The 144179-nt window shown below is 41.0% G+C and overlaps 3 protein-coding genes and 2 long non-coding RNA genes across 7 annotated transcripts; 1 reads left to right on the top strand and 4 right to left on the bottom strand.

Moving 5' to 3' along the window:
• Positions 1-15307: 15307 nt before the first annotated feature.
• LOC124270293 (probable 18S rRNA (guanine-N(7))-methyltransferase) lies at positions 15308-20681 on the bottom strand. The gene is made up of 11 exons (XM_046705333.1): positions 20607-20681; positions 20467-20504; positions 19269-19364; positions 18930-19012; positions 18637-18733; positions 18364-18460; positions 17741-17791; positions 16922-17007; positions 16450-16551; positions 16001-16090; positions 15308-15407 (listed from the first exon to the last, which is right to left on the bottom strand). The coding sequence occupies exons 1-11, from the start codon at positions 20649-20651 to the stop codon at positions 15353-15355; spliced, it is 840 nt and encodes a 279-aa protein (XP_046561289.1). The 5' UTR covers positions 20652-20681; the 3' UTR covers positions 15308-15352.
• Positions 20682-29536: 8855 nt separating this feature from the next.
• On the bottom strand, positions 29537-34639 carry LOC124270291. Of its 2 annotated transcripts, none has more exons than XR_006896717.1 (2): positions 29880-34639; positions 29537-29787 (listed from the first exon to the last, which is right to left on the bottom strand). It is a non-coding gene; the product is annotated as an uncharacterized LOC124270291 (long non-coding RNA). The 2 variants fall into 2 exon arrangements; XR_006896718.1 differs by having other exon boundaries at positions 29828-29898.
• Positions 34640-34695: 56 nt separating this feature from the next.
• LOC124270289 (kinase suppressor of Ras 2-like) lies at positions 34696-86157 on the bottom strand. The gene is given in 21 exon segments (XM_046705329.1): positions 34696-35091; positions 36209-36301; positions 36303-36474; positions 38128-38261; positions 40447-40543; positions 40883-40971; positions 46649-46739; positions 47428-47519; positions 48790-48885; positions 50021-50072; positions 50269-50338; positions 50679-50825; positions 51530-51618; positions 56617-56697; positions 60721-60796; positions 72492-72700; positions 73687-73832; positions 73834-74114; positions 75533-75677; positions 82507-82647; positions 85954-86157. Coding segments are annotated over 21 exon segments (2622 nt in total). The 5' UTR covers positions 86116-86157; the 3' UTR covers positions 34696-34932.
• A 101-nt stretch (positions 86158-86258) lies between these two features.
• LOC124270290 (replication factor C subunit 5-like) lies at positions 86259-104193 on the top strand. Of its 2 annotated transcripts, XR_006896716.1 has the most exons (12): positions 86259-86404; positions 88402-88466; positions 89773-89909; positions 91745-91824; positions 96077-96150; positions 96377-96536; positions 98003-98084; positions 99389-99518; positions 101872-101949; positions 103381-103435; positions 103804-104005; positions 104077-104193. XR_006896716.1 is itself a non-coding variant. In XM_046705330.1 (11 exons), the coding sequence occupies exons 1-11, from the start codon at positions 86361-86363 to the stop codon at positions 103901-103903; spliced, it is 1005 nt and encodes a 334-aa protein (XP_046561286.1). In that variant the 5' UTR covers positions 86259-86360; the 3' UTR covers positions 103904-104063. The 2 variants fall into 2 exon arrangements, 1 of the variants encoding a protein (XP_046561286.1); XM_046705330.1 differs by lacking the exon at positions 104077-104193 and having other exon boundaries at positions 103804-104063.
• Positions 89299-89585, bottom strand: LOC124270292. The gene is made up of 2 exons (XR_006896719.1): positions 89467-89585; positions 89299-89369 (listed from the first exon to the last, which is right to left on the bottom strand). It is a non-coding gene; the product is annotated as an uncharacterized LOC124270292 (long non-coding RNA).
• Positions 104194-144179: the final 39986 nt, after the last annotated feature.

Here is a 144179-nt window from a genome sequence, read left to right as displayed (position 1 = left end):
GATTCCTTATCGTAAATCTGTTAGACCTAATTCCATTTCCATCCTATTTTTCTGTGAATGTAGCACGCCTCGACGGATGGGATATTCCATCTTTGAGGGTTGGTGGGCTAGTTCATTGGCAGATCAGGGTGCTGCTAATCTGACCAGGAGACAGGTGTGATAACAGTGGTATATACCAGGCAGGGTAGTCTCCCTTTGGCCTCAAGGGCAGACAACTCTACAGAGTTTTGTCCCTTTGTTAAAAAATGAGCTGGTCCCTCGTTCTAATCCAAGATTCTCCATGGTCAGCATTCTTGGTCCGTCGCAACCATACCTGTGCATATCTGCTTAGCAACAGTACTTCTTTCTTCTCTAAGCCGAAGAGTTGTAAAGTTGTTGATATGCTGTTCAAAGCAATCTTATTCACAACTCGCTCAACCCTATTTCTATGGTAATTCTCCAAAGTGTATAAGATAGAAAAGGTCCCCGGTATGACACGTATTGTCATACTTGGGGTAAATTATAGAATCAGTCGATAGAATCAAACGCTTGACTTTCCTTGAGGGGTAAGAGCAGGATAGACTCCCAGTACCTCAAAGCTTGTCTTTCACTGAAGTTTAAAGCAGAATAGATCTCTTGTACCCCAAAGTTGTTTTGGTGTTCATCATTGAATAGACTGTAATTCCTACTTGGCAGATACTGAGGACACAGTATTTAGGTTGATTATTCTTTCGTCAAGCGGCGGACCCGTGAAGATCCGGGTCAGAATATTGATCTGAAGTAACCCATGCTTGTCGTAAGAGGCAACTAACAGGATTGAGTGGTAAGGCTCGCTGACTTGGTTGACTCATGTCATCGGTTCCCTATTGCGCAGATCGATGCTCATGCTGTTGATCACTGGATTGTCTGGTCCAGTGTCGATTATTTACAGACCGCCGCCATGTAGCTGGAATATGCTGAGTGCGGCGTAAAACTAAACTCACTCTCTCGTCAAGCGCATGAAAGATACAGACATTGTATGGTCAAGTAAAGCTGTACAGGTCCATAGGTGTAGCATATTGTAGCCAAGTCTTCATGTACTGATGCTATGGTGGAAGGTGTATTGTTTCACCCTCACAATGTAGGTAGAATGAGCAGCCATATTGTTCTGAGACACCTCGTGTTCAGTCCTGAATCATACACCATCTGTCTCGCTGGAATGACGACTCCCCGCAGCTCCCTCTAACCCCCTCCTCAGTCTGTCTGGGCGTGCTACATCGATTATCGTATTTGTTAATCTTCAACAATTCAGTTATTTTTTGTAATTTTCTGTGATGCACATATGAGTCAGGAAATAAAACTTACCCAGTGACTTTGTTGTGACCTTTTTCATTGCCTGCTGTGACAAGTCCACACTTCAATGTTTAGTCTCCTAGCATCTTCATTCTTGCACCTTCAAAAACAGAAAGACGTCTCTACTAGCCTACATCAGGGTATCACAGAAGTCTAATAAACAATCTCACTCTAATCAGATCCTTTGCCCGATATGTTGCCTTGCTGTGGACATCTGATCCAGTCTGGTGATTTTTCCAATCAGCCAATCAGCTCCCAGGCTTACAGGTTCTCATTTCTGTGTCTTGATAATGAACTTGAACAACCGGTTTCAGATGTAAATAATAAAGGCCAAGCTATTGTCTTTTGGATATTTTTTTGTCCATGACATCTACACCCAAAATGGAATATCACTGAAAGATTATTTTTGTCTTGTGCAGATTTGTGGTAGATGGAGATTTCCAAATGGAGCCAGTAAATAGAGTAGAACCATGTTGAAAGCTGACATCTGACGTGATGATTAACCCACACGTCCTTCATATAAATAATAATGTGTCCCTTTATATAGCGCCAAACTCCACATCAGGTATGCCCATAGCGCTAACAATCAATAAGGCATTATTGAAGTCCATCGGTATAAAACCTTTTGTAGAGAAAGGTTTTGAGGTGACGCTTAAAGTTTTCAAGGGTTGGAGTTCATCAGGGAGAGAATTCCAATTGACCGATGCCATGTTCTGGTAAGACTTGTAGCCAAATGATTTGAGGTTCCACTCTGGTACACAGAGCAGATTAAACGACAATGAACGCAGAGTTCTTGTTGGCATGTAAGGAGAGAGGAGTTCTTGAAAATACACAGGTGCAATACCATGAATGGACTGATAAGCAAGTGTAGGGATCTTATAGCCAATGCAAGCTTCAAAAGGCAGCCAGTGAAGAGACATCAGGATGGGGGTGATGCGGCAGTGTTTTGGTTGGAGAGTAACTATGCGGGCAACAGTATAAACTGTTTGGTAAAAGTTTGCTCAGGTTTCACTTTAACCAAAGAAAAGTATGCCGAGAGCAAAAGACTGATTTGGATGAGATTGTTGTCATAAAGTGAGTGAGTTTAGTTTTACGCTGCACTCAGCAATATTCCAGCTACATGGCAGTTTACAAAACATGCTTCATAGATGCTTGATTGGCATTTTAGAAGATGATATTTGATGAACATAGAGATTTTTTTTCTGGGTTAGTTGAGAATAAAAAGAAGATGTAACACAGAAAAAATCTCTATGTTCATGCTTCATAGACTTTAAGCCTCTAAGGAACGAACGGGTCGGTGGGATAGCCTAGTGGTTAAAGCGTTGGCTTGTCATGCCGAAGACCCAGGTTCGATTCCCCACATGGGCACAATGTGTGAAGCCTATTTCTGGTGTTCCCCGCCGTGATATTGCTGGAATATTGCTAAAAGTGGCGTAAAACTAAACTGTCAGTCAGTCAGCTATGGAAGGAACAGGTAGTGCTGACTTATATCTCTATGGTGAATAATTTAGTTTCTGTTGGTTTTACATATCACCTGAAAAGAGCAGCCTTTTAGATACCGGAATTGACTCTAATGGTATGAAAGAACAATGAAAATAAGTTCACATGAAATATCATTGAGATTAATTTGTACTGAAAAGACTGTTCATTCTTGAAAAAAAATGCAAAGTTATGTTGACCTGTAAGAGATACACATTTGATATGACATCTGGTTGTGCAGTTGTTTAGGCAGGACAATAGAGACATTGATGCAGTTCATGAGTGAAGTCGAGGGGCGTAAGTTCAGGACATGTGGAAAGAAAATTGATGTTTTCATTAAAATAGTCCTTTAACAATGAAATATTCAGTTGAAGACATTTTTTTATTTTTCTTAAACCACTGACATTGTATGAACAAAATATTCCAACAACCAACAGATAAATCACCTTGTATCACATAAATACCTTGGAACCATTGGTCCTAATGGCATTGATTGAGCACAGTTAGATAACATGATATCATAGCTATTATGAGTGATAAATTTAGTGTTTTCTTTGTCATAAGCTACTGAATTATAAAGAAGGATATGTTGGTGAAACGTTCCAGAGTGTTTATAGAATGGTTTTAGGTTATGGAGGTTGAGTGAATCAAACCATCTTGAAGTCCTCCCACGATGAGAATTCTGCCAGGAACATAAGGCTAGACCTTCTTAAATGATGCGTTGAAGCCTTGTCCTGAATTCAAGTGGATAAGATTTTGAAGAAATGATCAAAATTAAAGAACAAGAAGTGTTACAATATGTCTTGAACTGGGTGCAGAAATCTATGATCAGAGATCAACATTTCATTCTCTGGTCTGATTATTGGTGATGGTGGCTAGGGTTATAATGACCATCTTGTCCATAGTATTGTCCATAGTATTGTCCATGATTAAGATACTTTAAGCAGCTTGAGGTGAAGAGTTGAGTTGTCGGAGATGTGAAGGGTACAACCCGGGTGGTTTGGGACGAACACAAGGTGTCGCCGGAAGTACTTTGATGGACATACTTGGATAAGTATTCAACGCTTTTATTGGGATGGGTTTGAATATTTTTGACAATGTTTTGATCAATTTAAATGTATTCTTCTTTGTGTTTGTGTGCGTGCATGTGTGCGTACATGTGTGTGTATGAAGTGTGTATTGAAGCCTCAGGATGACAGCGGGATTATGATTATCTCCGTTAGTTTTTATATTAATTCATGATGAATATTGTGTCTTAAATTGACAGCAATTTTTTAATTTTCCATCCCCTATACAGTGGTTATAACATTCATTTTGTATGCCCAAGTCTGTCAAATGTAGAAAACAGAATAAAATAAATAGAATCAAAATGACCGAGCTGTTTTTATACTGCTGAGAGTAAAGATAGCTTTGACCAAAAAACTAAATGAATCAGACATATGTTGATTAGAAAGAGTTTTTTTTAATGCTGAATCATCATTACAAGTGTTGTTTTAGATATGTCGTATTTATGAGGACCCAAGCCATGCTTTTTTCTTACTAGCAATAGGTGATAACCAAGTTTTAAGATGATTGGCAAAATCCAGTAGAATAACTTCTCTAATTTGCTATTTTTTTTTAGCATAAGCCAATTCCCTATGGGTGTCCTGTGGAGCTGTATGTTTATGGCTCTGCTGTAGTGATGCTCATCTCTCCCAATCCTTTATAGGCTTGTGGAGGAGTGTTCTGGATAAATTGTTCCCATGTTATGCCAAAGGCTTTTGGTACGACTCATCACATCGTTACAATATGTGAGGTTTGTCTCTTTCGTCCCCTGCCATGATTTTGCTGAAATATAGCTAAAAGTTGCATTAAACTATTCGTGATAATACATGGTGTTTTTATGACCTGTAGTAAACTGTTTCTTGTTTCTGTGTTGCAGAAGAAAATCATGATCGCTATCTGTCTGATAGTGTTGGCGGTAGTCCTAGCTTCCACATTAGGCGGAGTGTTCGGTGGGTGAGGCTGATGCTGATTGGCCAATCACAGTACTGCTGCAAGTACAGGCATCCAATCAACACCAGAGGCTTGGCTCAACCAATGGGAATTGACTTTTATAATCACATGACATGAGCTGATGCCTACCAGCCCAGCAGAGTAGGATAGAGACAGCAGCATCTTGGCTAGTTGACCAAACTCTCGCTGTTCTGGTCACTGTTTTGTTTCACAATGCACAGGCGAGTCAGTTATTTAGCTAACAGGATTTCACACTCTAAGGCCACAGCAAAATAATCACTTATTCGTCCAAATCGCTTTTTCCAAATTGCCTTGGTGACAAATCAGTTGTTATTTAGGGTGATTGGTTTGAGAATTGACAGGAGGCATGTCAAGGTAATCACATTTTTTTGTGTGGAATGACTGTTTAAAAATATATCTATATAAGTTCAACCTTGACCAATGAATCCTGAACTCAGTTCATGGACATGTGGAGGTGCATAATAATATTCAACAAGAAATTTGAATTGGTTGAACTCTTTATAATGAAATATGTTGGGAACAAAACTGCCTGACAGAAAATCTGATGAACGAGTATTTAATTTTGTGTGGCCTTAACTGATATAGATGATGTATATAATATGTAGGACTCGTTGCTTCTGTGCCGCGGGTGACTGTGCGAGGGATGGACAGACTGATGGAGGAATAGACACATCTGGTCAGTTTGCATTCCATGGACGATATGCATGAGGGTCCTGATGGGGGAGGTCACAAGTCAGTCATCAGTAATATTGGGGCCTTTAGTGAGTAGACAGTATTTCTTAAGCTTAGAAAAGAACTCATGCTAGAAGCGGACACGTTGTCAAGTTCATTGATTTCGTTATATATGACTTTTTGATATTCTGGCACAATTACAAAAAATAGTTAAGTTGTAATTTCGCTGTGCACTTTTTATGGACATTATATTGGTCTTTTATGAGAGTTTGACTCATCTTACGTTTTAAGCGAAACAGTACAGCTCATTAGGACCCTCATGCATGGTTGTTTCTGTGATTCCCTTGCCGACCGTTGATGTATGACTAACATGTTCAGACTTTGTTATGACCTTTGACCTCTGCTCATTTCCATATGGCATGTTGTGCACCTGCAGATGGTTTAGAGGACGCCTGTAGAGGTCATGTGACCACATGTAGTAGGTTCACACATCAGCCACAGATAGAACCGTTCGCCTTTTCATATTGCAGTTTTGATCATTGGAATCTTGTTTGGAAAAAAACATACCTGACCGTGGGTTATCATTTAGTTTTGAAGATTTGATAAATGTTGCATTTTCCTTCAGCTTTCAATTGGTGAATATGAGTATATATTTTCAAGTACATTTCCTTCTAGGGTATACGTATAACACAAGCTGACACAACACATTGTAAGCATTTTGTTGTAAAAACATGTTCCACAGTCTTTTCTAATATTGCTAGTATTTTCTAAAAGTAGACATTGCACTTATTGAGAGCATATGAGAACCAGTGGTAAGAAAGCAGCTTTGAACTGCTCTAAAGAAAATCAGGTTTGGGACAATTACAGAACATTTACAGGTTGGTGAGTTAATTGTTTTTTTCTCGGTAGTCTCAGTACTTTCTGTATTGAGCGACCTGATCTTGTACGTTGACTTGACATATTATTTACTACTTGGGTTACAACTGCTGTTTTGATTGAAAAGCCACATGAATAGATATTTCTCCTCGGTTCATATTGTGATGCTATATGGAAAATCTACCACAAATGGTAACAACAGTTAATCCTGGGGATAGAAATGAACATTGGTTTGGTTAGAGTAGTTCATCAGCTCTGAGTAACGATCTCTTAGGTAATGAAAACTCCTCTACACTTTCCCTCTTCATTCTCTACCAGCGATCTTGTGGCTATAAGGGACCGTTCATAATTTATGGCCAGGGGGGTTGATGTGGATTATTATGGAGAAGCATGTACAATGTTAATGACCCCCCCCTAAAATTTGTGTACAAAGTAAGTGACCCCTGCATGTCATGTACAAAATCAATGACCCTCCTCCTTCCAATATTTTTAAGCATAATTTTGATATTTTTATGTACAAAATTGCTGACCACCCTTAGAAACATGTGTACAAAATTGATGCCCCCCGAACAAAATGGGTGACCCCCTCTTAAAATCATCATCATCATCAAACCCAACAAAAAAACAAACACCCCCCCACCCCCAAATAAATTATGAACGGTCCCTTTTATTTAAAAATAATGGCAAGGGTGGCCCATTGTCTGGGGTTTTGCAGTATTCTGTCCAGAGTTGCCTCCCATGGATATGCCAGGAACCTGTGACCATTGGTTTGTCAGAACTATTCCTGTGCTCGTGGGTTTCACAAACGTAATAGTCTTAAGCCTCTGTCATTAGAATTTCCTCCCACATCAAGCTGCCTGATGATCTGTTGGTATACCATGTACTATCGAGACAGATCTCTGTTAAATGCATAGTCTGTCAATGGCACAAGCTTGAAAATAGAAAGCAACAAATACACATTTCTCTGAACAAAAACAAACTTAAATAACAAGTTCTAAATGTAGATATATAAGTTCCATTTTACTGTAATGTTTTGGGTGTTTTATACATCCAGTCGTTTCATGGCTCATATTCCCTAAAGGGAGTACCATTAATGGAATATTTGTGTTCAATGACAATTTTCTTTTGCCATGATTGAAAAATCTGGATCAAGTGGGTAAATGACAGAAATAACGACAAATTATTTTACAAAGCTTACATTTGATTGGCTGAAGAACCCACACTTTCTTCATTGAGATTTAGTTGTCAGTTTTGCCCACTGTCCATTAGACGTTTCCTCAGATATCCACATTGAGAGATACAGGGTCACAGTAAACGATCTCATTTAATGTGAGACAAGCTGGTGTGGTCATTTTGGGAAAGTGTCAGAAACAGGTAATATTTTAGGGATCTTAAGAGAAAAAGAGTTGACAACAGGAAAATGATAGCTAGTGGTATGTCCTCCGCGTTTCAGCCTAGCGTTAATTGTTATCTGTGAAGCCCTGATTATATACACCTGCCATGATTCATTATAGAGGTGAGAAGGCTGATTGTGACAAGTATTGTGTCGTCTGAACAGCATCTGCTCCAGGGTCCACGCAGTGTGTCAGACTGACGATTGTTCTGCATTGTTTATCACCGGTTACTATGCATTCCAGGTAGATCATTCACCGTACCTAGACAGCTTGTATTATTATTATTATCATCATTGTTATTCATATTATTGTTATCCACTGACATCTGAAATACTTGGTGAGTTATAGTCATCCTGCCTGTAACAGTGTTTCCGTCATAGATCATTTTTATGACATACTTTCTTGTACCACGATATATCAGTGTTATGACATACTGTCCTGTTGGTAAAGAATGTGGGTGTGTTGCAAGGCGGGAATCTTAGAGTAAGCAAATGAATCACTTAACCGGGTTTGCAACAGCTCGGCGTTTCTCACTCCAAATGGCGGAGCAATCACCGTTTGCTCATCTCATCCTAATGAAGAACGTTAGAAGAATCTCGATGATGAGTGATGAATTTATTATTGTTGATGACTACATTGAAGATGTGGAACAAACTGAGGATGCTGAGATGTAAGCAGTCTTTGCCATTTCCCAGCTGATCAAGTCAAACAATTCTTGTTCAGTTGTCGACTTCAAATGTCCTTAAGACGCCATTTTGGTTTGAGATCGAAGCAACTTCATCCTGCGATTGGTGCGATTGGAAGCAGCTGAAAGTTAGCACTCTGTTGTCAGGTGAATCGCTGTACATCGCTTGCAAGCAATTGGTTGTTTGCAATGCACCCTATATCATAATGATAGCATACTGTCTTGTAGCAGGCTATATCTTAGTTGTAGCATTCTGTCCTGTGCCTGGATATGTAATTTTATAGCATTATGGCTTCTTGTGCCAGGATATATCAATATTATAGCATACTGGCTTGTTCAAGGATATATCATTCTTATGGCATCCTTTCTAGTCCCAATATACATCACTTCTAACCCCTAATGTTTCATACCAGGATATATCAATATTATAGCATACTGGCTTGTTCAAGGATATATCATTCTTATGGCATCCTTTCTAGTCCCAATATACATCGCTTCTATCGCCTAATGTTTCATACCAGGATATATCATGTTTACAGGATACAGTCTTGTACAGAGGTTTGATCTGGCTACAGCAAACTGTCTTGCTGTACCGAAGTATATCATTGTTATGACTGTCCTGTTTAACCAAGGTTTATCACTGTACCAGCAAAGTGTCGTATATGCATGTTGCATTGTATTGCCCTATGCCAAGATATATCACTGTTACAGTATCAATCTGAAAACTTGAATTAATTTTTGACATGGACGATGTCTATGTGAACAACAGGATGACTCTAACTTGACAAACTGTCTCAAGCATTCAGACCTTACATTTATCATGATGAACACTTTGTATTGGAGAGAAGACGGTATAATACTTCCTTGCTAATCCAGGGTCGTATTTCTCCATTTTCTTATGATAAACACACTGGATCTTTCATGACTACAGGTTTGTTTTGAGCCCAAATAGATTAGTGTTTTGATAAGTTAAGCAGAACAGTTAAGTTGCTCTTGGGATGAGAGACCTCCTGAGTTATGTCAGAGATCTGATAGACTTGGATGGATAGAGTTAAGGTGCAGTTGGGTTCAGGGCATTTGACTTGGTAGATTGGAGATATAATACACATGATAATCAAGAAGTGAAAAGGTTGAATATGATATATATAACAGGAGTGGATAAACTTAGTGTGGGTCTACTGTGTGTAAAACGTTGGGTATGGCAGCACTCGAAGTGGTAAATGTAAGGCCTGGAGGTGTGGAGTGGAATACTGTATATCTGTGTACGTGTCTGGTGTGCCTGCTCTGTGGATTTTCCCTGCTATACAGATGGGACCATCGAGGTTACAACACACTACATCTTCATCACCAATATCTCACGGGTTTGTCTACAACACGTTGTCCAATCACCAGTGAATATATACAACCAAATATTGTGGAATCACATTTAGACTGGTACCCTGTCTCATGCTTTATCTCAACTAGCTGGCTTTGTGTTGTGTGCACAACGGAGGCGGGAGACCAGTTTATGGTTTTATGTTTCTGTTTATGGTCAGGTAATGAAATGAGGATGATCACATTCGCGCGACCGTAAACTGAGTATAAGTTCTGTCTGAATCCTATGGTTGCTGATATCTAAGCAACCTGTAGGTGATAGGCTTATGGTTTTCTGTATATTGTTGTTTGTGTAATCTGAAGGCTTATTAGTCGGAGGACTCCTGGTTTTCATGTTGTTGAATTTATTGGTTAAAAGAGCAACGACACTGGACAGTGGTTGTATGTAGTCACAGGTGATGGAGAAAACGTGGTTTCAAACATGTGAAATATTGACGAAGATTACATCTTGTACATGTTTGTAAATGAATAATATAATTATTCTACATTGAAGTTTACTATTACTAGTACAGTCAAACAAGTATTACTGTCAAGGAAATAATGACACCTTCTCTGTCAGAAAATATATTCTGTAGATTAGACAATCTCATAAAACTTGTATCTTTTACTCCGATAATTCGACACCTCAGCCGGTAGCTCTGATGTCATCTCAGTTTTCGATTACGTAGGGCCAGCCAGTGTTGAGACTTCTAAATTTCAGGAATGAGTGTGCAAAGCATTCAGACATTTGAGTTCTGTTTTCATCCCATAGAACGAACTAAACTGACCTGTTCGGAATATCAATGAATATGGCCATATTATACATATATAAATATTATACATATTACACATCCTGTCGTTTCTGAGAACCATAAAATCTCTCACTTGAACGAATACCAAAGAAGGAATATTTGTGTTGTGTATAGTTTATTTTACACATCAAATTTTCCGAATTTTTAGAGGAGTCATCAGGGTTTTAAAAAGTGGTATTGTATGGAAGTAAAAGATCTGAATTGTAAGGAGATTGTAGATTAGCTTTTCTGCATGACATGTTAATGAGTGTGATAAATATTATATCACATAGAAATAATTCTTGAGATGCATGTGTCATGACCGTGGAAGATGTTCGGACTCATCTGTAGCTGCATCACTACATTTCCCGATTTGATTTGTTTCATTGCCTCATCACAATAACATGTTTCACCTTTTCATTTGATAAATGTTTTTGTGCCATATTCTTTCATTGTTTGATATGTAACTTTACATGTTAACATCTTGACATATTTCAGTTAGACAGATAGGTGTGGCATAGATTTATTAGATATTTGCCGTAACTATCAGTATAGATTTTGCTGGAATGAAACTACAAATCATGGCTGTGTTGTACGTCTTATTTGTATCAGGAGTATTATTGGGGAAATTGCAACAGATGAAAATTATGAAATACTTTCCTTTTTGTGGTAGAGATGAGAATTTTCTGCAGATCCACAGAATTCCCCTTTTTAGTTACGTCAAGGGTAATTTTTGTGATTCCATGACAAGTAACTCATAAAAACACATCGTCCGTCAGACCCCCAACTATCCATCAGTGATTTTAACATTCTCATTATGGCTTGTGTTTTAATTCTTTTCAAAAAATTCCATTCTAAATTATTTTGTTTGACAATATGCAAGTGTGAAGGAAATATGTTTAATACTGCTTGTCACTGTGATAAGTTCAGTTGTGAGGCAAACAGTATTCATTTGTATGGTAACCATAGTGATATTTCATGTTATCTCCACGGGACAAATGAGGTATATTAGGCTCCTATGCAATATCATGAATAATGGTCACCCTATGGGAAAGGTTCTCATGTAATGTACTTGATCATGTTGAAGATGGTGCCAGGTCAAGTGTTCAAATGGTCAGCTGCCCTTTTGTATATCTGGTCTTCGTCTTTTCAGAAACCTCAGAAATTTAGGTGTTGTCTCGTAATGGCTGCCTTGGTAGCCATATCGGAAATCCAATTTCGACCCCTTGAAAGAAAAGTTATCAGATAATTGAAAGGGATTAATCATTGTTTACAAACTAACTCACTGATCCATATCTATACCATTCTACACATAATTTCAGATGTAAATGTTGTCAACATATGTTTCTGTTTTTTGTGAAGATTTCACAACATATTCAGCTAATATCATCAGAGTTGCATCCCTTGAACACACCAGGAACCTATGATTGGTGGTTCAAATCCAAGTTTACCCCTATTAGTTTTCTAAGTATGTCAGCACTGTAGCTGTGCATGTGTTTCACAATCTGAGGCCTGCATCAACATTCTTGTGGAGTTGTCTCCCTTGGGTATGCCAGAAACCATTGATTATGGGTTCAAAACCAGATTTGCCAAAATTATGTCGGTTTGTCAGCACCATAGCCTTGCATGTGGGTTTCACCAAAGCGGTAAACATGTGCAACCCGAATCGCTTCAGGCTTTCTTCTCACAATAAGCTGACACGCCATGATTGAACTGGAATAACATCCAAAGTGGCGTTAAACTCAACTCACTCACTCATTGACTGACTGGTGAAAAGTAATATAAATGTGGTTATTTTAACACCACAATATGTCTTTATCATATTTAATTTTTCCACAAGCACATAAGAAATGAAGTAATAGATTGATGCAAAGAAAGACCCGAACAACGTCACTACGTGTATTTTAAATGTTTGGAAGGGAACGTCGACTAGACGACATTGAAAGAGCTTGTCACAGTCACGGAGTCCATTTAAACACATTACGTACAGGACTTTCTAGTGTCAATAATTCAGCTCAGTGAAATGTTTAACATTGGTACCTATTTGTTCATTTGATTGAATCAGTTATTGATATTCTATGATTTTAAGGTTTACACTGTGTGGTCACAAGCAGTTGCACTCTACGCTTTGTAGATACAAGCTTTCAACTGCCGCTGATGTGAAGATGTATGGCATTGGTTTAAGCTGGCGTGGCATATCAGTTTCAAACTTGCACTGTATCAATGTTTAACTTCAGAATTGCTATGTTCACCTTGCAATTGAATCTTGCTGAGATAAAGCAAGGCTTTACAAGTACTTCTTGCTGGACCTCAACATCTGTTGGACAAAAAGTATTTTCCTGAAACTAGTTTTACCTGTGTCCAGATTTTGCTCAACGTTTTATTTTATCTCATAAATGTTTTTATTGGATGTATGGGACTGTCCATGCTATCTGTTTGTTTGATGTCTTTTAAAAAGAAAAACAGTGCATTCAAATTTAATATTTTAGGAACTCAGAAATGTTGTCTGATAACATTTGTCCCGAACAGCTGCCATATTGGATAAATATAGGTTTCCTTCAGAATTTGTGAAATATTTTTGAACCATGGTAGATGAATGATATTTTGTAGTGATGAAAGTATCACTTCATTTGGAATGTCTATTTCTTTATTCAATGTGTCACTAAATTCTCGTGTTTTAACGGTTACACTTTTGATATTTTCATCCTCTATGTCATAACCGTTTCTTTTATAGACAACATAGTGTCTTTTCTAAGTGTCGCTTTAGTATGACAGCCAAATATACCATCGCGATAGCTAAGGTTTCATTTTCATGCATCGTTCATTTTTCTCTCAGTTTTTCGGTGATATGCATTCCAATGTATGAATAACGACATTCATTGACAAAAAAAATCCTTTTTCGTAAATATTTGTAAGTTTCCACATTCTCACAGCAGTTGTTTGTGAGGGCCTCAATATGCCATATAACATGTATTGGAGTTTTAATTTAATCCAATTTGTGTCCCTTAGCAGCAGCAGTGTACGTGTAGTTGAGATCGCCGCCAGCGAGCAAGGGTGGTCACCGTAGCAACACAACTACACGTAGTTGTGGACGTGTCACAGTAGTGACCTTTGTGTATCGTCGTGATAGATGTAGTGACACCACCAGTTTCCTAATCTACGTAGAGTTGGTAGGGTTTGTACGACAACAAATATTGAGAAATTAAACTTTACTTCCCTCATAATGTGTGTCTCTGTTGTGCTGCAGTTCTTTATTGTGTCAGAAGTATTTCATCATGTTGTGCTGCATCCTAACACCAGTTCCAACTGTTATTTGATCAACAGTACTTCTTTTCATGCAGACCTGTGAAGATCTGGGTTAGGATTGGTCTTCAGTAACCCATGCTAGTCATAAGAGGCGACTAATAGGATTGGGTGGTCAGGCTCGCTGGCTTGGTTGACACATGTCATCGTATCCCATTTGCGTAGATTAATGCTCATGCTGTTGATCACTGGATTGTTTGGTCCCCACTCGATTATTTACAGACCACAGCCATATTGCTGAATGTGGTGTTAAACAACCAACTTTTCACGCAAGGGCACACTCTGATGCATAGTTGAACCTATGATTGTGGGTTCAAATCCCTGTTTGCTCTGATTTAAAAACACACACCCCTCCAAAAAAATTTTTAAAAAGCCAAAACAAAACAAAAAAGACAAAACAAAACAAAACAAAACAAAACAGCAATTGCCAGCACTACGCTTATGAGATTCACCAAAGTGGCAAGCATTATGAATTTGTATCACTTTGGGTTTTGGGGTTGTACCCTGCTGGGAATGGGTTCAAATCCTGGTCCTTCGTTCATCAGCACTCTACCGGTGCTTGTGGAAATTCATGTCAGGCTTTCCTTCCAAATTATCTTGCTATGTTATAACTGGAATAGTTTGGTGTTTTATGCCAATCTCAGTAGAATGACAGTGGCCTGTAAACAATATTTTCAGTTTGGACGGAGCAAACCAGTGACTGATATTGTGAGCATCAATCCACACTACGGGGAGTGGATGATATGCAATCTACCAAGTCATCTCAACCACAAAAAAGAGGTTGTTGGGGATCTAAAGTTGCAAACTGCTTCAGGTTTGATAAAATGCCATGAATTTATTGCTATGGTTTAACCATTATGTAAATATATTACAATCGGCCTATATGCAAAGATTACCGAGTGTATTTGTATACTAAACTAAGCCAGAAATAGCAATCAGCTGTGAATATACTTTCTCTCAGATCTCACCTACCAATAATATAACCCATAAGTATTTTGATGCAGTTTTTGGAAGACTGACTGACTGAGTTTGGTTTTACGCTGCTTTTAGCAATATTCCAGCAACATCACGACGGGGGACACCAGAAATGGGCTTCACACATTGTACCCATGTGGGGATTCGAACCCGGGTCTTCGATGTGACCCACACTTGAATGTGACACTGTTATTGACCAATTATTGAACACTACATGTGACTCACTGAAAACTCCCTCTGAACTGGAGCCTTTAATTGTATTTTAAAACAATCAAACATTAAAGTCATTTCATGCCCAAGCTCACCAAGAGATACACACACAAAAATCTGACAAAATGTATCACTCTCCGAAGTACCCAAGACATGAAATACAATCACTGTATATAACCTATAGTCAATTTCAGGGAACCTTGTCTAACTGGATGATTAGCAAATACAACAACAACTGTTTCATAGCCACTGTACATATATACTTTATTTACAACAAACAACATTCATCAGAATTTGGGTTTCCGCTGTCGCCCTGTGTACTTTGTGTCTGGACGTACATCTCTGAAACAATACAAGTAATGATTAGCTGTACAGATATACATCGGCATTTACGTAAACACAAATATACATATGAATAAAGATAGACTGTTAAATCATATTAATTTTGTGGACATACCCAATGTGCTGTTGTCAGGAAAAACAAGATTTCAGCCTGCATGTCGTGTGTGAAGAACCACCTCACAAGCTCGTCATATGAGCGAAATATTCTCAAGTACGACGTTAAACCCAATTTCACCTCACCTCACCTCACAAGCAGTTATGAAGGAGGATCATATTAGATTCTTCCATAATCTGGTTGTTAAACCCACCAAATAAATTTGTAATATCCCCCTGATTGTTAATCTGGTGACTTATGCCGACAACAAAACCAGGAATAGCTGCAGGGGTAAAACCATTTTCATCCAAGTAGTCATTACTTCCGCAGATTTTCATTAGAGGAACATATCATGAACGGAATAGATCTTACTCTTTCATCCCAAAAATTTCCATGGCCACACCACTGCACCAAACCACTTACACCCTGTCAATGAATATCCATGTGGAGTGAGACTTACCTCCCCTATTAAAGCCTATCCAAGTGGAGTGAGACTTACCTCCCCTGCCTCCGCCGTCTCTCTTTCTTCTCCATGATCCAGTCCCGGCTTTTCTTCACCGACTTCCCTCGGATTCCACGCATGCGTTCCCTAGCAACAAAGGAATGGTTGAAGTAACAACTTTGCAAAATTACACTTAGAAAAGCAAACCCATCCAAAATAATCCAGTTTTTAAAGAAAACGGTTTTAAAGCTATTAGGAGACTCCAACATAAGCATATGATGAAAGCTTGGTATATAATAAAGAATGTTCCTTCTTTCTGTTAAACTATGAGTCCCAATTGTTATTTCCATTAGCTAATTAATTCTGACAGAAAATCACAAAAGGGTAAGTAAATTCACATTTAGTTAGCAACACCATCAAAATCCCCCAAATCCCACCAGCAACTATTGCTGCCCTGAATGAACAACTACTGTACTGTGCCAGTCATCTAGTTGCTTCTAACCTACCTTTTGTCCGAGTTGGCAATGTGGTTATGTGCCCCCTCCTGTGTCCCGAGTCCCTGGGGCAGCTGCTGTGCCACGCCCCCTGCAAACAGGCACAGGAACAGCCTGCAGGAGAGTCGCAGATTTGTCAGTAACAGTGTGGTAAAGACATGGTAAAGCATTTTAAACACAGGGTTTAAGTTCAGTTTAAAATACAATCTGACAGTAACATTAACTGTAGCTAGTGCTGAGTGTGAGTGAGCCTATGATTAACTCTGTCTGGAAGGGAAATATCTGAACTATTATTTGAGAACTTTTGAGAAACCCCAAAGCAAATAAATCCATGGAATGTAACTATGGTAACAAATGAGATGGCACACACTCATGCAAAAGATACCCAAGGCATTTAACATGATGACACATCAGCTACATACAATACAAGTTCAGGATTTTCTGTCATGCTTAGAATGTTTATGACTGCGACACTTTCACCCACTTTTTAGCTTTGGTGCTGTTTGGGAAGTCGACGACAAGGCCACCCGTGAAACCTGACTTCATTGCCTGCTGTGTGATGAGCTCGAGCTGTTTGACAGAAAAAAGAGATATGATCAACAGAAATGATCAAGACAACCAGGGTGTAAATACAATATACCCAATTACTAACTTCAGTTTTGAAAATTACCTTTAGAAAACTAATTTACATAGTGAACCCAGGTATATGCTTTGTTTAGTTTATTGCTGAATGCTGTACATTCTTGCTACATGATGGTCACCAGTCACACAATGATTGAAATTATGAGCATAATTCATTGACACTACATAAACACCATAGGTTGCTGGGGACCTTGCCACAAATTCCCAAGGAGGATTCAACAGAACAGGGACAAGAACCTGCAAGAAGCCACCTTCAATTGAATTTTTGGTAATATTCATCCTTAGCGCATGTCTCAAGCCAGATCAACATGGCAACACAACAGATGATCACTGTGATAAAGGTACACAATGTTAACAGTGTGCAAAAGCTCAAGAGAGTGTTGTTTGTTTGTTGTTTAATGCCACACTCAGCAATATTCCAGCTATATGAAGTCAGTCTGTAAACAATTGAGTCTGGACCAGACAATCCAGTGATCAACATCCTGAGCATCGATCTACACAAACCATCGTGTCAACCAAATCAGTGAGCCTGACTACCCGATCCGTTAGTCCCAATTCACGCAACCAAATCAGTGCATCAACCAACCCAGATCTTCACAGGTCTCAACAGAATGATGATTCTGGAGCCAGGTATCACTCTGATGTTGGGACTGATACTAACCTGTTGACTGTTTTCTGGGTACAACTGAAACACAGCTCGTGCTCCGCGACTCTGGAACAAACATACAGCCATTACTGGAGGTCATACAGCCAGTAATCCAACACCACTTCCTTGACCACTTATGAACCATGACTTGTAAACACTGAAGGTAACTCATTGCCAAATACCCTTGATCATGTTGGTAAAGTCATAACAAGGTGAGGTGAGGTGAGGTGAAATTGGGTTTATCGTCAGAGAATATTTTGCTCATATGGCGACATGCATGTTGGGACTGATACTAACCCAGACTTAAGCTGGTTTTATACTGCTAGCCCACTGAGATACCATGCCGCAGTGAAGCATGAATACCCCACTCAGACACATTATACTGACTCCGAGCCGACCAGTCCTTGTTGTACCCATTAATGCCGAGCGCCAGGCAGGGACCAACAAGTACCATATTTTAACGTCTTTTGGTATGACGCGGTCGGGGATCGAACACGCGACCTTCCGCTCTCCGGGCGGACGCTCTAACTACTACACCACGGAGGTGGTTGTCATAACAAGGAGGCTCAGTTAAAACTATTAGGTGTACACAAATTTTGGAGATATACTCACAGTTTCCAACCATATAAATTGCTCACCATTGATGCATACAGTGTGGTGAAAAACTTGCTCAGTCGTTTGGGTGGATGGTGATACTTCTTGTCAGCATTGCACAGCCACTGCAGGGCAGAAATACTGCAAACAGAAAAACTCTCCTACATACTCAGCATCAATAAAGACAAATATTTCCTTATGATTTTGTACCTGCTTTAAAACTGAACATAAACTGTACAATGATATTTCCATGGGAATTTAAGACTGACATGAAATTTGTTCAAAATCTTCTGTCAACTCTTGATTGAGGAGCCCACCTGATAACTCCGTCGAACGTGCCAGGTCGGAAGGGCATCCCATACCCCATGTCTCCATGCAGCAGATCGCCTTCCACTTCACGCTCACGGGCAATTCCTGCAAAATAGTGAGATTTAAAGTTTACAGATGCTGGGTGATAGTTTATTTTGATTTAATGCATAGTTTTCAAGCCATTACCTGGCAAGAAACATATAGATGAAACAGCTGAATGTTCTGTTGTTACGAAGCACATGCTCACTGATGTCCTACTGCCAGCTTACCAAGGATATGTTCACTGATATCCCCATCTTACCAAGCATGTGTTCACTGATGTCGACTCCAATCCACACATGTCCCTGATCTGTTAAGCATTCTCCACTCAGCCCTGAACCACATCTGAAACACATGAACTTTTTCTAACTTGTGCTTACAGTTACTGTGAAAAACGTTAAGATTAAAAGTTGATGGTGTCCACAATATACACATATTAACATGTACTGACTCCATTAGCTTTATCACATGTGTTATATTAGCATTTTTTTATTTGGGGAAAAGATGATCTTTTAGATTAGCTGATTTATGTATGTATACCATCAATCATAATAAAACAATAATCCATTATTCCTAATTGTTACCATTGCCAGGCTCTTACCCAATATCCAGTATGAAGCATGGTTTGTCATCAGGTAGTGCCAACAACTCAATGGCTCTTTCTGACAGCTGCTGCTGAATCTCAATGATTCGAGAACTGAAGAAAACATAAATACTACTAAGAAAGATCACACATATTAAACACAGTGTAAATGTGAACATGATTGTATCAGTGTGTCAAGATACCTTCTGAGGTTTTCAACTCAGATACATGTCTTATTCTTATCGCACTTCATCATGGTAATGCTGCAGAATCAATAAGTGGATCACTCAATTCACAAAGTTATGAGTTTCTGTATTTTGACTTTGTTTACAAAAGGGACCGTTCATAATTTATGGCTGGGGGGGTGATGATGATTTTTATGGAGAAGCATGTACAATGTGAATTCCCCCCCCCCCTTAAAATTTATGTACAAAAAAGGTGACCCCCACTGCATGCAATGTACAAAATCAATTACCACCCCCTTCCCCTTCCCATAATTTCTAAACATAATTTTAAACATACCTTTATGTACAAAATTGCTGACCCCCAGTATGTGTGTTTAAAATTGATGGAACACCCACCCCCACCCCGGGAACAAAATGGGTGACCCCCCTCCTTAAAATCATCATCACCCGCCCAGCTGTAAATTATGAACGTTCCCAAACTGTTAGGACTGCGCAATATAACTGGTTTACCGGTTCAGGCATGAAAACGATACGTATTGCGATACGCTGATCAAAAACGGTATTTTGACATGCATTCGGAAAACTTCTTAACAGTTGGAAATCATTGGATATTTCCGTTTTTTAAATTGTTCCTTTCCTTGTTTCATTTGTGCCAAACATTATTTACATTTATATTTTGTCATGATTAAAAGTTTTTATTAAAGCCTAATCCAGCATAGTGATTTTGTTGTGTTTTTGCTTTATAAATCAAGCATTAACTCGATTATAAGTAGTTTTTTGTTAAAAGAATATCGCAATATATATTTCGCATCGCAATACCCTCGCAGGGTATGAAATTCTTGGCAATACCCACCCTACCAACTGTAGTACCTGTGCCGACAACCCCTTCAGCCAAATTTATGTGGATCTAAAATATGTACAGAATTCTTAATCCGTTAGCTATGACATTTGACAACATAACGAAATAAATCTGTCAGAAGAATAAGTTACACTCAGGACGAACACTGGTCCACGTGGGTCAGGTTACTCACTTAGATGTGTATTTCTTGGCTTCGTCTTCATTGTAATACTGAAACAGATTGAAATAGCATTAACCTGGGTGGTAACATTACAATGCCTTGTTTCCCATCTTAATCTAACTTAACAAGCGGCGTCAAGAGAGAAAACTTACGATTTCTGGAGGCGCTTGCCTTTCGGGTCTACCTGAAGACGCCATTTTGAATTTATAAAATGTAAATAATAATGAAGTGGAAAACGTAATATAAGCAACAATGATGCATTAAACGTTCACTCCAATATTTTAATAGTATTACCAACAAAAATAACGGGCCATACATTCTGCCTTGTTGTCACATCTATTAGCTCACTATTATCTGCCATGTTTTGAAAAATTATCAACATATTTTCGTAAAAGTATTCCGCGTAGCAAATTTGACATACCTTTAAATGGGACGCAACTCTTTGCGGTTTACACAACCGACCTGAAATTGCATGGACCTTCAACGTAACTTATCAACGAAGGTCAGTTGAAATGGTCTGGTAACCTGGACGGTAATTGTGCTGGTTAGCTCCAAAATGGTGAAAAGTTTGAAAGTGTTGCACAGCATTTGTAAAACATCGAAAGAGACTATCTACGTAATAGAAGTGACAGCACCATCGTTAATATTATCTGAATAAGCAGGCTACAGATTCAATATTACGTGAAATGGCTACCAAGGCAGCACGAAACTATGCACAGTTCAGAGGTTGTCTATCAAGGTGCAAGTCAAGAGTCTCTACAGAGTCACAACTTTATCCCTGTGCACAATATTCATCATTTGGGAAACCAAATCTTGAACTTCGGTCACCATCACTACCTATGCGTAGACTACGGAAAATGCACATACACTCAATATCAATGTTTTCCTCGTCCCAATTACCTAAGAATTACCGAAAAATGTTTAATTTGTACGTGTGTGTCTAAACCTAACGAAAGGGCATTACTCAACACATCCCCAGAGGCCAAGATCCAGGACACATTACTACAATGTCTTGAAAGTTTCACCAAATGCAACTCAGAGCCAGATCAAAGCTGCATATTATGAATTGTCAAAAATCAACCACCCAGATATCAATAAAAGCCCAGAAGCACATGTAATATTTGCTGAAATATCAGAAGCATACGAGGTGTTGGGTAATGTGAGAAACAGGCGCATGTATGACAGAGGAGTACTGAGTCCACTCACACACAAAGGAGGGGATGACAGCTTTCATGACCAAGAAGGCTTTGTGTCGAAGAAAAGACAAGCTCCCACTGGACGGACAAATGTGTATAACTTTGATGAGTTCTACAAGCAGCATTATGGTAATGTGAGAAGGAAGAAACAGGAAGATATGCAAATGAATGAATTCATAAAGAAAGAAAGGGAAGAGCACAGTCTGATGATGATGAGGAACACGGCTGTTTTGTTTCTAATCCTATTTTCTGTAGCAGGATATTTAGCTGTACAGGTGTTTGATCAAGGACAAATGACTGTATCACCAAAGGATAGGAAGAAAGATTAACAAATTGTATTTAATGTAGTATTGTGGGACGAGAATCAGAGATCGTGACATGTTGCTGATCCCAACATATTTTACTGTGGGGAAGATGACATATGCAATGCAGTGTTCAAAATGCCCATGCCATAACTCTATTGTTCAGAGTTAAATATTTATGGATCCCTACATTCTAATATTGTAGACCTCACGGACACAAGGACAGTTGCTGCAGTTTGGGGATCAGTGTTGCCCATTGAGAAGATCTGGCAATACCCTTGGATACTTAATTCCAATCCAGATGTGAGGTTTAGATTATCTGGTCCAGTCTCAAGATATTGCTGGCCAGATGGGCTAGTTAGCTTTAAAAGTTATTAGCCAGCTTTTAGTTTCACTAGCTTAAAATTGTTAGTTCATTTTTTGTACCCATGTTTAACATGGGTAGTCAAAGTAGGTTAAGAAACACAGCTTGTAAGTTGCTAACATGTAACCAATCAAAACAAGTTTGTTATATGTAATACTAGTTAATCAAACAAGATCAAGGAGAATTAAAGTATCCAGTTGGATTTTTGACTTTTCAGAACCTCAAGGTGGCCAGAATTTCACATGTATCCTGTCCTACTACTAAGCACCCAGAGCTGTGTGGGACTGAAGGGTGATGATATCTAACAGGGCTCCAGATAAGGGCCGTATCGGCATATGTACGGATAAAAAATATGCACGATACAGTAGGAAATAATTTAGAAAACGTAGCAGTTACGCACCACTGCAATGGTGTACGGTCTTAGAATCATATACAGACATACTTATCTGAAAAGGTATTGTTTTATTGTATATCGACCTGTTGACACAAGAGTAGCAATGTTGTGGTGCATATATGAAACGAAGCACAAGATTACTGATCTGCCATTAAGTTCAATTCAGTACTCTGAATGTACTCTTATGTTTTTCCTGTACTCCTATATTGAAAAAATAAGGAGTACGTACTCCTGATGTTGAAAAATTATCTGGAGCCCTGTCTGACATCTGATTTTCTGAATGTTAACAGTTCATTAAACATGCATAGTGTGTAAATAATCCTCAAAGGCAACAATTAAGTTATTTACACTTGTATAGTCACAAACCGGAAAACAGTTCAAACTGGTATACAGACAAACTTTATGGATAAACAACTTCGGTAGATGCGATGTTTCAATACAGATTCTTGTATCTTGACGATACAAGAATCTGTATCGAAACGTCGCATCTACCGAATGAAGAAGTTGTTCATCCTGAAAGTTTGTCTGTAGATTACTCTCCAACTTCTAAACAATGCCACTCAAAGAAATTCAAACTGGGATAAACAAGAAGCATTTTATAAATGATGTAATGTTATGATGCATAAAATGAGTTCAGAGATGTTTTATATTAATCTGGGCATTCAATGTGTAAATATGGAGGTTTCAGTTACAACCCAGTCTAAGTAAACTTAGGCTCGATATTATTCGTTACACTGCCATACTGAGTCTAACACACCCTAGTGGAAGGTCGCGTCAGCTAACCTTTTGGACTGACCAATCAGAGCACAGCTTACCAAATCGCGAAAGTTCACACTCGCACGTACCGTTTGAACCTTTACCTAAAAAACTTGGACGATTCTGAATGTTATTTTCCGCACGATCACTCTGAGTGATACACATTGAGGACGCAATAAGTAAACAATCGCTGAAAATAGCATTTTTGTCAATATTTCAATATTTCAAGGATGTCATCTTGCGGAAATATAAGCTAACAGTAACCATGTCATTAGAAACCCCTAAGCGTATATATTGCAGGTCAAATATCTGTTTCATGCGGATTTTCGTTTGTTGATAGATTAGTGTCAGCGACCAGGGAAGGGAAAATCCCAAAAAACATTTTGTAAGTCCTGCCGAACTCTAACAAGTTCTAGTAGTCGTTGTCTGATTGGTTAAATCCGTTCGACCGTCTTGAGTTTGAATGGACGGTCATAGGTCGCTTAAAGGTTAGCTGACGCGTCCTTCTACCAGGGTTTGTTAGACTCAGTTTAGCAGTGTAACGAATAATACTGAGCCTAAGTTTACTTAGACCGAGTTACAACCAAGACTGCTGGTAATTTAATATGAGCCTTATAAAGGAAACTTAGAACCAGTTTTAACTAAGTTATTGGCAAAGTAATTTAATACCGTAGCATGTTCAGTTTGGGCTAGAAGCCCATTTCTGGTGTCCCCCACCGTGATATTGCTGGAATATTGCTAAAAGCAGCATAAAACTATACTCACTCACTCAGTTTGGGCTAAACACAATTGAGAAATAGAGTGGAGAAATTTACATCGGCTGATCTTTCTATAACTGTTTTCAACAGTATAACTGTTCGGTCAGTGTTGGGTCATTGGGTATTGTGTGTCGCTGTACCACTCTGATGTTTGGTTGTACCACTGTTTAGTTTCAGACCACTTATTTGTGATTACTAGAAATCTTTTGAACACTTGATGAAATACGGGTTGGTAGAGATGTTTGTGTCTTGGTGTCACAGTACAGTAGAACTGTTGTTTATGGTGTGAAGTCAACATGCAGATATTTTGGGCTGTTATTCACAGATTTTTAATTTCATGAGGCATATGATAAGCTAATTAGGCTCAAAGGCCTTGGCCATGATAGCAGAAGCTGTTTATGTTTTAGTTCAAATAAACTTGATAAGCCCAGCTGTTTTTAAAGGACTACACAGGTAATAATTAAAATTATATTTTTACTTTGCATCTTTTTTCATTTTGGGCTCTTGTTTTCACATATGTGAACATTTTCGGAAGATGAGTCTTATTTGCAACTGGTATTAACAATGAATGTGTGAAAACTTTGAAATGTGTGAATGTTAATAATAATTCTTGTCCAGTAAGTAAGACATTTAAGTTGATTGGGGTTGTTTGTTGAGAACAGCCAGAATAAAACATCAGTAATGTACAACGCAACTGAAGATAGATCAGTGTCAGTGAGGGGTGTGTTTTGACAATCTAGGTAAATGTAAGGTGCATCTACCTCAGTTGTATCTGTCCAGTATGCCTGTAGGCTGACTACACACTGCCTTCCTTCAGGGAGATTTTAATAATTAAATATAAATGTCAAAATTTTAGGGCTTTGTATGTACAACGGTTTCCTTTCCATCACATGAACATACATATAACATAGGTTATATTTGGGATTACACTGTATCATAGACTTGCTTCACCATACACAGCATTGTGGCCATATGTGTTCAAGGGCTATGGAGGATTGTAGTGGACATAGGCATAGACAATACTTTATTACCTTACAAGGAATTTGTTTTGGATCACAGAGCTTAAAAAATATACAAATAAATAACAACATAAGTATGAAATCACTTGAACATAAAAAGAGATAAACACATGCGTAAAAGTAATTAAATGAATAAGATGATAACTGGACATTAAACATTTGTTTAAAATTGCAATACTTTGAAGTATAAAAAGATGTTCGAGCTCCTTTAGTCTTGGTGATTGGCACTGTGTAGTGGTGGCTGGAAGGTAAAAGATTATACTCTAGATATATACAAAAAAGCAGTCTGAAGCAGAGGAAAACAGTGTGCACATTTCCCTGAGTGAGGATGTAAAAGTCTGTGATATGGTGCTGTGTGTGATATATATATAATTCAGAATTGGTTTTAGTACATGATTATACATGAAAAGTGTATGTACATATTTTATCAAGTGTGTTATCATTTGACGATCAGAGATTGTTTGGAGGTAAACATGATGATTTTAATGTTGAGCCAGGTTATCTGTATAAGTAAGCAAGCTACACTTAACACAGAACCCAAACTGCATTGAAAACTGTATGTTTATCAGCTTTTTACCACAATAACAAACACTTGTATGTCAGGAAAGTCTAGTTGATAGTCTGTCCAAATAAAAGAAATGCAAAAATGACAATAAATATATTGCAAGTGATTCTGTGGTATTTTATTTGTTAACCAATCTCTGGTGTCCCCCGCCATGATGTTGCTGGAATATTGCTAAAAGCGGCGTAAAACCAAACTCAATCAGTCAGTGTTAACCAATCACATTTATGTTTCCCTAAACTGACGACAAATTAGACCATACCAATACATAGACTGCTGTTTTCTGATTGGGGCTAAATTGACAAGTGGCTCTAGGGTTACATTATTACACTATAGAATGTCATTGTGGAGTCTGGTCCTGTGTATAGAGCCCAGGTCACAAAGCAGTTGAGGTTAAGCAATGTTGGTCACAGAGAATCCTTGGCTGGGTGACCGTGCTTGACAGCTCGACTCCAGGGAGTTTCTAGGACTTCTGTCCTGCCCCACAACGAAGCACATGGGACCTGTGGTCTTCATCACATATTGTATATTGTGCATGTGACCACCAATTTGTCAGTTTAATTTGCTGTTGCAACAAACAAGGGGTTTGAATCTCCACTGAGATGACCCAGAATCTCCATTATCTTTCAGGTGAGGTGAAGTGAAATGGGGTTTAACGTCGTACTTGAGAATATTTCGCTCATATGACGACATGCATGCCTGTGTATGTGTGGCTGCTTGTGCTAGCCCAGACTTAAGCTGATTTTATAGTGCTAGCTCACTGAGATACCATGCCACAGTTAAGCATGAATACCCCACTCAGACACATTACACCGACTCCAAGCCAACCAGTCCTTGTACCAATTAATGCCGAACGCCAGGAGGGACCAACAAGTACCATATTTTACCATCTTTTTGATGTGATGCGGCTAGTGGTCAAACCTGTGACATTCCGCTCTCCGGACAGATGCTCTAACCACTACACCATGGAGGCGGTCCCCATTATCTTTCAGAGGAAAGTGTGTATGGTTTCACATTGCTTTTAGCCATGTCACAGCAAAGAATACCATAAACTGGATTCAAACATTCTACCCATAGGAGGAATCAAACCTGGACCTTTCATGTGACAGGGCTTGGGTACCTTAATGGTTAAAGCGTTTGCTTGTCACGTTGAAGACCCAGGACTCCCCACATGGGTACAATGTTTGAAGCCCATTTCTGGTGTCCCCTGCCGTGATACTGCAGAGATGCCAACTGAGACGATTTTATCGTATTCATAACGAAAAGACAACACAAAATATGCGACTACGATAGCAGTAAAAATATACAAAATTTTAAAAAGAATACATGAAATTAAATTATACAATAGCATATGTACCATACACAATAAATTTACTAAACATGAAAATTCTTTGGAAAGGTCAATACTAATTTTGGCCAAAAAATACTAAAATTTGCCTCAGTTTTTGACCAAAATACATTATAATTGGGCTAGAATTAGGGTTGGCATCTCTGATATTGCTAAAAGCGTCTTCAGCAACCCATGGTTGTCGTAAGAGGTGACTGACAGGATCCGATGGCCATGCTTGCCAACTTGGTTGACACATGTCATTACATCCCAATTACGCAGATTAATACTCATGCTATTGATCACTGGATTGTCTGGTCCAAACTCTATTATTTACAGACCGCCACCATATAGCTGGAATATTGCGTCCAACAACAAACAAACCAAAGGCATATTCAATAACACAGGAAATGAAAAGCAGTAAAAACAAACATAGTATTAAAAGATTTATTTCTCCATAATTATGTACAGTGGCATATTGCACAAGGGTGAGAAATCAGTTGTCCTTACTTGGAGTGTTGGAGTCTATGTTGTAGCCTAATAATGTCAGAATACATACTCACAGTATGTAAACCAGCTTAGTTCTTATCCCAGATATGTTACCAAGCCAACAGAAGCAGGCAACTATAATCAGAATTATCCATATTTGGGGCCTATCTGTGCTACATGCCAGCCCTGATCACATGTCCAGTATGTGAAACATTTAATTTTGAAATACATGTTCTCAAGGAAGATGCCTAAAACAAAATGATTCAAAATGAAGTAAATATTAATTTGTAAAATATTTCATACTTCATTCATTTAAGTTTGTCTTTTGTATCCAGTGGTATCTGTTTCAGGAGATGATCGAGACTGATTGTTCTCTGCCAATGACGTTTTATATTATAATGAATTAAACTGGAAACTTGTGAGGACATGTGTTTGGAAGAGATGCAACTATAAGGTGGCATCTGAAAAGCCTGTTATTCACACAAAGATGCAATTGCCAGAAATATTCAAGGAAAGTATATGGCATTTCTTCTTTCCTAACATTTTACCATATATAACACGGCAACTGCCTAACTTTCCATGGAACATGCTAGTGTTGTCAGTTAGCATCCATTCTGACTAGAGCCCCACTGGTTCCACAAAGTGACCTCAATGTTACGGCTGCCGCAAGTCCATGCCAAGGTATGAAAGCTATGACCATCTTAGCGTTCAGATCGCTTTATTGAACAGGCCCAGAGCCTTGTACCAAAGTAATCTTAGTGCTACAGCTGCTGTAAGGGACCGTTCATAATTTATGGCTATGATGATGATTTTAAGGGGGGTCAGCATTTTTTGTACACACGCACTTTGGGTGTGTGTGTCAGCAATTTTGTACATAAAAATATGTTTAAAAGTATGCTTATGGGAGGGGGGTCATTGATTTTGTACATGGCATGCAGGGGGAGTAACTTACTTTGTACATAAATTTAAGGGGTGGTGGGGGTGTCATTCACATTGTACATGCTTCTCCATACAAATCATCACCACCCCCTCTAGCCGTGAAGTATGAACGGTCCCTCAGTCCATGTTAAAGTATGGAAATCAGGGTCATCTTTGGATTTAGATCGCATGTAACAGCATGTGTGTTCTACAAAAGGATCATATTTCCATGATTATCATATGTCTACGTTCAAATGTGGGAGTTACCTTCATCTTAGCATTACGATCGCTTTGTGGAACAGGGTTCAGTCATGTCCAAGACAAGTAAGATAATGTTAAGGACCCTTGTCTAGTTGATTGTAAATAATGTTGACTAATGAAGGCGGCACCCGTCTATCGTGTACTGCAGCTTGCTATAGACATAAATAGTCATACATAATAGCCGTATTTCATAAATATAGTACGGATTTGTCTAGCAATGAGATGTGGTACTTGTCACACCTACCACGTTTATGATGAAGAGTTATAAAATGACAATGACTTTTGTATGTTCAAGTATTTCTCATGTTTTCTCCTGACTTGGTAGTCTGAGTGTTCATGTTGTGCTGTGGTCTAATCAAATGATATGATGCATATTGTTATGATTGGAAAGCAAATTTACCAATTATTAAAGATTAGACGGAACGAGAAACGCGTATACAGTCCTATCGAGACATGTTGTCCTTAATCAGCTGACAAGAGACACACATTTACAGCTTCATTTACAGCTGTTAACTGTTTTCTTTTCATCTGGGATCTTCAGTGTGTGAAGGAGCCCTTAATCTGTGATGGGGCCTGTAGTGTGTGAAGAAGCCCTTAATCTGTGATGGAGCCTGTAGTGTGTGAAGAAGCCTTTAATCTGTGATGGGGTCTGTAGTGTGAAGGAGCCTGTGTGAAGGAGCCCTTGATCTGTGACGGAGCCTGCAGTGTGTGTGTAGGAGCCTGTGTGAAGGAGCCCTTGATCTGTGATGGAGCCTGCAGTGTGTGTAGGAGCCTGTGTGAAGGAGCCCTTGATCTGTGATGGAGCCTGCAGTGTGTGTATGAGCCTGTGTGAAGGAGCCCTTGATCTGTGACGGAGCCTGCAGTGTGTGTATGAGCCTGTGTGATGGAGCCCTTGATCTGTGACAGAGCCTGCAGTGTGTGTATGAGCCTGTGTGATGGAGCCCTTGATCTGTGATGGAGCCTGCAGTGTGTGAAGGAGCCCTTGATCTGTGACGGAGCCTGCAGTGTGTGTATGAGCCTGTGCGACGGAGCCTGCAGTGTGTGTATGAGCCTGCGTGAAGGAGCCCTTGATCTGTGACGGAGCCTGCAGTGTGTGTATGAGCCTGTGTGATGGAGCCATTGGTCTGTGACGGAGCCTGCAGTGTGTATATGAGCATGTGGTGTGTGATTGGGTTTTAAAGTAAACAAATCAGTGTCTTTAACATAAAGGTTAAAGAGGAAAATAAACTTGGTCAGGCTGAAACAAGTCTGTAAATGTGTATCTCCGCATAATCTAATACATGGCAGCTGTGTAGATCAGTCAAGCCAACGCCAGGAACCTGAGGCACAACATGAGTCTAATGTCAAGGAGGACAAGAAAAATCATCTTGTACATACTATTTACGAGAGGAAAGTGTCAAAGGCTACCCAATACTGCACAGAGTTGCATAGCTTAGTGATGAAGGAATGGTTGTACAGTAGACTCCGCCATACCAGGACATCAAAACAGTTGTACCCTGTCCAGATAGCACATAGCAAACAACTCGTCTTCACACAGACAGACATAGGCCTAGGTACTCTACATTACTTAGAAGGATCACCTGGGACTCAGGTTGAAAAATCTTAATACATCCCTGTTCTATGACCCAAAAAAATCAGAAAATCACTGATGTTAAAATAATCATTTACTTCTTTTTTAAAACAATTTCCTTTTTTTCACCTGTAACAAAAGCGTTTCACCTATAATGAAAACAAAGTATCACATTTTGAGCTAAACTGCAGACTATGTGAATGATCTGTTGCTACGTGGAATCATCCGACATGTTTTGATATCCCTGTAGTAACGGATGTGTAAGGAAAGCTCAAAGTAAGGACATACCTTCGTACATGCATACCCTCACGATATGCCCTGGCCAACATTCTTCCCGCCGCCACCACAGGCACTACTACCGTAACCATGGTAACGGTCTACCACGAAACACCATCTCTTGGAACCGAAAGTCAAAAGACTGATACCAACTTAAAAAATATATTGTTCCTGAAGAAACATACAGCATGCTCAGTAAATGTCAAAGAGAAACGTTGTTATGCATCTGTCACTCTCAAGTGTGTCTACTTTTTTCACATGAATGATTATTTAAGTATTGTACAATAGAGAAAGTATGCAGTGTTACTACTAGTGAACACTGTGGACAACTGTCCCTTCCTCTGATGAGTGTAATGGTGCTGTCAGGTTATGCTAACCTCTTGTACAGACACACATCACTACTACTGAGTCCTAATTTTTCACGGTAGAAAACTGTGCCAATTCCGTTTGAAATTCTTCCTGTTCCATTAAGCTGAGCTAACAAGAATTTGCAGCGGTCAACCAATCCTGTTACATTCGTAGGACCGGTCAATTAAGGCATATGATGATTTTATGATTTAGTTTTGTGGTATTGTACAAAATGCAAGGCCATGTTGTAATCAGGCTGTGTTTACAAAATAATAAAATATAGTTAATTTTACTTTTTGAAAGGGATAAAGAACCAACACAGGAACTGGCACAGAACTAAAAAAGTATCGTGTACAAGCTGTGATGCATCAGTTTGAAGATGGTGATGTTTCTGAGAATGGCGACCCTAGTAGACTGTGTATGAGCCTGTGGTGGGCGGGACTGACTGCTGGCTGGATCATCACACACTCACATACAGAAACAATCAGGACTCATAACCAACATATACAGACTTAATACAGCCATCTGGCACCAAGTCGCACCGAAGCTTGCAAAACTTGATGCATTTAGAATGGTCATCAAACTTCGCTTTACATTGAATTATTTGTTTTACATCAGCTGATACAAATATAGCAAAGATGCTGCTAGCCCATTGTGACTGTTACCACTCCAATATCACAGCTTAGGGGGAGACGTGTTCATCTGACTGGGAACTCCGCTTCAGCTCCAGCAGTGGGATACAGACACACTCATGCTGGCCATGTTACACAGCTACACCATTTTACCCTGAGGAACATTTTTTAAAATTGTTAATTTATCTTCAAATCTAATTCTGTGATATTAATTTTTACAAAAATTTCACCAGAATGACTACCTATAGTCTGTGGAATAGGTTACATTAAAATATGCTTTAAACATTTCACATCTCCAAGGTTACATGAAAATATAGTTTAAACTATGATTCCTGTCATAAAATTATGTAGAAAGGATTTGCAAACCATGTGCAAACCAAGATTACGTTGAGATATATTGTAACAACCACTTGATACCAAAGTGACATTGAGAAAAGTGTAAACTTGCAGTGAATGATACACCAGTGATACACGATATATTTTCTCTGTATCGATACAAGATGATACACTAGCTAATATACTTCCTACTCGTGACACCCCCAACCCTGATGATTTTTAAATCAAATATCGCAACATGAATTGAAATAAGACTTTCAAGTTCACAACTGAACATAGCCGCTAAGGGCATGCATTACAAGTACTCTATATTACCGTAGATCAGCTGACCTCATAGATAAGCAGAGGTCCTAACTTGACCCTTGAAATTTGTATCAAAATGGTATGTCTCATACATAAGCTGACCTACCAATCTTCGTTCATTTTCTAGTCACTGTCAGTCATTGGAAATAGTATCAATGAATCTGTATTGGATTATGCAAGTAAATGCTGGTGTTACACAGGACTAAAATCTTAGCTTTCATTTGGAGCCTTCCATGCAATTTAGTCTCAATGTGTATCATGATACAAATCGCTCCATGACCTGTGTATCACGATGCGTATCATAAACAACCTCCCAAGTCTACTCTGATGTAGATTCCTTGTCTACTCTGATGTATCTTCCTCGTCTACTATGCGATACATTCCTTGTCTACTATGAGATACATTCCTTGTCTACTATGAGATACATTCCTTGTCTACTCTGTACATGTACATGGGACATGGTGAGAGTGCCTGTATCCCATTGGCTGGGCGAGTGTCGGAGTGTCGCCTGGCAGCACCACACAGGGAATATATCACATGATAGTCTGATACTGCATCTACTTCCAACCAATCACAGAGGACTCCAGCAGCCCAGCATCCAACAGCTGACAACATCATCAACTCAATCTTTCTTCCATCTTTGTTTTCAATGGAAATAAAAATAAAGATTATCGTTTAGCAAGATCACAACATCTTGATCAGATATTTGTTCCGATGCTCAGCACCAACTTAACGTTTTCTATCTCAACTAACAGTCTGGACTAAATGTTTGCCTATGAGTTGTCCAAGAATTTCAAGATAAATGAATTTATGATACAATTTTGTTCTGCTAAAATGACAAAATGTCAGACGTGTCAGATGGAGAGTTGCAACAAGCACACTCCTTCATGGCTGACACTGTTCTGTGATGTATAAAATGTACTAGTCGTAAACTATGGTGGAGCTCAACAGTCATGTTCACTGTCAATCTCATTAAATTCAGATCTCTCACACTCAGAGGACACCTCGGAGTAAACGACTAAAACCACCCGAGTCCATCAAGACAATCAGTGTTCAAGCTTCTACACAGTTGGAATGACTGCTAGCAAGGCTGAATTTGGTATGTTAAAATTGAACTGACAGTTCCAAATGTAAATAATAAAAGCTGAACCATTATTTTGTTGTGGAAATTTCATACACTCTGTTTTTTGATGGGAGTAATATGGCATCCACAACAGAATTCCATCAAACGCTTTTGTGTGCTCTCTGGGTTAGAATAGACACAAAAATGATTATAGAGAGCAAACATGAGATTGGACAAGACTGACTGAGTTTGGTTTTACGCTGCTTTTAGCAATATTCCAGCAATATCATGGTGGGGACACCAGAAATGGGCTTCACACATTGTACCCATGTGGGGAATCGAACCACTCTATTTTGATTTAGGAGGGTATCAAAGTGTGCTCAAGTATTGTCGCTTATTCACACAGAGGGGCATCTGAGTGAAAGATCTGATTTTCATGCTATTGGTTCACATTATTCTACTCTGCCTAGGCAATGATGTAATCACATAAAAGTTTGGTAGGTAAAAGGCTTACACATAATATGCCTAAAAATTTATGCGTCAATAAAATTTTCATGATTTTTTTAAGCATAAAAAATATCACACTCAAAATGTCAATGCTGAAAAATGCATGGCATAAAACATGACAACAATGATAAACATGTTGATGATGATCATGATGATAACAATAATGGTAACAATGACACTGATGACGAAGAGGAGATGTGACGACAGGGGTCAATGTAGCACAATGGATACATCCCACATTCATGACAGACACACTCACACACACACAACACTAAACACTCCTACATCAAACATTCTCATTATCCAAAATGACATCACGCATTTCACTCACTCTAGCCTGAGGCACTCTCATCACTTTGACCTTGCATGACATGGGATGACGTCATACACTCCTGAATGAAGAATGTGTGGATGAATCAAAGGACTCAGCGTGAAGAAGGTCTACATATGCCGACTGTTCTGGTCAGTGGTCATCTGGCTTGTTGGCGGGACTGATGACGTCCACCACACAAACAACACTCTCTGTGCCATGGAGTGTCTGCATTGAGATAGAGCACCTGTTCTGCCGGGGTCTGCCAACAGCTGATCACATGACCAAGCTTTACATTGTCACATGACCAAGCCATGCATTGTCACATGATCATTCCGTACAATGATCACATGACCTCACAGTACAACAGACACATGACCAGACTGTAATCACATGATCACACTGTAGAAGGATCACACGATCAAGAAGCCTGAAAATGATCACATGAGTCATTGTATAATGATCAGATGACCCACTGTACAATGATCACATGATCAAGCCTGAAAATGATCACATGAGTCATTGTATAATGATCAGATGACCCAATGTACAATGATCACATGATCAAGCCTGAAAATGATCATATCAGTCATTGTATAATGATCAGATGACCCACTGTACAATGATCACATGATCAAGCCTGAAAATGATCATATGATTCACTGCACACAATAAAATAATGGATCAACAGTCAGGTCCCTGGGTTATGGATCACAGTAGGATCATCCCGATATTGTCTTGGCCATCGCCTTGCTGGCTGGATCACTTCAACATCCAACACACTGGCTCAAGCACTGAAAATTCCCTCTGTGCTCCGAGAGAACTGTATCGGGTGTGATGGACTCCGAATTAGGCGGTTCTTTGGTATTCTATCCAGTGCCTTGGCCACCTGGCTGAAGTCGGGACGCTCGGGGTGTTTGAACTGCCAGCATGACATCAGGATGTCCTGCAACAAGACAATTCAGCATGTCACTTTCAACTAGCAATGAGATTATTGTGGCAGGATGGTTCTACACATTTCATGCAATTCCCCCTCTAATAATTGTGATAGTATTTGTTTCCTTAAACTGTAGTGTGTTCCCAAACTTTGAAAGTAAATACTTTACCAGTAGACTTTCAAACTCCACATTCAGTGAAAGTTTCTCCTGTCTTTTCCCAAACAACTGCGATCATTAATGATTTTCAGTGATCCATTCATATTATTATTTATTATTATTATAGGATATTTATATAGTGCACATATCCACACAACTAGTGCATGCTCAAGGCACTGTTATTTTTCCCCCTCGATCATTGGATGTCAATCTGAACGGCACATCGCATTATCAATCTCAACTCCCTGGGGAGTATACAACTCTTGCAGCCACTAGGCGCACCGAGTTATTGTGGCCTTCTCATCTAGGTACCCATTCACAGCTGGTTGGACTGGGACAGTCACAGTATGGGTCTACACTGCACGCTGCTGTACCGCAAGTAGGTGTTTGCACGCATTATTCAGCATGTCACTTTCATCTGGTCATATACCAACAGATTTGTAGGTTCTTTTCAGTGCACAGGGTTGTGTACTGTACACTAGGGGTTGTGACAACACTGAAAGAGTCTGCACACAAAGTTGACTCCAAGGTTTTACACCCGGTCACAGGTGGGCTCAATCCTCGACACCTCAACCTCGCTGGATCACTAGCCTGGCGCCTTAGCCAGCTGGCCCATATAATTTTCACCAATATTGTTTGGTTGTTGGTTTGTTGTTTAACACCGCACTCAGCAATATTCCAGCTATACGGCAGCAGTCTGTAAATAATCGAGTCTGGACCAGACAATCCAGTGATCAACAGCATGACCATCGATCTACACAACTGGGATACAATGACATGTGTCAATCAAGTTAGCGAGCCTGACCACCTGATCCCGTTAGTTGCCTCTTACGACAAGCATTGGTTGCTGAAGACCAATTCTAACCCGGATCTTCATGAGTTTTCACCATGCACCTTTTAAACCAAAAGGAATCTGTTTCTTCTGGTAGTCAAGACTTGTTGCTCTCTGCTGAATAATGTCATAATTACCTTGACTTCCCTGGGGGCGTTGACGCTGCTGAGCGACTGCTTCATTCCCCTCCCCACCTGCCAGATGATGGTTTCTGCGGGGTGGTTTCTGAAGCGGCCACTCCCCACACAGCAGTTCATACCACACAGTTCCGAATGCATATATGTCTGACCTCACAGTAAATGGCAGTTCGGTATTAGGGTTCTGCCTGGCATGAAGCTCGCGGATTATCTCTGGCGCGAGGTAACACAGCCATCCTGGGGGCACTCTCAGCCAGTCCTCCTTCCTACAACATCAGAGGAACAGCTTTTGTTGGTTTCTTTGTCATTAAATGCCCCACTCATCAATATTCCAGAAAAATGATGGGGTCTGTAGGTAATAGAGTCTGGACCAGATGAGCATTGATCTACATAATTATGTTACAATGATTTGCACCAGCCAAGTCACCCAATCTCGTTAGCTGCCTCAAGCATTGGTATTTGAAGATCAGATCTAACCCAGATCTTCAAGTGTCAAAGGAAAAGTATTATGTGTAAGTCAGTGGTGCATACTGGGAGGTGTAGTCTGTAGGCAAACCATTTGGAACAAATCCTTTTACTGACTGATGAGATTTTCTTCCACAGACTGCACACTTGTTCAAAATGCAACCTTCTACACACCATGCGCTTAACTATGAGACAAGGTCAAACTAAAACTGCACATATGGCCTCTTAAGACAAAACAATCTTATAAGATTCTTCCCTTGGACATTTTTCCAATCCTGACTAAGGTTTTCACCACCACTTCTAAATACCAGGAAGACAACAGACTCACTGATGATACAGCTCATCTACATATCTTAAAAGCCTCATTCATCTCCATGTTCCAAGCCGATTGCTCCGCTCATCAAACTCCCTACTGCTTACACAGCCTCACGTCAAAACAGCCATGGGATCAAGTTTCTCTGAATCTCTGGAACATTCTAACTCACCCTAAAGAAATAGAATATTTTCAAAACTGCCCTCAAAACTCATCTGTTCAAACTCTCTTTTCCATAGACATTGTCTACAATCTTTTCATCCATTGCAATATCTTTTGAAATAGGCTCTATAAATCAATTATTATTATTATTACAGCTTCTTCTTTACTTGTTGAACTTTAACATTCGATGTAACAACTGAACAATCATCTCATCAAAAGCTGCTTCCAGCTATATAAACAGCAATTTGTTAACAAGCAGGTGATCGATATCATGATCAATGATCCATGTTGTCGGGGTAACTGAAATCAACCGAGTCTGACACCTGATCTATTACGTTGCCTCTATGACCAACATAGCCGTGGAGTTGTCTCCCTTGGGCATGCCAGAAATCTATGATTATAGGTTCATCCTAGGTTTGTCAGCACCTATGCAAAGGTGGCAAGCATCTGTGACTAGTGGTGTTCCGATTAATTGAAAATCGAAGATTGGTTGTAGTGACCAAACGACCATGCAATCGATCACATTTTCTCATAATCGAACCTAAACGATTGTGGAACTACTGTTTTAGTCTTTGAAATACTTGACAATGGAACATATCTTAGAAGTTGTCAGGGCCTGGAAACATGTTTATTTCTTAGAAAACTCACTTCACTAACTGAAAAGTCATAACTGAATATTTCTCTAAGACTCCAGGAAGTTTATGTTCATGATATATTAGTCATCACTTTAAAGTAACAAGTTGCATCATGTTATACTTTGTGACCTGAATCACTTCAGGCTTTCAGGCTCCCCATTCTGCTGACATATGATATAACTGGAACATTGTTACCTGTGGCAATGTAACCAACTCGCTTGTTTTAGCCCTGAACACAAACTATTGCTTCAACCTATTCCTAGTTGCTCCAGTCATACTGTCATACAGTCACACTCAAACACACTAAACCAAGCATAATCTCATTACAAGAACACGCTACTCACCTGTTGCCTCTACAAATTTTGGTTACATTAAACAGTCCGAAGTCAGTGATGACCACTTTACCACTGTCCAAGAAAATATTTTTTGATCTCAGATCTTTGTGGACGATGCCTTTAGCGTGAAGGTACCCCATGCCCTGGAACAGACACAACCAGTGAAAGAAACTACAAGTAATGACACAACACAATCAGGGAAGTATTCCAGCACAACTGAGGTAATAAAACCTACCATTTGTTATCACTGGGCAGGGATTGTTTGAATTTGTTTTTAAATCCTTTTTGCACTAATTGTTACCTGACATGCCATATGTTCTGGAAAATAGTAGGTAACAGGTTTTGTTTTGTTGTGCTGTCTAATGCCACACTCAGCACTATTCCAGCTATATGGCTGCAGTCTGTAAATAGTCAAGTCTGGACCAGACAATCCTGTGATCAACAGGATGAGCATCGATTTACGCAACTGGGATACGATGACATGTGTCAACCAAGCCACCGAGCCAGACCACCTGATCCCATTAGTCTCCTCATAAGACAAGCATGGGTTACTGAAGACCTAATCCGAATCTTCATGGGTGTATATGTAGCAGGTAAAAACAATGCTTTCTGTACACTTTTAAAGAGCTGACTCACAACATATTCTGTCCTAAACGAAGATGTTATGCTAAATGGCTAAATCTCATTAAAATCAAATCTTAGTTCTTCTTTCTGCTGCAAACAGTTCTGAGAACATCCCTTTATGGGACAAGTCAGATTGACCTTTCATCAGACAAATCAGAGAATAGTTTAACAGATCATTTCTCCAAAAATGTCATTTGGAGGGCTACTGGTTTGAGTTACTGATAAAAGCTTCTGTGAGGGATTGGTTTAGTGGGCTACTTGCTTAAGCTTCAGGGACAGGTTGACACACTCGTGCATTTGTTCAGTCAGCTACTGACCAGAGCTACTGGGACGGGTTGTCACACTCTTGGATTTGTTAAGCAGGTTATTAACCTGAGTTACTTGTGTAGATTGACACACTCGTTCATTCCTTCAGTTGGCTCCTGACCCAAGCTACTGGATTGATGAAGTAGGCTACTGGCCTGAGCTACTGGGGCAGGTTGCCACAGTAGGCTCATGGACTCTCATAGGTTCAGCAGGCTACTGGCCTGAGCTGGGACAGGTTGCCTCATAGATTGGTTCAGCTCTGGCCTGAGCTGGGACAGGTTGCCACACTCATGGATTTGTTAAGGCTACTGGCCTGAGCTGGGGACTGGGACAGGTTAAGCCACTCTTGTCACATAGATTGGTTCAGCAGGCTACTGGCCTGAGCTGGGACAGGTGCCACTCTCATAGATTGGTTCAGTAGGCTTGCCTGAGCTGGGACTGGTTGCCACTCTCATGGATTGGTTCAGTAGGCTACTGGCCTGAGCTGGGACAGGTTGCCACTCTCATGGATTGGTTCAGTAGGCTACTGGCCTGAGCTGGGACAGGTTGCCACTCTCATAGATTGGTTCAGTAGGCTACTGGCCTGAGCTGGGACAGGTTGCCACTCTCATAGATTGGTTCAGCAGGCTTGCCTGAGCTGGGACAGGTTGCCATGGATTTGGTTAAGTAGGCTACTGGCCTGAGCTGGGACAGGTTGCCTGGGACAGGTTGTCACTCTCATAGATTGGTTCAGCATGGATTGGTTCAGTAGGCTACTGCCCTGGCTACTGGCCTGAGCTGGGACAGGTTGCCACTCTCATGGATTGGTTCAGTAGGCTACTGGCCTGAGCTGGGACAGGTTGCCACTCTCATGGATTTGTTCAGTAGGCTACTGGCCTGAGCTGGGACAGGTTGCCACTCTCATGGATTTGTTAAGTAGGCTACTGGCCTGAGCTGGGACAGGTTGTCACTCTCATGGATTAGTTCAGTAGGCTACTGCCCTGAGCTGGGACAGGTTGCCAATATCATTGATGGGTTCAGTTGGCTACTGCCCTAAGCTGGGACAGGTTGGCACACTCATGGATTGGTTCAGTAAGCTACTGCCCTGAGCTGGGACAGGTTGCCACTCTCATGGATTGGTTCAGTAAGCTACTGAGCCAAGCTACTGGGACAGGTTGGCACACTCATGGATTGGTTCAGTAAGCTACTGAGCCAAGCTACTGGGAGATGGTTTCACACTCATAGATTTGTTAAGTAGGCTATTAACTGGGACATGATGCAACACTCATGAAACTGTTCAGTGGGCTACTGACCTTAGCTACTGGGACATGATGCAACACTCATGAAACTGTTCAGTTGGCTACTGACCTGAGCTATTTGAGAAGCTACTGTGATAGCCTCCTTCCGTTGGCTACTGACCTGAGCTACTTGAGAAGCAGCGATCATCGCTTTATTCAGTTTATAGACCTCTTTCTTGGTGTGGATAATACTGTACAGTGTCTCTCCCTTACAAAAACTGAAATAGGAATAAATGAAGAACGACAATGAGAACCTCAATAAACTTATACAGGTATAATTTGACCAATTAAAATAATCAGTCCAGTTGAAAATCAGTTGTTTGGATGATTAACAGGAAAATAAAATAAACCTACAACTGTTGTAGGTCTATGTAAAAGGAAAGGCATAACTTCGATCTTTACACAGAGTTTGGTGATAGGATACACTAGCGTCTTCCCTCATGGTCTTCAGGGTGTCCCCACTGTGGTATTGCTAGAATATTGCTAAAAGCAGCGTTAAAAACTAAACTCACTCACTCATCCCAGAAACTAATGAACATCACAGTGAAACAACTCACCTAGTTACTATGGCTAGTCTTGGAGGCTTCATACAAGCTCCCATAAATAAAACTAAATTTTCATGACGTGTTTTCCTTAATAATGCAATCTGAAAATAGAAGAAAAACACATTAATCACAGTTTCAATCATTCAATAGAAACTACATATGCCATTGGTTGTGGTTTCCGAGACAAAAAAAGTCAGTCAGGCAATAGCCTAAAATCGGTTCTATAAAAGTATTCTGCAGTAACACCACTATACAGAGAGTACTGACAGCAATCTGCCTAAGAATATTTTACTTTGTTATCTGAATATAGAGAACACCATATTGACATTGAAAGATAAATGATAAAACCCTAAACAAAACACTAGATGCAGAATGCCTGACTTGAAGTTGGTTCAATTGCAAAATATCGTAATAATTCCTCCAAAAATGTAATATAAAAAATGCTTATCTCCCTTATCCTGACTCATGATCTTTCCCTTTTCTTTTCGAATGGTAGTGGAACACTTGAATCCCTTGAAGTTCCCAAATTGGACGTAAAAATACACTCACTCACGAGTTACCTCCCTTTTCCCGAGTAAACAGTCATGTGACCAGCCTTACTTGTCACTCTCTCCTGATTTCCTGCCCAAGCACTTGGATCTGCTGTGCAATCTGAAGTGTTTCCACTGGGGAGGTCGGGAGGGCTTGACCTCATGAGTCAGGATAAGTATAAAAATAGCAATTTTACTTGAAAAATTACATATTTTTTCTTATCCTGACTCATGATCTTTTGCTTATAGAATCCGACGGATTGGTGGTGGGTCAAGCCACTTCCTGGATTCATCAGCTGTCCTTAGATAAGTCCTCTATCCCCCCCATGGGAACTGCTTAGCGGCATTTCCGAGATCCTATTCTTCCAACTTCCGTTATAACTCGGGGGGACCACTTCTTGTCTTACTTCCCTCTCAGACAAGTTTAATCATCTTGATTCATGTGGCTTCAGATAAACTAGTATCTTCTTATTACTAGATATCTTATAACAACCCATAGATTATGATAAGATCTTTATCATAAATGAGTTGCGACCCCTTCACATACAGGTAAGATCTTTACCTGTACAGGATCTTTAATCACTCATGCTTGCCTGTCCTAGACTGTGCGCATGGACTTTCAAACTAATACTTTTCTCTAGTGAAAGTTATCAACAAGTAAATGTGATAAAGGATGAGATTTTCCAACTCAGCGCCTTTGTGGAGCCGTTAGTAGCTGTATTACAACGAGAGACCCAAATTGGTGAATGCCTGAAACGTCTTCAGTGGCTATGTCTCGGAGGCAGTGTTTGGCAAACACCGTGTCCGACTTCAAAAGCAACCCTCCATAATTGCTGATATAGAGCAATTTCCATGCAGAGCTAGTGTTGACACCAATGCTCTGACTTCGTGTGGGTTGGAAGCTCTTGGAGGTTCTAGTCCTGCTTTATAGGCTCTCAATATGATGGCTCTCATCCAGAACGATGTCGTCGTTCTTGTGACTTCTGCTGATGTCTCTGTGGATAATGGGATGAACAGGCGCTTGACGTTTCGTCTCCTTGTCTTAGTCTTTGAAGATATATCTTCAGGGCTCTGACAGGACACATGGATAGGTCCTCTATATCCTCTGGTCCGAGGATTGTAGATAGCGCGCTGGTACGTAGAACTGTCTATCTGGCTGACCAGGTAGTTGGTTCTTGGCAATGAAGTCCAATCTAAGTCCTAGATGAACTGCAGCATGTTGCCCGTGTCGAATCTGGTTCGACCAAAGTCCAGCGCATGTATCTCTGATATTCGAGCTGCCGTGGCTAGCGCAAGCAGGAACAGAGTCTTCTGTGTCAGCAGCTCGAGGGTAGTCTGATCTAGAGGTTTGTCACTGGTAAGATGACGTAGAATTACATTCAGATCCCAGGCCGGAGCTCTGAACTTCTTTTGCTGGTCCTCCAGTTTAAAAGATCTCAGCAGAGCAAGTAATTCTGGTACTCTCGTCAACTTGATGCCTGTTTTCATGGTAATCACTGTACTGATGGCGGCGAGGTATGTAGATAATGTCGAACCTTTCAGATGTCTGGTCTGTCTAAGATGACACAGGTATTCCGCAACTTAAGAATGAGTAGCTTTCATCCCAATGAAGTCTTTCCGCCTTGCATAAGTCTCAAACTTCAGCCACTTGTCATCATACATGTTACGAGTAGATCTGCGTAACGCTAGCGTTACTGCCTTGGCTGCCCTGGCAGAGTATCCTCTTTTCTTCAAACATGTTTTGATACGGTCCACACATGTAGCTGGAACAGTGTTGGGTTCCTGTGGACTTGCTTGGTGTGCGGATGTATGAGTAGGTTCGGCCAATCTGGTAACTTGATTGTTGGACTTCCGAGATCTTCTATTAGGTCTAGGAACCATACTCTCGCTGGCCAGTATGGCGCGACCAAAGTCAGTTGTAGCGCCTGTGTCTGTTTGATCTTCAACAGTACTTTCGGTAGTAATATCAGTGGTGGAAACGCATAGCGTTTAGTCCTTCCCATGATATGTTCAGTGCATCTGTTGCCCAGGCTTGATGATCTGGAACTGGTGAGACAAACGTCTGTAGTTGTTTGTTGAACCTCGTGGCAAACAGGTCTATGCATGGGGATCCTATTTCCCTTATGATGAGCCGAAATGCTTCTGGATGGAGTATCCATTCTGTAGGTGACGGGTGCAGTGGTCGGGAGAGAGCGTCTGCATGCATGTTATTGGCTCCGGTTATGTGACACGCCTTTATCCAGATGTTTGCCTCCTCCATGATGTCAAACAACTGGAATGTGAGCTGTAGTAGGCTTGGTGATCTTGTAGATCCTTGCCGATTTATGGAGAATGCCACTGTAGAGTTGTCCATGTGGACCATCAGCATTCTGTTGATCAGAGAGCTCGACCATAGTTGCAAGGCGTTGATCACAGCTTTCATCTCCAGCAGATTGATGTGAAAATGCTGCTCTGTTTGGACCACTTCCTTGATGCAACTTAATTGTTGAGATGTGCACCCCAACCTTGTATCGATGCGTCTACGTAGAGATGTGTGTTGAAGGCCGGCTCTTGTAAATAGGTCCCTACGCAGACGTTTGACCTGTGGGTCCACCAAAGTAGGTACCTCTTAAGATTGTCTGGCAGCAAGATAGGGTCGACGCTGTCCAGATGTTTTGTCAGGAACCGTTGCAGCAATTGTAATCTTCCTGTCTCAAAGTCCTGCGCCGAGGTTAGTAGACCGAGTAGACATTGCCATGTTCGTAGTGTTAACAAAGAGATGACTGCTTGTGGAATCATGGCTTGTATCTTGACCCAATGATCTTCTGGGACCACAATTCGATTCTGTGTTGTGATAATTCTTATTCCCAGCTCCAACTTCATCAGGTTCACTAGCCATCCTAGTTGCGTGAGCAACTTAATTGTGATATTCAGCTGCTGTCTGAGTTGATTGGCACTTTGAAGAACCTGTATGCCGTCGTCCAGATAACCGGCACTGTGTAGACCTCGATGCTGCAGATAGGTGCCGATAGGCTTGGTTATTCATATGAATAATCATAGAGCTGAAGATATTCCAAACGGTAGGACGTTCCATTGGAAGTGCTAACCTCTGATTGCAGTGATGATACATCATTCTTCCCCTTATATACGCAGGCGATCTGTGTTGACATCGAAGCGTTGTCTATTTATAGCAAGGCTGGCTCCAGTGTAGCATCGCAGGGGACAGGTACTCATACATACCGACTTTTATCAGCGAACAACTTCCAAAATAAACATCGTTTATCCTGCTGTCAAGGCTAAACATCTATTGATTCCCATGATGATAACAGGCTGCAGTTGTATACTGTTTCCAAGGCTGCTGATGAAGTATTCCCCCGTACCACGGGTTTGTTTACAAATCAGAAGACATGCTGGCGCTTGCTCTCTCAGTGGGAGGCATTGTCTGACGTGGACCTATCAGCTTCCAAGCATGACGTCACCGGTGTTGTAGCAAGTTGGCCTCCATAAAATCTGATGCAATTTGTTAGTTGAGTAAATCTACGCCGCTCATATAAACCTCTTGAATAAGGGTTGCTTCAAGTGTAAATTCTTGTTCAGTGATATAAATCACGTATTTCCATTATTTCCATTGTGGATAAAATAAGCCAGCATGACGAAGGAGGCTGTCGAGACGTATGTCTGTATGGATCTTGAAGAAATACCGATGTTGAATCTAGTTGATAGGATATAAAATCCTAATCCCCACGCTGAGTGACGAGTGTTAATAATATTATTTGTACGGCCGTTCAAGGATACTTGAAGGCGTTGAAAATAAGGTCAAGGTCACCTAAATAAACTGGTGTCTGTGAAATCCCTCAATGTAGGCTGTCACCAAATTTGAAGAACAGTCCATGAAATATCATGTTAACAAGAGTTATGTCTGTATGGATCTTGAAGAAATACCGATGTTGAATCTAGTTGATAGGATATAAAATCCTAATCCCCACGCTGAGTGACGAGTGTTAATAATATTATTTGTACGGCCGTTCAAGGATACTTGAAGGCGTTGAAAATAAGGTCAAGGTCACCTAAATAAACTGGTGTCTGTGAAATCCCCCAATGTAGGCTGTCACCAAATTTGAAGAACAGTCCATGAAATATCATGTTAACAAGAGTTAAAAGCGTGCAAAGTGTCATGGTGACCTTGAAAATAAGGTCAGGGTCACCCAAATCGACTGGTGTCTGCGTAATCCCCTAATGTAGGCTGTCACCAAATTTGAAGACATTGGGTACAACAGTTCATGAGATATCATGCTAACAAGAGTTTGAAAAGTGGTCAAAATGTCGTGACCTTGAAAATAAGGTCAGGGTCACCCAAATCGACTGGTGTCTGCGTAATCCCCTAATGTAGGCTGTCACCAAATTTGAAGACATTGGGTACAACAGTTCATGAGATATCATGCTAACAAGAGTTTGAAAAGTGGTCAAAGTGTCGTGGTGACCTTGAAAATAAGGTCAAGGTCACCCAAATCACCTGGTGTCTGCGTAATCCCCCAATGTAGGCTGTCACCAAATTTGGAGACATTGGGTACAACATTTCATGAGATATCGTGTTTTAACAAGAGTTTGAAAAGTGGTCAGTGTCGTGGTGACCTTGAAAATAAGGTCAAGGTCACCCAAATCAACTGGTGTCTGCGTAATCCCCTAATGTAGGCTGTCACCAAATTTGAAGACATTGGGTACAACTGTTCATGAGATATCGCATTAACAAGAATCGGGACGTACGGACGGACGCCGCTGAATACATAGTCCCCCGTTCCGTGTTCTGGCGGGGGACAAAAACAAATAATTTTTTCATTTTTTTTACATATAATACATAGTAGTTACTGCCAAATCCACACACAGCATAATTTTAAAGAACAGGACCTAAATAAAAAGGATATAATGCTGTATACGGGACTCCAGTGCTCGCCCAACCATCCACTTGAGCGAAAAGGGAGAGAGTGGAGAAGTAAGGCTGGTCACATGACTGTTTACGCGGGAAAAAGGAGGTAACTCGTGGGTGAGTGTATTTTTACGTCCGCTTCGGGAACTTCAAGGGATTCAAGTGTTCCACTACCATTCGAAAAGAAAAGGAAGATAAGCAAAAGATCATGAGTCAGCATAAGAAAAAATTGTTTGTTTCCATCTCTGTATTACATTTATCTAACTTCTATCCATCTCTTGCTTGTCATGTGATCTCTCATTTCCATAAAATGAATAACATAAATGCATATCAAATATGTCTCACCTCTAATTTAAAAGCCGCTAATTGTGCCTGATTGTCCGCCTCGTTACCCATGTCTAATAATTTGATGGCCACGTCTCCGTGCCACTGACCCCTGTAACAAAAACACATGTTATCAGACATAGTGAAAAGTAAAAGTGCTTTCCATACATGAATAGGTAGATCGGTTGTGAAGGATGAGAGAGTTTGGTTGTTTCTTTGTCGTTTAACCCCACTCAGCAATTTTCCAGCTATATAACGGCGGCCTGTAAATGATCAAGTCTGACCACACAATCCAGTGACTGACATCATGAGCATCAATCTACGACAATTATAATACAAAGACACATCAACAAAGTTCGAAAGCAGACCACCTGATCTGGTTAGTTGCCTCTTATGACAAGCATGGGTTGCTGAAGATCAATTGTAACTCCGATCTTCACAGTGAGGATGAGTGAGCAATGAGCGAGGTCAGTGTAATGGCGGTTCAGGAACTGTGTGTGTTTGATTTGACAACACTTTCAACAGTTTTTCGAGAGGGGAAAAGCTATTACAACCTCGGTCAGGCCCATGAGTACATAATTTTAAATTTGAATTCAAAATCAAGCTTGAACAAGAATTTGAACAGCATACTTGAATACTCATCAGTCGTGTAGATTTACAGGGGTTCTGTATAAAATACGGACTGAAATGTTAATACTCGACTAAAGACGGTGGCTTTCGCTCACATGGCTTGTATAGGTTTGGTATTGCAACAGCAGCAATACTGCCTACACTGGTGAGACACTGGGTGAAATACCTACTTGAACACTGTGCCTAGTCGTCCCCTGCCTATGGACTCTGTGAACTGGAGCTCTTCATATGGGATGTCCCACTCCTTCATGGCCACAGACAACTGCAACACCCAACCACCATCATATCAACAATACAACACATGCAATACACATAGGGCTGTAGCAGGACCAGCACAAGGAAAAAACCTGCTGGTTCTACTGGGATCTCTACTAGAAACCATTGTCCTGACCAAAAGGGTATTAAAGGCTTACTTCATTGAGCAACCGCTGTACCACACACAGTTGATTAGGTTACTGCTTCTCCACAGAGCTGATTTCAAGTTATATAAACATGGATTAATTTGTTACTCTCCCAAAATAACACAAAACAATACATTCACTGTTAACAAAATTTAGCATGTCCTTAAGAAAATTTGCTTGACTCAGACCATCGGCGTTGGTATCAAACAAGCATGTCCTTGATCATCCCAACTGTAAATACAGTCCACCCTGTCTACTTACACCACAGTCTAGCGTGTCTACTTACACCACAGTCTAGCGTGTCTACTTACACCACAGTCTAGCTGCGGTCTACTTACACCACAGTCTAGCCTGTTCCCGCATGTCTAAATCATCTACTGTACAGTCCACCTTCTACCACCACATTCTAGCGTGTCCACTTACACTGTTGTCCTAGTTCCACGCATCCTAGATCATTGTAAATACAGTCCACCCTGTCTACAGTCTAGCGTGTCTACTTACACCACCTGTTCCACGCATGTCCTGTCTAGCAGTCCACCCTGTCTGCCACCACAGTCTACGTGTCTGCCACAGTCAAGCGTGTCTACTTACACTGTTCTGCCTGTTCCACGCATGTCCTAGATGATCCCAACTGTAAATACAGTCCACCCTGTCTACTTACACCACAGTCTAGTGTGTCTACTTACACTGTTCTGCCTGTTCCACGCATGTCCTAGATGATCCCAACTGTAAATACAGTCCACCCTGTCTACTTACACCACAGTCTAGCGTGTCTACTTACACTGTTCTGCCTGTTCCACGCATGTCCTAGATGATCCCAACTGTAAATACAGTCCACCCTGTCTACTTACACCACAGTCTACTGTTCTGCCTGTTCCAGCGTCCCAACTGTCTACTTTCACCACAGTCTAGCGTGTCTACTTACACTGTTCTGCCTGTTCCACGCATGTCCTAGATGATCCCAACTGTAAATACAGTCCACCCTGTCTACTTACACCACAGTCTAGTGTGTCTACTTCACACTGTTCTGCCTGTTCCACGCATGTCCTAGATGATCCCAACTGTAAATACAGTCCATCCTGTCTACTTACACCACAGTCTAGCGTGTCTACTTATAGCGTGTCTACTTACACTGTTCTGCCTGTTCCACGCATGTCCTAGATCATCCTGACTGTCCATAGAGTCTACTCGGTCTAGCAGGGTCCTATCAATGGGGTTACCGGTACTCTGAAATAGGTCATCAATTCAATCACAATCATGGAAGGAACATGGAGAAGGAACTCCTGAAATATAGTGCGGAGTCCTCCTTGGGGCAAGACCGCCTCCGTGGTGTAGTGGTTAGAGCGTCCGCCGGAGAACGGAAGGTCGCGGGTTCGATCCCTGGCCGCGTCATACCAAAAGACGTTAAAATATGGTACTTGTTGGTCCCTGTCTGGCGCTCGGCATTAATGGGTACAACAAGGACTGGTCGGCTCGGAGTCAGTATAATGTGTCTGAGTGGGGTATGTATGCTTCACTGCGGCATGGTATCTCAGTGGGCTAGCACTATAAAACCAGCTTAAGTCTGGGCTAGTACAAGCAGTCGCACATACACATACACACGCATGCACGTCGTCATATGAGCGAAATATTCTCAAGCACGACGTTAAACCCAATTTCACCTCACCTCCTTGGGGCAACCGAGAGGTACGACATCACTTCCACATTATCACAGCACTCGCCTAACACTGAGACATGTAGCTGAACCTTAGATATCCACAAGATCCCATATCCATGTGTGCAAGTGTTTGTATTACCACACTCAGTAATATTACAGCTATCAGACAGTCGCTACTAAAGAATGGACTATATAATACTGTGATCAATACTGCAAGCAATGATCATGATCCATGATCCAGGTCATAAGGGCACAATGACATGTCACCGAGCATGGCCACCTGAGTCATAAGTCACCTCTTTTGATTAACACTCGTTTTTAACTCAAATCCAGTGCGAACTTTATCCCAGAACCATGGCATACACATCCATATGAATATTGGAGACTTTGAGTGAGTGAGTGAGTTTACTTTTTGTGCCGCACTCAGCAATATTCCAGCTATATGGCGGCGGTCTGTAAATATTCGAGTCTGGACTAGACAATCCAGTGATCAACAGAATGAGCATCGATCTACGCAAATGGGAACCCATGGCATGTGTCAACCAAGTCAGCGAGCCTGACCACCCGATCCCGTTAGTCGCCTCTTACGACAAGCATGGGTTACTGAAGATCAATATTCTAACCCCGGACCATCACGGGTTTGGAGACTTTGAAGTGTGACACCACATTAATCTAGCAACTTGGCTAGGTTCTTCTGATACTTACATCTACAAGAGTCTTATCACTATCGTTGGAAGTATTTGTGTTGACGATGTCACTGTGAAGACAAAAACAGTCATCAATGTCATGCATTCACTTGGTTAAAAGCATCACTGTTTATTCAGTGTAGGAAATTACATTCAGTCTTTGACATTACAAATTCACAGAGTGTCATTCCATGTTTCACAATGAATATGAAATTACCAGAAGGGTGAGAGGAGGAAAGAGAGTGGACTTTGTCAGGGACGACTTACTCATATGCCCTGTGGTCAGTGCTCATGGTGTAGTCCATTGGGAGACTGGCAGTGATACTATCAGGCACCTCTGTAACACAAGATAACACAATCACAACACAAGACAAGACAATCATGGAACACAAGCCAAAAATTGACGAGAAAGGGAGTACTCACCTGGGAACTGGAACTGTACTGAGATGTTGGGGGACGTCACCTGGGAACTGGAACTGTATTGAGACGCTGGGGGAACTGGGTGGAACTCACCTGGGAACTGGAACTGTATTGAGATGTTGGGGGGAACTCACCTGGGAACTGGAACTGTATTGAGATGTTGGGTGGAACTCACCTGGGAACTGGAACTGTATTGAGATGTTGGGTGGAACTCACCTGGGAACTGGAACTGTATTGAGATGTTGGGGGGAACTCACCTGGGAACTGGAACTGTATTGAGATGTTGGGGGATGGTGCTGGGGATGGTGAAGTGACAGTGCCGGATGAGATGAGAGCAGGGGATGAAGGAGTTGAAGAGTTGCAGGATGATGTGTTGGAGCTGGAGTCCGGCAAAGGTTCAGTGCCTGAAACAAGCAGCATTGTGGTACTTTAAGAACATTTCTCCTGACATTCAGCCAAAGGCATGTACATGTGGATGAAGTGAGGTAACATAACTTATATAAGAATTGACTTCAATCTTGACTTCAATGCATGTATTAGAATGCTTGTGGTCTGTGCTTCATTTTGATAGAAAGCTGGATTTAACACCGAATTGGAAAGTATCCCAGTTATATCTTGCAGTGTTCCTGAGGCAGAGTCACAAAATATTTTTTCTTCTGAGTAATAACTTTTTCTTTGGGGAGGAAGGAGGAAAGAACTTATGAACACTCCCCAAAACTTAAAAATTTTCCCAGAAAGCTGAAGTAACTATCACTATGAACTACAACACTGCCTTGATATTCCTCTGAAAAGATATGCATGGGGTTCTGAAGCCATATTCTGTTCAACTGTCACAAATCGGGGACTGATTCTGACAAGCACAGTTCTTTACAGGACAATCATATCATACTGTCCACAGACATATAAGCACTGGTTATATGGACTCCTTCGGTCAAAGATCAGCAAATATGGGACAATCACTCCTTACAGAACCCACTAGAACGACAAGCATGGGTTACTGGGGGTTTATTCTTCCTACTCCTTGACAGAATACAAGACCAGAGTACAAGGACCCACAATCCTGCAGCACTATCCAAAATCAAGGAGTGACAGGTACATCCAGACCTACCTGTTAATCCTATGATTGCATCCACATAGTCGTCAGTCAGACCACATGTCGGCCGGGCTTTACTAGCACAGTCACGATGGAATTTTTTCCTGGCAAAGAAATCTCCATCAGATCATACAGAGATGACAAGCAACAGGTATATAACAAACACATTTTTCAACATTTAACATGGAGGTATGTCCTCATAGTAAGCTTAAGCAAGCAGATATCTTTGAGAACAATTGTTAAAATCTTAATTGAGATAAATGTTTGAAATTAAAATAAATATATAAGGGTATTTTACAGTTACAAATTAGAACAAAATCAAATAATAATTATTTTAGGGTGATGGATAATTTGCCTCTGAAAAATAACATCAAACTATAGGGTGGATTTATATCTACATAATACCTACATAAATATATTGCTGAGTTGGCTAAAGCTTTCACATTCAGACAACTGAGAAAAATATTTGCCTGATACCAAATGAGGTAATGATTGTTATGAAAACCGTGACAGTCAACAATATTCCAGCTATATCACAGCAGCAGTAAGTAATACTGTCTGGATCAGACGATCCAGTGACTGGATGCAGTGGCAGCTTTCCATACCATCTAGGCACAAGGACATGCAATCAGCAGTCTGAACACCGTTTTACCATTTTGGCTCTGAAGGCAAACACCAGGGACTGAGAGTCTGCCCCAAATTCCCAAGGGTGAGAATAAAATGGCCGTGCAGAATGCTGCTCATTAACTCTCCAATAATCATCATCCTTGTATGTTGAAGCTAAACTGAGCAATACTTCAACTATACGACAGCGGTCTGAAATTGGACCAGACAATCCAGTGATTGAAGTTGCGAGCTATGATCCATACCACTGGGTACAATGACACGCAAACAACCCGCGGCATCTGACCAAAGCATCCAGCATCAATTGCAGAGGTCCAGTTCCAACCCCATCAGTCAAAGCTACCTTCACCTTACTGTACACATTGTATATACTGTGTCAAACAACTTCATGATAAAATTTAACAAATAAACCAAACAAAATTTACAATCAAGATTCTTAAATTAATACGTATGAAAATAACACATTTAAATATGATACAGAAAAGATACTTTTGAAAAAATTGCAAAAAAAGTTAATACTTTGTGGCAAATTATTGGTAAAAGATCCACATGATGACTTTTACTATTGCACACTGAAATATCCAGACAAACATCTAATGGTAGCTTTAATATTTACATATATCTACGTGAAATATTTATAACATCTAGACACGTCTACAGGGAGACCAGTCAACCACAGCACAACACGCCAGAGACCAACCAGAGTTATCTCCATTTCACTACAGATGTAGGAGACACGAGTACTATACCATGCAGAGCTTACAGGGGTCGGGGGACAGAGGACGGGGACAGAGGACGGTACAGAGGACGGGACAGAGGATGGGCCTGAGGACAGTGGGGCTGTAATCTGCGCCAGTTATCACACACTCACACACATTCAAATACCTTTAATACGGATTCATCCCAACATTCCATTTTAACGGCCTTTCATAATTTTCCAAAATGTAGTCATAACATTATTATTATCAAATTGTTGGAAATTAAACTTGAAGTAGTGATATTCAATCAAATGTAATTTGTTTAAACTTTTACATAAACCAGTGAAATAAAAACGAAAATAAAATCAGATTAGAAAGTGGGAATATATGGTCGAGCATGCAAGATAATATCAAGGTATATTTGTCAGTATTACATGTTAGTTAAGGATGAAACCCACAATAAAGAATGCAACCAAAGTTAGGATTAGATAACTGTTGATTCCAAACCAATCTATTCAATATCTGTTGACATAATAAAATAGTTAACTGAACCTAAGAGTAAGAAAGTTGTGTTAAGGTAAAAAAAAAACAAAAAAAAAACGGAATCGGGACAAATTCATCCAAACAGAAACTTAGCTCAACTGGGTTCAATCCCAAGCGAAATTGACAAAACTGAAAGGGTCACTCTCAATCTTTTTACCATTGCATGTACCCTGGTTACAAAACAATGTATCTAGTCGGATCCAGATTTTCCTTGCTGGACTTTTATCGTACGCTGGTTTTACAAATATCCATTAGTTAGTGTTGTAAATTCTTAAGCAACTGGGTGCATTTGGAAATGCTCTGAGGATAAGAGGGGGCAGACTTTCAATGCATGCTATTGAAAACACTTACAAATTACATCAATTTACAATAAAAGAAACTTGTTTTCAAATGCATTTGATGTCTGGAACTAGGAGTTGTCAGTTTTTTATCAGTTCACAGAACATGGTTTTCATATAATGCAGTTTGATGAATTATATTTCAATACAGCAGGACAATCTAGCTCAAACTCCATAGATTGTTTTGTACCAGGGTATATTTCAATGGCAAACCGATCAACAGTGATCCTATCACCAAAACTGCTGACTATCCAGCAAGATATGATGCTGGCCTGACCACTGATCATACTTACTTGCAATATTTACAAACTTTTCCCCTTAGGATTATGGTAGCGCAAATATCACAGGGAGCAAACACAAAGCTGGAGTTAAATCTAAAGAAAGAAACAAAGCATACACCTTACCAGGGTAGACGTTATGCCCTGACTGTTAGCCCCAGCCTCAGCCTCTTGTACAAGGTGGGCTGAGGTCCAGCTTCCTTTCTAACCCTGCTTACTGATCAACCAACAGAGACTAGACACCTTGCTAGCGGACACACATTTGCTGAGTGGATGGATGACAATCTGGTAGACGCTAGTATGAGAGGAGTCTGTCCGCATGTATCATGGCAAGCTACTGGTAAGAGAGGCTGGTGAGGGAGGTATTTGAGAAGAGTCAACAGGGCTTTGGTCAAAAGCCGTCAACAGAACTCTAGCTGAGAGCAGTCACAAGCAGTCCTGTTGAGAGCAGTCAACAGAGATGTAGGTGTTGAGAGCACTCAAAAGAGCTTTTGCTAAGAGCAGTCACCAGAGCTCTATTTGAGAGCAGTCGATAGAGCTCTATTTGAGAGCAGTCAACAGAGCTCTAGTTGAGAGCAGTCACCAGAGCTCTAGTTGAAAGCTGCCGCCTGAGCTTCAGCTGAAAGCAGTCAACGAAGGGCCAGTTGAGAGCAGTCAACAAAGGGCCAGTTGAGAGCAGTCAACAAAGGGCCAGTTGAGAGCAGTCAACAGAGCTTTTGTTGAGCACAGTCAACAGAACATTATGTGGGAAGCAGGGACAGCTGGAAAGTTGTTAGTGGATGAGTCAGGCAGTCAACAGAGGCAGTCAACAGAGGCAGTCACAGTGGGGTTGCTGGATCATGTCCATCTGGCCACAGTAAATATCTTATACAACGTTGAATACAGTTTTATTATATATTGCATAGTGATACGTACTGCATGTTGTACCATGTGTTACATTTGGCATAACACTGTACGTTTCACAGAAATAATTCAATGCTGAAAATAAATTTCCCAAGTCAAAAATAAAGGTATGGAGAAGGACAAGAACCGAAGCACATGCCCCACTGTTGACTGTCAGTGTGAATTGCATGTCTAAGCTATATCTACAGGCTGAAATGTGAAGGACAGACTGACAGGCAGACTGACGGACAGACGATCAGACAGCATGGACCACAGTCAGGCAATGTCTAGAAGGAAGAGGGCGGGAGGACCCCCACCTAGTCTATAGTTAGTTCTGGAGGGCAGGGTGATGAGGGGAGGGGGGTCACTGGCTTCTCACCTTTGTGGCAATACAATACGATATACCTGCATCAACCTTCACAAGACTGGTGCAGGTAGTAATCTCATATTTAGTCTAATCTTATTCATTCAAAATGAACTCTAAATGTTCATTTAAACGATCCAGTGAGATGCCTGGCTTGACGAGAAATGTAAATCTGAATACCCACGTGGTACTAGAAGCCTGTGACAACAAGTTGGGTGAGCGGGTCACCAGGTTCAGCCCCAGCTAGCTACCATAGTTCAGTCCCATGTCTGACCATGCAGATGCCAGTTGCATATACAATTTCATTGATTTCACAGGGTAAACAACCTCCAATAACAGGAACTTTTCAGGAAATCAGACAAGATGAATGACTTCTTAATGATTAAATGAGGACAATGTATTTTGATTCCTCTTACAGTTCAAATATGTTTATGTTTTGATGCAAGGAATAATAGCCAATTGATTATATTCTCCAGTGTACCAGGTATGCCTTCTATTACAAAAACATATTAAAATGTAATGATTTGGGGGGTTCCAAAATGCTTGTATGTTATTTTAAAACTGTACGATGTTTTATTTTTCCGGACACGGACAGAAATGTTCATTTGTGACTGAAGGAAAGGTGGAATTTTGGTGATATGGCTGCTGGTTTCAATCATGACATTGCATTGAATGTGACTAGATGGTTGTTTTTAATGTCACTTCATCTAAACGAGGCCCAAAACAAAGGTTGTGATAATAAAATAGAGATCTGATACACTGGATGTCCATGAGAGAAGGACGGGTGATTTCTTCATGCTCAGCAATGGCGATCATAATACTCCATAACTTATAACATCATCATCAAGTTTTAAACACTCAAAAAGGATATTATCACATGTGAACATGCTGGAATCTGCTCCAGCAAGCCAGTGTCTGGTCTGGTAGTTAGCTGGGACTTACGGAGAGTACAGCACTGTACAGAGTCAGTTACCAACGCCCACGAACCAGACTCCACCCACTAACCACACTCTGCCATAGACACTCACAGGGAACATTGTCACTTTAATCCAACAATTCCCAAAATACTCATAAAAGGTCTTCCTGGCTCAAATTCCATAAGAAAATTAATAAGTTCTTTTATTAATTTTATGCAGTGAACTTGGTCATCATGACAGCTATTGCAAAATTTGTTAGGATTTGTTACTCAGTAACAAGGAAAAGTAATACATAACAGTAGTCAATATCAAACATGAGTTAGCTCCCTTTGTCTGCAGAGAGTGTCTTAGGCAGTGAGGCTAGTTTGAGGTGGAACTTGGCTACTTGAGTAAGTGAGGGAGTGAGTACGCTATGACGATAATGATCTCTAGTGATACCAGTGACTTCATTGTCTTACTTGCAGTCTTTACACTTATAGCCCAGAAACATCTGCTTATGACATACGTCACAGGTCGTGATCTTAAAGGTGTTAGTAAACCTTGGGAGAAAAACAATGGGAGATAACTGTTGCAATGCCTGGCACTCCTACTGATCGACCAGTTGCAGATAACATCCTCAAAACTTCTGGTGGCTGCTACTCAAGTGAAAACACTTGACAACATCATTGGTGATACTCGATTAGTGGAAACAATGGCTTGTCTACAGGACAATGGTTTTGAATTTTGAATTTATATCCAAAGGAATTCGTCTTGCACATGGTATAAGAATACAGACTTGCTGTCACTGTAATTAAAAAAGTTTGAGCCACTAGCCAGATGTCAGAGTCCAGTAAACATGGTTAAGGGCTAGTGTAGCGTCAGAAATAGAAAGAAAATATTGCCTTGTGCAGCTATGTCAAGACTGGCTTGAGAAGTAACTGAACACAATTTTGAAAGTGATAGACTCAAAAGATGAAGTTATTATTTATCTAAAACACTTGAGACTAAGCATATCTGCATGTAAAGTTTCTCTTGAAGACATTAGTTTTATGGATCCAATGAAAAATTTCATAAACATGAGTCAAAACAAAAAATGATAAAAACTGTCATTCCTTTCTCTACAACAGTCGACTAATCGATGTTAATTCAAAACGGTTAAAACTGACAAGATCTTGAAAGTATCAAAGCACTTGTTTAACATCACACTCAGCAACATCTGGGCAAGTTGATCAAGTCCAAGCCAGACAATCCCGGGATTGATGTGGAGAGGATTGATCAACAACGTGGAGTAATGATTACATGCTATTAAGATCTGTCACCGAGACTGACCGCCCAATTCAGTAAATGTCCTCAGAAGACAAGCATGGGCTGCTGGGGACAACCTGCAATCTCCATGGGATCCCACCCACTTCCTCTACGGCAATCCTATCAGTGTAGTTGAGTCTTTTGGTTGGATATGTAATGGCCACAAGCATTTCTTTCTACTTCTGACATGACTACCAAAGTCACAAGAGATGTTGGCACAAACTGATGTAAGTATTCTATTTTGCAGAATTTTGGCTCGAATACCAGGAATCATTAATAAAATAGCTTCTGATATATCCCAGCTGTTCACATGGTTCTAAAACTCTGACTCTGGCTACAGGACTAAGGTTTTGAATCAGAATGTCTTAAAATCACACATTGTATACTGTCAGTGGTTCTTTTTTTAGATGCTTCATATACTTATGTTTATTTATGACTGAAAAGTAGTGAGGAAATCTTTCAAGTAAAGACAAGAAAATGTCAAGATATAGTTTTCACCAGAAAATTTTGAAAATGAAATGGACAAATCTGATACTGTAAAAGCTGCAATGAAAGCTGATGTAAGTGTAGCAGTATATCGCTCGCTAGCAGCTACTGGGGAGGCTACTAGTGTAGCAGTTGTGTAGGTGTAGAGCTACTAGTAGGAGCTAGCAGGAGCTACTAGGGGAGGCTTCAGTGTAGCAGTATATTGTGAGAGTGTGTAGACGCTAGCAGGGGCTACTAGGCATGTTGTGTGAGGCTTCCAGTGTAGTAGCAGTATAGCATTGTGAGAGTGTGTAGAGCGCTAGCAGGGGCTACTAGGGGAGGCTTCAGTGTAGCAGCATGTGTGGCTTCAGCAGGAGCTACTAGGGGTAGGCTTCAGTGTAGCAGTATATTGTGAGAGAGTGTGTAGGCAGCTAGCAGGGGCTACTAGGGGGAGGCTTCAGTGTAGCAGTATATTGTGAGAGTGTGTAGACTGCTAGTGAGGAGGCTACTAGGGGCTTAGCATGTGTGAAGTGCAGTATAGGGACTACTAGGGGAGGCTTCAGTGTAGCAGTATATTGTGAGAGTGTGTAGACGCTAGCAGGGGCTACTAGGGGAGGCTTCAGTGTAGCAGTATATTGTGAGAGTGTGTACTGATACTGTAAAAGCTGCAATGAAAGCTGATGAAAGTGTAGCAGTATATCGTGTGAGAGTGTGTAGACGCTAGCAGGGGCTACTAGGGGAGGCTTCAGTGTAGCAGTATATTGTGAGAGTGTGTAGACACTAGCAGGGGCTACTAGGGGAGGCTTCAGTGTAGCAGCATGTTGTGAGAGTGTGTAGACACTAGCAGGAGCTACTAGGGGAGGCTTCAGTGTAGCAGCATATTGTGTGAGTGTGCGGATGCTGGAAGGGGTTACTGAGGGAGGCTTCAGTGTAGCAGCATGTTGTGTGAGTGTGTGGATGCTGGAAGGGGCTACTGAGGGAGGCTTCAGTGTAGCAGCATGTTGTGAGAGTGTGTGGATGCTGGTAGGGGCTACTGAGGGAGGCTTCAGTGTAGCAGCATGTTGTGTGAGTGTGTGGATGCTAGGGGAGGGCTGAGGAGGCTAAGGGAGGCTTCAGTGTGTGCAGTGTGGATGTTGTGTGGGCAGGCTTGTGAAGCAGCATGTTGCAGGGGCTACTACTAGGGGAGGCTTCAGTGAAGCAGCTTGTTGTGTGAGTGTGTAGACGCTAGCAGGGGCTACTGGGGGGAGGCTTCAGTGAAGCAGCATGTTGTTTGAGTGTGTGAATGCTAGCAGGGGCTACTGAGGGAGGCTTCAGTGAAGCAGCATGTTGTGTGAGTGTGTGGATGCTAGCAGGGGCTACTGAGGGAGGCTTCAGTGTAGCAGCATGTTGTGTGAGTGTGTGGATGCTAGCAGGGGGTTCTAGGGCAGGCTTCAGTGTAGCAGTCTATTGTGAGAGTGTGTAGACGCTAGCAGGGGCTACTGGGGGAGGCTTCAGTGTAGCAGTATATTGTGAGAGTGTGTAGACGCTAGCAGGGGCTACTGGGGGAGGCTTCAGTGTAGCAGTATATTGTGAGAGTGTGTAGACGCTAGCAGGGGCTACTGAGGGAGGCTTCAGTGTAGCAGCATGTTGTGTGAGTGTGTGGATGCTAGCAGGGGCTGCCTTGTTGCTATATGGCTGAAATATTGCCAATGCGATGCTAATGTTTAACTCACTACTGGGGGATGCTTCAGTGTAGCATCCTGCATCCTAACCATTGAGGGACTTCAAGAACATGATCAACATGTCCACCAAATTTAGCAATCTTTGCAGATACACTTCACAGCTCTGCTTACAGTGTCATTACTAAGACTGTCTGAGAAACAGGTTTCTTTGACAGTTTGTAATAATCAGATTTGTCCATTGATAAACCATAAAAGAAATGCAGGTAAAGTAAGGAGCCTATATCCAAATTCAGAACCATTCCAAGAACACCTGGCATCATGAAACTTCTTTTAAAAATTCAAGACCAATCAGACAGGTCATATCAGCCTCAGGCTGAACATACTTGATGCATGGTATCAGGTATTTAGCTATAACTGACAGCATTGCCCTTCAGTTTAGACTCTTTTGATTGTTTTGTCAAGGATTTTAAAAATTATAATACAGCTGAAGAAGGACATAGGCACTTAAAAATAGTGAGCTCATTTTGATTAATGCTAATTAAATAATGAACATGGAATCATTATTTCGTGACAGGCATTCTTTGACTACAAGACTCGAGTCAAGACTTAATTTTGGTATTTTGCTAGATGAAATCAAAATGAGCTCACAAATTCTCTGAAATACAAGGCATTAATCAAGAAAACATAAACAATCATCATTTAATGTGGTAACAGACAATATTATAAACCATTAATAAGACAAAAAGTAAAATTTAGGATTCATCTTTACTTTCAGAGATCAGATAACTATGAATATCTTGATAAAGTATTACATGAAATAATATCAGCATAAATATTTAAAAGAGTTACAATTTTTTAATTACAAATATATTTCATATCAGATTTGTTTTTGAGGAAAGGCAGTCAACACCATGGAAACATTACAAAACACTTTTGTAAAGAGTGAATATCAGTTACATAAACAGTACAAAAACACTGAACACCACTTATTTTTGAAAGAGATAACAAAATATGCTTCAAATTAAGATTGCAGAACTTCAACCATTTTTTTCTGAATTTGCCTGCCCCGGACAGTTTGGGGTCACATAAGTTCTTGTGTGTGTTGACTGCCTTGTTTAATGTTCTGTTTATCAACAGGTGTGTTCCACTTACCTATGGTTGATCTGGTGCTTCATCTTGGGCCCCAGGTTGAGAGGGGTCTTGGGAGACTTGGGCACTGTCAGAGTGTCTGCAACACACACATCATTCTCACACCAAGTTCAATACAAGTCGGTACAACTGTGCCATACAACTGTATCATCTGACCATACAATAAAACAGAAGGACCCTAATGTAGCACACAAGTGAAGAATCCTACTGTAGCATACAAATGAAGATGAAACAGTAAGATTCTAATGACCGATCCCACAGAACCAAATATCTTCAGGATCCCAATGCACCATAGAAGTGCAGGATCTCAAAGTAACATTCACTTCTAGGTCCCACGAACCCATTCAGCTGCAGGATCCCAGAGTACCATACATCTTCAGGATCCCACAAATCCAAACAGATGCAGGATCCCACAAATCCATACAGATGCAGAATTCTACAAATTTATACACCTCCTGGATCATTTAGTACCATACAGCTGAAGGATCCTACTGTATTATACAGCTGCATCACCCTACTGTGCCATACAGATGCATTATCTCCATGTACCATACGACTGCAGGATCCCACAAATCCATAAACCTTCAGGATCCCAGAGTACTATACCACAGCAGGATCCAACTGTACCATACAGCTTCAGGATCCCAATGTGCCATGCAGCTTGAGGATCCCACTGTACCATTCAGCTTCAGGATACTACTGTACCATTCAGATGCAGAATCCTTCTGTACCATTCAGCTGCAGGATCCCACTGTACCATTCAGCTGCAGGATCCCACTGTACCATTCAGCTTCATGACCCAACTGTACCATACAGCTGCAGGAACCTTCTGTACCATTCAGATGCAGGATCCTTCTGTACCATTCAGCTGCAGGATCCTTCTGTACCATTCAGCTGCAGGATCTCACTGTACCATTCAGATGCAGGATCCCACTGTACCATTCAGCTTCATGATCCAACTGTACCATACAGCTGCACAATCCTACTGTACCATTCAGCTGCAAGATCCCACTGTACCATAGAACTGCAGGAACCTACTGTACTATTCATCTGCAAGATCCCACTGTATTATACAGCTGCAGGATCCCACTGTATCATACAGCTGCAGGAATCCACTGTACCATATATGTTGAAGATCCTACTGTACTATTCAGATGCAGGATCCCACTGTATCATACAGCTGCAGGAATCCACTGTACCATATATGTTGAAGATTCTACTGTACCATTCAGATGCAGGATCCTACTGTATTATACAGCTGCAGGAACCCATTGTATCATACAGCTGCAGGAACCCATTGTATCATACAGCTGCAGGAATCCACTGTACCATATATGTTGAGGATCCCACTGTACCATTCAGATGCAGGATCCTACTGTACTATTCAGATGCAGGATCCCACTGTATTATACAGGTGCAGGAACCCATTGTACCATATATGTTCAGGATCCATCTGTACCATACATCATCAGGATCCTACTGCACTATTCACTTCTGGATCCGACTGTCTCACTTTCTGTTTATAATTGTACAAAACAATGCTATTGTATTATACAAATGATCCATCTGTATCATAAAAATGTAATATGATGTCAAACCAAGTTATGATCCAAATAGTACCATGCAGCTGAGTGTTCGAAACTATGAAAGGGTCCAAGAGTTACTAACATATCACCTTAATAGAGTCCCTTTATTCTAAAAAATATAATATAAGGAGATGTAACATATATTTTCATGATCCAGTCTCTCTTATCTTACCATTCTTCAACCGATTATGTCAGGTTAATTTTCTTATCATGCAAACAGACTACCAACTGTGATGTTTCTAAATGGTACTCCAAAAATGAATGTAAATGGGAAGTTCCAAATGGAACATAACTTTTAGCACAGTTTAATGCTTAAAGAGACTTTAAGTAGCCTGCCCTTTTGCTTTTGCAGTGTCAGAGGCCATGTTTCCTTAACATTTCGAAACAATTTATACAAACCTGAAGAAAGTCCTCCTTGGGGTACATATAAGCATTAAAATGTCCATTTTAAATCCCACGACAGTTGTAACTATATTTTTCAATAAAAAACTTGTTTTGTCTTGTGAGACCACCCTACAGGGCCCCACCGGACCCCTATAGCCAAGAGCAGGTAACTCTCGCCGTCTACCTCGTACCTCACTTTTCATGCTGAACATATCAGACAGAATGAGGGGAGGCGGGTGGCCGTACCCCAAGGAGGACTTTCTTCAAAGACTTCATAACCTCTACAGGTTTGTATAATTCTTTTTCAGAAGAAGTCCTCCTTGGGGTACATATACCAATAGCATAAGACAGACTCCCAAAGATATTTGAGACGGGAGTGGCATTCTGTCTGGCAACAACTAAACCCGTGGTGGAGTGAAATCTACAACCGATACGGAAATAGAAAAAACACACTTACCGAGCCACCTGACCGCTGATGTCAATCAGGCGGGGACGTAGCTAGGGCGGGAAATAGAGAGTCCAAGCTTATACGTCAATTGGCTCAAATCAATTATGACATAAAACCCCAGGTTAAAAGCATATGACTGGTTATAGCGTTCAAAATCGGCCCCGACCTCTCTTGCCTTTAAGTGAAGAGGACGTAAGGGACGATATGTACAACCCAAACCCGACCCAACCCGAAAGGGTGGTAAGGCTTATACGATGTAGTGATATAAACCATATCGACATTGAACACAGAACCGATACCAATGACCAGTTACTAACTTGGTCAGGGTGGCAGGACACTCTCCACTGGAGAGTACCAAAAGACCGAACCGAGCACGATCCTTAGAATGCGTGTCAAGTCGGTAATGGCGAATGAAGGCGTTCTGCCGGCTCCAAAGAGCGACAGAACCGATCTCTTCATTGAGCAGTGCCGCTGTGTACTGCCAACAAAGCAGCATCTGCCCTACCCAGTCTGCCTTCAACCCCTTGGGGGAAGGTAAACCTTAGCATTGTAACCGAACAATTATGGAAACATGCCTACAAGATAAAGTCTGCTTGCTAGCTTGCTAGCAGACTCCCCAGTCTTCCCTCCACCAAACAGAACAAATGGGTACCCGTACGGATCCCTTTCGTTCATTCGTTATAGTCACTCCAACGGGTGAGCAATCGAAAGATCGGTCCCCGGTGTGGAAGGCTGTGTAAGGGGTGGAAGTTCGATATGAACAGTCACGTGGAAAGCAATATCGAACTGAGAGTGGTAGGTATCCGGGAGGCGAATATGGACATGATCAGTATAAATACTGTCAGTGTCGGGTCAGTGGGTATCGCATGGATGTACCCGACCCTTCTACCAGTGCTCACCACAAGTAAAGCCGTCTTCCACGTCAACAAGTGAAGTGAGTGAGACGATATACTTGAAAAGTCAGGGCCAGACAGCCAATTGAGAATAATTGGCAATTTTTAGGTGGGCTGGGTTGCCGCCGAGGCGGTCGAACCCTGTTCATGCCAGTTACGAAGTGCTGTACGAGAGGGTGCTGCCTAGGCAGAGCACCATCGAACGAGGTGTGAAACGTGGAAATAGTCATGGAGTACCCGGGAATTTTGGAGGTCATAAGGCTCTCTACCAAAACGAGGTAAGAGCAACTCCAATATACGAACTAAATCCGCAGAATAGGGATTATGAAATCCCCTATCTGCACACCAGCGTGCCCCAGCTATCAACACACTGAATGGGTGTCGAATCCCGCCTCGAAGACAGAATTGTGTCTGCAACGGCTGCAGGAATTCCACGTGTCTGGAGACCAAGCCACCCAGTGAACCTGAGGATTCGGGTGTGGTGCCCCGTTCAGAGTGAGAATACCTGGCTGAAAAGGTAATTCGAATCCCGGCGTGCTGGATCGAACACCAACCTGACTGTTGTCAATTCCAGCACATTAATATGCAGGTTGTGACTTCGTCGTCAAGAGACTGCAGGTCGGCCAGAACATCGCCCCAACCCGGGAGGGATGTATCTGGCTGGACTGAGAGCGACGGTGTCTCCAGGGGGAGCCCCTTGGAGAGACGCCCGACGTCTGTCCATTTGACTGCGTGAGGTTGACAATTCGGCCCAGTTTCATAAGAGTGACCAACACTGATCGTGAGGTTCCCAGACTCAACTGTTATTCTAAAACCCCGATGAGCCAGTCGCCTAGGTAGGGTGACAACACCGGCACTCGATCTGGCTATCTGGGCTGTAATAAACATCAATTTGGTGAATACCCTTGGCGCCGTAATGTAGCCTAAGGGGAGCACATGAAACTGGTAGCACGTCCTGTCGAAGAAGAACCAAAGGTAAATCTTGAAATCAGGGTGCAATGGATGAAGGAGGTACGCGACCTCAAGGTCGATTGACGTGCGCCAATCCCCTGTCTCGACAGATGAAATCACTGAGCACGGTGTCTCCATCTTGAAGGACAGTACCTCTATTAACTTGTTCAGCTCTCAGATGAGAATGGGTCTGAACATTCCGTTCTTAATGGCAACAAGGAAATAAATGGAGTCAAACCCCACATTTTCCTGACCATTGGAAACCACCTCGATGGTTGCCTTGCCCAGCAGAGACTGGATCTCGGCACGGGGTATTTTCGCCTGGCGTGTCACACTTCTACCGGGGTTTGTGGCAGAATACAGTAAACCCCAGCAGTCGGCAACATAACGTTTGCTGGTGCCTGGGCACCTGAGGGATTAACGAGAAGCTCGACAGACTTCCGTATTCCTCGAAACAGTCCTAGGCGCCATAGGCCCATAACCGCACTTATCATTTGGCTGGCACAGCTACAATGCAGTCCCTGGCCAGATGAGAGTTGACCTCCGTCAAATGCTGCCAAAAGTCGCCAATGAAAAATCACTGGCGCTCTTTCCCCTTTCCACCAGCTCCCTCAGCAGAGCTGAGAGATGCGCCGAGTGGAGCATACAGCGTTGAGCTGTTAAAGGGAAAGAACGGCAGACTGACGGTAGAGTGTGAGGCCTTTCCCGGATGCCTTGCTGGAAGCAGGCTTCCCTCCAGGAGGCGAACTCCAACGGTTCGGGTATTCGACGTGGACAACACCTGAGGCAACACAGCAGCGATCTCGCACTTGCCTCAGGGACGAACCTACTCAGTGTTAAGTTCAAAGTAGCGAAAAGAGCCAAAGCTCAAATCGACTTGTCCACTGTACGAGCTGAACCCCGGTTCCGAGGCACATGGGAGAAGCCTGATAAATCAAGGTATCCCAAGCACTCAGACAGACCTCAGAGCGTCGAGGTGACCGACACACCCGGCACACTTGATAGCTTCTTGGTCAAGGCATCGATAGACATCAGGCCGAGACCTGAACTACCGGCGCCAGGAATCTGCGCCCTACCAGTGCCAATGCCCGGGTCGGTGCTACTCACGTGGTTCAGAGCATCCGCAGAGCCGAAGCTCGGCGGTTGTAAACCGAACCCTGATCCCGAGACACGTAGGAGTAGCCTGATAAATCAGGGTTCCCCCAGTACCGTCTCCAAAAGCGCACTGAGCATAAAGTCAAACATAGCCTATAGCGCGCCATGTAAATACTCATACATTATATACACACAATATATATATATATATATATATATAAGTGCTCTGGGAGTAGCCTGACAATGCAGGGTTCCCCTAGTGTACACGGGTAGACCTCGGTGCGTCGGGGTGATCGGCAGCTCGGTAGCTCCGTCACACTCAACAGCCTCCTGGCCTGGGCGTTGATAGACATCAGGCCGAGACCTGAGTTAACAGCGCCGCGGATCTTCTCCGTACCAGGTCCGAAGCCCAGGTCGGTGCTAGTCCAACCCTCAGGCCCTGAGACACATGGGAGTAGCCTGGCAATGCAGGGTTCCCCTGGTGTACACGGGTAGACCTCGGAGTGTTGAGGTGATCGGCAGCTCCATCACACTCAACAGCCTCCTGGCCTGGGCGTTGATAGACATCAGGCGAGACCTGAGCTACCGGCGCCGGGGATCTGCGCCGTACCGGGTCCAAAGCCCGGGTCGGTGCTAGTCCCAAGTTCAGAGCATCCCCGGAGCCGAAGCTTGGGTCCGGACCTCCCCCAAATGATGCGCCGGTGTAATCGCGTAGACCGGGTACCAATCTCCTCTCTGAGTCTGGAAACGACGTCTGAGATAAGAGCGTGCACTGACGATCTCAGCTGCTGCTATAAGTAAGAAATCAATCGTAAGTGTAGCAACATTGTTTCTGGGGGAGGAGTAGGCGGGGGCACGATAAAGGGATTTCCTTAGAAACCTTTCATCAAAAATTATCCCCCGCCTGAAGCAGATTAGTGAAAAACAAAATCTGCGTGTCTGAAAGAATGCGTGCGAGGCACAGAAAAACAGGCAAGAAACACAACCTCGGCCACTATGAGCCATGTTGTGTGTATGAAATGTGCATATGTGTAACATAACACAACATAACAGGAATATTGACGCAAGGGCGCTTATTATGAACATCCTTGATCGTCGTGAGCGTCCTCGGCTAAACACCGGAGGCACACCTTATGACCATCCTGTGGCGGTAGTATGCACGGCACAATGCACAGGGCTTAAACTGCAACAAACAGAACCACGCGAGTGTTACTAGCAGGGACTGTGGAGCAGCAAACATATAAACACAAGTAAATAGCAATAAATAAAACGCATGGGCGATATTTAAATGCTACAAGCTACAGCCATTTAAATACTAAACATACAATGCAAAGCAGAAAAAAGGCTAGCCGCACCTGCGTGTACATACTAGTGAGTAAAGTTGAGTGATACGAAACGAACACTCTTATTTATCAAAATTACTCAACAACGACTTACCACAAATTCGCTGAAAAGAGAGAGAATTTAGGCAAGCCTACCATATAACATGCAAACATAATATATGAACTCCCTACTACAAGCTCCCAAGAACATGTAGCAAGGAAACCATGATCGCGCGGTCCGCCATTTTGCCTGCCACAAGGCTGGAAAACAGAGAATCCACGGCAAAGTTACAACAAAAGATGAATGAGAATATCAACATATGACGTCCATCTAATGCCCGTGCGTAGAGAAAGGAACCATACATACAGATTGAGACTCTTTTACACTCATCGTAACGGCAGAAGAGCAAACTCGAAACGAACACCACGCACGTCAATTCAACAGAACGACAACATAAAAAGTGAGGTATGAGGTAGACGGCTAGAGTTACCTGTTCTTGGCTGTAGGGGGTCTGGTGGGACCCTGTAGGGGTGGTCTCACAAGACAAAACGAGTTTTTTGTTTTGTAAATATTTTTATTGAAAAATATAGTTACAACTGTTGTGGGATTTAAAAATGGACATTTTAATGCTTATATGTACCCCAAGGAGGACTTCTTCTGAAAAAAGAATTGAACATTGGGAACCGAAGGTTGTGACAATGATTCACGGACACCCAAGACCTTAATTTCGAACACTCTTCAGAATAACTCAATCCTGAAAGAAGACCATGGAATCTTAATGTCTAGACTGCACAGGTTATGTATGTCAAACTGTACAAGACTTGTACACAGCTAACAACCAACTTATACAGTAATATTTGTCCACAGTGCACAGGCATAGCTTAACAGCAGAGACAGACACACATACTAGCTGTTCAGAAGAGAGCAATAGTTCCATGTACAGGTTCCTACATCAGGGCCCCGTTCCAGCAATCATAGTGTTAAGGTGGTCATACCTACCATGTTTTAACATAGACTTGCGATAGTCGTAGCACTACGATGAGTTTGTCAAACAGGGTTAGTTAGATAGTGAGTGAGTGAGCGAGTCAGTGAGAGTGATAGGCATATGGCGGCGGTTTGTAAATAATCGAGTCTGGACCAGACAATCCAGGGATCAACAGCATGAACATTGGTCTACACAATTGGGATAGGATGACATATGACAACCAAGTCAGCGAGCATGACCACCCGATCCCGTTAGTCGCCTCTTACGACAAGAATGGATTACTGAAGATCAATTCTAACCCGGATCTTCACAGGTCGGGTGCTTTGTGAGGGCATGAAAGGGCAAGGCATTTCAGAAGCACAAGTGTCCATGTTTCAGTAAAGCCTCAGTTTAGTCTTTCTCTGCGACATGGATGCTGGATGCATTGTTAGTGAGGACATTCCACAGGGTTCATGCATGCAACCCAGGTTTTATTCCACAAAGTGATTGCAGTGCTGAGACAATCACAAATCCCATACTTTAGCACATTTATATGACTGTTGTAGTGGTAAGATCTTTGTGGAGTGAGTGAGTTCAGGTTTACGCCGCCTTTAGCAATATTCCAGGAATATCATGGCGGGGGACACCAGAAATGGGCTTCACACATTGTACCTATATGGGGAATCGAACCCGGGTATTCGGTGTGACGAGCAAACCCTTTAACCACTAGGCTACCCCACCGCCCCAGATCTTTGTGGAACTGGGTGCTGAATTCTTGTTCATCTCTTTATCAGTTGCACAAAGTTTTTAAATTAAAAACTCAGGTGTGGGATTTGTGGGATTTGGCATCTGGACAATGAGGACTTGCTGACACTGAACTTGATGATATGGACCTCATGACTTGGAGTTGTAGACCTTACAAACATGGCAATGTGGACCTAATGATTTAGGAATGTGGACTTTTTTACTTATACATGTTGACCTTATGGTTCAAACATGTAAGACATGGTCTAGACATGTTACGTCTTGAAAATCCAAATCCAAGATGATCTATATTCTTCACAAAGAATGCCTTGCATGAATACAGATTCAGCAAACACAGAGACTACATCTGAGCACTACTTTGAAAGAGTACGACACAAACTGACTGGAAGTCTATATATTGCTATAGAAGACAAAACCACACTGAGAACTAACCATCACATCAGTAGGTACAATACCCATGCAACACTGGCCTGTATACCTCCACATGCATACACACGCCTACAGACACACTGCAATACCTTGACCTAATCTACAGACACACTGCAATACCTTGACCTCACCTACAGCATCCGTTGTAATACCTTGACCTCACCTACAGCATCCGTTGTAATACCTTGACCTCACCTACAGTCTACACTGTAATACCCTGACCTCATCTACAGCATCAGTTGTAATACCCTGACCTCATCTACAGTCTACACTGCAATACCCTGACCTCATCTACAGCCTACACTGTGATACCCTGACCTCATCTACAGCCTACACTGCCATACCCTGACCTCATCTACAGTCTACACTGTAATACCTTGACCTCACCCACAGCATCCATTGTAATATCTTGACCTTGTCTACAGCCTACACTGTAATACCCTGACCTCATTTACAGCCTACACTGCAATATGCTGACCCCATCTACAGCCTACACTGTAATAACTTGACCTCATCTACAGCCTACACTGTAATACCCTGACCTCATCTACAGCCTACACTGTGATACCCTGACCTCATGTACAGCGTACATTGTAATACCCTGACCCCATCTACAGCCTAAACTGCAATACCCTGACCTCATCTACAGCCTACATTGTAATACCCTGACCCCATCTACAGCCTACACTGCAATACCCTGACCCCATCTACAGCCTACACTGTGATACCCTGACCTCATCTACAGCGTACATTGTTATACCTTGACCTCATCTACAGCGTAAACAGTCATACCCTGACCTCATCTACAGCCTACATTGTAATACCCTGACCTCATCTACAGCCTACACTGCAATACCCTGACCCCATCTACAGCCTACACTGTGATACCCTGACCTCATCTACAGCGTACATTGTTATACCTTGACCTCATCTACAGCGTACACTTTAATACCTGATACCTGACCTCATCTACAGCGTACACTGCAATACCCTGACCTCATCTACAGCCTACACTGTTATACCCTGACCTCATCTACAGCCTACACTGTAATATCCTGATCCCATCTACCGTCTACACTTTAATACCCTGACCTCATCTACAGCGTACACTTTAATACCCTGACCTCATCTACAGCCTACACTGTAATACCCTGACCTCATCTACAGCGTACATTGTTATACCTTGACCTCATCTACAGTGTAAATTGTTATACCCTGACCTCATCTACAGCGTACATTGTTATACCCAGACCTCATCTACAGCCTACACTGATATACTCTATCCTTCGAGTGGGAGAACCTAAAAGTGATGCAGCTGAAACCTACAGGCACAGGAGAGACAAGATAAACCTAGACTCACAATCAGATGGAACTGGAATTTGTATCAATCATTAGCTGAGAGACACAACACTGCACAGCAAATTGCAGCTTCAATGCTTTCTCCATGAGATTATCTCACTATCCTGATAAACCACAAACCCAGAATTTATGTGAACATAGTAACTACTGGACCACCTATTAGGATAAAGCCAACTGGACTGCTAGCCCAAAGATCATCTACTTTACACTTAAGAACTAAAGAGCTGAACCCCACACTATCATTATGAAGATTAATTACTGCAACTCTCGTAACTGGCTTCTGCAGAAATCAAAGAAGTCACAATCAGAAATTTTGGAACTCTCAACCCATTTTCAAATTTTAGAAGCCTGAATATGTATGATATACTGAGTCACAATATTGAGATAGTTCCAGCTGTTAGTCATGCAAATGTTTAGGGCTGTCACCTGTGATGTAATGAATAACCAGTTGTTAAATATATACAGCTTAACTCTATAATTACTTCAAAACAGCAAGATTCCATCAGAGATAGTTTTGTTAATATTAGTTCCCACAGGGCTCGTACAAAATTTTAATTTTAAAATTCAAGGCCTTTCTAGGTTTTCAAATTTATCTCCCCGAATTTCAAGGGCATACAATATAATATTTTATTACCCTTATTACAGTGGTCCATACGATAGGTCACACATCTGATTTTCAATTTGATATTGATTACAGAATAAACTTGAGCACATTCAGCCAAGCACTGAAAGGGAGATAACTCAATGGTTATTTTTGTAAAATGTACTTTTAACTATGACTATCTCTTAGGTACTTTAATAAAGATGGGGACTGAGGTACTTTGATGAAGATGGGGATTCGTCAAGACGATTTAAAGGCTTTCCAAGGCAGATAACCCATTTTAAAAAACCCCAATTTCAATGAATTCAACCCTGTTCAGAAAAATGCATCTGTTGACAGACATATATGAATCTAACCATATTAAACCCTAATTGTTAGTCCAGTCGAGCAAAAGCTTAGCAAATCAAACATCACAAATATCCTCCAACTTAAAGTATGGCGAAATGTCATGCACTAGCTAGAACTGGCATGCATGTCATCCAATTTGTAAAAAAGAAGCAAGTTGATGAATACACACTGTTGACCAGCATTGCAGCATTAGTATCCATGCAAATAGTCACAGATGTTTCAAAGGTAAACCATTTTGGACATTTGGAGACATAGTTTCCCTTTGGGAGACTCATACTTCAATTTGGAGGAGATTTGTGCTGGCACGAGAACCCATAAAAACATATTAAAGTGAGTTTAGAATATTCGTAAAACAACTTAAACAATAAATTAAATAAATCGAAAGTTGAATGAAATATGAAACAAGCAGCTTGTGTGCACAGTTCTGTAATGATGTGAGAGAACTTTTACAAATGCTTCGAGCAAAGCTGATTTTCGCACTTGGTGTATGTAACACAAAACTGAAGAGCACTATACGAACTATTAAAGATTCTTGAATTAACTGAATTATGCACTATTTCAATGGCTGTTTGTGTGGATTCTGGTACTGGCAGAGTATAGGAAGCTTCAAGCAGAACAGCATTCTTACTGGAATATTTATTAGCATAATCATCAGGCAGTATCTGTTCATGCTTGTATGGAGGAGAACGGATAGGAGAGGACACAACGGGTGACGTGTGTCCTGACTGCCCGCGGCTGGTGGCACCTGAATCTGATCCCCCTTCTGTTGATAGACGGCGTCGGTACAGCGCCTCGTGGCTCCCTCCAAGGGAGTTCTGTGGCTTCTTCTTGTTGGATCTACAAGTACAAGATGGGCGAGTGTGGGAAGTGGAGGGGGTGGATGGCAATTAAAAGTACTTTACTGTTTGAGTGAGTGAGTTTGGTGTAAAAGTAAAGAGATTGAGTGAGTGTAGTTTATTTTACTCTGCTTTTAGCAATATTCCAGCAATATCAGGGGTGGACACCGGAAATGGATACAAATTTTACCCATGTGGGGAATCAAACCCGGGTCTTTGGTATGATGAACAAAGACTTTACCCCATCACACCAAAGGCATTTAAGATTATTGCACTTACATAGCAATTGCATGCACATATATGTGTGTTTGTGTGACCCAAAAGCCTATTTATAACACTAGACCACTGAGATATGGATGCCACAGTTTACCATGGCTTATCTGCTCAAATCGAGTTGGCCAGTTATTGTCAAATTCCTTGGATACTGAGGCAAAGTAACAACAAATACAATGACGAACCCATGATCACACTCTGCAATATTTCAGTTATATATGATATTGGTTGTGAGTGATGAGTCTGGATCCAGGGATTGATGTCATGAACAGTATCATCTACACAATTTGATTCCGATGACAAACAAGTCCCCAAAGGTGACCTCTGATCAAGTAAATCTCCTCTAACAACAAGTGCCACTTGACAAGGACCAATATTCTTACCCATAATCTCCACAAGTTTGTATATTACAGTGAGTGAGTGAGTTTAGTTTTACGCCGCACTCAGCAATATCCCAGCTATATGGCAGCGGTCTGTAAATAATCGAGTCTGGACCAGACAATCCAGTGATCAACAGCATGAGCATCGATCAGCGCAATTGGGAAACCGATGACATGTGTCAACCAAGTCAGCGAAACTGACCACCAGATCCCGTTAGTCGCCTCTTACGACAAGCATAGTCGCCTTTTATGGCAAGCACATGGGTTGCTGAAGACCTATTCTACCACGGATCTTCACGGGTCTTGTATATTACAAGCTTCTATAGCAACTTACTTTATAGGATCTATCTCAATGACTCTGTTGGCAAGCTGGGACTCGTGAGACTTGCTCTTCGTGATGGTCACAATATCTGGAAACAACTTCAAACTGCGAGCAGGTGGTGGGGTACCTCTAACCTTGGCCATGCCCCGGCCCCCCATGTCTGCCACCAGGGGGTGGAGTCGGAGGGGGAGTGTACTTCTCCTTTATGTGCATGGTGGGGAGAGGGGAAGAAGGAGTGCTCTGGGGAGGGGTGGGAATTTCAGTTTGGGTGGACCCAACAAGCCCCTCTGATGGGAGGGAGGTTGTTGAGGGTCTCTGGTGGAACTTGGGGGAGTTCCCGTTACATGGACTGTTGGATGCTGACTTGCTGGATGTCAAGCCAAGCAAATCGGTAAAATGCCAGTCTCCGTATGTATCCTCCTGCCCTTGTAACTGCATCTCTGCAAATACAGAAACAGCGGTCAGTTATACAGAAAAGTAACCATCAATCATACCTTGTGTGGATTAGGGTGATTACAAAAGTTGAACACCTCACAAAACAGGATCACGTTCACCTATAAGAACACTGCTTGAAGAGGCCACATTGACCAACTTCTGGATTAAAACAACCAATTCATCTTCAAAACATCCATGCACAAGAGAAGTAAGATGCACAATGAACCAAAATGTCAACACAAAGTCTTCATCTTCTAGCTTAAAGAGTTAGTGGGTTTAGTTATACGCCACACTCAGCAAATTTTCAAGCTATATGGCGGCAGTAAATTATCGAGTCTGGACCAGACAATCCAGTGATCAACATCATGAGTATCGATCTACACAACTGGGATACAATGACATGTGTTAACCAAGTCAGCGAGTCTGACCACCCGATCCCGTTAGTCAAGCCTCTTATGACAAGCATGGGTTGCTGAAGACCAAATCTAACCTGGATCTTTATGAATGGGCTGCAATTAATCCACTAGTAGGCGTAACATCACACTTATCACAAATACTTGGTAATGAATATGAATGTTGGGCAATGAATACAATAAGTCAGAAGTTGATGCATTATCAAATATAAACAGTAACCATATGATAACAAAATGAATATTTGACCATGTTTTCACCATGTTGATAATGTTAATTTATCACGACGATGACCAGTGATCAATGACCAGATTACTCTCAAATTACGTATGTAAGAGTGTTGGCTATTATCCTCCCTGGCCTGGAAATATTCCATTTAGCATATCTTGTTTTGATAAAGAACACACAAATTCAATAGAAAATACTCCTATAAATATATGCGATGCTACTGATCACGAATAATGAATTTATGAAGAGATACAGTTCAATTCACAGAAAATACATATTTCAGCTACACGATGATGGCCTGTAAATAACTGAGTCCACACTATCCCAGTGTGAGCTCCTATTCACAATGTTGGGTAATGATATCCTGGGTTTGACGTGATGTACAAATGTACAGGCAGAAAACCCAATATACCACATCCAAAGTCATTATCTGAATGTACACTACAATACACCATTTCAATACTTTACAGGACCCCTTGCATCAAGGACCATAAAATATATTTATAGCAGTCCCCTGGACACCCACGTTTGTATGTCAAGGTAAAACCCTGGATATCACACAAAAATAGCTAGGGATATATGTAAATTGTGAAATTATGAACAATGATCTATTTATTCATTGACACACTGTTAAAATATCAATCATAAAAATACCAATATCCCTAACTTTGTTTGTCCAGTATATATTCTTGCCATCTAACCCAGAATCTCCATGTGGACCAGTTGAAAGTATTCTACTTTGCCTAAAACAAAGCAACACTGTCAGCAATGTACACCTCCTCACCTGTGCAGTTCTTGAGATTCTTGAGAGCAAGGTTGAGTCGGCGAGTCTCATCACTATCTGCCTGATAGCGCGCTAAGAGAGATGCCACATCAGCCTCCGACATCTCCAGCAGGCTGTCCAGAGTTATCCCCCTTTCCCTGATGCCCTGTACAGGAACAAACGACAAAGTGATCTCAGCACTAAGATGCCTCCCATACCTTACCATAGACTTTTGAGTCATAGCGCTGAGGTAGTTTTGTACAATAGCAGCCTTAGTACCAGTGTACAAAGGGATCATAGTGCTAAGGTCATCCTAACTCTCATACACTACCTTAGATGTACAACAGTCGTAGCACTATGGTTGTTTCCGTATAACTTTGACCAAGAAATACAATTATAAAATATATATCAACAAAAAAAAGGTGTAATTTTGACCCAAAAAAACTCACAAAATGTTTCCAGGGGAGGAAATAACTTTAAAATTTCTAGTGTACTCCGGAACAGTGGCACATGTAAAATTACTTGCCCTGATAATTTTTCCACTATACCGGCCATTTTCTAGTTGATTTTTTAAAATAAACAACATAATTAACATTGGAAAGTCAACTGGACACTGGTACAGTGTGATATACAAATTTGCTTGCCTGACAGATAAAAAACACAGGACTCGGACGTCGGGCAATGGGTTATTTCCACCCATGGTTTCACTGGTTTATTTGGGTGGGTGACAGTGTTAAACAAATTTTCATTAACAACAGATGTTTTCCTTTGCAATTCATTAACAAAACGGCATACTTTACACACTATAAATTGGAATCCCTAACTGTCCAACCCCATTTTGGGATTGCTGTTATCAGAACCATAACATTATTTTTATGGTCTTTAAATGATGAAATAGGATCTGTATGTACAATAAAAAGTAACTCACTGTCAAACACTGAAGCTCACATATTTAAGAAATACAGTTCAGTCTACCACCATGTAGAGTGTAATAAAACATACTTTCGCCCTGAACTATTATAACGTTAAAGCACGAGGACGCTTAGGCTTTTGTTAACAAGGGCACGTATAATTTCAAGGGGGCAGACTAGAATGGCGCAGTGATGCCAAAACAGAGTGACGTAATGCAAAAAGTGTACATGATCGTCTGATAAAGTACTGTTGGCGCCTTTGATCTTTCACCGAAGCATCTTAGAAATTGCAATATGGGGAAATGGCACAAATGTCTGTCAATGATCATGTTGTGCAGGTTTTGTCTAGGTTTTATACAGATTGCACTACCCTGAATCACGTATCAAAACAGTGGGTGATAGCATGAGCAGTGACCTATGCTGTCGGAGTAAAATCAGCTAGATGATGCAAACAACTCAAAGTCTTGTTGTACGACCTTGAAGACTAGCAAGATCTACTGTGTACATATTCTACCTCTGGACTGGCTCAAGAACCCATTCACCTGGCAAGTCAAACTGTGCTCCAGGTTTACCTGACATAAACCAGGGCTCCAGATAAGGGCCGTATCGGTGTATGTACAGATATAAAATAAGCACGATACGGCAGGAAATAATTCAGAAAGCGTAGCAGATATGCACCACAAGATTGGTGTACGGTCTTAGAATCATTTACAGAAGTTATTACCTGAAAAAGTATTGTTTTTGTTAATGACCTGTTTACACAAGAGTAGCAATGTTGTGGTTCATAAACGAAACACAAGATTACTGATACTCCATTTAATTCCATTCAGTTCTCTAAATGTACTCTTATTGTTTTCCAGTACGCATATGTTGAAAAAATAAGGAGTACGTACTCCTGATCATGAAAAAATCTCTGGAGCCCTGATAAACATCTATTTGTTGTAATGGTATATTATATATACACAGCAAAAAAAGTCAAGCACCCCCCTGATTTTTCTCAGAGGGGTGAACTTCATGGAAGCATGGTATGAAACTGAGAAAAAGAAGAGAAGCAAAACAAATTTTAATTAAAAGAACAATCATTTGGTCATTTGGAACAGAAGTTTTGTAACGGTATGAGCACTAAAAGTGCATGAAAACAAAGAGTGAAATTGAAATGGAATTGCATCCAAAAGACATGTGTGTTGAAGTATCATCAGTTCAAGGTCTTGGGGTGTGCCACCCGGTAAAAGCAGCTTAAATAAAGTGGATCAGTGTCCCAGTAATCACAAAACATCAGTTACGTGTGCTGCCACCACGTGCCTGAATAACTGCAGCCACTCTTCTTGGCATACCCCTAACCAGGTTCCTTAATTGTTCCATCGGTATCCGCTGCCACTCCTCGTGAAGAACTGCCTCCAGATCCCCCAGGTTTTGTGGAGGAGGATTCCTTCTTTGTACCCGACGCCCCATGATGTCCCAAACATGTTCAATGGGATTCAAATCAGGAGACATTGATGGCCAGGGAATTCGTGTCACAGCATTATTTGCCAGATGTTGGTTTACAGCATGTGAACGATGAGGTCGTGCATTGTCGTCCATGAACAAGGGTCTTGTGGCAAGTCTGTGGTCATCGAAATGATCAATAATTACAGGATCCAGAACCTCCTGAATGTAGTGAGCACCTGTGAGTGAACCTTGTATAGTCACCAAATCCAGTCTACAGTCGTAGGGAGAAGCCTCCCCAAACCATTCACAGATTCCCCGCCAAATGGTACTCTTGGCAAAATGTTCTTGGGGGCAAGATGTGTATTCCTAGTCCTCCATACGCGGGCTCTCCCATCCACAACATGCAGGAGGAAACGACTTTCGTCGGTCCAGTGTATTCTCCTCCATGATCGTAGGTTCCACCTCTGCCTGTGCTGACACCATAACCTACGCTGGCGGCTTGTGGTGATTTGTGAGCTGTGGACGCCTGATGACCCTTCTGGCTCTTAATCCAGCAGCTTTGAGGCGGTTTCTCACAGTCTGGTTGCTCAAGCAGCGATGAGGTAACCAGGCCTGTTTCAGAAGGGTGCTTGAACCAAAAGGCTGGCGTCTCACATGCCGTAACAGAGCTCTTCCTCCTGGGGCGTGGTAGCTTTTGGTCTTCCAGAACGGGGAAGGTCCTTTACATCATTTGTTTGCACATACTTCCTCACCAGACGGCTTATTACGGTGTAGTGGAATCGAGTTCTTCTTGCAATTTCCTTGTAAGAAAGTCCTGCCCGATGAAGTCCAATGATCTACCATCTCAATGCCTCGGAAATTCTCCTTCGTGCCATTGTCAATCAGAAGTGCAAAAACAGTGATCATGAAGTCGTTACCGATCCTTAAATACCCAATGCTTGTGGTTGTTTGAAACTTTGGTGTGTGCAACACATGGGTGGCGGGATTCACGTGCATGTGGCTGCGTTCGTGAGAGACATTTTCTAATCAGTAACACCTTATTTTATCACCAATATACCACTCTTTGATTTGCCATCATGAGGACTGAAATTTTGTTCCGACATATACCGATAATTCAGCTTTAATTTGAGGGGTGCTTAACTTTTTTTGCTGTGTATATATGTGATTAAGGTAACGGTAAAGGCAAGGTCAAGGTCAAGGACATATTCTACCCAGCATAACAATAAGGTGCACACAGAAGGATCCAATGCCCTCAATCTGTTCTACCAGGTATCCTTCAGGGAACATGCTGAGGGTGCAAAGGTCTTGATTTTCATACCATGCACTCTTCAAGCTACACACATAAGGGGGCAACATCCTTGATCTGATTTTGAAGTGGCAACTTTTGGATACTCCTAAAAGTGTGTTTGCCACCTGGGCTTGCTCTACCTAGTATCATTCAGGATACACACAAAAAGAAGGTGTATGATCATGTCCCTGGAACTATTCTGTCTTTCACCATTCAGGGTACATACAAAAGGGTGCACCTCCCTGGACCTATTCTGCTTGGCACGATTCAGGGTACAAACAAAATTATGCAGCATTTTCTACCAGCCACCATTTGGGGTACAGACAAAAGGGTGCATCCCCCTGGACCTTTTCTACCAGGTGCCATTCAGGGTAGACACAATAGAGTGCATCTCCTTGGAATTATTATAAGAGTCATCCTTGGGGTACATGCAACCAGGGTAGAACATCCTGCACTGATACTACCAAGCACCACTCATGGCAGATACTAAAGGGTGCATCTTCCTGAAATATTCTACCAGGCATCATTCCTGGTACATGCAAAAGGGTGCATTTCTCTGGAACTATACTACCAGTCACCGTTCTGGGTACATCCAAAAGGATGCATCTTCCTAGGCCTGTTCTACTCGGCATCATTCCGGGTACACACAAAAGAGTGCATCTTCCTGGGCCTGTTCTACTAGGCATCATTCCGGGTACATCCAAAAGGGTGCATCTTCCTGGGCCTGTTCTACTAGGCACCATTCGGGGTACATACAAAAGGGTGCATTTCTCTGGAACTATACTACCAGTCACCATTCTGGGTACATCAAAAAGGGTGCATCTTCCTAGAACTGTTCTACTAGGCATCATTCCGGGTACACACAAAAGAGTGCATCTTCCTGGGCCTGTTCTACTAGGCACCATTCCGGGTACACACAAAAGGGTGCATCTTCCTGGGCCTGTTCTACTAGGCATCATTCCGGGTACACACAAAAGGGTGCATCTTCCTGGGCCTGTTCTACTAGGCACCATTCCGGGTACACACAAAAGGGTGCATCTTACTGGGCCTGTTCTACTAGGCACCATTCCAGGTACACACAAAAGGGTGCATCTACTAAGGGTCTACTGTTCTACTAGGCATCATTCCGGGTACATACAAAAGGGTGCATCTTCCTGGGCCTGTTCTACTAGGCACCATTCCGGGTACACACAAAAGGGTGCATCTTCCTGGGCCTGTTCTACTAGGCACCATTCGGTACATACAAAGGGTGCATCTTCCTGGGCCTGTTCTACTAGGCATCATTCGGGTACATACAAAAGGGTGCATCTTCCTGGGCCTGTTCTACTAGGCACCATTCCGGGTACATACAAAGGGGTGCATCTTCCTGGGCCTGTTCTACTAGGCATCATTCCGGGTACATACAAAAGGGTGCATCTTCCTGGGCCTGTTCTACTAGGCACCATTCCGGGTACACACAAAAGGGTGCATCTTCCTGGGCCTGTTCTACTAGGCACCATTCCGGGTACATACAAAAGGGTGCATCTTCCTGGGCCTGTTCTACTAGGCACCATTCCGGGTACATACAAAAGGGTGCATCTTCCTGGGCCTTATATACTAGGCATCATTCCGAGTACATACAAAAGGGTGCATCTTCCAGGGCCTGTTCTACTAGGCACCATTCCGGGTACATACAAAAGGGTGCATATTCCTGGGCCTGTTCTACTAGGCATCATTCGGGGTAAATACAAAAGGGTGCATCTTCCTGGGCCTCTTCTACTAGGCACCATTCCGAGTACATACAACGAGGTAGAGCATCCTGATCTGATGCTACCAAGCACCATTCAGGGAGCAGCAGCTCAGGCAAAAGTATGATTGACATTAAGTGTTAAAATAAAGAAGCTGTAATATTTCAATATTTCTGGGGACCCCTGGATTCTAATCCAACAGGAGAAACCCTTCTTCCAACACACTGCAGTGATCATTCTCCTGAACTACACTGTATAGTGGTAGTAATTCAGACCAGGAAGTCACAACAGGTGGTACAATAACATCATTCAACAGTATTTCCTTGGCCTCTAGTATGAAGGTGTTGCCACTTCCTGATCGCTATCATCACAAGGAAATGTTGCCGATGGAATAAGCTTCCTAAACATGGACACACCTTCGACCAGTTATATCCTGAACCAATAGCCTGAGACAGTGTCAACAACAGCTGTGTCCAGTCGAAATATTATTTGTCTGAGATTACCACTCTTGGGATGATTTTAGTTCATTTCACTTTTGATAAAACCCAAACAGTGAGTGAGTAAGTATGGTTTTACACTGCTTTTGGCAATATTCCAGCAATATCATGGTGGAGGACATCCGGAATGGGCTTCACACATTGTACCCATATGGGGAATCGAACCTGTGTGTTCAGAGTGAGGAACGGATGCTTTAACCATTAGCCTACCCTACCAGCCCTAAACCCCAAAACCGCCATATACAGTGTTCACGAATGGTGTTTCGAAGTCACAGGACATTTCAGGTTTCAGATGTCTGTCTGACCCATTGAAAATGCACAGGACCCATGGAATAATATTAAGCACACATTTCAGATTTAATATTTCTTATAATTGACATTGAAATTATTAACAAACATAAGATTTATAAACAGCAAACAAGTGTCACATGTCACATAAAACAACTTCAGTCAAAGTCATTGTGAAATATACAGTCAGACACTGGGGCTGGCGGGTTGTAGACTTCTGTCTGACCGTTGGCGAATCTGCCGGATTTGTCAGAGGGTCAGACGCTATTCATGAACACTGCCATATAGCCGGAATATTGCTGAGGGCAGTGTTAAACAACAAAGCAACTAAACCCCAAAGAATACACTTATTTACATATATAACACATCACTTGTATATAGCTCACAACCGTGTGCGAGCTTCACATTATGTCAGAAGCACACATGAAATCTCCAAATCTCCATCATCTTAGCTGACATAGAATATTAATATTATTGTGCAGAATTCCTACCTGCTTTTGAAACTACTAGTCTAAAGGACTGGTGACAATAAAAATTACCAAAAGTCAAAGGTTTCGTTGGTCGCAAATACATAGCATGAGTTTTTTCTAGTGTCATTGCCATTGAAATTCCTTGACCAAACATCTTAAATTAATGAACACTAGAAATGGGCTTCACACATTGTACCCATGTTGGGATTCGAACCCGGGTCTTTGGCGTGATGAGCCAATGCTTTAACCACTAGGCTACCCCACTGCCTCCGATGATGACTGTTGTAAATCATGGTAGTACAAATTCACTAAAAGCATTAGAAATTTTAGGGCTTCTCATCCAGCATTACAACGAAGATGCCCAAGATGAAATGATAAATGCTGACCTCTACTGCATCCTTTGCCACGCCCACCACTTTCAGCCATTGGTCAGTCTTGGGATACTCCCCGAGTTGTTCAGGCACCACGTCAGTTGCCAGGCGTGCCTTAGCGACAAGCTGGTCACTGAATAGCTTCACTAGCTTGCTCTGCAATAAACAAAAATCAGCCTCTGAAGGTTGACTAGGCAGCAGTACCTACAGTCTGGAGTCTCAGAAGTTCCATTAGGGCATGGTCAAAATGTAAATGTCTAATAAAAGTTGAAATTTAAGATTTCACTTTGAATGGAACATATGAGTATATGTTGAGCCCCAGTACAATGAACTGCTAATGCCATGTACAAATATACACATATAGGGTTGGCTATTTATATAGATCATGACAATCAATAATTGTAAACAAAATATTGATGAATTATCAATAAATATCAGGGAAGAAACTTGGAGCAAAAAATGCAAATTCCACAAAATCAACATGATCATGGCTGAGTTGAGACATAAAGGATTACTACCAAAAACAGTATTCTGAAAACAAATGGAAGAAGCCCTTGAATGAAGACATTACACCATGTATTGTGAGTGTGACGTAAAACATTATTTCAACATTGTTGTTTAAGTTAGACATTATTGATGACACAATTTTCATACTGATAACTGATGATAATTCTTTCAATTAATGAAATTTGTTATCAATCTTTTTATCCAACCTTAACAAGTACCATAACATACTAGTATTACACTTCATCACATTTTCGAAAAAAATACTGTGACAACAGAAAAGTTTTATACAGACTTGATCATGAAGGCACTCTATTACAAGGAATAAAAAACTTGTATAAGTATTTTTGCAAGCAACTTCAAACCAAAGGAACCATTACACACAAGATTATTTTTTAATAATATCACAAGATTGTTCATGACTTTGCTCATTATTTCTAAACATGTAGTCTTTAAATGATTAATCAGACAATGTTCTTCACTGTTTTGTGTGCTAATACCAGACTCAAAATATTTAAGCATAACAACTGAGAATGGATGCCAACTACATGAATTATAAGTCCCAAAGGATGCAATGACTGATTGACTCATTGGTAACAGTTCCGTTGTAGCATTCAAGTCAATTTAGATAAATATTTCTAACAAAAACTAACAGCATGATCAATGTACAAACTGTCCATAGATTGAACAAATATTACAAAGTTATCAAGTTGGAAGGAATCCCCCAAAACAAAAGTTATTTTGTCTAAAATTGGGATAATTTATGACAGTCAGATTGTTCAAATCATCCAAATTCTATGGTAATTAGCACCTAAAAAACTGCTATGTTTTAAGCTCAGTTGGCTAAAGCAAAAAAATATTTTTGTGTATCATAATATTTTTGCGTATAAGACATGGAAATGAGTTAGAAGTCATAGCATACATGTTCTGCTTCATCAACTGGTTAACAAATAACGGTTAAAACTTAAAATATCACAAGAGAAGCATTTACTTCATCCAACTAACTAAGCACGAAACAGATTTCCGTATATTTGAACAAAGTATTATTGAGTGACACCATAAAGTGTATCTAATATGGTTATCTTGAGACTTGATTGAAATTAGAAACAAGTCACCTAACTTTTTTATTAGGTGTTACTGAAAGACTCCACTGAACTGCCTCCAATACAATTCATCCTTCAACCTATGTTTTTATACTGTATGTTAACATGATATTTTTAATATATTCAGATAATTGATTATTTAACATCTCCTTACTTATAACATGAAACTTGAAACTGGGTGAAAAGACTGCTTAACAAAATGTAGGACCTTACTCAGTGAAATATGTAGTGGTAATTCCAATTTGATAATCAATGTGCATTTCCATCAGAAAGACATCTTCCAAAGTTTCATTGCAATATTTGTAATAGTTTATTTGATATCTGCCTGGTTAAGATCAAACATGAGTAAATGCAAATTTCATCAATGTGATCTGTACCTTATATTTTTTGCCACAAAAGGCTATGAATTACATACAACTAGTTTTCCTTTGCAGTTGTTCTTTTCTAATTGCATCTAACATTGATCAGTTCAGTCTGAAACTAAGGGATAAATGTGTGATGAGTTATTTCCCAATTTTCTTACTTTATTCGTTCATGTTGTTAGCTAACTTAAAACTTGTAACTGTCTTACATCAGTATATGTTAATGAATACAAAAGTCACAAAATGGCAAGCAAAAAGGTTTCAAGGCCTGTTTCCAGCAAAGTACAGCAACGTATGTTTAGCTTTTCTATCTACTTTATTGAAATAAAAGTTTCTGAGCAAGAATTTCTAAGAAAATGGAATTCTGTTCACATTTCACATTTGTTATCATTCATTAATCTACCATCTACCTTTTTCAGGAAAAAGCTAGTGTTGAAATCTTAGCCAATTCTCAATATTATCACAGAGCTTAATATGTATACACCTCACATCTGTGACATGGTGTCATCAATGGAGAATCACATATTCATTACACATGTGAAGATCAGAGCTAGAACTGGTCCTCAGCAACCAATGCTTTCCATAAGAACCAACTGTGCCAACTAAAGGATGTGACTAACAGGATTGGGTGGTCAGGCTCACGGACTTAGTTGAAGTGTGTCGATGTATCCTTATTATATAGATTGATGCTCATGATGTCAATCACTGGATTGTCTTGCCCAGACTCACTTAATTACAGACTGCCATCATACTGCTGGAGTGTTGCATCAGGTTATGTTAAACAATAAGGATAGATGCATATAACCAAAGCAATGGATTTCACACCAATGCCTGTTGTAATAAGGTTCCCTGATCACTGATTGATGAAGAAGTGAAACAAATCTTAAACTTGCTGAATAAATGAGCTATATCAACCATGATCAGTCAAAACACAGTTATCTTGAACAAGAACATCAGTTTCTTAACCATTATGAACAAGAATATCAGTTTCTTAACCATCATGAAATAATGTCATGCTATTTTTGCCCTTACTCACTGTATCAATTAAGGTGTGGTTGGAAAAAGGGATAGAATTTCTTGCCAACACATAATACCAATGTTTCAAAATCTGTTCAGGATTTAAAATAACAAGTTAATGTCAACATATATCACACATAAATTTTAATCTGACAATCAGTAATATTGCAATGTGCAGGAATGTCACCTGCCTTACTTGATGCGGTAAGGTACAGTGTCTCCTATTATGAACCGATTAATATAAACATCAAAGAAAGGGACGTGTTATCAACGCTCATTAATCCTAGTAATAGATATAACTGGCAGTAAGATTGCTTGTACTGCACACAGCACCTTGCTGGTGCTGACGACTATTTGATCGGGAACAAATGTCAAAGATACACTGTAGCCGTGTATAGGGAAGTGACTGATATGCAGATAATTCAAAGCGACACAGGCTGCTATTCTATCATTATGGAATATATTGAATCTATCACCTCCGTATCTCTTATTTCCTTCTGGGTAATTTGCTCGGTCGTAGCACATTGTGTCCTTAGTCCCACGAGCTGTTTCGCAGTAAAGTCAATCATAAACTGAACCATCTTGCATGCGTTGATCGCCTGCTCCACGGGATCTTGCATATCAAAATCACACGACATTTTCACCACGACTAAGATGCAGGTAGTTCCTCAAACATATTTTCTTCTTAATTATCAATCCAAAATGTAATCAGTGCGTGAAGAAGACCATTCTTGGTGAATATTTATGCCGCAATTTGACAGCCTCGTACCAAGGAAAACAGCGGCCATATTGACGATTAACTCTCGCGTTCACGTGATCACAAACGAGATATCGAATTGTTTGCCGCGAAATTTCAGTGACAGGTGCTCCTCGATACATAAGGATGTTGGATAAAACTGATTCGAAGGACAGTTCGAATTTGCCATGGTAACCAATTCTTTTGAATTTCATAGTAGCTTAAACTGTTTGCTGCAATTAACCGTTACAATCACTGTTAATGTAACGTTTCACGATAATGGTGTTGCTCAGTATGTTGTCCTATTTTCGTTCAACACTAAAATAAAATGTTTGGTCCGGAATGCCTCCATAATCATGTTCATACATTTTATGACAAGAGTGCAGTTTATCAGACGCAGCTATTGTAGCTTAAATAAAGGCTCAGACTGCAAACTCTGACCCTTGCTTCGCAGATCATGATATCAGGTCTGCCTCTTCGATCATTTTTAGGTTAATTGTGTTAGGTACCATCGTGTACCCCTCTGACAAAGAGTGAATTAGGGCGGCTTGCAATGCCATTTAAAAAGTGATCAAATGTAACAGTAAATACATATTCTAGTACTTCTGTCAAGTTGAGTCCCCCAGATTCCACAACCACACTCAGACATGTTATTGCCTGCACATTGAGTCAGCAAATTAACATTCACAACAACTCAGTGAAACCTGTTAATCCTCTCACAACAATGAAAACAGTAGGGAAATTATGATGAGTAGACTAATTTTGTCTGATCCGCCGACAAAGTTTACCTGTACAAACACTTATGGTATATAAACCTCAAGAAGGTAAGAAGAAATCATTCAGCATCAACCATGGCTCTATGCGTTGTATGTGTGAAAGAAGTGCGTCCTAGACAACATGCCATCCAGTGCGACAGCTGCGATCAGTGGTAGCATCGCCTTTGCGACACAGGGATCGACACATTCTAAGTAAAAGTTATAAACATTCTAAGTAAAAATCAAACTTAATATATACTATTGTTCAATTATTAATACACGTCTACGAAATCAACGTCTACGAAAGAGTCTGGGTTACGAATCCACCGCGTCTACGAACTGGTTCAGTCTACGAAATCACCGTATCCCATGTACCCTGACCAAAATCAGAATACAGAAACGTACCCATGGATGATTCCATTCTGCATTGTGGAGTTTCCTTGATCGGAACTGTCATACTGTTGTATTAGATGCATTTGATATCGTTTTATAAGCATACACAGTAACAAATATTTCACGGTGCACAACATACACCACTCGCAATCAGCTGAACGGGAACAACTACATACGGTTTCGTTTTTGGGTTGTGGAATATGGACTCGTCTGTTGTTTAGGATACCGGGTACGTTTCTGTAGTTTGTCTTTGTATACAGAAACATACCTGGGGTACATATCTGTAGTACCTGTGCCGACGACCCCTTCAGCGTACATTCCACTGTGGGAGCTGTGCCAAGTTACACTTGTCAGAGTGGTTCACAAGTATCTGATCAAGTGACCAGTTGTCTGACCTCTGTTTTTGCATAAGAAGCAGTGGCTGAGTGGGTTAGATTGCAGACATTGTCTGCTGTCAGTTAGGTGCCTGACTCAGAGTCAGAGGGTAGGTTCTTGAATCCTTAATTCCACTCAACCCCCAAAAGTACAAAAATCTCTACTTTGCTCAGAACGTGTTATCCAAAATTTAACATATTGCATGGCATGTTTTCATTGGCTTTGTGTAATGTAATAATTGTTTATTCCTCATTGGTATGAACCTGTTGAACCCTCTGCTACCAAGAGTTCCATGCAGATAGCCTAGTACCTCTGCCACATCTTGCACAGTCCATTTAGTATGTAAGATTTTCATGTTATTGATGAGTGTACACATCAGAATGAGACTCAGAGTGCATTTTGGTCGCAAAAGAAGAAAAGTCTACATGGTGTGGTCTTTGGAGGAGAAACTTCTCTTGTGAAAGCTGCGCCGTGCCGAATGAGTTTTGGGGTAAATGGCTGTTTGCAGCAATTCTTCCCAGTGGTGGTCTGAATAGACCAAAAATATTTTGAATACCCTGTAAATATCAGTAATGGTAGTAATGATGACATGTAGCTCAGTAGCTACCCATATTATGTGGAGCTTTCTGTTTAGCGTTCATAGCTCATACACTCTCTTTTTTCAGGGTCGAAAGGTATCGTCCAAAGAAGCTCGAGGATCTGATATCGCATGCTGACATAATTAACACAAGTAAGATAACACAAGTATAATTACAAACGAATGTTTTGAAAAATGTAAGTGTTACATTAAATGTTATTGTATTGAATGGACATAAAACTGTACATGTTGAATTGTGTTCTTTCCAATCTGGGCAAATGTGCAAAGACTATGATAGATCTTATAACCCTGGTCACTGTATCAGTGTGAACTCAGTTTTCACTCTCAGCTTCCTTAGGAGTATACATCTCAAGCTGAGGTGTTAAATGATAGGCAGTCATTATCGTAATCTTCTACTCTCTATCCATTCACTGGGAGAAGAAAGTCACATGCATTTTGGTGACTCCACATATGTTACATGTGCTTTAGTTGGGAGCAAGACCAAAGCCCTAGAAACAGTCCAGAGTAAAGTTGTAGTAACTTGTACTAGTGGTGTTCCAATTAATTGAAATAATCGAAGATTGGTCGCCGTGATCATCAGGGGTGGAAATAACTTTAAAACTGCTAGTGTATTTCGGTACAGTGGCACATGTAAAACCACTTGCCCTGATATTTTTTCCACTATAAAGGCCGATTTTCTTCTTGATTTTTAAAATAAACAACATAATTAACATTGGAAAGTCAACTGGACACCAGTACAGCATGATATGCAAATTTGCTTGCCCGACAGAAAAAAACACTGGACTGGGACGTCGGGCAATGGGTTATTTCCACCCCTGATCATACAACCAAACAATCGATGACATTTTCTCATAATCGAACACAAACAATTTTGGAACTGCTGGTTTAGTGTTTGAAACACTTTACTGAAGGAACATATAAGTTGTCAGGGCCTGAAAACGTGTTTAATTCTTAGAAAACTCACTTCACTTACTGAAAAGTCATGACTGAAGATTCCTTGAAGCCTCGGGGAAGTTTAAGTTCATGATATATTAGCTGCATCATTTTACATTGGATGTGAAATTTGCAAACACAAGTTTCGCAGTTTCTAAATAAAACAAATAACAACAGAGAACAAATGTATTTTCTTTACACTTATCTGCAGTAACAACCTGAACAGGACGATCTGAAACATGATGCTAACCAATGTTTTTTTGATGATTGCTCATTGGTAATGAACCAATCATCGATTGTAAGATTTCAACCAATTCCCAACACTAACTTGTCTATGGTCACCGATCCAACATTCCGCTAACTTATCTGTATTTGTGACTTTTCCATTCTTTACATGACCAAGTTATCACAATGCACAGCGCGTCGCTGTATTTAGAAAATCCTATGCTTTGATAATCCTCTGCTTTGTTGTATTGTGCCTTAAGGTTGCGTTATTGTGTTGTAGTTGAGAGATTTGTGGCAGAAGAGAGACTGCCCCACCTGCTGTTCTACGGACCTCCAGGAACAGGCAAAACCAGCACAATCCTGGCTGTGGCAAAACAGATCTACTCACCTAAAGAGTTCAACTCTATGGTCCTCGAGGTTAGTGTGCATCTTGATGGTCCTCATACAGCAAGACATGTATTTTTCCTTATCCTGACTCATGCCAATTATGCTTGCCTCCTTCCTCTTGCGAATGATAGTGGAACACTACAAATCCTTTGAAGTTCCCTTTAAAAAAGCGGACGTATACGATTGGTGGGGCGGTGGGGTAGCCTAATGGTTAAAGCGTTGGCTCGTCACGCTGAAGACCCGGGTTCAAATCCCCACATGGGCACAATGTGTGAAGCCCATTTCTGGTGTTCCCCGCCGTGATGTTGCTGGAATATTGCTAAAAGCGGCGTAAAACCAAACTCAGTCAGTCAGTCAGTCCAAGATTGGTCGTGTTCGATTACGAGAAAACATGTTCGATTGCTTGGTCGTTTAGTCACTGCGTCCAATCTTCGATTATTTAAATTAATCGGACCACCACTAGTACCAGAAACTTTTCTTCCTCCTCTTTATATTTCTTGGTTTGTTAGGGGAAGTGGGCTAGTCTAGTGGTTAAAGAGTCCATTCTTCATGTCAAAGACCCCGGGTATGATTCCCCACATGATTACAATATGTGAAGCCCCTTTCTGGTGTGTCCCTGCCGTGATATTGCTGTAGTATTGCCAGGCCTACCAAAGAAAACTTTCCCACTGTGCAGAAAAACGCAGAAAAGCCCACATTAATCGTGGAAATAGCAACATAAACACATTACCTCACTACTTAAACAGTAAAAACGGCAACGAAAAACTATGAAACTGCCACATTTTTATATCAGTGAACTTTGACCTCTACTGCGCATGTGCATTACGATCCGGGCTTCTTTCCAAATTCTGAGCAACCGTGAATCACCTCGCGAAGAAAAAGTATTAAATATGTCGAAATAATTGCTGTCAATCGTTTCATACGAATGGAACGTAAACTAAACAAGTGTGCACACAAGTATCACGATGATAAATGCCAAATAACACAACAGAAATACTTAAAAAGGAATGTAACTTTTGTCCAAGCTGGAAAGTGTCAACATGCGGTCGAGACTTCCTCTTCCATGTGCGCATGCGCCAAATCGAAGTTGCAGGCGACTTGTTTTATGATGCAGTGTTAGCGATTTAAAGTTGCCGTTTTTACTGTTTCGGTAGCGAGGTAATGTGTTTATGTTGCTATTTCCACGATTAATGTGGGCTTTTCTGTGTTTTTCTGCACAGTTGGAAAGTTTTCTTTGGTAGGCCTGATTGCTAAGAGTGGTAAAACCCAACTCACTCACTCGCTCATAAACATTGAGTCTAGTACTAGATGAATATAAAGATATTACAAAACGAGAGGGTGTTGAATTGGAACATATTCCAATGAGATTTTTGTAAACGTTTACAAATATTGAGTTGGAATATTTTCCATATTTAAGAACCATGAATTTTGTGATGTATTTATTGCACACAGGACAGGAAAACAGTACGATCCATGATGACAAATCAAGCAGATGATGCCTGATGTAAACAAAATGAAGGGAGATAACTCAGTCATGACTATAGATGAAAATAAACAATTAAAAATATTCAATTGAATAATAATACTAATCCCTAGGACACCGAAATTGAATTTGAATTATCCACAAACCAAATGTTTTGTTTGGTTGACACATATTTTGTAAAAAACTGCTTGAATGGAGTTAAAATGTTAATTCAAAATATCAAGGTGGCAAGAGGAAATTTGGCATTATGACATCACTATCGTTGAATAATCTAGTTTGGTTACACAATACTCATCAAATTTCACCTGGTTACACAACACCTGTTAAAATAACCAAATTTATCTCATAATAGCTCTGAGCATGTGACCTTAAATTGTTTCAGCTGAATGCGTCAGATGACAGAGGTATCGGCATAGTCAGGAACCAGATTCTCAGTTTTGCCAGCACAAGGACAATCTTCAAGTATGTACCTCTCTACTAGACATCAAATTGTGATCCTGCATGATGACAGATACTCTGATATGATAGTTTGTGTGAAGATGTGGCCATTTGAGGTCACACAGGTTTCTTTCTTGATCAGCCAGTCAGCATCATGGGCTTATGTATTGGCTCATGTATTGGCTTATTGTCCAACGTGCTGTTTTCAGCCGCAGTCCCAATTCTTGTTAACGCGATAGCTCATGAATTGTAGTACTTATTGTCTTCAAATTTGGTGACAGATTACATTGGGGGATTACGCAGACACCAGTCGATTTGTGTGACCTTGACCTTATTTTCAAGGTCACCATGACTCTTTGACTACTTTTCAAACTCTAGTTAACGTGATATGTCATGCACTGTCGGACCCAATGTCTTCAAATTTGGTGACATCCCACAAATGGGGGATTACACAGACACCAGTTGATTAGGGTGACCTTTCCTTATCTTCAAGGTCACCATGCCACCTTGACCACTTTTCAAACTTATGTAAACGCGATATCTCATAAAATGTTGCACCCAATTTTAGCCTCCGAAGTGAAGAGTATATTGCCATTTCTTACAAATTTAATGTCAGGAAGTAACATAACAGATATCAGGGTAGGGTAGGGTATTAGAGGATGGGCTACTCGAGTAGAAAGTTTGGACCCGTCCCAGCCCTAATACAGACTGATACTGACATTGGATATGTGCATCTGTATCTATACATTCAAATCTACTATATTCCTGAAATATGTTCAGAGTTAGGAGAAGATTCTGAGAAGACACCATGACTACAAACTACATCACACAAAAGATAATCTTCTATGTGACCAAAAGATAAACACTAGTAAATATGTTATAATATTTCATTCTTCTTCAGCAGCGGGGAACATTGCGATGTTAGTGGCAAACACTTGTTGATATTGGTATGAATGTGGAAAGCAAGATCTGCGATAGAATTGGTATTCAGCAACCCATGCTTGTCATAAGAGGCGACTAAAGTACTGTCGGAAATGCTAGAAATATGCTTTTTGAATTATATGTAAAATTCAGAGGTATTACAGTTACTTAAATAACAAATATCACTTTAAGAAACATCTACCTAATGTAGACCGAGGGAATAAATTTTGAGACATGCCCTAAAATGTGTTTTTACTGATGAAAATACCAAAAACTTAGAAACATAACGGGTAGTGGGACATTATTTGATACAAACATTAACTGCCTGTGTTACGTCATCAGCATGCACAGTATCGACAGGTGAAATGGACACCTGAGCACACGCTCGGGGGAGGTGTCATCTCAACAGATGTTTTCTTCAAAATGTTGAATATGTGTACGTATAGTATACGTATTGGTTATGTAAGGGATCATTTGTGTATGTATGTATGTGTGGTTATTTTAAAATAAACATACGAATTACTGTACATTGGAAAGAATCCTATCACTTGTGTTATCTTATCCATTGATTTTAGAAATGTGCAACGTTTTAATAAATGTTTTACATGTCAACAGTATATTTCATTGCAAAAATATGGATGTAATTCGGTCAGTTTAATCTAGTTGTGAACATTGGCCAAAGATTTAACGAAGTCACTGGTGTAGCTTCTTTAGAATATATATATTCTTCTTCTCATAAAGTTTGTAGACCGCCCGTCTTAGTACTCCCTTGTCAAAGTTGTCAAGGATGGTTTTACGACCCGGTTTTGCTTTTGAGACGGTTCCCTGTCTTGTCTGATTTGTTTACAGTATTGTAAACTTGTTGGTAAGACATACCAACAGCTCTACAAGTTCTGTAATAAACCCTTTCTAAACTAATGAAAGGTTTACCTCTGTCTTTTTCAAGCACAAAATTCTTATAAACCTTTGCAACAATTGACTGCAAATAGTTGGCCATAGTGGACGCTGTGATAAAGATGTGCATGCATGACGGGAAACTTATTTATCAAGACTTCACATTTATATTAATATTTCTTCAATAAAGAAACGGTAATTAAGTAAAGTAACACAAACATTCAACATTTATTTGTTAAAGAAAAACGTTGATTCATTTTTTTTTACACCACCTGTATTATTAGCATAAATGTAAAGACTATTTAAGATTTCTGTTGTTGAACTCTGAAAAAATCCTAAGTTGTTGTTTTGGTACCATATTCTCTCCTGTAAACTGCCCTTTAATCGATGTGAATGTTAAATCGATTGAAATAAAAATTAGGTACACTATAGGCGAGTTGATATATTGACAACATAGTACATTTATCACCTTTATCAAAGTATTAAGGTTAAAAAGCATTTTCTATCATTTCCGACAGTACTTTAACAGGATCAGGTGGTCAGGCTCACTGACGTGGTTGACACATGTCATTGTGTCCCAAATGTGTAGGTCAGTGCTCATGAAGAAGAATAATGACAATTATTATGGATATACAACTTGTGTATGCTTGACAACGACATTAGAATCTATGTCGAAACGTCGCCTCCACAGAATAAAAGAAGTTGTATATCCATAATAATTGTCATTATTCTTCATCAACTCAACTTCTAAAATGCCCATCAAAGAAATGCTCATGAAGTTGATCACTGGATTGTCTAGTCCAGACTCGATTATATACAGACGTCTGCCATGCAGGTGAAATATTGCAGAGTGAGGCATTAAGCAACAAACAAAGGAAGGCATTCAGATCGGAATATCTTATATTTTCTATCTCAAACACAAACAAAGAACATTGTATCACTAATCTCTCTGCCAGCGAAGGTGGGTAGTATTTTAGTCATTAGACACTGGTCAGTGGTCATCAGAGTTTGTTCCTGTCTGTAATCTGAAAATGTAGGACAAATGACTTTGAATCGTTGTACACATTTAGAAAGTGGTCAGATGTAACGTATGTTATATTTGGGATTACACTTTCTCAGTAAAGTACAGATTCATGTACTTTTGGCCGGGGGAGCAGTGCCAATTAACACTTCTCAGAGGGGTACACAAAGTCCTTAGTCTAGACTACCAGTTGTCCGACTTCTATTTTAGTGGAAGTCGTGGTGGCTAAGTGGGTTGGGCGGCTGACTTTGTGTGCTGGCGATTAGGTGCCTGACTCTGAGGGTGTGGGTTCGAATCCCGGGTGGGATCATCCCAACAAAAGTACTAGAATCTGCACTTTACTAAGAAAGTGTAATCCCAAATATAACATATGTTATCTGCTAAAATACCTGCCAAAACATAATGATGTTAATTCTTTTAAATACAAAAGTCATCAATAGCATCCTCACATATCTACTTTACTCAGAAGGAGTAGTCCCATTTATGACAAATGTTACATTAGACTACTTTCTAAATGCCATTGTGTATGTGTAGCCTTTGGAGCCATGCCAATTATACTCTTGTCAGAGGTGAGGTGAAAGTGGGTTTAACGTCATGCTTGAGAATATTTCGCTCATATGACGACGTGCATGCGTGTGTATGTGTATGTGTATGTCTATGTGCGGCTGCTTGTACTAGCCCAGACTGAAGCTGGTTTTATAGTGCCAGCCCACTGAGATACCATGCCGCAGTGAAGCATGAATACCCCACTCAGACACATTATACTGACTCCGAGCCGACCAGTCCTTGTTGTACCCATTAATGCCGAACGCCAGGCAGGGACCAACAAGTACCATATTTTAACGTCTTTTGGTGTGACGTGGTCGGGGATCGAACCCGCGACCTTCCGCTCTGCGGGCGGACGCTCTAACCACTACACCACGGAGGCGGCCTCTTGTCGGAGGAGTACCCAGAGTCTGTGATCAGACATCCAAGTTATCCGCAGCAGCTTAGATCGTTGCTTTGTGTGCTGGTGATTGACTTCCTGACTCTGAGAGTGTGGGTTCGAATCATGAATGGGACTCACCCATTCTGAATTTCTCAATGTACTAGAATCTGTACTTTACTGAGAAAGTAGTCCCAAATGTAGATAGATGGCCTTTGAGGTTACTAGTTAGATCTGATTGTCAGACTGTGTGACATGGTTGATGTAATTTTGATCCTACAGATGTAACAGAGGTGTGTGAAACCAAACATACCAATCACTGGTTTAACCCTACTTGTTTGTTTGCAGGCTAGTTTGATATAACCCCAAACCAGAACAAACCAAACATATGTATACATTTTATGTCTTTGCTTTATATTTGTGAGGCAGTTTATGACAGATCTTTGGATTCGTCAGAGTCTACTGCCCTGAAAAGTCGTTTTACCCCCAATGATGTGATTTGTTATTATTTTCAGGTCTGGCTTTAAGATAGTCATTCTGGATGAAGCTGATGCTATGACTCGGGATGCTCAGAATGCTCTCAGGAGAGGTAGGTTACCATGGCAACTCAGTAGCATCAAGGAGGAGGATGTCTCTAATTATTCAAAACTTGCATCTGTGTGACCCGAATATGTGAAATGCAACTTTTGTATACATTGCAAACTGCACCAGTTTTGGGTCTTTTATTCATTGATGTAATATTAACACAAATGTAGATGAGATTTGTTTTCTTGTATTCACGGAGGTGAGCTTCAGTACCTTGTGTTTTGTTACAGTGATTGAGAAGTTCACAGAGAACACCCGATTCTGCATCATCTGCAACTATCTGTCCAAGATCATCCCAGCCCTGCAGTCTCGATGTACCCGCTTTCGATTCGGTCCGCTGTCCACACATCAGATGGTGCCGCGACTGGAACATGTCATAGCACAGGAGGGGTAAGCTGGTAGGACAAAACATCTCAACAGTAAGCTGGTAGTACAAAACATCTCAACAGTCAGCTGGTAGTACAAAACATCTCAACAGAAAGCTGGTAGTACAAAACATCTCAACAGTAAGCTGGTAGTACATCTCAACAGTAAGCTGGTAGTACAAAACATCTCAACAGTAAGCTGATAGTACAAAACATCTCAACAGTAAGCTGGTAGTACAAAACATCTCAACAGTAAGCTGGTAGTACAAAACATCTCAACAGTAACTGGTAGTACATCTCAACAGTAAGCTGGTAGTACAAAACATCTCAACAGTAAGCTGGTAGTACAAAACATCTCAACAGTAAGCTGGTAGTACAAAACATCTCAACAGTAAGCTGGTAGTACAAAACATCTCAACAGTAAGCGGGTAGTACAAAACATCTCAACAGTAAGCGGGTGTAGTACAAAACATCTCAACAGTCAGCTGGTAGTACAAAACATCTCAACAGTAAGGCTGGTAGTACAAAACATCTCAACAGTAAGCTGGTAGTACAGAATATACTCAACAGTAAGCTGGTAGTACAAAACATCTCAACAGGCAGCTGGTGGTACAAAACATCTCAACAGTAAGCTGGTAGTACAAAACATCCCAACAGTAAGCTGGTAGTACAAAACATATCTCACTAGTAAGGTGGTAGAACAAAACATCTCAATAGGAGTGTGGTAGTACAAGCATATCTCAATAGTAAGGTGGTAGTACAAGCATATCTCAATAGTAAGGTGGTAGTAATAGCATATCTCAATACTAAGATGGTGGTACAAGGTTTATCTGAATATTAAGGCGGTAGTACAAGGTATCGCTCAAAAGTATGGTGGTAGTACATGGCATATCTCAAGAGTAAGGTGGTAGTTCAAGCATATCTAAGTAGTAAGGTGGTAGTAATAGCATATCTCAATACTAAAATGTAAAGCGGTAGAACACGGTATCGCTCAAAAGTATTATGGTAGTACAAGGTATAGCTTAATAGTATGGTGGTAGTTCATGGCATATCTCAAGAGTAAGGTGGTAGTTCAAACATATCTCAATAGTAAGGTTGCAATACAATTCCTTCCTTAATAGTGTGGTAGAAGTACAAGGCTTATCTCACATGGTAGTACAATACTATATGTGACAATACTCATGTCTGACTGTTCAGAACCCTCAGTTGTGAGGGTCACTATCACGTAATGAAGCAGCAGCACGATTGCATCAGCAGGTGCTGTGGCTCATGCCAAGGGAGACTACTAATCACTAACTGTTAGATCTTAGCTATAACCACAAGTTCATGCCCAGCCCCTGCCATAAATGTGGGGATCATTATTTATTGTTAAGAATATTTCTGGACCTCAGTGAAGTGAATGTCATATTTCCATGTCAGTTGTTTCTGATGTGCACTACAAAAACTTGACTTTATTTCAAATAATTATCACCTTTTTTTCGCTTCTTACAGGATTAATGTGACAGAAGATGGGATGAAGGCTGTGGTTACCCTGGCAACTGGAGACATGAGGAAGTCTCTCAACATCCTACAGGTGAGTCATACCAGAACACCCCTTGGCTCTGCCAATGCAAAATATTAACTTCAATGCGGTCTTTGGTCATTTTCAAAATGTGTATGTGCTTGCGTACGTGCGAGCGTGCGCGCGAGAGAACATCCCCACCCACTCACCCACCCCTTTTGGATCTGCCAAGAGTGGCTGTCAGTTACCGTTTGACATCACCAGTTGAGAAAAGAATTACTACCCCATGTACCATCCTACGCCTATTCAACCCCTCTAATTCTATGTACAAAAAACTTGCCTTATATGTGTCGGTATACAGTAATTATATCTCTGCCCCTCCTTATAAACAATTTTGATGTTGACTCTTGGCTACACAGTTGTCCATGGTATTATTCTGAGAAATCCAGATCTGGAACATACCGCACTAAGAAACTAATGATAATGTACATTAATTGTCATGTCTCGAAAATACACCATTATGTGCTTCCTGGAATACTTGCCTCCAAATGTACGTACTTATATGTTTGCCCATGCAACACTGTCTCAGTGTTGAGTGATTGAGATGTTACACCTTTTAATTACAGTGTAAGATCTTCAGCATTTCGGTTTCCAATTCAGTGCTTGTATTTGACGTTCATTGTTGTAGGAAGTGAAACTTGTTCCATTTTTAGTTAGATTACTACCCAGTTTCCTAACTCATGTAAATAAAGTCAGGACTTGTGTCCTTTGTAGAGGGATTTGTATTTCCCTTAAACAATCAACACAGATGAAGACGTTTGAAGTTTCACAGGGCTCCAGATAATTTTTCAACATCAGGGAGTACGTACTCCTTATTTTTTAAATATAGGAGTACTGGAAAAACTTTCAGAGTACTGAATTGAATTTAATGGAGTATGTGATCTTGTGTTTCATTTCATATATGCTCCTCAACATTGCTACTCTTGTGTAATCTGGTAAAAAACAATAAAACAATACTTTTTTCAAATAAATACGTCTGTAAATGATTCTAAGACCATACACCACTGCTGTGGTGCATATCTGCTACTGTTTCTAAATTATTTCCTACTGTATCGTGCATATTTTTTATCCGTACATACGCCGATACGGACCTTATCTGGAACCCTGGTTTCAACTCTGGCATTGCATTGTTAAAATTTGACCTTAAATAAATTCCCACTTTTAATCATTAATTGTTTGATAAATAATTTTCAATTTGCCTGGCCAGGTCACATGGAGTTCTTGATGAATGTCTAAACTTGTGACTTATCACGGAACACCAGCTGACACACTTCACAAGGTTCTGGTAGTCATAGTGACACGTTGTGTTGTTTCAGAGTGCGTCCATGGCCTACGAGGAAGTAAATGAAGACAACGTGTACACCTGCGTGGGACATCCTCTCAGGAGGGACATCGAGAACATCGTCAACTGGGTCCTCAACGAAAACTTCACAGCGGCGTACAACAGTATCCTTGAGTGTGTTAACTGTGATCTGAGAAACTGATAATGATTATCTATTCTGGGGTGTACTAACTACCGACCCATGACCTTCAGTATGGACTAGTTACAGCTATGACTCACAGCTCGTCTGGCTTTTTGTGATTAAATTTATATCTGACACAGCTGAGGTATAACAAAAAGATGTTTAAAATGTGTCCTGCCCATAATACTGCGTGGCCCTTGGCATCACTGCATGCACATCTCCCTGTAAACACAGTAACTGCAACATTACGCCTAGTTTCACCTTAGATCTCCTCAACACACCTGTTGGCATCACTGCATTCACATCTCCCTGTAAACACAATAACTGTAACATTACGCCTAGTTTCACCTTAGATCTCCTCAACACACCTGTTGGCATCAGTGCATGCACATCTCCCTGTAAACACAACTGTAACATTACGCCTAGTTTCACCTTAGATCTCCTCAACACACCTGTTGGCATCACTGCATGCACATCTCCCTGTAAACACAACTGTAACATTACGCCTAGTTTCACCTTAGATCTCCTCAACACACCTGTTGGCATCACTGCATGCACATCTCCCTGTAAACACAGTAACTGCAACATTACGCCTAGTTTCACCTTAGATCTCCTCAACACACCTGTTGGCATCACTGCATGCACATCTCCCTGTAAACACAATAACTGTAACATTACGCCTAGTTTCACCTTAGATCTCCTCAACACACCTGTTGGCATCAGTGCATGCACATCTCCCTGTAAACACAATAACTGTAACATTACGCCTAGTTTCACCTTAGATCTCCTCAACACACCTGTTGGCATCACTGCATGCACATCTCCCTGTAAACACAATAACTGCAACATTACGCCTAGTTTCACCTTAGATCTCCTCAACACACCTGTTGGCATCACTGCATGCACATCTCCCTGTAAACACAGTAACTGTAACATTACCTAGTTTCACCTTTAGATCTCCTCAACACACCTGTTGGCATCACTGCATGCACATCTCCTGTAAACACAATAACTGCAACATTACTTAGTTTCACCTTAGATCTCCTCAACACACCTGTTGGCATCACTGCATGCACATCTCCCTGTAAACACAATAACTGTAACATTACGCCTAGTTTCACCTTAGATCTCCTCAACACACCTGTTGGCATCAGTGCATGCACATCTCCCTGTAAACACAATAACTGTAACATTACGCCTAGTTTCACCTTAGATCTCCTCAACACACCGGTTGATGTTGACTCCATCGTCTTGACACCGAATGATTATTCACATACACAGAGTTGTTTCTGTGATGCAGCACCCTGATGCTAATTGTACACCTTGAAGATGTACCTGAAGTATTGGTTATACAGGATCATATGTCTTTGGACCGCCTCCGTGGTGTAGTGGTTAGAGTGTCCGCCCAGAGAGCGGAAGGTCACCGATTAACTGAAATAATCGAAGATTGGTCGCAGTGACTAAACGACCAAGCAATCGATCATGTTTTCTCATAATCGAACACAAACAATTCTGGAACACTTGTTTGCATAAACAATATTTTTCACAAGGTTTGTTTTGTCTGTTACATTTCATGACCACTACAAGCTCGTTCCAAGTCATGGTTGAATTTATCTTCAAGACTCCAAGAAATTAATGTTCCTAACCTACTAGTCATCCTTTAAAGATGTGAAATTTGCCAATGCCTTTTGTGCAATTTGCAAAAACACCAAAGAACTACGGGGTTTTTTCTTTATTTTTTTTGTCCATTAACAAAAATAATCAGGAAAATTTCATAAATGACGCTAACCAATTATTTTGATGATTGATCAGTTGTAATGAACCAATCATCAATTATGAGATTTTGACCAATTCCCAGCACTACTGTCCATGTAATAATAGATGTTAAAATATGGTACTTGTTGGTCCCTACCTGGTGCTCGGCATTAATAGGTACAACAAGGACTGGTCGGCTTGGAGTAGGTAAAATGTGTCTTAGAGGGGTATTCATGCTTCACTGTGGCATGGTATCTCAGTGAGCTAGCACTATAAAACCAGTTTAAGTCTGGGCTAGTACAAGCAGCCACACAAACACGCATGTCGTCATATGAGCGAAATATTCTCAAGTAAGACGTTAAACCCCATTTCACCTCACCTCATGTCTGTATTTGTTGTTTAACACCACACTCTACAATACTCAACTATATGGAGGCGGTCTGTATATAATGCAGCCTGGACCAGACAATCCAGTGGTCAACATCATGAGCATCAATCTACTCAATTGGGATACAGTGACATTAAGTTACCATCGTGATGTATGTTTGGTCAACTTCAGTTATCTCCCTTACCTATGTGAGACATCAGCCACCTGAAGGTGGCCAAAGGCCTGGCCCTCCAGGACATCCTGACCGAGGTCCACCAGTACGTCCATCTAGGTAGGTCAACACTTGATTGTCATATTGGATTCACAAGAGGAGTCCGCCTCCGTGGTGTAGTGGTTAGAGCGTCCGCCCGGAGAGCGGAAGGTCGCGGGTTTGATCCCCGACCGCGTCATACCAAAAGACGTTAAAATATGGTACTTGTTGGTCCCTGCCTGGCACTCGGCTTTAGTGGGTACAACAAGGACCGGTCTGCTCGGAGTCAGTATAATGTGTCTGAGTGGGGTATTCATGTTTCACTGCGGCATGGTATCTCAGTGGGCTAGCACTATAAAACCAGCTTTAGTCTGGGCTAGTACAAGCAGCCGCACATACACATACACACGCATGCACGTTGTCATATGAGCGAAATATTCTCAAGCACGACGTTAAACCCAATTCCACCACCACCACCACAAGAGGAAGGTTTTACACTGGATATACCAATATTCCAGCAATATCATGTTGGGGGACAGAAACAGAAGTTAGCTTCACACATTGCACTCATGTACAGAACTGAACCAGGGTCTTCGGCCTGACAAGCAAATGCTTTAACCACTAGGCTACCCCACTATTCCAGTTGATGAAAAAAACTTTGGCCATGCAGAATATCAATATTGCTTTGGCTGTATAGGTTATCAATTTGACTATGGTCATAGAGATATACTTACTTTGGCCATACAGATTCTCAAAGATTATGATTGGCTCGTCACGCCGAAGACCCGGGTTCGAATCCCCACATGGGTACAATGTGTGAAGCCCATTTCTGGTGTCCCCCGCCGTGATGTTGCTGGAATATTGCTAAAAGCGGAGTAAAACCAAACTCAATCAGTCAGTCAGTCAGTCAAAGATTATGAAAATTATATCTGGCTGTACAAATTGTCAGTTGTATCATACTAGGAATTATCAAAATAATTTTACATGTAAACAAAGTTACTTTGGCCCAAAACATTATCAAAATTGCTTTTGTCCAACAGATTATCAAAATAACTTTCGGCAGACAGAATATAAAGTTACTGTAGGCCATTTGAATTATCAAAGTTACTGTAGGCCATTTGAATTATCAAAGTTACTTTAGGTCATCTATTATCAAAGTTACTTTAGGTCATCTATTATCAAAGTTACTTTTGTCTGTATTGATTATCAAAGGTACTTTGGGCCATATGAACAATCAAAGGTACTTTGGGCCATGCAAATAATTAAAGTTGCTTGAGGCCATGTGAATTATTAAAGTTCGACTGTAGGCCATAGGAACATTTTGAAAGTTCCTTTAAGGCCATACAAATAAATACAGTTATTTTGCGCTATAAGAATGATCAAAATTACTTCAGGCCTTGTGAATGATCAAACTTACGTTATGCCATCTTAATAACTGAAGTTACTAAGGTCACATGAATTATCCAATTTACTAATTGACAGTTGCTACATTGTTCCTCTCTGCCTCAACAGTTGACCTGCCAATCCATGTGCGAGTCTATCTGCTGGAGAAACTGGCTGACATAGAGTAAGTGTACCTTCAATACCATAGGGGCCAGAACTGACGGAGTGGGTAAAACAGCAGCAGCAGCAGCAGCGCCGTTATGTACAGTCCTGATTCGTTGTTGTGAGTTTGTTTCAGAGATAATTAATTCCGACATGCTGGTCTGACTGTTCTGACTTGTACTGAGAATATAAAAAAGCCTTGATGCAGAGTGATTTGAAAGTTCACCTGTAGTGTGGAGAGGCCTCGAGACTCTCACTTGGAGTGGTATTATATCACAGTAAAAGATATGATTTAACTGAAACAGACCAGTGGCTATGGGACCTTTACTGAAATATCAGCTTCCATTCCTGGGGAATGTGACTGGTCACAACATCTTGCTTATATTTCAGGTATCGCCTGGCATCAGGAACCAGTGAGAAGATCCAGCTGAGCTCCATGATTGCTGCATTCCAGACTGCACGAGACCTGCTGGTCAGCGAGGCCAAGTGACCACCTTGGATACTGTGGGACAAGTGACACAAACTTTGACACTGTGGGAGGTGGTTAGCGTGGCCCTGTGACACAGACTTTCATACTCACGGAGGTCTTTTTATCTAGGTCTCGTGACACAGCCTTTGACACCATGGAGGTTGTTAGCAATGCAAAGTGATACAGCCTTTGACATCATGGGAGGTTGTTAGCAATGCAAAGTGATACAGCCTTTTACTCTATGGGAGATGGTTAACAAGGCCAAAGCTACCTTTGTATAAATTGTATATATAAATCAGAATGTCATCTTGCATTGTGTTCATGTTTTCATTGAGGCCATGTAGGGTGATGAATTGATGATATTCCGTCTTCATGAAGGGCCTGGATAACCTAGAGGTGTTGTTTTTCATGCTTGAGACACTGTGGCATTCGAACAAGGTGTTAAACTCATTCCTATTGTATACTGGAGTGAAATGTCATAGACATATGAGAACATCCTTATTACATTACACTTTAGAAAAAAGTTAGGACCACACAATTTTACTGATTACTGTGTTATTACATTTCCTGCACAAACTTTTCAAATTTATAAATTCTAGGTAATACCCAAAGTTGCAAACTGAACGTTAACCCAGAAATCTATAAAACCAGAATTCAGTGTGAAACCAACAAATAGCAAAATGAATACATGACACATTTTGATCTTGCGGGGGGTATTAAAATGAACTCCATCCGTGCGTCCGTGCACATTTGTCTTTTCCGGAGCATAACTTTAAAACCGTTCAATGTTTCTTCACCAAACTTGGCACATAGATAGATCTGGTGGTCTACTGGTGCCTTTTGGTAGTTTTGGATTTCTGATTAAAATACTTTTTGTGTTCCATGGCAACAAGTTTGACTTAAGCTGAAATTGGTGGTAGTGCTCTTTTCCGGAGCAGAACTCTAAAACCGTTCAATGTTTCTTCTCAAAACTTGGCACATAGATAGGTCTATTGGTGAACTGGTGCCTTTTGGTAGTTTTGGATTCATGAATAAAATATTTTGGGCATTTCCATGGCAACAAGTTCGACTTAGCCTGAAATTGGTGGTAGTGCTCTTTTCCGGAGCTGAACTCTAAAACCGCTCAATGTTTCTTCACCAAACTTGGCACATACATAGATCTGGTGGTGTATTGGTGCCTTTTGGTAATTTTGGATTTCTGAATAAAATATTTTTGGCATTTCCATGGCAACAAGTTTGACATAGACTGAAATTAGTTATAGTGCTCCTTTCTGGAGCAGAACTTTAAAAACCTTTCAATACTCTCCTTGCACTTTTCTATATACACACCTAAATATTTGACATAATCATAACTCGTAGACATAATCATGAAGAATATTTTGCTATTGCGGGGGATATTGATGACTTTGTCTTCTTGTTAGGAAGTTATTCTCATGTATTCATGTTCATCCAAATCGCAAAATGTTCTACAACTGTCAGTTATATTATCAAATTCACTAGGTTCACAAGCCTGTACAAATCACTGCAAGCAAAGTAGTCACAATAACGATTGTAGGAAAAAAGATCCGCAGGAAAAAAGTCCTCGGTAAAAAAGTCCTATTGTAATAAAAACCTATTTATTCATCAAGTTTGATGTCAAATATTTTAGAAAAATATTGATAGCTCACACATATGGGTTATTAAATAGTCAAATTGATCTTTTATCTTTTTAATGACTCAATAGACATTCCCGACCTATGCTGTATGGCGTGGCGTGGCGTGGAAACAGAATGAATATGAGTCAGCAGACATTAATATTCTGTAGTAGGAGTAAAGCTGAAAACCTCTAATGTATACAGGATCTGTCTATTTTACATTTGTTGTATGAAAATACAATACATGAATGTCACTAAACGCTATGAAAAACTAAAAAAAATATTCTTTTGTCAAAAATTCATTTTTCAAAATAGCACTTTTTTCTGAGGATTTTTTTCTGCCCACCACAATAACAGTTCAAACAAGAGTTGGAATACAAGTTGTAGTGGCAGCATTGAACTATATCAGTGTCTGATAAGTCAGCGATTATAGAATTATAACCTGGCTGCACAAGTTATCAAGTTTCCCAAAATAGTCCTAAAATGTTAACTTCACACCTACTGCTTATCTTGATGTAATATGAGAGAATAGGGACATGTGTTTGCCTACATATGTAGTCCCGATTCCTTCTTGAAAGTTCTATACAATTCTGGATTAGTCCACATCCTCCAGAAGATTCCAGATTACACTGGGCGACGAAAAGCATCAAAATACAGTAGTTTCAGCACAAAGGCTAACATTATTTAGTAATACATTCATGACAACTAAGTATTTACAAAAAAACCAATGTTATGAAATCTTCTGACTCTTAACTTTAAAAAGTGCAATATAACTTTGGAATAATTACACTTATATTCAACACTAAAAAAGATTGAAATGCATCTTCACAGAAAGAAAGAGGTCAGGACAACTCCAGTTATCATTGGACAATACTTTACATCAGTCTGGATATTTAGATAAAAACAAGTCAATGTCCCAGTGTTAAAAAAATTAAATTTTGCATTATTGAAACATATATTCCCCAACACCTGCATAGTAACATACATCGGGAAAGCCAGGAGTATTTTCTTAGAAGTCTTTGAAGCGGCAGTAAAATCTCCACCACCTTCGCGGATTAATCACGAGAAGCTCTTTGACATCCACCGCTGTATCACCCACGATGAACAAACAACTATCACTGTCACTGAAGTAAACACCGGGGTTTTGTGTAATGACGTTCAGTTCTATTCAGTTTGCATTTACATGACGTTCAATTGAAGTAACTGTTGGAAAATGGTTTTGATTGTTTGAATAAATATGATATGATATAAATGCTGCAATCATCCCCAATATATACTCAACCAAGATATCGCGCGTGACCTCTCGTTCATTCAGCGATAGGTTGCTGGAAACCAGTTCCATTCCTGAATCCCAAAATGGTATTCAAGGTGTGCATCTCATTGGAAGGAGTCGACCGGATGTAAGTCTTAATAGCGCATGTTAAAACTAGCACTTCAAAGGCAGAATGAAAACTAACAGATCAGGGTCTTAGTTTATACGGGTGTAATTGAAGCTAAATTGCGGCACCGCACGCACTCACTTAATTTTATATGTTTTTTTTTCAGTTTTAAATACGATTTTATGTGTTTTCCTCGTTGAGCCCAAATATCCTCCAAATAGACCACCCGAATCCCGCAAACTGGGAGTTAGCAGCTAACTATGTTTAACATCTACACCTGTCATTGAAGTTGCCGGTGTGTTCAGTGACACCCACACAACCCTATAACAACCACACGCAACCCTATAACACAACCTTATAACACAACCCTACACAACCCCACACAACCCTATAACAACCCCGCACAACCCTATAACAACCATACACAACACGCACACTACCACAGACACCGACCAGACTACCGATACCATTTGTTTATACTAATTTCAAAGGCTAGACACCCTCGTCACAGTCTCACAGTCCCGGAACAAGAGCATTTTCCCATCCGCCTCATTCACAGAGTCCATGAAGTAAGTCTAGATTTTCTTTCCTTTTCAGTTTCAAAATCTAAATTCTCACGTTAGCCTACCTTGAAATCAAACCGTGTCGAAATGCATGGATACATCTACGGAGAGCGGGTGATCAGGCGCGTATCGGCTGGTGAGGCTCACTGACTTGGTTGACACACGTCATCGTATACCAACTGCGAAGATCGATGCTCATGATGTTGATCACTGGATTGTGTGGTCTGACACGATTATGTAGATATTAGCTGGAATATTGCCAACAAACAAATCAAACACAGGAGAACATGGCGGTCAAAGTTCTGACTGAGGAAAACTCAACAGAATGATGTAAGTGACGAGAAACAGTAGCTACTGATATATGTGAGCCAGACGCCATCGTTCTCCATTCTCCGTTTTACCTTTAACTGAATATTTTATATGCGATTGAAAGCATCATAAGAGGTTTTTACTCTCATTGCATGCAAACATTTTAAGTTGTCATGTGCTCTCAGTGCATGCAAGCATTCTAAATGGCCATGAACTCTCAGTGCATGCAAGCATCGTAACAAGAACATGCAAGCATTCTAAGTGGTCATGTACGTGCATTCGTTTCAATCAACAATGAATTCTAGCTGTCCTTTATGTTGGTAAATAAATGCTATTCATGAATATTTCCATCTTTCCCCTCAGCATTATCTGACCTTCATCATTACCTTAGTAGTTTGTCCATTCATCGATCTTGATTCAAGTCGTAATTAAGCTACTGGCAATACGACTATCTGATATGGAGATGGTGCAAGCCTAATAATATTAAACATAATTACACTTGAAGCACTAAAACATCGCGGGACAGTAAAACTGACGTAAGCTGAACCCTTGGCGATCCACTCACGGACACTCATCTGTGTGGTGAGGTTAATATTTAGAGACGGAATGACTCCTTTCTTGTTCTAACTCCATTGTGTCTTTCTTGTGAACTCGGTTGGGAAGTCTCATCGCTCTTTGGTAAAATTAAATTTCCCTTTTCTTCTTCCATATCGCCCCCTTGAGATGACTGTGAAAAGTCGACACCAGTTGGAGATCGTTTAATTTAGTTTTACCCTTTCAGAGTTATCAGAAGGCTGAACAAGATGTGAAGGGTTGATGGTAGACCTGAACAAGTTTTCATTCCTGCCATTAAGTCAAGGGGTGGGGTTGGGATTGCAAGAATATTAGGTACTGGAAAATGCTTAACTTTCGTAAATTGAATTCTCCAAGTTCAGCTATAGTCACTTTTTCTCTTGTATGGATTACATAGAGTTGATTGATAAGGTGATTTACCTTCACATAGAAAAACATGACCTACAGATACCAAAATGAATTATTACCCTTTCCACACTGATACTTTTGCCATGGCTGTGGGAGGGAATTGGTTCCATTGTGTCTTTCTCTTGACCTTTTCAAAAGTCACCACTTGTGCGATGACGTCATCGTTCGAATTGGCACAGGAAACAGTTTTTTTCATGTTTGGGAACAGATGAAAGTCTGACGGAGCCAGAAAAGGAGGTTGTGGCAGTTGCAGAAGGAGTTGAAACCACACACCTCGGACATCAAAAATGAACTTTAGAATTTGCCACAGGAAGGCAGTATGTTCTTGAGGTAGTTGAACTGAACTGAACTGTTTTTACACTCCAGCCACGCTCTCATTAGACGTACATATTTACAGCATTATTATGTCCAACTTATATACTCTCCCAAAAAAGAAACGCATATAGGAATTTCAACTGTATATTTATGTTTATTTTGAAACATCTTGTAGGCTTTATGAGTCAATGAAATATAGCGAAATTGCACACTGGGAATGCAGACTTATCCGTCTTTGGCACCAACTCGAGGAAAGTCAGTTTGAGGGTCACATGGAGACGTGTGGTGGCGCTGAAGTCAATACCTCGTGTGACCACCGTGGGCATCCAGAACTGCACGGCATCGCCTCTGCATCGAACAAATAAGTTTCAGAATCTCGTGTTGCCCAATCGCAGCCCACTTTGCCTGTAGTGCCTGTGCGAGCTGCTGAAGTGTCTGGGGCTGAGGGTTACGGCGTCGCACCCGTCTGTCCAGGGCATCCCATAGATGTTCGATCGGGTTTAATTCCGGTGATCTTGAGGGCCAGGGGAGCACATTGATGTTGTGGTTCTGGAGGAAGTATCTAGTGTGACGTGCTGTGTGGGGCCTGGCATTATCCTGTTGAAACAAATCCCTCTGGCGATCAATGATTAGAAGGAGGTGTGGGCGTAGGATTTCGTCACAGTACCGTTGAACTGTCAGGTTGTCCTGGATCATCACCAAATCACTTTTCCTACGGCGGGTGATCTCTCCCCACATCATAACACTGCCCCAGCCGAATCTGTCCACCTGGGGAACGCAAGCGTCGGCGAAACGTTCACGTCGACGTCTGTACACCCGCATTCTTCCATCGCGTCGTTCTAACAGAAATCGTGATTCATCACTGAAACAGATTCTACGCCAATTCGGTAGGTTCCAGGCCTGAACGTTGGTGCACCATTGAACTCGATGTCGATGATGTTGTTGTCGAAGCACAGGGCCAAAATAAGGTCTTCTGGCACGTAAACCAGCCTCTCTCAACCTGCTCCTGACGGTCTGTGCAGAAAGCCTCCTCAATCCGGGTATTTGTCGAGCGGTACTGGTCGCCGTAGCTGTTCGATGACGCAGGTGATGTACCCGGATGTAGCGATCCTGCGCCGCAGTGGTCGCCCAAGGTCGCCCACTACGAGGGGCATCTGCTACCGCATTTTGCCGGCGATATCTCTCCCAGAGCCGTGAAATGGTGCTTTGGTGAACATTCATGCGTCGGGCAACTGCACGTTGAGACTGGCCAGCTTCAAGCAAACCAATGGCGATATGACGGTTGGCTTCACTGAGACGTGGCATTTTGCGTTCATCAACAATATTCCAAATACAGTGAATAATCGACAGACAGCGATCAACCTTTTGTACCCATCATTGAGACTATCTGATCCCCAACTTTCACGTGCATTGCATGTGAATTGTGTATTCTGTGACACTACACGCCAAAATTGAAAATCATGCTGTTAAATAGGGGTATTTTACAGATGGTGCGTTTTGTTGTGATGTTTCAAAACATAGACACCATAGGACTCATAAACAGAGAAAAATCTTTTGTAAAATGAATCACGTTTTAATTCATTGCTACATGAAATTGCTATTTTCATGATGCGTTTCTTTTTTGGGAGAGTATATATGTTGAATACATGAATGATGCACAGAATAGTAATATATACATATTGGCTGTTAATAGAATAAACTATGTGTGGACATGAATGTAACCAGTTAAATGAACGATGTTACACTAATACGTTATTTGTTTTCCTTATTTGGGACGTTGCTTAAAATAAGAGATTATTATTTTGCCAAATATTGCTAATTCCGTAATTGTTCCTAGTTTATTGTAGTTGAAAAGCTGGTTAATTTTGTTCATATTTGGGTTTCCACAGAAAAATTGTTGATGTTGTTTTTCTTTTACCATAACCAGGGTAGGGCAAATAAACAGAAAGTGAAATTCATCTCCGATATCATTTGAATTAAAAAGAGGGCATAATGCTTCATTTTACTCGGTTTTAGCAGGGCGTCGTGTTCTTTCCTTTTAACGTGGAACAGTTGACCAGAATCAGTGTTCCTGAAAACAGTATCCTTCAATTGATAAGTATCACGTATCGTTTAATTATAATATCATTGTACAGATCCAAGGTGGTGTTTGCACAACGATTAACACGTGACATGACAGCAGCATCCGGTGTTTGTTTTGCTGTTCTAATCTTATACAAGAGACTAAGGTAAACAAATTCTTATGCTTGATTAACATATCCAGATCATTAGAGCAAGAATATTTATGGTTGATTCGCTGGAGAATGTCGTGACAATATTTAGGGGAACAGATCGAGGTCTTGTGACGTCATGTAACGTGATATAACTCTTGAAGCCGGGACACCAAACTAAAAAGTTAAATTTTACTGCGATACTGGTATGTGAGGGAGTAAGTGTGTGTGTGGGTGGATGAGTGAGTGAGTGAGTGAGTGAGTGAGTGAAGTCTTATAAACATTTCTAGACATATGACGAGAAACCAGAAGTTGACATCTCAGGATGAATCTCTTTATAGGATCGACACGATATGAGTGAACACAATAACCACTGAGCTACTTCAACGCCCCCGTGTAGATAGAAACTGTGGACAATTAGCCTAATATTTGCAACACTGTTGTATTCATACACCTGTTGTATTAGGATGAAATTAATGTTGTTATAGACAGGGGGGATTTTGTGTTACGACACAGCACAATTAAATGGAGTCGTGTTTAGTTTTATCGAAGACAGAAACGTGCTTTGAATCGCCATGCCTCACACATATCAATTCGATAGAAAACGCTCTTCTACATCCACAGTGAAGCCTATACTCATCACATCAGTCGATGTGGGAGTCATAATATGTACTGGTAGTGTAGTGTTTGCCAGGGCAGGGTTCCTCACATGCACAGATAAGAGACACGTCTTGACAGTCCCATACTTTATTCCTGAATACCCCATACAGGCCATGCCGCTTCCGGTCACCCAGATCATACTAGCAACACAACTAATTATCACCAGTACACTACATTTATATATATATATATATATCACAAATACACGCGACACAAAACTGATCTATGTTGACTCGTGTAGGTGCGTTTTTTTTATTTCTGTAAAACATAAACGTGCGGTACGTGCCAATCTTTCATTTCCGGAACTCCAAAAGAAAACTTTCTGTTTGTCAGCAGGTTAATGTGAGAAGGAATTGTATGATAATCAATGTCAGACTGGTCGAGCTTCACCCACGGGCTGCACATTAATCCGCGACGTCAGGGGAGTCGAACATCAGAACCAGTCTAGAGGCCTCCTAAAGACGGAACTTAGGTTGAGGAAAAGCAAAGATGTCACGAGAGAGTGCATTTCGAAGAACACTAGTCCATTACGTTTCTCGGTACAAGTATCGAGGGGCGTTTATATTTGGCTGCTGTTGTTGTGCTCTTACATGTGCACATTTATTCATAATTGGTCTTTTTAAATCAGGATTATTTATTTTCACTAACAATATTTCTCTGAGCCCCCTTGGGAGCCATCTTATCAGGAATGGATTTCAGGTATGAGTGAATAAGTGGTGTTGAAGTGTGTACATCGCTTATAGTGTGTAAATGGTAGATGCGTGATCCACGGTGAATGTCTTTGACGAGACAGGATGGAATATTGCTGAAGGAAGCAGCGATAAACAGGACTCACACCCTCACTCACTCAGGGCCCATGTTGACTATGTGGTGCACATTTTAGACCTCTTATGTTCCAATACCCAAATGGAGATGAAACAGGCGAAAACACAAACTAGAACAAAATTAAAATCTTAATGTGTCACCAGGATACGGCTGGTAGAGTGTCGTCTGCTCAGGCCACGACGCGGTAAGTACACCACACAAAAGATGAACCCTTCAGCAGCAAATTTGAATGTTTGGAATGAATTCGTTTACAGATAACAACTCAGAAACCATTCAATATTGATCACAGATATGTTTTTCCCAATGTTCATGAAAGGTTCCTGGAAGATATCGGTAGTGTGAATAGTTCTAGAGTTCTTTCAGTTCGGACATTGAAGGATGGCTAACATCTAACTGATTAACTCGGTGTGTGATAAACCATGTCCACATCATCAACGGAAGCTTTGCAGCAGCAATATAAACATCAGTGGCTTTCACTTGGCTCGGTATAGTGTTCAGCAGTTCTGTCCAACTAATTTCACTGGAAATGCTTCAGGTGTCAAATTGCGTCTCATAACTCATTCTGTAATTATATGTTTGTTCAGGGTTCAACACGCTTAATGTGCAGAACGTTGAGGTAGATTAGGTATCCTTCTATTGCAGCGTAAGAGTCTCGGAAGACACATTATTTTCTTGATGACGTCACTCGTCCTTGCTGTTCATGTCAGTACTGATCTACTACCGCAAATGTCTGATTAAACATAATGTCTAAATGGCTTTTAGAAGTTATACTCATAAAGGGGTAGGATGTTTGGATGTCAACTTTGGTATCAAGAGGAACCAATTGTGACAGTCACTGAGTACAAGTACCTTGGAACTTTTATTGATAGCAGGTTAACGAGGAACACCAACACAGATGCCCTGTGCAGTAAATGTCAACAACGCTTCCATCTAATGCGCAGACTGCGATCTTTTAATGTTTCCTAATCTGTTATGATGTTGTTTTATACCACTTTTATTCAGAGTAAACTCACTTTTTCTTCTCAGTGCTTGTTCGAGTCTCTTTCAGTCAAAAACAAATCCAAACTTAACAAAATTGTAAATACAGCTAGTAAAATAGCCAGGGTCACTTTCGATAATCTTTCACTTCTCTGTGAGCGGCAAGTACTTTCAACGACTGAAAAATCATTAATGACTCAACACATTTTTTAAATCTAAAGTATAAGCTTTTACCTTCGGGCCGCCGCTATACAGTACCAATCACCAAGACTAAACGAGCTCGATCGTCTTTTGTACCTCAAAGTATTGCAATTTAAACAAATGTTGAATGTCCAGTTTTCATCTTATTCACTTATTTCTATTTGAGCACATATTTATATCTTTTTTATGTTTTAGCAATGTCATATTTTATGTTGTTATTCATTCGTATTTTTGTCGAGCTCTGAAAACCAAAACGAATTCCTTTTAAAGGTAATAAAGTATTGTCTATCTGTCTGTCTGTCTGAACACAACCTTTGAAAATAAACTCATGGGCAAAAGAAAGTATAGGTCATTTTGAAGATCAGAAAAACAGAACAACACAAGATTTGGATTATGTAATAGATGTAATTTTGTAGCAAAGTGATTTGCACTTGCTGTGTGTACAAATCATTACCTGGTTGAAAGAACTGAAAGGTGACATTGACATTCAAACAGTCAGGGGGTAAATACCAAAGTTACAATGATATTCCTTTGACGAATTGCGCACACAAAAGACAGAAAAGTTTGTTCCAGAACGATCACAACGTCAGTAGCGTGTGTGTCCGCCAGCAGCCTCGATGCACGCTCGTGCACGTCGCATCGGATGACGTCATTTGGCAGTCGCTGCCATTCGTCCCTCAGTGCCACTTCCAACTCTTGTCTTGTCTGTGGAGGGTGATGACGACCACAAATTTATCTTCCCAAATGATCCCACAAATGCTCGATCGGATTCATATCTGGTGATCGGGAAGGCCAGGGTAGAACATTAACGTTATTTTGATTAAGAAAGTTTCTCGTCGCTATTGCTGTATGGGGAGTTGCTGGTTGATTGTTCAAGAAAGGTAAGACAACAGGCTGCAAGACTTGATTTCGGTACACGTTAGCATTGAGATTCCCCTGAATAACGACCAAGGGTGTCGTTTGGTCGCCAATAATGCCACCCCATACCATCACACCACCTCCACCATAGGCATGGACTTCTTGAATGCATGCTGCTGCAAAACGTTCACGCCATCGCCTGTAAACTCTCTGTCGGCCGTCATTTTTGTGCAGACAAAACCGACTTTCATCGGTGAAGAGGACCCTACGCCAGTCACGCACTTGCCAGCAGTATACTCGTCTTGCCCATTGCAGTCTTTCAAGTCGATGTTGTTGTGTTAGTCTCATTCCACGGAATGGTCGATAGCAACGTATTCCACCTGCTCTCAAACGTCTGAGGACAGTCCTTCGACTGATGCGACGTCCCAACGTTGTTTCGGCCATTGACTTTGCCATAACAAATCGATTTCGGAGGTGTATCAGGCGTGTATGGTGATCTTCACGTGCGCTGGTTACACGTGGACGTCCACTCCTCGGTTTGTCCTGTGTTCGACCTGTCTGTCTGAATCGTTGGAGGAGTCTTGCTATCGTCAGTGGCGTACAACCACATCTTCTTGCAATTCTGACGTTCGTCGCTCCCATATCGGACATCCCTATGGCCCTCTCTCTCTCTGTTCTGGCGTCAGTCGTGGCATACTTTTCATGTGTTTTCAGCAGCTGTGATGGGACCAGTGTATCGCATTTATACCGAAACCTTGCACGTGCATTATGTGCAAGGGGCATGGAACATGCTTTCCACATTTGTGACGTCTTCACTCTCACCGTTCGAACGTGTTGCGTTTTGGCGGTGTATTTCCCTTCCCAGTAGTGGGGCCAACATTGCCAGCATGTTAAATTCTCATAACAATGTCAATGACAGTGAAAAAATAATTTTTCCAGTCCTATACTTTATTTGGCCCATGAGTTTATGTTCTTATTCCTTCACTGTCCAGAAACATAGATGCTGTGCGACAATGTGTTAGCTTCGACAGAGCATACTGACTCGACCAATCCTTCTTTAATCTGCTTAATACCTATGTGATGGCAGGAAAAACTCAAACATTTTTCGGCGCGGGGCAATCAACTATTTAACTCTACCATATGCATGAATATGACCGGTTATACAGGAACAATAAAGATGCCCCTTCCACAACTGCCAATACGACGCCGTAATGGCAACCGTGCGCTCATGTCTGCTGACCTTGAACCTTTAGTACCGGAATCCACACGATAACGAAGATAACTAAAAGACCTCCTGTGTCTTGCTGCTGTTGTCAGCTGGCCTGACGGTGTCTGATCCAGGGGACTGTCTCCGGCACGAAACATCTCCTCTGTTTTTTTTTGCTTTGTCTGGAATTCAAAAGTCAAGAGGACGTCAATTTACTGTAAATACAGGACAATTATCTTGTTACAAGCTGCTGGGGAGTTCATTCGTCGTTTGGGCGTTTCTAAATAAATGGCATTGACAGACAATGGAGTATATATTTTATCACTATCACTCACACAGAAAAAAAACACTTAAAAATTTTATACCTATAATTTTTTTCTGCTTTTCATTATGTGATAATCTATCTTAACCACTCAATGCTTCAATCAAGAGCCACAAACCAATAATCATCTGTGTTCCTTTCTGGATGGTCCGCGCTCGAGATGATGCAATCATCCCTTCTGACTATTTCACCATGATGCAGGAAGGTCTCAGGTGGGCTTTTTAGTCCGTTCAACTTTGGGGAGGTCGGTCACAAGGGCAATAGACAGCGCTAAATTGACTCTTTCGAACAGAAGCTCTCGGGACAGCTCAGCATGTCTGTTGAGGGGACCACGGATTACAGACGTCTATGTAGGACTGGTTTAAATGAACAGGAATATTTTCTTTCTCGAAAGCAGGTGCTTACTGTGCTCGACGACGGCTACTGGTTGGTGGAGATGTGATGTGGAGATATGTGAATAGGTTTTGTTTGTCTGTTTGCACTGGGATTGTAACAGTCGTCAGAAGTCGTCAATGCCTAAACTGAAATGTCCCACACTACAACACTGCCTACACTAGTCGACAGGATAAAGTCGCGCGCACGCACGCACGCACGCACACTGTATTTACATACAGAAAGGCCTCCTGCATATTGTTACTGTAATACATTATTCCAAAACCAGGGTTGTAATTTAGGGGCAGATTACATCTTAGAAAAGGCGATAACTCACAACCGCGAGCTGTTTACATTCCGCTATTCGAATGAGGAATAAAAAGTAGCTTTTGATGTTTTCTCCTAACCTACGTAGGAACTCTAGTTGATAGCCTGTTTCCACTGCTCCGTCCGCCAAATCTACAGTCAACACAAGATGATTACTGCCACTCAAGGCAAATTTGTCTTTTATTGCCCTTGTAAATGATTTTTTGTGCTCCGAGTCAAGATGGGCATCGAAAAACAGTTTATCAATGTCAAGTTAATTTGTCAATTTCTTGGCCCAAGAAAGAGCGTCGAGAAAATCAAGTCTTTAATTGTTGACAGAGCTCATATTGAAAACACTCCACATCTTTACCTGCTATTTTGAGTACGTTAGAGGGTCTAGTGCTTTCCTTCTGTCCATGATTAGTCGTGTGGGGAATATAACTGCTTTTAACGATTGGAGAGACTAACTAACTGGCGGAGTGACATAGGTATACTTTTATGTTGACGCCTTTTAGTTACGTGCCCTGTTGATATATCTGCAGGACTGTTATAGCATCTGTCAATAATTCAAGATTTAAGTACACCGTCAAAGCTTCTCTAGCTGACAAAAAGGGCATCGGTAAACACATGCTGTTTTGTGGTTTGTGTAGTTTATGTTTATGTTGGCAATGTGGAATAGTAATTAGGAAGAAACTATTTGATAAATATCAACTATATCATTACCTTGGGTGTTATTTATCACCTGTATTTAAATAACTGGAAAATAACAGCACTATTTAACCTGATTGCTGATGTTATCAATTATTGGGCACACAGATGGCCAAGTCGTCAAAAACACCGCCATTGACAGTGCAGAAGTTGTACTTAGGTGAGCCAGAAATCTATGATGGTGGGTTCTACGTCCATTTTGATGCCCCCGATGACGTCATAGCCGATGTGGTGAACCTTTCAGACAGCAAAGAGAAGGACGTCAATAGAACTCCTTCCAACATCGTTCGTAAATGTATTTCAGTGGAAGGGAATTTTGTTGAAAAGTAAATTATTTTTGTTTCGTCTCATTAGCTTATTTACCATCCCTCACATGTAATACAAGAAAACCAGCATTGCAAAACAAACATTCCATTAGACTGCACTATGTTCTGATGGTTTGAGAGAACTCCGTCTGGTCGAAGTGACTCGCTTATATGAACTTCAACTGAACCAACAAGTACATGTATTTGGAAAATCAGTAATTTCTTCTTTCTAAAACATGATTTTGCTTTTACACTGAAACTTTCGAAGCGTGTAAATTTATTTAAAGCTATTTGATTGAGACCCCTCCCCATTGATGTGGTTCAGTTCGCTTTTGTAGACAAATTACTTACGATAATTACCGTTTTCTAAATCATGAATCCGACGAGAATCCTTCTCTTGCTCCTAATTGCAATTATAATGGAAAATAGTATTTGTTTCATAATTTTCAAATTACGGAGCACCACGTGCAACTGGGGAACGATTTCCAGATTTGTCAAGACGTCATCACATATCCTTCAGTAATGTTGATTATACATGATATGTGTTGAGGACAAGGTCGCCATGATGTTTCTAGTGAATGGAATGTCGTCGTTTGCGTGTCGTTGGGGAGGGAACCGAGTTATGGTTTGAAATGTACTTAGCTTTGTTTGACACATGTCAGCTTTACTCACATGCTCGTTTTAATTCGATTTTACAGGTCGATGGTGAAACAATCGACAACATATTTATACGATAACTTGTTTTGTTACCTGAGTTTTTATCACTTAAACTAGCCATTAAATAAACACCATAAACGCTCTTTCTGTTCTTCTCTTGTGTGTTTTATGTAAAATCTCAACTGTTAAACGCGGAAAGTTACTTAATGCTCACAGCAAGCACTTCCGCATGCAGTGTTTACTTTTTATGAAGCGCTTTACAACCTGACATTACACATAACGGTAAAGAACACAACCAGAAAGCCATTATAACTGTGTTTACGAAGGATGTAAATTGTGGGACAACGAGACCGTGAAGCATTGCATTTTGTGTTTAGATCATCTGTTCCCTGTTTGATTAATGGATTAGGCTGTATCTAGACTTTCAGCCATGTTAGAATCTATTATTGCAATAGTTCTCAAGGCACTTAGAATATTGATACTCTTTACACATACATTTTGGTCCGGTTGTCAATTCACAAGGTTGTCTTTCTCGTCTATTTTGGCGTATGCTTAGACAGAATTAAATATTTTCAAAGTTGCTATTCTAGTTGACAGCAGGCTGTTCACTGACGAAGGTTGGTATTGTCCCAAACAGAGATGTAGCCTGTGATTACGTGGCCAACGGGTCAGTAGCAATACTAAGACGCTTGAAGCCGAGTTGCGGAATTGACCTATGTGTTATGTGATCATTATCTGAATCAGTTGGGTCCGGTAGAATGTGATGTGTTCACCTGACCAAACAGGTGCAAGTCAAAATATATAATATTCACCATTCAAATCTGAAATATAGTCTACACGTCTACTGTGTATTTTTTAAAATCTTTAGCAAGGCTGTGAATGCTGTAAACCAGACCATATGAAAGATTATTTTCGTACGGTTGATTTAATGTCAAGATTCAAACCTTGGAACGTTTTTGAAAACTATTTCATTCTATTGAATTACGAAATGCTGGACATTGTGAATAGCACTTGTAATTCAACATTATTAGGATAAGTGATCAAGGCAGTACTATTCTTTATCTGAACTGCGTCCGAAGTTACCATTTTTATAGTATGTCATGTCTTGTGCTTCAAAGGGTATAAACGGTTCATTAGTGGTTGGAGCGTCGGCCCGGAGAGCGAACGTCGCGGGTTCGATCCCCGGCCGCATCATACCAAAATATGGTACTTGTTGGACCCTGCCTGGCGCTCGGCATTAATGGGTACAGCGAGGACTGGTCTGCTTGGAGTCAGTATAATGTGTCTGAGTGGGGTATTCATGCTAAAATGCTGCCTGGTATCTCAGTGAGCTAGCACTATAAAACTAGCTAGTACAAGCAGCCACACATACACACGCATACACGTTGTCATTTGAGCGAAATATTCTCACCCCACCCAGCCTCATAAACCAACCGTTTTCTTTCAGGCAAATATTGCACAACAACAATGAAGCAGCCGTAGATTAAGATAACATCTTTTCAGACATATCAATATCATGGCACATTATCCTGTCGTAAGCGTCCATGAAAGTACTGTCAGTCCCCATGGTTCCTAGTGTGGGGCTCTTACCTTCAGGTGAGCTAACTATAGCCTGTTTTCATATTGTGTATTTTTCGATTAGGGCTATTACCATAACCTTAGATGCTAGTTTTAATTCTAAGTGTGATACTTTAGTTGTTCTACTGTCCATTGCCCGCCGTGATATTGCTGGAATGTTGCTCAAAGCGGCGTAAAACGTAACTCACTCACTAACACACTCTACTGACCATTGACAAGTTTTATTACATACATGTATTCCTTAGCATATGAAATGTGTTCTCGTCACAATATTGCCGTTAAGTATTAATACTAACTCACTTACTCTTCTATGAGAGTCAGCCGTTGTATAACGTTCCTGATTGAATGGCAGAATGAAAACGATTGCAGTGTTCATACGTCAGCTGGATCGGGAAAGCGCTTATCTCCACGCTCGCTTTACCTGGTGATTAGGTTATTTGAGAATGATTCCCGTGTCAGGGATAATGATACAAAACGGCAATCGAATAATGAGACACAAACAGATTTAATCCGATAATAAACTTATGTAATTTCTTTGGTAGTAACGAACATAAAATTTATATTTTACACATTTCCTAATACCATACGTGTTTTATCTACCAATTCCCTTGAAACCTTCTTCATTTATCACTTTCAGAGGCATGTAACACACTGTCATTGGGTCACACAGATGCACGTGACACAAAAATGATTGATGTTGATTCGTGTAGGTGTTTTTTATCTATTTTTGTAAAACAGAAACGTGCCGTACGTGCCAGTCTTTCATTTCCGGCATTCTGTTTGTCAGCAGATTGGTGTGAGAAGGAACTGTATATAATAATCAATGTCAGAATGGTCGAGCTTCACCCACGGGCTTCACATTGATCTGCGAAGTCGGGGGAGTGGAACCACAGAACCAGTCCAGAGTACCTACCTAAATACGGAGCTTAGCTTGAGGAAAAGCAAAGATGTCACGGGAGAGTGCTTTTCGAAGAACAGTTCATTACGTTTTCTCGGTTGAAGTCTCGAGGGACGTTTATATTTAGCTGCTGACCATGTGTATGTTGTGCTCTTACATGTACACATATATCCATAATTGGCACAAGAGACTGTCTTGTTGTATCAGGATTATTTGTTTTCACTAAAAGTATTTCTCTGACTCCCCCCCCTTAGAGCCATCGTATCACGAATGGATTTCAGATGTGCGTGGATAAGTGTGAACATCGCTTTAAGTGCGTAAATGGTAGATGCGTGGTCCATGGTCCATGCTGTTGACAAGACTCGATGGAAGGAAGCAGCGATAAACAGCACTCACACACTCACTCACTCAGGGCCCATGTTGACTATATGGTGCACATTTTAGACCTCTTATGTTCCAATACCCAAATGGAGATGAAACAGGCGAAAAAACAAACTAGAACAAAATTAAAATCTTAATGTGTCACCAGGATACGGCTGATAGAGTGTCGTCTGCTCAGGCCACGACGCGGTAAGTACACCACACAAAAGATGAACCCTTCAGCAGCAAATTTGAATGTTTGGAATGAATTCGTTTACAGATAACAACTCAGAAACCATTCAATATTGATCACAGATATGTTTTTCCCAATGTTCATGAAAGGTTCCTGGAAGATATCGGTAGTGTGAATAGTTCTAGAGTTCTTTCAGTTCTGACATTGAAGGATGGCTAACATCTAACTGATTAACTCGGTGTGTGATAAACCATGTCCACATCATCAACGGAAGCTTTGCAGCAGCAATATAAACATCAGTGGCTTTCACTTGGCTCGGTATAGTGTTCAGCAGTTCTGTCCAACTAATTTCACTGGAAATGCTTCAGGTGTCAAATTGCGTCTCATAACTCATTCTGTAATTATATGTTTGTTCAGGGTTCAACATGCTTAATGCGCAGAAAGTTGAGGTAGATTAGGCATCCTTCTATTGCAGTGTAACAGCCTCCGGAGACACATTATTTTCTTGATGACGTCACTCGTCCTTGCTGTTCATGTCAGTACTGATCTACTACCGCAGATGTCTGATTAAACATAATCTCTCAATGGCTTTTAGAAGTGATACTCGTAAAGGGGTAGGATGTGAGGATGTCAACTTTGGTATCAAGAGGAACCAATTGAGACAGTCACTGAGTACAAGTACCTTGGAACTTTTATTGATAGCAGGTTAACGTGGAACACCAACACAGATGCCCTGTGCAGTAAATGTCAACAACGCTTCCATCTAATGCGCAAACTGCGATCTTTTAATGTTTCCCAATCTGTTAGGATGTTGTTTATACCACTTTTATTCAGAGTAAACTCACTTTTCCTTCTCAGTGCTTGTTCGAGTCTCTTTCAGTCAAAAACAAATCCAAACTTAACAAAATTGTAAATAAGGCTAGTAAAATAGCCGGGGTCACTTTTGATAATCTTTCACTTCTCTGTGAGCGACAAGTACTTTCAACGACTGTAAAAATCATTAATGACACAACATATTTTTTAAATCTAAAGTATAAGCTTTTACCTTCGGGCCGCCGCTATACAGTGCCAATCACCAAGACTAAACGATCTCGAACTTCTTTTGCACCTCAAAGTATTGCAATTATAAACAAATGTTGAATGTCCAGTTTTCATCTTATTCATTTATTTCTATTTGAGCACATATTTATATCTAATTATGTTTTTATCAATGTCATATTTTATGTTGTTATTCGTTTGTATTTTTGTCGAGTTCTGTGAACCAAAACGAATTCCTTTTAAAGGTAATAAAGTATTGTCTGTCTGAACACAACCTTTGGAAATATGTTCTTATTACTACACTGTCCAGAAATATAGATGCTGTGCGACAATGTGCTGGCTTCGACAGAGCATACTGACTCGACCAATCCTTCTTTAATCTGCTTAATACCTATGTGATGACAGGAAAAACTCAAACATTTTTCGGCGCAGGGCCATCAACTATTTAACTCTACCATGCGCATGAATATGACCGGTTATACAGGAACAATAAAGATGCCCCTTCCACAACTGCCAATACAACGCCGTAATGGCGACAGTGCACTCATGTCTGCTGACCTTGAAACTTTTGTACCGGAATCCACACGATAACGAAGATAACTAAAAGACCTCCTGTGTCTTGCTGCTGTTGTCAGCTGGCTCGACAGTGCCTGATCCAGGGGACTGTCTCCGGCACGAAACATCTCCTCTGGTTTTTTTTGCTTTGTCTGGAATTCAAAAGTCAAGAGGACGTCAATTTACTGTAAATACAGGACAATTATCTAGTTACGAGCTGCTGGGGAGTTCATTCGACGTTTGGCCGTTTCTAAATAAATGGCATTGACAGACAATGCAGCATATATTTTATCACTATCACTCACAAAAGAAAAAAACACCTAAAAATTAAATACTAATAATTTGTTTCTGCTTTTCATTACATGATAATCTATCTTAACTGCTGAAACCTTCAATCAAGAGCCACAAACCAATAATCATCTGTGTTCCTTTCTGGATGGTCCGCGCTCGAGATGATGCAATCATCCCTTCTGACTATTTCACCATGATGCAGGAAGGTCTCAGGTGGGCTTTTTAGTCCGTTCAACTTTGGGGAGGTCGGTCACAAGGGCAATAGGCAGCGCTAAACTGACTCTTCGAACAGAAGCTCTCGGGACAGCTCAGCATCTCTGTTGAGGGGACCATGGATTACAGACGTCTATGTAGGACTGGTTTAATTGAACAGGAATATTTTCTTTCTCGAAAGCAGGTGCTTACTGTGCTCGACGACGGCTACTGGTTGGTGGAGTTGTGATGTGGAGAGATGTGAATAGGTTTTGTTTGTCTGTTTGCACTGGGATTGTAACAGTCGTCAGAAGTCGCCAATGCCTAAACTGAAATGTCCCACACCACAACACTGCCTACACTATTCCTCACGCACACACGCACGCACCAACGCACGCACGCACGCACGCACACACACACACACATTCTGTATTTACGTACGAAAAGGCCTCCTGCATATTGTTACTCTAATTCATTATTCCAAAACCAGGGTTGTAATTTAGGGGCAGATTACATCTTAGAAAAGGTGATAAGTCACAACCGCGAGCTGTTTACATTCCGCTATTCGAATGAGGAATAAAAAGTAGCTTTTGATGTTTTTCCCTAACCAACGTAGGAACTCTAGTTGATAGCCTGTTTCCACTGCTCTCTCCGCCAAATCGACAGCTAACACAAGATGATTACTGCCACTCAAGGCAAATTTGTCTTTTATTATCCGTGTAAATGATTTTTTTGTGCTCCGAGTCAAGATGGGGATCGAAAATCACAGTTTATCAATGTCATGTTAATTTGTCAATTTCTTGGCCCAAGTCCTCTATTAAAACGAGCGTCGAGAAAATCAAGTCTTTAATTGTTGACAGAGCTACTCATTGAAAACACTCCACATCTTTACCTGCTACTTTGAGTATGTTAGAGGGTCTAGTGCTTTCCTTCCGTCCATGATTAGTTGTGAGGGGAATATAACTGCTTTTAATGATTGGAGAGACTAACTAACTGGCGGAGTGACATTGGTATACTTTTATGTTGACGCCTTTTAGTTAAGTGCCCAGTTCAATATATCTGCAGGACTGTTATAGCATCTGAAAGCCACCTGTCAATAATTCAAAATTTAAGTACACCGTCAAAGCTTCTCTAGCTGACAAAAAGGGCATGGGTAAACACATGCTGTTTTGTGGTTTGTGTAGTTTATGTTTATGTTGGCAATGTGGAATAATAATTAGCAAGAAACTATTTGATAAATATCAACTACTGATTGCTGATGTAATCAATTATCGGGCACACAGATGGCCAAGTCGTCAAAAACACCGCCATTGACAGTGCAGAAGTTGTACATAGGTGAGCCAGAAATCTATGATGGTGGGTTCTACGTCCATTTTGATGCCCCCGATGACGTCATAGTCGATATGGTGAACCTTTCAGACAGCAAAGAGAAGGACGTCAATAGAACTCCTTCCAACATCGTTCGTAAATGTATTTCAGTGGAAGGGAATTTTGTTGAAAAGTAAATTATTTTCGTTTCGTCTCATTAACTTATTTACCATCCCTCACATGTAATACAACAAAACCAGCATTGCAAAACAAACATTCGATTGGACTGCACTATGTTCTGATGGTTTGAGAGAACTCCGTCTGGTCGAAGTGACTTGCTTATATGAATTTCAACTGAACCAACAAGTACATGTATTTGGAAAATCAGTAATTTCTTCTTTCTAAAACATGATTTTGCTTTTTACTTTGAAACTTTCCAAGTGTGTAAATGGATTTAAAGATACTTGTTTGAGACCCCTTCCCATTGATGTGGTTCAGTTCGCTTTTGTAGACAAATTACCTACGATAATTATTGTCTTCTAAATCATGAATCGGAGGAGAATCCTTCTCTTGGTGCTAATTGCATTAATATTGGAAAATAGTATTTGTTTCATAATTTTCAAATTGCAGAGCAGCACATGCAACTGGAGAACAATTTTCAGATTTGTGAAGACGTCATCACATATCCTTCAATAATGTTGATTATTCATTATTAGTGTTGAGGACAAGGCCGCCATGATGTTTGTAGTGAATGAAATGTCGTCGTTTGCGTGTCTTTGGACGGAAGTGAAGGGATTGAACCGAGTTATGGTTTGAAATGTACTCAGCTTTGTTTGACACATATGAGCTTTACTAACATGCTCGTTTTAATTCGATTTTACAGGTCTATGGTGAAAAAATATACAACATATTCATGCGATAACTTGTTTTGTTACCTGAGTTTTTATCACTTAAACTAGCCATTAAATAAACACCATAAACGCTCTTTCTGTTTTTCTCTTGGGCGTTTTATGTGAAATCTGAACTGTTAAACGTGGAAAGTTACTTAGTGCTCACAGCAAGCACTTCCGCATGCAGTGTTTACTGTTTACGAAGCACTGTACAACCTGACATTACACAAAACAGTAAAGATCACAACCAGAAAGCCATTATAACTGTGTTTACGAAGGATGTAAATTGTGGGACAACGAGACAGTGAAGCAATGGAGATGTAAAAAACTTTATGGATGATCAACTTCTGTATTTTCACAAAGGCGACATTTCGGTATAGATTCTTATACAGTCTTCCGCTGTATTGATTAAGATCATACTTCATCAGGGCATATGGATAGGGCATAATTTGTGTGTGTTTCACGTAGCCACGAAATTCTGAACAAGGGTACACGGTGGGTCGGTCGGGGGAGAAAACAACAACAACAAAACTTAATACAGACCAAATTATCCGAATAATGTTCTTGATTCTCATAGATTGTAATTCTTATTACAATTTCTCGCGTACTTTGGACATTTTAGATAGATAAACAGTTTATATGACGAGGCGGTACAATTTAGGTTCGAGTGGGCGGTGTTTGAATGAGAAAAAAGTTTTTTGGGGGTTGGGGGGTCGGCAATAAAATAAGAAGGGTCGGTCGGGCGATGAGAAACACAAAAAAATAAAAATGCTGCCCACATCATGGCACATTATCCTGTCGTAAGCGTCCATCCAGGTTGCAAAAGTGCTGTAAGTCCCCATGGTCCCTAGAATGGTGATCTACCTTCAGATGCTGACGATCTGTAGCCCGTTTTTATGTTGTTTATTGTCCATATAGTGCTATTATGTTAACGTTACATGCTAGTTTTAATTCTTCTAACTGGCATGCTTTAGTTGTTGTCCATTGACGAGCGGTTTTATCGTATACATAAATTCCTTATCATATCAAATTTGTTCGAGTCACGATATGGTTGAAATATTGCCGTTAAGCATTTGGTAACTCACTCACACTTCTATGGGAGATTCAGAACTTTGAAGTCAGCCGTCCTATAACGTTCCTCATTGAATAGCAAAATGAAAATGATTGCAGTGTTCATACGTCAGCTGTCAGTAAGTTGTCAAATGTTCCCAGTGTATCCAAGTATTGTAAGAGGTCGTGTGCTCTCAGTGAATGTAATCAATCATTCATGTACATTCAGTCCGTGCGTTCAGTCAACAATGAATTCTAGTTGCCGGTGTGTTCAGTGACTCCCACACAACCCTTCACAACCCTATAACACAACCCTACACTACCCTATAACAAAACCATCGACAACCCTACACAATCCTATAACCCAACCATACACAAACCTATGACACAACTATACACAACACGTACACTACCACAGGCACCGACCAGACTACCGATACCATTCGTTTATACTAATTTCAAAGGTGAAACACCCTCGTCACAGTCTCACAGTCCCAGAATAAGAACATTTTCCCATCCGCCTCATTCACAAGTCCATGAAGTAAGTTTAGATTTTCTTTCCTTTTCAGTTTCAAAATCTAAAATCTCACGTTAGCCTACCTTGAAATCATACCGTGTCGAAATGCATGGATAAATCTTCTACGGAGAGCGGATGATCAGGCGCGTATCGGCTGGTGAGGCTCGCTGACTTCGCTGACAACCGTCATCGTATCCCAACTGCGAAGATCGATGCTCATGATGTTGATCACTGGATTGTGTGGTCTGACACGATTATGTAGATATTAGCTGGAATATTGCTAACACACACACACACACACACACACACACACACACACACCAAACTGATCGAAATAGGTACCACACAGAATCTGAAGATCAATATGCGACCGCCGTAGGTCGAATACTTGAACATCAGTCTTACCGTTACGATCGCTTTGCAAAACTGATAGCTAGCCTTGATAGCTAGCCAGCTCTCCTCACGTGATCGACCATAGTTTGTATGATACAGACTATTTAATTCCCTTCCCCAGAAAGTGAGTGAGTGAGTATGGTTTAACGCCGCTTTTAGCAACATTCCAGCCATATCACGGCAGGGGACACCAGAAATGGGCTTCACACATTGTACCCATGTGGGGAATCGAACTCGGGTCTTCGGCGTGACGAGCAAACGCTTTAACCACTAGGCTACTCTACTGACCCATGTCCACCGTAACATTTCTCGAATGGTTTTAGAAGCGGCAATAAACAGCATTCATTCGCTAATATCCCATTTTGATAGTGCTGACGCCAGCCCGACTGTTGTAAAACACAAACAGCCCACTCGATCACATTGCAGGGCGAACCCATACACTAATTATCTGCAATCAACATCAGCAGTAACAGCGCATTCCCATTTAGTCGACCCCTTACGACGATTACATCTTGGGCTTGACGTGACCCTGAATACCCAAGGGCACTCATGTCAGGAGAACATGGAGGTCAAAGTTCTGACTGAGGAAAACTCAACAGAATGATATAAGTGACGAGAAACAGTAGCTACTGATATATGTGAGCCAGACGCCATCGTTCTCCATTCTCCGTTCTCCGTTTTACCTCTAACTGAATATTTCATATGCGATTGAAAGCATCACGAGAGGTTTTTACTCTCATTGCATGCAAACATTTTAAGTTGTCATTTGCTCTCAGTGCATGCAAGCATTCTAAATGGCCATGAACTCTCAGTGCATGCAAGCATCGTAACAAGAACATGCAAGTATTCTAAGTGGTCATGTACGTGCATTCGTTTCAATCAACAATGAATTCTAGCTGCCCTTTATGTTGGTAAATAAATTATAATCATGAATAATCCCACCTTTACCCTCAGCATCATCTGACCTTTGTTATTACCTTAGTAGTTTGTCCATTCATTGATCTTGATTCAAGTCGTAATTAAGCTACTGGAAGTACGACTATCTGGTATCGCCCATTTAATGGAGATGGTGCAAGAATATATTAAACATAATCACAGTTGGAGCACTAAAAACTGACGTTTGCTGAAACCTTGGAGATCAGCTCACGGACACTCATTTGTGTTGTGAGGTTAATATTTAGAGACGGAATGACTCCTTTCTTGTTTTTACTCATTGTGAACTCGGTTGGGAAGTCTCATCGCTCTTTGGTAAAGTTAAATTTCCTTTTTCTGCTTCCATATCGCCCCCTTGAGATGACTAAAAAGTTGACACCAGTTGGAGATCGTATAATTTAATTTTATCCTTTCAGAGGTACCAGAGGGCTGAACAACATGTGAAGGGTTGATGGTAGACTTGACAATTTTTCATTCCTGCCATTAAGTCATGGTGTGGGGTTGGGATTGCAAGAATATTATGTGCCAGAAAACTTTCGTAAATTAAATTCTCCAAGGTAGGCTGTAGTAACTTTTTCTCTTGTATGGATTAAATAAGTTGATTGATAAGGTGATTTACCTTCACATAGAAAAACATGACCTACAGATACCAAGATGAATTATTTCCCTTTCCACACTGATGCTTTTGCCATGGCTGTTGGAGGGAATTGTTTACATTGAGTCTTTCTCTTGATCTTTTCAAAAGTCACCACTTATACGATGACATCATCGTTCGAATTGACACAGGAAAAAGTTTTCTTCATGTTTGGGAACAGATGAAAGTCTGACGGAGCCAGAAAAGGATTTGTGCAATCTACTGACTGTCTCAGGGGTAGGGGATTCAAGAAACTTCTCAAGTTCAAACACCATTTTGCTGGTTTCACAAAATTGCAGAAATTTGAAATATATTTCACAAAAGGTCTCAAATGTCAAATGAATTCGATCCCGGACGAGCCCCTAATTTTGTTTCAGTTAATCAATTGCCGTGACAAAAGGTTTAAGAATCCCCTTTGAACCAGCAAAATATAACACAGACAAGTCTAAAATATTCAATAATACATTGAAAAAACAATGAGCAAGATACAATGAATCACAATACAGATTTCTAGTACAATGCAATTGAGTCACAAATCTAAAGTTCTGAGTCACAAATATAAAATATCAACTCACCACGAGCTTTGGTAATTACAGTGAGATCAGATATTCTAAATGAAGCTTATTTACAATTAAGAGCAGTCAGGCACGAAGTGTCAGGGTCAGACTATGTTGACGAAGGCAAACAACGATGGTAGGCAACTCCAGTGACATGAAAAGTCCCGTGTAATTCCGTGTGTCAGTCCGTGTGTGCCAACACAACAACCAGCCTTTATATATACTGGCACAGATTCTTGAACATTCGAGCAAAACGAGGCTGTATCATTATTCTCTTAGAACTTTCCCGAAATCTGTGGAAAACTCCACGACATGACGAAGTCAACACATAAACAACCGGTCGAGGGAGGTAACTCTGGATCGCTATCCCAAAAGGCGTGCCGATATATTTCTATTACCATTGAACATATATGAGGCAAAATGCGACCCACAACCCACACTCAAAACTTTAAACATTGTGACTAATAATAACTATCACCTAACCAATGTTATTACAAATTACAAGGCACCCCCTTGAAGAGCAACCTCCTCGTTGTGGGTGCTGGGTAACGCCTATGGCTCTTCGCCCCTGTGTGGACCCGGGGTCAAATAGGTCCACAGCACCCCATTGCTGGTCGTAAGAGGCGACCAAATTGGGCAACCCGTTTGCCGTGGGTTGCATCCCTGTGTCGGCAGAGGAAGGGGAGTCTGGTGGTTGAGGATGATGGAACCGGCAATAGTGTTCACTAATCCAACACACCACTTCGACCCTAACTTTGCCTAGACGGGTGGTAGAATAGGCCCGATTCTACCAATCGGCTGGTCACGCCTTGCCCTGTGCATGGAATGTCTATACAAAACGTGGTATTACATAACACTTTTGACCATGTTCAAAATGTTAACACTATTCTACGAAACAAATTAGCCTAGCAGACCCATGCACAGAAGGCGGTGGCTCATGGGCCAATCTGGTGATGCCTACCTCCGATTTCTGTACGTCTCCAATTGATTGTCATGGACAGAACCATCCTGACCTTTAATCTGGTAGGCAGCTACAGCATTTCATGTCAAATTCGCTGGAGTATAACATCCCCTTATCCCTGGTCTTTGCAGCTCGGAGACCCGCTGCAATATAAGATCGTCCTTGTTGACACTCCACGGTGGGTGGGGAGAGGGGATGTCGAACCACATTACCCACAACATGTCTTCCCAATACCCCGGTTCAAAACGAAGACATATGGATACCGACAATTCCTCATCTGACGAGAGTACGCCCCCCCGACCTGACTACTGGCCACGCTTCCTGATTATTGAGGCTTGTGACAAGCAACCTTTGCAATTGAACCCTTTTGCAATCTCCAAAGGTATCGCTGGTATCTGCCGAGAGGTTGCCAATGTCACAAAGCTCCGATCTGGCTCTCTCTTGATAGAATGTACCCGGAAACACCAATCTGTAAATCTTCTCAAAATACAAGAATTTGTAAATATCAAGGTCGCTGTCTCAGCACACAAAACCCTTAATTCGTGTAGAGGCATTGTACGGGACAGAGCTCGATGCCTGTCTGACATGACTGAAGAACAAATTGTCAAGGAACTCTCTCAGCAATCCGTCACAGCCGTCAAACGATTTACCTTTAAAAAGGATGGTGTTGTTCAACCAACGAACACCTATCTCTTCACGTTCGCGCGAGCAAACATTCCTGACTCGATTAGAGCTGGTTATTGTGGCATTGGTGTGGAGGTGTATGTCCCCAATCCACTCCGGTGCTACAACTGCCAAAAGTTTGGACATGGATCCAAGTCCTGTCGTTCCTCTGCTGTCTGTTACCGCTGTGGTGACAAGCATGAGGGCAACGACTGTACTAAGGAAGTGAAGTGCACAAACTGCGGTGGTAACCATATGGCCTCTTCCAAGTTCTGCCCAGTATGGAAACGCGAATCCGAGATACTGAAGATAAAACACAAAGAAAATATCTCCTTTCACGAAGCAACCATCACCTACTCTGCTGCTGTCTCCCGTCCTACCATCACTACTGCAACCATCTCATGTCAGACCGACCTGACATGGGTCACGTCTTCCCAGCCAACTGAACTCAACACAACTCAGCCTATCTCAGCCACTCCATCTCCATCTCCCTCTATCTCCCTCCCACCTCAACTGTCCGCCTATCAGATCTTCAGAACTTATAACATCAACTCCCAAAGCCCTGCATAATCATGGGCGACTTCAACGGCCATAACCCCCTATGGGGGAGTAATGATACAAATAGTAAGGGAAAGATCCTTGAAGAGTTTCTCTCCAATAATGATGTATGCATCTTCAACGATGGATCAAACACCTACCTCCATCCTGCCACTGGATCATACTCTGCTCTCGATCTATCACTTACAGAATCTAATCTTTTAAATGAGTTCGAATGGTCGGTCCATGACGACCTTTGCGGAAGCGACCACTTCCCAACAATTCTTACTCCTATCAACCCCACGGATGAACCACCATCAACAAGATGGAATTTTACTAAGGCCAACTGGCCTTTATTCCAAACCCTATGTTCAGAAAACTTAAGCCGGACAACTTCAGGAATGTTCCTGACCCCATGGAACTATTTTCAGACGTCCTAAATGCCATCGGAGACAAAACTATTCCTAAGTCCTCTGCAAACCCGCACATACGTAAACCATGGTTTGATACAAACTGCAAACAAGCTAGGAAAAATAGGAAGAAGGCGGAAAAATATTTCCGACAACATCCGACAGTGCATAACCTGAATGCTGTTAAAATGACAAATGCCAGAGCAAAACGTACCTTCAAACAAACTAAACGCCGCTCATGGAGGAAATATGTGTCCAAAATCAACTCCCGCACACCCATGTCCAAGGTGTGGAACATGATTCAAAGGATCAAGGGCAAAGGGTCAAAATCAGGAGTTCACCACCTGAAAGATGGCGACTCCCTTCTAACAAATAAATCTGAAATTGCAAACAAACTAGGCGAAACTTTGGCAAACCACTCCTCCTCATCAAATTATAACCCTCAGTTCCAGAAATATCAAACCCAACAAGAACAGAAACCAGTCAATTTTAACTCTGATAATGGGGGGGATTACAACGAAACGTTTTCCCTCCATGAATTACGTACTGCCCTAGGACAGGCTCACGACACTGCGACAGGAGCTGATGAAATCCATTATCAGCTTCTGAAACACCTCCCTGACATAGGCTTGGAAACACTCCTAAATATATTTGATGACATCTGGACATCCGGACACTTCCCCCCTTCGTGGCACAATGCCATCATCATCCCTATACCAAAACCAGGTCGCGACCATACTGATCCCTCAAACTACCGTCCTATATCACTAACTAGCTGTGTTTGCAAAACCATGGAGCGCATGGTCAACAATCGATTAATCTGGTACTTGGAGACCAATAACCTCCTCAGTGACCTCCAATGTGGTTTCCGAAAAAACCGAAGTACCATTGACCATCTGGTGCGTCTGGAAGCATTCATCAAAAACTCCATTGTCAACAAACAACATGCAGTATCTATCTTTTTCGACTTAGAAAAAGCATATGATACAACATGGAAACATGGTATCCTAAAAGATTTACACGAGTTTGGATTGAGGGGTAGACTACCTCAATTCATATCTCGGTTTCTAAATAACAGACAATTCCAAGTTCGGGTGGGTTCCACACTGTCTGATTACTTCCACCAAGATCAGGGCGTCCCCCAAGGCAGCATCCTGTCTGTCACACTTTTTAGCATCAAAATTAACAGCCTCACTAACGTTCTGAACAGTTGCGTTGATGGGTCCCTTTTCGTCGATGACTTCAATATTTCATGTCGTGGTAAGAACATGCACGCAACAGAAAGGCAGCTACAACTCTGCCTTAACAAAATCCAAAAATGGGCCAATGAAAATGGTTTTAGGTTTTCAAAATCCAAAACGAATTGTATTCACTTTTGTCGTAAATACAAACCACACTAGGATCCAGACCTAACTTTAGATGGTACTCCCATCAAAGTAGTAGAAGAGGCCAAATTCCTTGGACTCATATTCGACCGCCACCTGACATTCTTACCACACATAAAATATGTGAAAACAAAGTGCCTGAAGGCTTTAGACTTGCTAAAAGTAGTTTCAAATACAGAGTGGGGAGGGGATCAGACCACCCTCCTTCACCTGTACAGATCATTAGTCCGCAGTAAACTGGATTATGGCTCCATTGTCTACGGTGGAGCCTGCAAAAAGCAATTTAGAAAAATTAGACTCTATCCACCACCAAGGACTAAGGCTCTGCCTGGGAGCTTTTAGGACCTCTCCGGTAGACAGTCTATATGCGGAGGCCAATGAACCTTCCCTTGAACAACGCCGCATTAAACTCTCACTGCAGTATATCACTAAATTACGTTCAAATGGAGTCCAATCCAGCATACAACTGTGTTTTCAACCCGCTCTATGAAAACTTATTTCCTAAACTGCCAAGCCTGGTTCCACCACTTGGAATAAGGATCAAACCACACATATCTGCAGCTAAAATTTATCTCAACATCATTGCGCCTTACCGACTTCTGTCCTCACCACCATGGCAAATGGTGAAACCGCAGGTCGATCTTACCCTCACCAAACTCAAAAAGTCTGAAACAAATCCCTTGGTGTTCCAACAGGAATACAACCAGTTTCGTTCGAAGTATAACACTCATAGATCCATCTTCACAGACGGATCCAAGGACGATGGCCAAGTTGCCAGCGCTACAGTCGTGGAGCCAAGACTGTCTCCTCTAGGATCCCCGACAACAGTTCCATTTTCACCGCTGAAGCCAAAGCTATCTTCTCAGCTCTGACCTACATTCAACAGCAAAATCAGTCCAAAAACTTCATCGTATTTACAGATTCATTATCCTGCCTTCAAGCACTTCTAAACGTGACTTCAAGTCACCCAATCATCCTGGACATATTAGAACCGTACAACGACCTTTCTACTAGCCAATATGACATCATCCTCTGCTGGTTGCCGGGTCACGTCGGCATAGCAGGTAACACTAAGGCCGATGCTGCAGCAAAGCAGCTCTTGAAAAGCCCTATCTCCACTGCTAATCCCGTACAGTGATTTCAAACCCACTATCAAAGCTATACTCGGGACTTGATGCAAAAAAGGTGGGACACCCAAGTAGGAAGAAACAAACTCCATGAATTGAAGCCAACAGTCGGTTATACCTGCTTGGGTTGCCAGTCAAGACGTGATGAAGTAATTTTACGACGATGTCGTATTGGCCATAGTCGGTTTACACATGACTATCTGCTAAAAACAGATGGGGATGGACCCCCCATATGTCTCTCCTGCGATGAGGCTCTCACCGTCAAGCATATTCTGCTTGACTGTGTGGAGTTTACATCTGCAAGGGACTCGCATTATCACGCAACCAATCTGAAAGATCTGTTCTCCAGCGTGAGCGCTCATCTGATACTAAACTACCTGAGGGAAGTCGATCTATACCATAAAATGTAACTGTGTAATGTCAATAACGAATGTATCTGCTTTTCAATCTAGTGCTATGACATTCTCTGTTCTAAAATGACAACGTAATGAATGTATGTCTTTGAAACGAAACCACTTTGTACTTACAATGTATATTAATGCAGACTTGTTCTCGTCACTATATGGCTGGAATAATGCCGATGTGACGTAAAGCCCAACTCAACTCAACCCAACTCAACTACAAATTACAAAAAACACACTCTCGTAACAATATGCATCTACCGAATCAGTGAGCCTGACCATCCGATCTCACTGGCTTTAAAAAACATAATTTAAAGTAATGATGCTGCTGATTGTGCTGAATAATATGTCATTAAGTTTTCATCTCATGGCTAGTGCTAAGGGTACGCGTGCACGCGCTCGTTTATGTGTTTAGAAGCTTGATATGATGTGCATCAACCGAGTCAGTCAGCCTGACCATCCGATCTCTATTCAGACAACTAACCCCTTCCTTCATAATCAGGGGTCATCATTGTCTGGCCTGTCTCATTTTCTTGATGGAAAATCTTGTCCACATCTCCGAACAAGGGTGCTATAGCTTTTCAGATGTAGGGAAAACCTCTGAATGTACCTCATAAACTCATTTCCCTCACATTCTGTCTCCAGATGAAAGCTGTAGAAAAAAACATTCTTTGTGTTTTGGTGCAAATGATATTATCATCCAAACTGTGTTCCACAAGATTGCAGTAGAGGTACCTGTTTACATCATCATTATGTACAACTTACATCTGCTACACACATGCATGATGCACAGAATGGTAATATATACATATTGACTGGTAATAGAATAAACTATGTTTATACATGAATTGAACCAGTTAAGAGAACATATGTTACACATATACGTTATTTGTTTTCCGTTTTTGGGGCGTTGCTTAAAATAGGATTATTATTATTTTGCCAAATATTGTTAATTCCGTCATATACAAAAAGTGAAATTTATCTCCGATATGATTTGAATTACAAAGAGAGCATCATGCTTCATTTTACTCGGTTTTAGCAGGGCGTCGTGAACTTTCCTTTTAACGTGGAACAGTTGACCCGAATTATCGACCAGCATCAGCGTTCGTGCAAACAATATCCTTCAATTGGTAAGTGTCACGTATCGTTTAATTGATAACATAATTGTACAGATCCAAGGTGGTGTTTGCACAACGATTAAAACACGACATGAAAGCACCATCCGGTGTTTGTCTTGCTGTTCTAATATTATACAAGAGACGAAGGTAAACAAATTCTTGTGCTTGATAAACATATCCAGATAATTAGAGCAATAATATTTATGTTTGATTCGTTGAAGAATGTGACAATTTTTAGGGAACAGATAAAGGTCATGAGCGAATGAGCGGTTGAGTGAGTGACCGAGTGAGATCTTATAAACATTTCTAGACATATGACGACAAACCAGAAGTTGGCATGTCAGGTTGAATCTCTTTTTGCAATCGAACCCAGGTCTACGGCCTTATGAGTGAACACAATAGCCATTAGGCTACTTCAGCGCCCCCATGTAGATAGAAACTGTGGAGAATTAGCCTCAGAAATTTATGTTGACATCGACAGTGGAATTTGGTTAAAAAAAGGAATTAGTTTTATCGAAGACATGAACGTGCTTTGAATCCTGATGCTCACCACATAGCAATTAGATAGATAATGTTCTTCTGCAACCACACTGACTCCTATACCCAATACAACACTGGATGTGGGAGTAATATAATATCTATATCTATATCTATATATCTATATATCTATATCTATATTTATATCTATATATCACAGATACACCTGACACAAAACTGATCGATGTTGACTCGCGTAGGTGACTCTTTTTTTATTTCGGTAAACAGAAACGTGCTGTTCGTGCCAGTCTTTCATTTCCGAACTCCAAAATACAACTTTCTGTTTGTCAGCAGATTAGTGTGAGAAGGAATTGCATGATAATCAATGTCAGACTGGTCGAGCTTCACCCACGGGCTGCACATTGATCCGCGACGTCAGGAGAGTGGAACATCAGAACCAGTCTAGAGGCCTCCTAAAGACGGAGCTTAGTTTGGGGGAAAGCAAATATGTCACGAGAGAGTACTTTTCGAAGAACTGTTCATGACGTTTTTTCGGTACAACACTCGAGGGACGTTTATATTTGGCTGCTGACTATGCATATGTTGTGCTCTTACATGTGCACATTTATTCATAACTGGCACAAGATACTGTCTACATGCATCAGGATTATTTGTTTTCACTAAAACTATTACTCTGAGTCCCCCTGAGAGCCATCTTATCCGGAATGGATTTCAGATGTGCGTGAATAAGTGGGATTGAAGTGTAAACATCGCTTTTAGTGAGTAAATGGTAGATGCGTGGTCCATGGTCAATGCCTTTGACAAGGCTCGATGGAATATTGCTGAAAGGGGCAGCCATAAACAGCACTCACACACTCACTCACTCAGGGCCCATGTTGATAATCTGATGCACATTTTAGACCTCTTATGTTACAATACCAAAAGGGATCTGTAACAGACTAAAACACAAACTAGAACAAATTAAAATCTTAATGTGTCATCAGAAAGAGTGTTGTCTGCTCAGGCCACGACGCAGTACACCACACAATAGACGAACTCTTCAGCAGCATATTGGAATGTCTGGAATCATTTCGTTTACAGATCACAACTCTAAAACCATTCAATATTGATCACAGATATTTTCCCAATGTCTGTGCATGACAGGTCCCTGGAAGATGTCGGAGATCTGAATACGTCTAGAGTTCTTTCAGTTCGGACATTGAAGGAGGGCTAACATCTAACTGATTAACTCGGTGTGTGATAAACCATGTCAACATCATCAACGGAAGCGTTGCAGCAGCAATATAAGCATCAATGGTTTTCACTTGGCTTATGTTCAACTAATTTCACTGGGAAAGCTTCAGGTGTCAAATTGCGTCTCATAACTCATTCTGTAATTGTAGGTTTGTTTAGGGTTCAACATACACTTACTGTGCAGAAAAGTTGGGGTAGATTAGGTATCCTTCTATTGAAGTGTAACAGCCTCGGGAGTCATTATTTTCTTGATAAAGGGTCACTTGTCCTTATTGTTCATGTCGAGTACTTGCTGATCTAAATAACGCAAATGTCTGGATTAAACATAAAATGTCTAAATGGCCTTTACAAGTGATACTCACCAAAGGGGGTGGGGGATGAGTGGATGCCAACTCTGGTATCCAATGAGGAACCTGGCAACAGAGACGCTGACATCCATAAACTTAGTACTGTGTGTCAACTCACCCTCCCTCCCTCTCCTCATAAGGTGAGGTAAAGTAAGTTGAATACCATGGTTTACACCATGGTTGTTGTTCTTACACAGTGACATGCATGCACGTGTTTGTGGCTGCTCGGCTAACTAGTTCGTGCTGAACGCGATTAATTGCGCTAACAGGCGTATATAATATGTCACAGTCTGACCGTTGGTTCCCCAGCCCTGGCCACAGCAGTCAATTGACTAGACCAATCAGCTTCTTTGTTCTGCTTAATACCTATCTGATGGCGGGAAAAAGCTCAAACATTTTCGGGCACGGGACCATCAACTATTTAACTCTTACCATACGCATGAATATGACCGGTTATGCAGGAAACAATAAAGATGCCCCTTCCACAACTGCCAATACGACGCGGTAGTGCCAGACACTGCGCTACCATGTCTGCTGACCTTGAAACTTTTTGTACCGGAATCCACACGATAATCGAAGATAACTAACAGACCGCCTGCAATGTAGCGTGGTGCTGTTGCTGCTGGCTGTTAGAGTGCTAGATCATTCCAGGACTGTCTCCGGCACGAAATTATCTTGCTCTGGGGTATTTGCTTTGTCTGGAATTCAAAATTCAGAGGACGATCAATTTACTGTAAATACCAGGACAATTTATCTTGTTACGAGCTGCTGGGGAGTTCATTCGCCGAGGGGCGTTTCTAAATAAATGGCATTGACAGACAATGCAGCATCTATTTATCACTATCACTCCACACAGAAAACCACTTAAAGTCTAAATACCAATAATATTTTTCTGCTTTTCATTAAGTGATAAATCCATCGTAACCCTCTCAATGCTTCAATCAAGAGACTGCAAACCAATAATCATCTGTGTTTCTTTCTGGATGGTCCCCTGCTCGAGATGATGCAATCATCCCTTCTGGACTATATCCACCATGATCGCAGGAAAGTCTCAGGTCGGCTTTTAGTCCGTTCTACTTTGGGAGGTCGCTCACAAGAGCAGTAGGCAGCGCTGAAACGACTCTTTCGAACAGAAGCTATCGGGACAGCCTCAGCATGTCTGTTGAGGGGGACCACGGATTACAGACGACTATGTAGGACTGGTTTAATTGAAAAGGCTAATTTCTTTCTCGAAGGCAGGTGTTTACTGTGCTCGAGGACGGCTACTGGTTGGTGGAGATGTGATGTGAAGATATGTGAATAGGTTTTGTTTGTCGGTTTGCAGTCGTCAGAAGTCGCCAGTGCCTAAACTGAAATGTCCCACACTACAACACTGCCTACACTAGTCGACAGGATAAAGTCGCGCGCACGCACGCACGCACGCACACACACGCAAGCACACACACACACACACGGACACACACACACACACACACACACACTGTATTTACGTACAGAAGGCCTCCTGCATATTGTTACTGTAATACATTATTCCGGAAACCAGGGGTTGTAATTTGGGGGTAGATTACATCTTAGAAAAGGCGATAACTCACAACCGGGAGCTGTTTGTATTCTGTAATTAAATGAGGGAAAAAGTAAGCTTTTGACGTTTCCCCAAACCAACGTAGGATCCTCTAGTTTGATAGCCTGTTTTCACTGCGCACTCCGTCAGATCGACAGTCAACACAGATGATTACTGCCACTCAAGGCAAATTTGTCTTTTATTGCCCGTGTACATGACTTATTGTTCTCCGAATCAAAGATGGGCATCGAAAAAGCACAGTTTATCAATGTCAAGTTAATTTGTCAATTTCTTGGCCTCAGAGTCCACTTTATCCAATGGTGATGGGAAATCAGTGCCTTCAGTTGTTGACAGAGCTGCTCATTGAAAACACTCCACATCTTTGCCTGCTATTTTGAGTACGTTAGAGGGTCTTAGTGCTTTCTTCGTCCATGATTAGTTGTGAGGAATGTAACTGCTTTTTAACGATTGGAGAGACTCTTAACTGGCGAAGGAGTGACACTGGTATATTTTTATGTTGACGCCTTTTAATTACGTGCCCAGTTCAATATATCTGCAGGATTGAAATAGCATCTGGAAGCCACCTGTCAATAATGAAATTGTAAGTACACTGTCCAACCTTCACCAGTTGACAAAAAGGCATTGATAAGGCATGTGGTTTGTGTATGTTATGCTGGCAATGTGGAATGAAAATACTAATTAGCAAAGTAAAATATATATGATAACTATGAAATATATTATTATATCGGATTGTTGTTTCTCACCTGTATTTGAAATAACCTGAACATAACAGCACTGTTAAACTGCTTGAAGATTCATTCAAATATTGGGCACAAGGATGGCCAAGTCTTTAAAAAAGTACCACCATTGACAGCGCAGTTGCACTTAGGTGGGCCAGAAAACCTATGATAGTGTAGTTCTGAATCCATCATCATTGCTTACAGTTATCTTCTGATCTGCGGCTATGGAAGACGTCCATTTTCATTCTGCCGATGACGTCATAGCAACTGTGGAGACCCTTTCAGACAGCCAAGAGGAGGACGTCAGCAGAATTCCTCCAACATCGTTTGTAAAAAAGTATGTCAATGGTGGGGGATCTGAAAAGTAAGTTATTTTGTTTCATCTTATTAGCTTATTTACCATCCCTCACACGTCAAATGTAATACAACAAAACCAGCATTAATGAAACAAACATTCGATTGGACTACTGTTCTGATGGTTTGAGAGAACCCCCGTCTGGTCCAAGTGACTCGCTGATATAAGTTTCAAAGAATTGAACCACCAGAAAATTATTTAGAAAAAATCAGTAATTTCTTCTTTTTAAAACTTGATTTCGCTTTTACGCAGAACCTCCCAAGCGTGTAAATAGATTTAAAGATACTGGAATTTCCAGACCCTCCCCATTGATGTGCTTCAGTTAGCTTATTGTAGACAAAATTACTCACGATAATTATCATCTTTAAATCGAGATCCGACGAGAATCCGATCAGTCCTTCCCTTCCTCCTAATTGCATTTATATTGGAAGATGGTGATTTGTTTCCATAATTTTTCAAAATTACAGAGCGACACATGCAACTGGAGAACAATTTCCAGTTTTGCCAAGAGACGTCATCATAATCGCTTGAATAATGTTGATTATACATGATTTGGTTTTAAGGACAAAGGCCGCCATGAAGTTTTTTCTAGTGAATGGAATATCCGTCGTTTTGCGTGTCGTTGGGGAGGAACCGAGTTATGGTTTGAAATGTACTCAGCTTTGTTTGACGCACCATCGGCTTTACACAAGCTCATTCTAATTCGATTTTACAGGTCGATGGGTGAGAACAATATACAGCATATTCATGCGAAATGCTTGTTTTTGTTACCTGAGTTTTATCCACTTAAGCTAGCCATTAAATAAACACCATAAACGCTCTTGCGTATGTTTTATGTAAAATCTGAACTGTTAAACGCGGAAAGGTACTTAGTGCTCACAGCAAGCACTTCCGCATGCAATGTTTACTTTATATGAAGCACTTTACAACCCTGACATTACACACAATCAGGTAAAGATCACAACCAGAAGCCATTAACACCGTGTTTGACGAAGGATGTAAAGTGTGTGACAACGAGACAGTGAAACATTGCCTTTTGTGTTTAGTTCATCTGTTCCCTGTTGCGATTAATGGATTAGGCTGTATCTAGACTTTCAGCCAATGTTAGAATCTATTATTGCAATAGCTCCCAAGGCGCCAGAATAATGATACTCTTTACACATACATTTTTAGTCCGTTTTCAATTCTGGAAGGTTGTCCTTCCTCGTCTATTTTTGGCGTATGCTTGGACCAGAATTTAAATATTTTTCAAAGTTGCTCTTCTAAGTTGACCTTAGGCTGTTTCACTGACGAAGGTTGGTATTGTCCCAAACAGAGATGTAGCCTGAATCAACGGGTCAGTAGCAATACTAAGACGCCCAAGCCGAGTAGCGGAATTTACATATGTGTTATGTGATCATTTTCTGAATGGAGGTGGAGTCCGGAGAGGAATGTGATGTATTCACCTGACCAAACAGGTGCAAGTCAAAATATACAATTTCTTTCATCATTCAAATCTGAAATATAATCTACATGTCTACTGTGTATTTTAAAAATCTTTACCAAGGCTTTGAATGCTGTAAACCAGACCATATTGTAGCATTATTTTCGTACGGTTGATTTAATGTCAAGATGCAAACTTCGGAACGTTTTGAAAACTCTTTCATCTCTACTGAATTACAAAATGCTGGACATTGTGAATAATGCTTGTCATTCAGCATTATTAGGATAAAGGGATGAAGGCACTACTATTTCTTTATGTGAACCTCGTTCAAGTTACCATTTTATAGTATGTAATGTCTTGTGCTTTAAAGTATGAAACGTTCATTACGTTCCATATAACAACCACCGTCTCCGTGGTGTAGTGGTAGAGCGTCCGCCCGGAGAGCGGAAGGTCGTGGATTCGATCCCCGACCGCGTCATACCAAAAGACGTTAAAATATGGTACTATGTTGGTCCTGCCTGGCGCTCGGCATTAATGGTTGCAAACAAGGACTGGTCGGCTCGGAGTCAGTATAATGTGTCTGGAGTGGGGTATTCATGCTTCACTGCGGCATGGTATCTCAGTGGGCTAGCACTATAAAACCAGCTTTAGTCTGGATTAGTACAAGCAGCCGCACGTACACATACACACGCATGCATCGTCGTCATATGAGCACGTCGTCATATTCTCAAAAGCACGACGTTAAACCCAATTTCACCTCACCTATTGATAACTGGCTGCGGCCTGGTGTCTCAGTGAGATATGGCACTATAGATTAAACTGATGAAACATCCACATACACACGCATGCACGTCGTCGATTTGATCAGAAGTATTCTCACCTTACCTCATATAACAACCGTATACGTTCAGGAAAGCATTTTTAACAATAACAATGTAGCAGCCGTAGATTAAGATAATATCTTATCAGATATATCAATATCTTAGCACATTATCCACATAAGCGTCCATGTAAGTACTGTAAGCCCAGCTGGTTCTTAGAGTATGGTGGATGATCTACATTCAGTTGAGGCAACTTCTAGCCTGTTTTCATATTGTGAATTTTTCGATTAGGGCTATTACTCCAAGCCTTAGATGCTGGTTTTAATTCTAAGTGTGATCCTTTAGTTGTTCTACTGTCCATTGCCCGCCATGATATTGCTGGAATGTTGCTCAAAGCAGCGTAAACGTAACTCACTCACTAACACACCCTACTGACCATTGACAAGTTTTATTTTATACATGTGTTCGCTTAGCATATGAAATGTGTTCTCGTCGCAATATTGCCGTTAAGTATTAATACTAACTCCTCACACTTCTGTG

This window comes from Haliotis rubra, unplaced genomic scaffold (genome assembly GCF_003918875.1).
Source record: "Haliotis rubra isolate DU_JTF1 unplaced genomic scaffold, ASM391887v1 Scf1502, whole genome shotgun sequence".
Classification (NCBI taxonomy): Eukaryota; Metazoa; Mollusca; class Gastropoda; order Lepetellida; family Haliotidae; genus Haliotis; species Haliotis rubra.
Note: the sequence above shows the minus strand (reverse complement) of the source record. Positions and strands in the feature narration are given on the sequence as shown.

Excerpts from the sequence above, each read along its gene's own strand:
- LOC124270293 (XM_046705333.1), bottom strand. The coding sequence starts at position 20,651 with ATGGCGTCTTCAGGTAGACCCGAAAGGCAAGCGCCTCCAGAAATC. Across the intron at positions 18,734-18,929 it reads CATCAGTGAACACATGCTTG|GAATTGCCCGTGAGCGTGAA; the intron begins GTAAGATGGGGA and ends ACTATTTTGCAG. Across the intron at positions 17,008-17,740 it reads ACCCAGAAAACAGTCAACAG|CTCGAGCTCATCACACAGCA; the intron begins GTTAGTATCAGT and ends TCTGTCAAACAG.
- LOC124270290 (XM_046705330.1), top strand. The coding sequence starts at position 86,361 with ATGTTGGATAAAACTGATTCGAAGGACAGTTCGAATTTGCCATG. Across the intron at positions 96,151-96,376 it reads TCAGAATGCTCTCAGGAGAG|TGATTGAGAAGTTCACAGAG; the intron begins GTAGGTTACCAT and ends GTTTTGTTACAG. Across the intron at positions 98,085-99,388 it reads AGTCTCTCAACATCCTACAG|AGTGCGTCCATGGCCTACGA; the intron begins GTGAGTCATACC and ends GTGTTGTTTCAG.